The sequence below is a fragment of the Cnephaeus nilssonii genome (assembly GCF_951640355.1).
Source record: "Cnephaeus nilssonii genome assembly, chromosome: 17".
Taxonomy (NCBI): Eukaryota; Metazoa; Chordata; class Mammalia; order Chiroptera; family Vespertilionidae; genus Cnephaeus; species Cnephaeus nilssonii.
Genome location: NC_137088.1, coordinates 37,217,509 through 37,361,687, shown reverse-complemented (window position 1 = coordinate 37,361,687; position 144,179 = coordinate 37,217,509). Strand labels below are relative to the sequence as shown.

Sequence of the window (144,179 nt, the reverse complement as noted above, 5' to 3'; positions counted from 1 at the left end):
TCAGAGTTAACAGAGTATGATTAATATTTCTTATAACTATAGCTAGTCTCTACTGTTCTATTTCTGCCACTAACAGTTTGACGGAAAACCTAGTAAATATCAGCTGAGTATCACCAGTTGGAAAGAAATTATCAGTACTACTGAACTTCTGTTTCCCCATTTTTAATATGGGTATAATGATATCCTATATAATAAAAGCCCAGCAACCGAACAGCAGAACAACCAGAACGACCAGTCGACCAGTCACTATGACACGCACTGACCACCAGGGGGCAGACACCCAACGCAGGAGCTGCCCCCTGGTGGTCAGTGCGCTACCACAGTGGGAGCGCCACTCGGCTGACTGGGATGAGTGGCTGCTCCTGCTGCGAACCCCAGGCTAACGGGCAGGAACCCAGGCTGTGATCGTTGCCTCCTTGCCCCAGGCTCCTCCTCCTCACTCCCTGCCACCTCCTCCGGATGCCTGCAGGCCAAGCAACACCACTGCTGGGCTCACAGAGCTGACCCCGGAGGCTGGGAGGCAGGTTTGTGGCTGCTGTGGGACTGAAGCCTACTCCGTAGCCTCTCAGTGCTATTGTCCCTGGGCCCGGCCCCAACTGGGTCCTGTGGAGAGGCGAGTGCTCTGGCTCCACAGAAGATGCCAAACCAGGGAGCAGCTGCTCAGAGGGTGGGTCCACAGCTGCTTGGCAGACTGGGATGAGTGGCACTCCCATAGCAGGCCAATCCCCACAGGCCATGCCCCCCACCAGTGCACGAATCCCATGCACCAGGCCTCTAGTTAATAATAATACTTGATTCATAGGATGATTATGCATCAAATTAGAATATGATTTAATGTATCCTGCAACTGTGCAATTGAATTTCAGTTACATTCAGTGAGCATTATTCAGCACCTACCTTCGGCCAGGTCCTGTGCTAGAGAGACTGAAAATAAAAAGGAATCTATAATCCCTTGAAACTAAATAACCCAAGGTCTAAAGGAGTAGAGAGACAAGTAAAAATATATATACAGATATAATACAGTGTGATTATGTGCTGTAATAGAGATAAAGATAATGTACCCAGATTTAGAGAAAGAGATAAGATTATCCAGCCAGGAGTATGGAGAGTAGGGGGAAAATGGAAAAGGGCATCAAAGGATGCTATAGAAACAGAATAGATAATAATAACTATCTCTCATTAAGCCTGTTCTATGTACTAGTCACTGTTAGGTACTTTATAGACAATATTCTTCTTCTTTTTTTTTTTTTAATCCTCACCCAAGGATATTTTTTCCATTTATTTTTAGAGAGAGTGGAAGGAAAAGGGAGAGACAGAGAGAAACACCGATCGATTGGTTGTCTCCCACATGCCCCCCTGGCCAGGGCCGGGAGCCTGCAACCAAGTACATGCCCTTGACCAGAATCTAACCCAGGACCCTTCAGTCCACAGGCCGACACTCTATCCACTGAGCCAAACTGGCTAGGGCAACAATATTCTTAATAAGTAAAGACTAGATAGAGAATTCCCCTTCTTGAAAACATTGTATCCCGTTAACATTGGCCATATAGTGGCTATCAAGTCTATTAGCCTGGAGAGACTAACAGCTGATTGCCCAGATGGAAGGTGGGGGGGTGGGGGGGGAAAGCACTGAAATAAAAGTGAAAAGTGATGGGTCCTCATCCCACTCTGTTGCTATGTAGCCCTAGGGATAGCCCTTAGCTTTCTAGTCTTCCGTTTTCTCATCTACAAAATGAAAATTTAATACCAACTGACCTTGTAAGGTTTGGGGGATAATGAATATGCAAAAGGCTTTCAAGTTGTTGAGTGTTCTTCAAGGTAAGGCCCAGGGTGGCAATTCACTTGCCAACAGGGGTCAGAGAGGTAACAATTTAGCAAAGCAGGTGAATAATGAGGAAGATAAACTTAGCTGTCTGACCTTGTAGGCCAGTGACTAGATATGCCCATAATTTCAATGCCATGCCAGGTGCATTTTTTAATTGGATAGAACTGTGTTGTTTTCAAGGCCAGCAGCGAGATAACCACTAAGTGCACATAGGGCTGGCTCTTTAATAAAAAGGGAAGTTCTGCTTGTAGCCTTGCTTAGAATTTGAATTCATTTTCTCTAAGCCCACCGGTGAATAAACTATGACTCCAAACTCAAAAAAAAACAAAAACAATTTAGCAAAGCAGGGCTGTGGGAACTCTGCCAACTATTGTATCAGTAAGCTATTGCTGCATAACAAATCACCCTACAACTTAGTGGCTTAAACCAAAAATAGTATATTACTTTTCTCTGTTTTATAAGTTTTCTGGGTAATTTTTCTGCTGGTCTTGACTGGGCTCACTCATATGGCTATGTTCATTTGAAAGGCTGGCTGGAGGCTGGGCTCATTTGGGATCGTAAGGCAGCTACTTTTTGTTAATGTTCAATGTTGCCATGTAGGAAAGTGGGCCCCTTGCTGCCAACCTATTGTTCTTGAAAAACTGAAATATTTGTGTGTGTGTGTGCGCGCACATGTGTGCGTGTAAATGTGTGTGTATACAAGTGCGTTAAGTCCCTGACTTTTAAATATTATTTTCCATTTTTAATGGAAAATGTTAGACCCTTCCAGAGCAAGGACAGTGGGCCAGGTACAGAAACTCACCATCAGGATTTTTAAATGCTTTGCAAGTGACTCTAATTTGCAGCTATGGGATTTCACTCGGGCCTGAAAACAAGGGAGGAAAGAAACTGGTAACTCTAGCTGTCTCTAGAGGGAAAAGCACTGGGGAACGAGAAGACTGGGAAAGAATCTCACTTTCTTAAATTCTCTTTTACGGTGGGCACTTCCTGCAGGTCTTCCTTAACTTCCAGCAGATTAGCATTCCAACCACTTACCACAGAGCACAGTGCTCAGGGATGAACGCAATTCAATGCTCTTCAGGACTTTTTTGGGGGGAAGGTTATTTTTTAAAGAATTAAAAAAGTAGAGAAGGGGGGAGGGAGAGATGAGAAAAAGAAAGAGAGCTGGGTAGAATGTGAATGTATAGGGAAAAGGACAGCTATGTTCTAAGCAAAAGAAACAGTGTGGACAAAGGCTGGAGGTGAATTCTGTAAGGGTGTTTACAAATAATGAAAAGCCAGTTTACCTGGAACATGGTCCCTACAGCTTTGGAGCTCAAATCTTACTGGGTTGTTTGGAAAATCAAATGAAATCATATGTACAAATTATAAGGCATAGTGGTTCCTGCATAGAAGGAATGCATAGAATAAATACTAGTTTCCATCTAAAGGGTAGCAGATAAGTCACCCCCAAATATGCCTCTTTTGCATATGGATCATTTTGAGCTAAAGGCAACTGAGAACCAGCAAAGGCAAGAAAAGCTCTTTACCTACCCCTAACTGCCTAAATATAGAGTGTAAATTTCCCCATTTGCAAAGGAAGTTTACATTTATAAAGGAAATTTTCATTTATAAAGGTGCCTCTGAATCAGGAAGAGAGATAACTTTTATCACCTGAGAGGCTCTTACCTGCATAACCAGACAACCCATATTTACCATTTATTTCCTCCCCTTATACCTTCCCATAACTTGCTTCCCTTACCCAGAAACCCCAAACCCTTTTTCCTTTGTCTAGCACAGGATGATATGTAAACCTCAAGCATCTGGCTACCTCAAGTCTTATTTTTTTGTGAAACTCCCATGTGTACCTATGCAATTTAAACTGTCTCTTTTCTTTTGTTAATCTATCATCAGTTTGATTCGAGGGCCCAGCCAGTGAATCTAAGAGGATAGAGGAAAAACGGGTGTTTCCTCACCTGCACCTCCTTCCTATAGACCAGTGGTCAGCAAACTGCGGCTCTGTTGATTAATGAGTTTGCCGACCACTGCTATAGACCATGAGACAAACTCAAGTGATCCACTCAGCACCAGCCAATAGTTTCCAGGAGGGGATGCAGGTCCAATGTTCCAAATCTTCCAGTTTTAAAGAGAAACAATATTAGCAACTGAATTCCTAAACCTGGGTAGAGCAAATAAATATAACCCACCCAGGGCCTGCCCATTTGCAACTTCTGTTACAGACTAACTCCAAGAAGGCAGGGCATTCAGATAACCCCCAGTTTTAAGCACCCTCTGAGGCATTATGCAGGAAGACTAAGGAACCTCCAGTAAAATCCTTATTTCACTCCAGCTCAGACTCAATCAATCAGCCTAACTCTCTTCACGCTCCAATGAAACAGCAACCTGGTGTGACAGGATCATTATCACCAGAGGAAAGGACAATCTCACCACGGGTCATCAGTTTGCATTATATAAATGAATCTAAGGGCTCCATATGAGGAAACAATGAAAAAGCACTCAACAGGGTAGTGAGGTGCAAGCAGTTCAGGAACCAAATTGTGCTGATGGGACTTAAAGGGCCAATCATAAATACACAGGGAACATTCAGTCAGCACTTTCAGGTGATATTTTCCCAGTGGCTATGGCTTTCATATTTCCTTTATCTCTGACTCATTCTTTCTGGTTCAACCTATTTTGTTTATAGATTAAATATCTGGCACTATTCCTCCAAAGAGCTCATAATTTTCCTCTGTCTTCTCTTCCCCCTCCTGCTTCAGAGCAGGGCAGATGGAAAACCAATAATAAACAATGACACATGTACAAAAAGACATGGATATGTATGTTGCTTCAATTTGGGGCCCCAATGAAGTTGGCCTAACAGACACAAGGTTGGAAGTGCCTCATCCCTACCAGAAGAGGCTAAGTATTATTGATGGACATGCACCTTGTTTATAAAATGCAGTATTTATAATTCTGTGTTACACACCCACACTTCCCCCTTTACTTCGTTTCTTAAGGGTAACTGAGCATTTGTGAGGCAGAAATGACCCTAACAGACCTGAGTCATCTAGAAGTCTAACTCTGGAAAGACCAACATCCAATAGACTTCTTACCTATTGGAAAGGTTTGGTGACAGTGAAATTGTTACCGAGACACATTCCTTGATGTGTATGGGACACAAGAGCCTTATGGAAGAGATGTTGAATACAGCCCACAATTTGGATATACTATACCACCCTATATGACAGACAGGCGAGCTCCTTAAAAAAGGCTGGACTATTAGGAGAGACAATAGGGACAAGAAAAAATCACCATAAATGAAGGAGTTTGGTAGGATGGATGACTTAGTCACCTCAGGCTGCCATTAACAAAATACCATAGCTAAAATAAAATATTTTTATTATATTTCATGAGAATAAAATTTGTTTCTTGGGGGGGAAATTACTTTCTTGGAATCTGAGCTTGGTGGTAGCCCATATGTGTGGTTGCAATAGCCTCTAAATTGCCAAATATAGTGGGAACTTTCCAGCATATATAGTATCTGGCATCTGATACGGTTGACAATTCCTTCCTTGAAATTCTGTCCCCCCTTAACATCCTTTCCCTCCAAATCCTTCCGGCCACTGTTGGTATGTCATGGCTGAGCCTGGTGCAGTGGGGAGGCAACAAGGAGAGAATATACAGAGATGTACCTATGGAACAGCAAGGAATTGCCTTAAGTGGTAGCAACTAGACCCTTGAGGGTTACCACGCCCTTCCCCAACCTGAAGAGCAGTGAGTGGCAGATCAGACTTGAGAGGGACTGTGCTGAGCCCTGAATTTTGGTCACATGCCCTTAAGGAGCAGAAGAAATTCCAGAGTCTATCACTCACTTTCATTCTCATTTCCTGCTGCAGTGCTTGCTTGCAGAGTTGGAAGTAAGCTAAAATGAAAACAACCTTGAACTTGTCCAACCAGTCATTCTTGCCAGGCTTTGAACCTGGATTAGTATATTACAGGCTGGCCTAGCTCATTACTCCTCAATCTTCTCAGTAACCTTCTCTTCCTTGTCCTGCCCTGAACTGTTGTGGTTCAACAGGGGTCCCTGCTCAGTCTTTTTCTCACTGTTCACTCTCTACGCAATCTTAAAAACCACCCAATTTTAACAATTGCTCATATACTGATGATCTCTAATTCTATATCTGGTGACAACATCTGAACTTCAGACTCATGTACCATAGCTTAGTACATACCCCTCAAATGCCACATGTCCAAACTGCATTGATTCTCTCCCGACACAATCCAGTCCTCTTACTTTCTCTTTCTCGATCAACTGGACCTCCATTCATTTCACTAAACAAGCCAGAAAACGAAAATTCTGTCATCAGAGTTGGCTCTGAGTTTCTTTAAATGTATATTTAAAGGAACTGTAGAGATATAAATGAATCATGTTGGATCTTTTAAAAAATCAATTTTATTATTGACTTGATGGTATGGTATGTGTTTATAGTTCTCATAGGACTACTGAATATGTCTTGAATCATTTTTCCCTTCTCTATCCAAATTGCCAATCCTTGGTTCCTACTTGCATTGTGTTTTTGCCTGAACCACTTCAAAAACCTCTCATCCAATCTCCCTCATTCATATTCTTCTAACCACTGCTGCGAAAATGATCTTTTTGTTTCAAGTATATTTAAGTACCTTTTTTTTAGTCCATAAGTAATACATGTCTATTGTAGACATTTGAGAAAAGCCCATCTATATATATAAAAGGCTAAGCGACCATCCAACTGTCCGACCGTCCAACTGGCTGGTAGGTATGATGCACACTGACCACCAGGGGGCAGACGCTCAATTCAGAAGCTGCCAAGCTGCAGTAACTTGGCAGCAGTGGTTCTTGGGTGACGCACCCTGGAACCAGAGAGGAGGGAGCCCGATACCTCCTGGGGCCGCACAATTCCACCTTCAGTCATGGGTTATATTGTTGCTGGGGTACTGTCAGCCCCGAATCTGGTTTACTGCCAGATGCCAGGCTCACTTGCCAGCCCAAGACTCTCCCACCTCCGCAGCAGCACTACCCAAGCGACTGTGGCAGCGGGCACAGTGGGGCCAGGATGAGCGGGAGCAGCACAGCGCCTGACCCAGGCTCAGGCTCCTCCCCAGCTGCCTGCCGCTTCGCATACTACTACATCCCTTGGGGGATGTCAGATTGCCTGTCTCAGCCTAATCCCTGCAGACCACACCTCAGGGGATGTCAGACTGCCAGGGTTCGGGCTGAAACCAGCAGTCTGACATGCCCTGAGAGGTCCTGGATTGCAAGAGGGCACAGGCCAGGCTGAGGGACCCTGCACTGAGCCTCTAGTTGAATCATAGAAAGGCAGCCCTAACTGGTTTGGTTCAGTGGATAGAGCGTCGGCCTATAGAATGAAGGGTCCCAGATTCAATTCCAGTCAAGAGCACGTGCCTGGCTTGTGGGCTTGGTCCCCAGTAGGGGACATGCAGGAGGCAGATATGGGTCAGGAATAAAACCTTGAAGGGACTGCCTGCTCAATGTGTGTGGTTAACAGACCCTGTGTTGGCTGCACAACCTTCTACAAAAGTAAAGATATTTGCCTTGCAAAAATTTTTTTTAAAAAAATTTTTTTTACTGCTGTGTTGCCTGGCCAGTGTGGCTCTGTGGTTGAGCATCAAGCCATGAACCAGGAAGTCACCAGTTTGATTCCCAGTCAAGGCACATGCCCCAGTTGTGGGCTTGGTCCCCAGTAGGGGTGGTGTGCAGGAGGCAGCCAATCAATGATATCAATGATTCTCTCTCATCATTAGATGTTTCCATTTCTCTGTCCCTCTCCATATCTCCCTAAAAATCAATAAAAACATTAAAAAAAAAAAGGCTGTGTTAAGAACAGCATCAAACTGCCTGCAGATTCATGAAAGGCTAGCCAAAAAAAGAAGACAGATCTTCCTACATGAGTGAACATCCAAGGAAACTGAGAGATCTGGATAATTGTTTCTGGTGATAGGGCCAAAGCTCCTTATTTTCCCATCTAGCCCTGGGAAGTCAAGATTTTAAACTGAGGGGATTTACCTTGAAAAACAGCTTATGAGAGAATATGGGAATTTGATTTCTACCAGTCCAGCTTGCATTTCAACAGGAATTTCAAATGTTACCAGCCTGAGAAAGAACTGGTCCACTGTGTCATAGTACATTTCCATCCCCTTACAGAGAAAAAGGGGGAGAAAACATTGGCTAAATCAGTTCGACTTGCTCTGCTCACATTTCTACTGCCAAGAACAGCATGGCTACTCACCAACAGGCACTAGAAACACCCACATGCTCCAAAACATGAACAGTCAGGCATTTGGTTATAACTCAATAAGCCTGCTATTTTCCATAACCTAGGCCCTAAAATATTCAGGAGCGCCAGAATTGGATTCACCTCAATGACAGAATTTTATGTGAACACCTAAGTCAGCTACAAATCACAGTTAAATTTCATCCAGTTCCAAAATCTTTTCCTGCACATCCGCTGAGGTAAGACAAAACAACATCTAAGAGGGTCCCTGGAAGGCCACAAGTAAGGGTAGGAGAGAAAATGCAATGACAAAAAGAAAAGAAGAATAAGGAGAAGGAGGAAGAGTAGGAGAGGGAGAGGAAGAAGAAAGGCACAATGACTGGAAAGGAAAGAGAGAAAGACTAAATGTAATAAAATACTTTAAAGATAAATATGAATGCCCTAGCTCAGTGGTCGGCAAACTGTGGCTCTGTTGACTAGTGAGTTTGCCGGCCACTGCCCTAGCTGGTTTGATTCAGTGGATAGAGCGTTGGCCTGCAGACTGAAGGGTTCGATTCAAGTCAAGGGCACATGTGCAGGTTGGGGGCTAGATCCCCAGCGGGGGGCTTGTAGGAGGCAGCCGATCAATGATTCTCATCATTGATGTTTCTATCTCTCTCTTCCTCTCCCTTCCTCTCTGAAATCAATAAAAATATTTTTTAAAAGATAAATATGAATGATCTAATTTACTACAGTGTTGCACTGTCATAGATTATATTTATTGAGCACCGTCTACTTTATGCCAGACATGTTCTAAGTGCTTTTGCATGCATTATTTAATTCATTCAACACACATTCATTGCATATCTTCTGTGTACCAGGCACTGTTCTAAGCAAAGAATGTTCCTTAGAGAACAGATGAAACATCTCTTCCTTCCAGGCGTTTACATTTCAGTAGGAAAGATCTTATTTAATCATCACAATAAGGAGAAGAGACAGAAAAGGCATGGTGAGAAGGGAAAGGATATATATATATATATATATATATATATATATATATATATATACACAGAAAAAAAGAGGACATAAAGGAAGTGAAAATTAAAGTGTCTTTCTCAGGGCTTTGGCATGCAGGGGTAAAAGGATAAGTCTCTGTTGAGGCCTCAAATCCTCCAATATAAAGGCTTTGGAAGGTCCCACCACAACCAAGTTACTGAAAAGTCTGAATTGTAAATGTTTGAAGAAATATGCTTCTATATTATTTCAAATGTACACTGAGTGGCCAGATTATTATGATCTCTGAATGCATAATAATCTGGCCACTCAGTGTGTGTGTGTGTGTGTGTGTGTGTGTGTGTGTGTGTGTTTTAGAGGCCTGGTACATGAATTCGTGCATGGGTGGGGTCCGGCCAACCTGGCCAGGGTGAGGGGATATGGGTGGTTGATGGGCCTGCCTGCTGGTCGAACTCCTGACCTAAAGGACAATTTGCATATTAGCCTTTTATTATATAGGATATACACTCAGTGGCCAGATTATTATGCGTTCAGAGATCATAATAATCTGGTCACTCAGTGTATATGGCAATTTGAAATGTTAACAAAATCTTTTTGAGTTGATATCCAGCAATATTCTCTTTTAATAAAAAGACAAGACACATTTGTAACATCTGCTCATATAAGCCTCATTTCTCCCAGCCTATTCCAGTGAAAAGGGGGAAGCTATCAGTGACCTAAGAAAAGATCACCCATGTATTTAGCTGAATCCCTCACCAGCACCAATTATAATACCATTTATTGAGGGCTTTCTATTTGCTGCATAACAAGCTATGTCAAAACTTGGTATTTTAACAGTAATTATTGATTTTTTGTTATTCTGTGGGTTCTGGTCTTGCTAGGCTCCCTCCTGCAGCTGCATTCAGATGATGAGCTCAGCTAGATCACTGGCTCCCTGCTGCCTCTTTCTCCATGTGGTCTCTTACCATGTAAGAGTCTAGGCTGGGCTTCTTTATACTGGCACTAGTGGTTCAAGAGAGAAAAAATGGAAGTTGCCAAGCCACTTAAGACCTAGGCTTGGAACTGGCCAACGACACATTTGCCACATTACTGAATTGCCAAAGGAAGCCATAAGCCCAGCCCAGATTCTAGGGGAAAGAGATTCCACCTCTTATACTTAAAAAGGATGAGAAAAACCGTTGGCAAGCAACTATACATTATCTATACATTAATGACACTATACATTATCTCAATGAATCTTCAACAGTCTCCATTAGCAACTTAATAGTCTCCATTTTATCCTTGTTTTACAACTAAGGAAAGGTCATTCCTAAAATGTTAAATAACCTCCTGCAAGTAGGACCAGATCTTAATCACCTTCAAGTTCCAATTCAAAACAATCCTCAATATGAGGGTCCGTAGAGTTAGAGTGGTTGAACCTCCTATTCCCTCTTCCTGAAGGAAACAGGAAAGTACTATAGTTAAGAGCTCAGAGCCTGGGGTCAAACCACCTTGTTTCAATCTTGGCTCAAATCTTATTAGTTCTGTGACTTTGGGCTAGTTAGCTTCAAGTTCACCATCTGTAGAATAGGGCTCATAATATTTACCCCACAGGACTATTAAGAAATAATGCAGGTAAAGCACTGCCTGGATAGAGTATGTGCTCCATAAATGTTAATTATGTATCCTGATTCATTTACCTTCAATCAAGCAGTACTGCAGTCCCAAGACCATGGTTTTCAGGGCTGTTGCTGACCAATGATCCTGAGTCTATGTGACTTAATCATCATTGTCCCTGCTTCTGGTTCTGCTTTGCTTCTGGACCCATAATACTGCTGCACTGACCACTACTGAGGGTCCTGCCTCACAGTGGTCTCTCTCTGCTCATTTGTTGCCCTTCCTGCTTCCTTCTGGAGTTGCTACTTGTTGCTAGAGATCTGGTGGCTGTCCATGTTCACCTACAACATTCTCCCTTTGTCAGTGCTCTGTTAATTCTTCTGATTACACAAAGGGAGAGCAGCTCTCAGAGACTAATCCCATGAACACCTTGTTTGGTCTATTTACAAAAGGTTCACTAACATCCCTTTCTAACATGGGAGGAGGGAATGGGAGTTTCCCGGTTCCAGGATATTGTCTAGATGTTTCCTGTACTAACTCAATTCATTTTTGCTTGTCTGTGCTTTGGAAGAACTACAGTGTTTCAGAATGAGTAACCACTAGGTGGCAGGGATGTTTCACTCCTCAGCTCACTTCCTTCTCCCCTCCTGGTAATCTCAGTTACATTCAAGGTAACAGTTCCTTTCAAAATGAGTTAAGTTGCTTTTAAATCAACTATCCACATGAAGTTCAAGGTGGACAATAAATTTCATGTACATCCCCTTGAAAATTCGTTGTGATGTCACTAATTCCATGGGAGAGCTCTCACAGGAGTTACATTACTAAAGCAGTTTTATAACCTTTGGCTTGAAAGGGCATGGGAAAAGTAAATAAACCTCAGCTTGTTTAGGGCATGGCCAAAGCTGATTGTTCTCCCTTCTAGTTGTTAACTGCCAATAGGCCAAAGGTTGATTGAGTTAAGAGTTCATGGACTCTTAGGCTATCATTTCTTTAATAGGACTGTAGACACATCTCTCATTTCCCAATGAGGTCCCAAAAGGTTTTCTTGGAACAGATGGAATTTGAGTAGCTTTTTGAGGGAGAAGCAGATGTAGGGGCATCCTTTGTTTCAATTACATCCCCACAGAAATCCAACCTGCCAAGTGGAATGCTCTTTTAACAAAATAGATTGGGAGGTATGAAGAAGGGAGGAAAGATAAAAGAATGGCCAGGAGTGCTGATAAAACCCTCATCTTAAAAGTGTGGGAGGGTCAAGAGATGCTGTCCAGAGTTGATAAAACTAGAAAATGTTTAATATATTTTATTTTTTTGAGAGGAATAAATTATACTGGGTTATAACTTCAATGGGAGAAGGGAAAGAGAAATAGGACAATGGGGATGTCATAGGGCCTAGGCTAAATCTCAAGAACCATAGAGAGACTATAAATAATCCTTAAAATTAAAAGAGCAAGAAATAGCACTACAAGCATGTTATTTAGAGACGGGGAGGAAATCCCCACGTGAACGAAAGGCAGAAATGGTTAATAATCCTTACCTCTATAGAAGAGCACAGGAAGAGGGAGGGCTAAGGAATGGCTGTACTGTTGGACTTTCTAACCATGACTTTGTTTTACCCTTAAGAATAGGCAAGGAGCCCTGGCTGGTTTGGCTCAGTGGATAGAGTGTCGGCCTGTGGACTGAAGGGTCTCAGGTTCGATTCTGGTCAAGGGCACATGCCCAGGTTGTGGGTTCGGTCCCCAGTGGGGGGCATGCAGGAGGCAGCCGATCGATGATTCTTTCTCATCATTGATGTTTCGATCTCTCTCTCCTTCTTCCTTCCTCTCTGAAATCTATAAAAATATTAAAAAAAAAAAAAGAAGAAGAATAGGCAAGGATCAAAAAGGATGAGGGTAAAATAGATTACCTGGGTTCATGGGAACAACTACCACTGACTAGTTCCTCATTTGTGTCACTATAGCTGACAGGAATTATCAAATTCAATTCTTTGCTTGTTTATATAACACTACTGCCAATTAAAAACAAATTAGGGCCCGGCCGGCGTGGCTCAGTGATTGAGCATCGACTTGTGGACCAGGAGGTTGAGGTTCAATTACCAGTCAGGGCATATGCCTGGGTTGTGGGCTCGATCCCCAGTGTGGGGCGTGCAGGGGGCAGCTGATCAATGATTCTCTCTCCTCATTGATGTTTCTATCTCTCTCTCCCTCTCTGAAATCAATTTAAAAAATATTTTTAAAAATTATTGTTGACACTATTACAGATGTCCTTCATTTCCCCACCTCTTCCTTGACCAACCTCCACCCAGCCCCAGCCCCACTCCCTCTGGCCATCACCACACTGTTGTCTGTATTCCTGGGCTATCCAAATATGCTCTTTGGCTAATCTTTTCACCTTTCACTCAGGTCCCTCCTACTACTCTCCTCCCCCTGACCACTGTCAGTCTGTTCCACGTATCCACACCTCTGGTTCTATTTTGTTCGTCAGTTTATTTTGTTCATTAGATTCCATACATAAGTGAGATCATATGGTATTCATCTTTCTCTGTCTGGCTTATTTTGCTTAGCATAATAATCCCCAGATCCATCCATGCTTCCCTTTTACAGCTGCATAGTATTCCACTATGTCAATATACCACTACTTTTTTATCCACTCATCTACTGATGAGCACTTGGGCTGTTTCCAGAGTTAATCAATAAATTCTGCTAAATAACAGATCTAATGTGATACAACTGGTAGATAATGTGTCTTTAGAACAATGTTTCCCCAAGTGTGAAACTTGTTTATGAAGATGATTTTAAGTAGTACAAAGGTGTGCATTAAATAACACTGAATCAGCCCGGCCAGTGTGGCTCAGTGCTTGGACATTGGCCTATGAACCAGGAGATCGCAGTTTGATTCTCAGTCACATGCTGGGTTTCAGTCTCAATCCCCAGTAGGGAGGGTGCAGGAGGCAGCCAATCCATGTCTCTCACTCATTGATGTTTCTATCTCTCTATCCTTTTCCCTTCCTCTCTCTCTAAAAATCAATAAAAAAAAACATATTGAAATAACACTAAATCAGGTGAAGAGAATCTTGAAGATTCTCGTTTTAATCCCTCTTATTTTGTGAAGAAGGTCTCATTTAGTGCACCAGGCTTCCAACATCCCCCGATGGGCCCTGTATTGCAAAAGGGTGCAGGCCAGGCAGAGGGATTCCTGCATCGGGCCTCTAGTATGCATATAAGATCTTTGGTTAATCTCTTCCTGCCTCTCCCCTCCCCTCTTCCCTCTGAGATTCATCAATTTCCATGTTTCCATGCCTGTGTGTCTACCCCCTTGTGGTCAGTGCATGTCATAGCTACTGGCCAGTTGGCCGGTCGCTTAGGCTTTTACATATATAGGTAACATTCCATTGCATGGACAGATCACATTTGCTTATGGATATTTAAGTTGTTTCCACTTTGGGGCTATAAAAATACTGTTAGACACATTCCTGTACAAGTATTTGCTTGAACATCTATTTTCAATTATCTTGAGTATACACACCTGAGTAGAAATTCTGGTTCATATGGCAATCCACGCTTAACTTTTTGAGAAAGGCCAATCTGTTTCCCAAAGTGGCTTTACAATTTTTAAAAGCATTCCCACCAGCAATGCATAAATGTTCCATCACTCCACATCCTCACTGGAACTAACTCGGAAATGCATGTTTTTCAAGAAATTTAGCTACTCAAACAGGTATTTCATTGTGGTTTTCATTTGCATTTTCCTAATGGCTAGTGATGCTGACTATCTTTTCATGTGATTATTGGCCATCTGTGTACTAGTATATTCTTTGGAGAAATATTTAAGCCTTCATTCATTTTTAAATTGGGTTATCTTTTTGTTGTTGAGTTTTAAGGGTTCCTTCTAAAATAGCTTGTTAAAAATATATTTTTAAAAGTATATTAAATAATAGCACAATTGGGCAAAGATAGTAAAGGCGATATAGTAGTACCCCCTTTTCTGCAGAGGATATGTCCCAAGATCCCAGTATTTGCCTGAAACCACAGACAGCACCAAATCCTACATATACTATGTATTTTCCTATGCATATATACCTTGATAAAGTTTAATTTTTTAATTAGGCATAGTAAGAGATTAGCAATAAGCAATAATAAAATATAACAATATACCCTGGCTGGTATGCATTGGTGCATCCTCCCATGCACCAAGAGGTCATCGGTTCCATTCCAGGTCAGGGCACATACCCAGTCAGCGCACATACCAGGGTTTCAGGCTCGCTCCCCAGTAGGGGAGGGTGCAAGAGGCAAAAGATCAATGTATCTTTCTCATAAATGTTCCTCTCTCTCCCTTTCTCTCTCTAAAATCAATAAAAACATATTTTAATATATATATATATATATATATAACAATATACTGTAACAAAAATTATGTGAATGTGGTCTCTCTCAAAATGTCTCATGATTGTATGTAGTGTGTGGATATCTTGGACAAAGGAATGCTTCATATCCTGGGCAAGTCGGGGCAGGATAGCACAAGCTGCTACTCAGAAAAGGGTGCAACTTAAAACTTATTATTTCCGGAATTTTCAATATAATGTTGTCAGACCAGCGTCGGCCAAGGATAACTAAAACAGTGGAAAACAAAACCACGAGTAAGTGTGCGGGTGTAGGAGGAGGGGCGGGCGGAGGAAGACTACTGTATATAACTCAAGGACTTATTTGAGCAACACAAATTCAGATATTAACAGCAAGAATTCTGGTCACATCATCCAAATTCAAATCCCAGCTCTGCCTGGAAAGTGCTGTGCCTGACATTTAGTTTAACCTCTCTGAGACGAAGTTTCTCCTGCTTTAAAACGGGAACGGCCACATCGGGTAGTTGTCGGAACAAATGACGCCTGTGAGCACTTACTCAATGCTTGGAACGGATAAGCACTCTATAAATGCTAGCCATTACATGACGCGACGCGGCCCGCAGTTCCACAGGTTCAGCGTGCGGACCATGCTGTCCCCAATTGCAAGAATGGAACACTCCATATTAGCCGCCACCGGGCACAGACCTTTATGCGCATGTCCCTCTTTCCACAACCTGGCGCCGGCGCCCGCCCTAGCTCGGAGCCGCTTTGACAGCGCCGCCTGACTTCCGTTTCCGGGGTTGTCGAGCGTCGGCTTCCGGCTTCGTGACCTGAGCACGTTGAGTCGGCGGCGTGCGGGAGCCGGAAGGGTCTGCGCTGCGGGCCGGTAAACGGGCGGCGGGTGGGAGTGGCTGGGTGGGGAATCGCTAACCCTTGGGAGGGCGGGGCGACCTTGGTCTTGATACTTGGGGTAATGCCGGGCCGGACTTCAGCCTGGTGTCATTGTGGAGCCCTTCTCGCTGTCTCTTTTTTTGTCCTTTACCGCCTCTCGCGATTCCTGTAACGAGGGCCCTGCGGGTGGGCGTCCGGAGACGCGGTTTTCATTCCAGCCTGAGCCACTGATTGGCCCTCTGACCTTGGACAGGATATGTCCTTTTACGGACTTGGGTCTCATTTATTTATTTAATCAATCAGCTTTTTAATTTTTTAAAAATAGATTTCAGAGAGAAAGGGAGAGGGAGGGAGAGATAGAAACATCCATGACAGAGAATCATTGATCAGCTGCCTCCTGCACGATGGATCGTGGATCGAGCGGCAACCCGAACAAATGTGACCTCCTGGTTCATAGGTTGGCGCTCAACCAGAGCCACCACTGGCCGTGCTAGCCTCCTTCTGTAGAAGCTGGAGCTCTTATTCACAGTGATTGTGAGCTCATTAAGGGCAGGAATTGACTTTTATTAGTGTTAGACACTGTCGCTTGACCGTGTACGGAACAAGGACAGTTTAGGTACTCGGTGCCTTCTTCTAGGTTGCAAAACCTTAAAAAATCTGGTGAGAGCTATTGACCTCCACTTCCCACCTCTCTAACCCAACCCCACCCATGCTCAGGTACCGGGAATTTGGTTTACTATTTCAGATATTTCACAGATCTCTCTTGATGCCTAGTCATGGATTCCGGAGCCTGGTCAGTAATAGGCATTAAAATATTTGTAATCAATAAAGTTAAGTTTATCATTTTTAAACGCATGAATCACTATCTTCTTCACAGGAGGAAGATAGATATCCTATTAGCAAGTTTTAATTATGGGCCTGGAAGTATGCTATTCTCACTTAAGTCTCCCAACAACTCTAGAGGGAAGGTATTCTTTAATTCCCATTTTGCAGATGAGGAAATTGAGGCATAGGAAAATAAACGTGTTTTATGTCATTCAACCTATGAATGGTGAGGGCAAGAAGTCAAATCTATGTCTGAAATTTCCAGTTCCCATGTTCTTAATTGCTGTCTAAAAAAGGACAAGATGCAGAAATGTATTTGAATGTGCTCTAGTGCCTCTGTTTTTGGAGTGTTAACTATTGTAGTTATGAGGTGGCTATTATCAACATAGATGATCCCAAACCAAACATTGTGTGCTGTGAAAATTCTTTTATTTGTCTTTCTTCTTTTTTTTCCATAGTATCTATATTGCTTATTTAATAACGTATTTTACATCTATGCCCATGTTATTCGTTCCTTTTATCTTCAGTGAGTACTGATTCAGGTGAATATGGCTATATCAGTTGTGTTGCCTTGTTCTTCTAGCCCTCCAAAGCAGATGTTTTTACTTATAGTTGATATATGAGGTGGTAATGTTTGGAGGTTATTTTTTTCTTTTCTGTACTGCTTTTGAAGAATCTTGGAAGCACTGCCAACATGTCTGATGTTCAAGAAGCCACTAACCAACTTTTGCATGTGAACCTTCATGAGAAGCAGAGGGGTATACACATGACAGAAAGTGTCCCCAAAAATGAGTCCGAGCATCTTCGAGTCACTATTGGAGCCACTGTACCTACTGGTTTTGAGCAAGCAGCTGCAGATGAAGTGAGAGAGAAATTGAGGTCATCATGCAAAATCAGCAAAGATCGGGGCAAGATATATTTTGACATTTCAGTGGAAAGTTTGGCTCAGGTTTGAATGAAGCAATATTTAAAATAGTTTTCTAAATAGATAATTTTATGGGTATTGCCTATTGTATTTTGTATTGGGTACTGATTTATAAGTTTGACTGGTAGGTTTGTTATATTTTTAGAAGTGATCCTAATATTTCCTGAGGATGAATTCACCAGAAGAATTTCACGTACCTAAAGGAATTCTGGATATCTGCTACACATCTTTGAATTTATTTACTTTAACATCTAGCTGAAGTTTAGATTTTGGGGGTGAAGCATAAAAGGAGATTTTTTTTTAATCTATTAAAAAAATACTTGCTCAAAAGTAATTAGGAATCACTGCAGGTGAGAAGTGAAGGTCAGCAAACTGCCATCGCATTAGAATAAAACAGCTAAGCTATATCTCATCACCACTTAAGCAACATGAGGACAGGGATTGTCTTTTTTTCTTTTTTTAAGTCTCCCAAGCTCTTAGTGTCTAGCATATAGTAGAAACCCCACACCCCCAAATGTGTGGGATGAATTGGTAAGCAGGTATTTTCCATCCAGTATTTTAGCTAATAACCTCAATAGCTTTGTGAAGATAGGCATTATTATCCTCATTAGTCATTAGGCCTAATAATAAGTAATCTGCCCAGGGTTGCTCAGCTAGTAATCATAGAACTGGAGCTCAAGCCCTATGCTCTTAACCCCAATATACAGTGTACCCCAGAGATCTATGAGAAATATGATAAAGTTCCTCTTGACTGTCTTTGTATTTCCCTTATTCCCCAAACCTGTGTTGCTCGCATAACACACTAAGCTTCTATTCTTTCTTCTGTCCTCCTTCCTTTTCTTTAGAGAAATAGAAAATGTTAGATAACCAAAAAGATGGGAGACTGGGGAAATGGAAAAAAATTTAAATACAAATTATAGGCATAGTAGACCCCCACTCCAAATCCATGGAGAGACATTCCAAAAACCCCAGAATCCTATATATACTATGTTTTTTCCTACATATACATACTTATGACAAAGTTTAATTTATGAATTAGGTGATTTCATGGATATAAGACTGATTTTTGCCATATATTTTAGCAACCTCAGCATACAGTTTTTCCTTATTCAGTCAAGAACTTTCACGTTTTCACTTAAAGGAAACACTTTACTACTTATGACAAAGTTTAATTTATGAATTAGGTGATTTCATGGATATAAGACTAATTTTTGCCATATATTTTAGCAACCTCAGCATACAGTTTTTCCTTATTCAGTCAAGAACTTTCATGTTTTCACTTAAAGGAAACACTTTACTGCTTCTCTTGGGCATATTCAAATTGCTAGCATCACCACTCTTGTACTTCTGGGCCATTCTTAAGTAAAATAATGGATACTTGAACACAAGCACTATACCATGACATGGCTACTAAGTGACTAATGGTGGTTAGCATATACACTCTGGATACACTGGACAAAGGGATGATTCATGTCTTAGATGGGACAGCATGAGATTTCATCAAGCTACTCAGAACAGTGTACAATTTAAAACTTAAGAATTCTTTATTTCTAGAATTTTCCATGTAATATTTTCAGACAGTGGTTGACCACAGATAACTGAAACCACAGATGAGAAGGGATTGCTGTATTAGGTGCTTTAAAGTCTTTGTACATCATTTTTATATTTAAATGTCGATAGTTTGTGTGATTCAAAAGCTTTCTCAGAAATTTGTTTCTAACATTTTTTTCCTCACCAGGTTCATCGTCTGAGATCAGTTGATAATTTATTTGTGGTTGTTCAGGAGCTTAAAGATTTCCAGTTCAAAGAAACAAAGGTGAGCTATCCCAACCAAACATGGTAGCTGATATTCAGCCATCATCCCCCAAAAGATTATTTCTAATTTTCATATTCTATCCTTTAGCATTACTGCTGCTTTTATCATATAGAATACTGGGAAAGTTTTTACAAGAAAATCCAGAGATTTGTTGACAGTCCATCCCAAAAGTTGTTTCTAAAACTTTTATTGATTTGAGAAAGAATCATTGGCTGATTCTTGTAATTGCCCTGACTGGGGATCAAACCCTCAACCTTGGCGTATTGGGATGGCATTCTAACCAACTGACTGTTTGGCCAGGGCCCAAAAATTGTTTCTAAAAATCAGTATTGGAGGAGGTGGAGAATGGGCAAAATGAGTGGAGGGGGTCAAAAAGGTACAAACTGCTAGGAATAAAATAAGTAATTGGGATGCAATTTAAAACATGGCAACTATAGTTAATACTACTATATAGCATATTTGCAAGTTGCTAAGAGTAGATCTTAAAAGTTCTCATCACAGGAAAAAATATTTTGTAACTGTGTATGGTAGCAGATGTTAACTAGACTCACTATGATGATCATTTCTCAATATATACAGATATTGTACACCCAAAACTAAAATGTATGTGTCAATTATACCTTATTTTTTTAAAAGATGAAAGAATAAGAAAATATAAAAATCAATATTGAAGACATCAAAATTTATAAGAAATAAATTGTTTGACTTTCTTTTCTTTTGTTTGATTTTGTTACAAAAGATATATACCTTAGATTAGCTTTGCTGATATATATGGTTTCAAATAGAATTGCTTCCCACCTGTGAACCAAGGAGCAAGTGACAGTTTGTATCATCTACAAATAACACGTTCCCTCACCATTGGGCTTTTGCCTGGCTTTTTTCTCTAAGTTTAGTTTTTGAAATAAAGCCAAAGTACTATCCAAATAATCCTTCAGTTGTTAGGACAACAGCTTTGTCTCCAACTTGTATTTAGCATCTGATTCGTAAATATTGAGAGGCTGCCTAAGCTGAAGGTTGAAAATAGACCTCAGTAAGGCTTTAGTATTTTTCCACATTGCTTTTTGGTCAGGTTTCCAGAATCAAAGGCTTGAAAACTTTTTTTCCATTAGTTTTATTGCCTATATGAGAAATAACCTGTTTTTAAAAACTATGATATGGTGCTTAATTCTCTAATTTTTATTTATTGGCAACAGGTTGATTTCTAAAATATCATTCAAAAACCAATCAGCCCTGGCTGGGTGGCTCAGTTAATTTGAGTGTCATCCCATACACCAAAGATTGCAGGTTTGATTCCCGGTCAGGGCGGGAGGCAATTGATACAATGTTTCTCTCACATTGATGTTTCTCTTTCTTTCTCTCTCTCTTTCCCTTCCTCTCTCTCTAAAAATCAATAAAAAAAATATCCTGGGGTGAGAATTGAAAAAAAAAAAAATACACAAAAAAACCCCAAAGTGGTATGAACCCACAGCCTAGAAAAAATTAAAACCAAACCTAAAAGAATTCAGATTGAAAATAGATAAAAGTTGTAATAATCAAAAATGTAACTTTCAACACTAGTATTATATCAATATCACTTTAGACTTCTGATAGTCATTGCCAACTGAATCGTTATCTGTGAAACAAGTAAACGATAGGCAGGCTACTAAACATTTTTGCCGCTAAGTATTTCAAAATGTTAATAGCCACAAATAAATGTTAGCAGGAATTTAAAAAACTAGAAGTTTAAAAAAAATTTTTAAATTCTTGCTTCTAACTTGGTGGGCCCTATTAAGACAGTGGAACCTCGTTTCTCAAACTTAATTAATTCCAGAAGGCTGTTCAAGAAAAAATTTGTTTGAAAATGGAATCATTTTTTCCTATTAGAAATAATGTAAATTGAATTAATCCATTCCAGACCCCAAAATGATTCTCTGCTTCAACCTTTCTTATATTCAGTACAAGCCTAATGTACTGTTTAATCTATAAACAAACACTTCTTAAATTTATCGAACCACCTCCTTCCTACTAGCCTTAAAGGAATTTTTCACATATTGCTGCCTCCAAAATGCTATCACTGGCTAACTGCTTTTCCTTTATCTAATCAACAACAGTTTTTCTACCTATTCAATTGCCTGAGATTGCTGTTTTGTGAGCACTTTCACACCCTTAGCAACATTAGCACTCTTGATGGCCTTTTTACGTTTTAAAATTTTGCTAATCGCCGGAAACAAAAGGATTGCCTGCAAGACTTTTTTGTCATGCTGAGGTATCCACATGAAAGGGTTGTTAGGTCGAAAACTGAAGTTTTGGTCAACAGTAAAATCATTTTTTTCTGAGAACAACTTAGTCGAGAACCAAATTGTTAGAGATGAGAAATGCTCGAGAAACGAGGTTTGACTGTATTCTCTCAATTCCTGCGTTTTTTTCCATCTTAGAGTTTGTATTATTTTGGTGTTTTTGATCTCTAATTGGTGGTAAATCTGATATTATGTAATGGTTCTATGTGAGCCAGCTTTTCTGGGTTGCTTTGTAAGTTAAGTACCAAAGAGGTTGCTGGTGAAGATCAGCAAGTATTAAAGTAGATTTTCAGATCTGTGCATGGGTAACTTCTGTTGTTTGTGACCATGAAAAATTGTTAAACCCTTCACTTTGTGGACTTTAGTTGCAACATGCGCCAGTAAAACATTGCTTTTAAACATTTGCTTCTAGCTTTTATTCTGTTGACCATCAATTTTATTCTTTGTAGCATTATACTTTACCTTGTCTTATGAAAAGCCTGTTAGTTTAAGCATTTTAATGGGTATTTTTAAGTATTCAGATGATGTCATGAATTTATAGACTTTTTTTTAAAGGCTAGCATCTGTGAGTTATTTTTCTTTGAACTCTACAAGCTCCTGTTTCTTCTTCTGGTGGCTCATCCCCTCTTTCTGCTTGTCTATCTCTGCCTTGAGCTCTTCTTTTTTTCAAAGGTACTCATATAGCCTCATTACATTTTTTGATGCTATGTCAATATGTTTGATTATAGCTTTCAGCTGCTCTTTGGCATTGTCTTTCTGGTAGTTGTTTTTTGTTTTAATCTATTTGTTTTTCTGTTCCTTTCCTCCTTTTTTCTTTTTATGTTCCTGTAAACCTTATGCTGATAGCATTGATAATTGCTCATCTTTGAATGAGGGAGTTCCTCTTGGACCTGCTATTTAGAGGAGGTTCTCCTGGGAGAAGCCAGAAACTGTTAACACCAGGTCAGCAAGAAATCCCTCTGGTTTACTATGAAGTTCCTTCTGACAAAGGGCTGTGGGTGAATGAGTTCTCTTCTTTTTTTACAAAAATAGCTTTACTGAGATATGATTTTTTTTAAATATATTTATATTTCAGAGAGGAAGGGAGAGGGAGTGAGAGATAGGAACATCAATGATGAGAGAGAATAATTGATTGGCTGTCTCCTGCACACTGCCTGCTGGAGACTGAGCCCACAACCCGGGCATATGCCCTGACCTGGAATTGAACTGTGACCTCCTGGTTCATAGGTCGATGCCCAACCACTGAGCCACATTGGCCTGGCGAGATAAAATTTCCACACCATTAAATTACTTCTTTTAACTATTACTTCTTCCTAGCCTAAAGAGATCAGCAGCTTCAGGTTTATTTACTACATAGAGTACTGTTCCCAATTCTGCCTTAACAATGGACTGCTTTCAGCGAATAGAACTTGTCTTTGAGGTTCCTTGTTCAGTCTCCATTTCTTTCCCCTGCTTCTTCTTGGTACAGAGTCCAGTGCACATACTTCTTCCCTGCTGTTCCCAAGAAGGGTTTATTTGCTACTACTATGCAAACTGGTCTACCCTTTATCTGAGATCTATAGCCATTCTTCCTCTATGTCTTACTGTACCTGTTTGACCTTCACTGCACTTGGGAATTCTTATGTTAGAATTTCCATGTTATGGTTCAAGGTTATGGATATCATGCAGATTCTATTAAGATAGAGTTGGTATTACTGTTGTTTTTTCTTTTACAATGGTTTCTGAAGAAAGAAAGGGACTGTACCAGTATTATTCCACCATGTTAAACCTAGATGCCCTTTATAGGAAAATTATTTGTAAATGGAATTAGATCTGCCAAACCTGAAATTTACCATTATTTTATCAGGTTTCAAGTAGTATCAAAGCTTTCACTCACTTCCATTTCAAGTTTTAGTTCCATCAGCCAGCATTGATTTCGTTCTGCTTTGATCTTCTATGACAAGTACTGTCTACCAGCACTCTGCAGTAGAGCTTTGTAATGGAAATGTTCTCTGTCTATGCTGTCCAACATGATAGCCACTGGCCACCAGTGTGTGAAATGTGGCTAATGTGACTGAATTTTAAATTTTAAATCATTTAAGTATTGGCTACATATGACTAATGGCTGCTGAATTAGACAGCTCTGTACCACCCATTTTAACATTTAATCACATGTTATCCAACAGCTATTTATTGAATACCTTTTGTATATCAAGCACTTTTCTATGTGTGTGGCTTATAGCAATGGTCAAGACAGGTAAAGTCCTTCCCACCCTGCACTTATTTATGGGAGGAACTTTGGTAGTGAATGTTAGAAATGCTCTCAACGATGTGGCAGGAATGAGACAAATACTGAAACTGGATTGGCAAGGCAAATTTACTCCTGCAGAAGGGTCCTGCTGCCAGTTGGAAATCTTGGGCAAAGCACACCAAATGGGAAATCCCTTCAGGGTTTTATTTCCTGATGCGGGTTTGCCCTGCCTTTCACTCTGAGTTCTGACTTGATTGGTCAGGGCTCAGAGCTCGGGTTTCCATTATTGTGGGATTGGCTAATTCAGAGGAAGGGGAGGGGTAAGATGGAGCCTAAGATGGTGGCCCCCTGAGAATCTGAAGGTCATATCAAAATGGCGGGACCTAAGATGGCAGCGACCTCCTTTCTTTGACACAAAAGATCACTGGTTCACTCTCACAGTGAACAATATATAAACCTAGTAACTTTAGATAATGCTAAGCTCTGTAAAGAAAATAAAATGAAAGAGAAGACTTGAGAGGACTAATGTTAGTAGAGCAGGTCTCTCAGAGGAAATGCTATTAAATAATGAGAAGAAAGCCAGCAGTTCAGAGACCATGTGAACCAAATCACTTCCAAGCAGAGGAAGTAAGGGAGAGAATGATCCTGAAGTGATGTATGAGAAGTAGGCAGGAGTGAGATTATGTTGGGCTTCTTGAAGAATTTCGATTTTTTTATGTACATTGGGAAGCTATCGACAGACTCTAAGCAAGGGAGAGGCACAATCAGATTTACTCTTTCAAAAGATGAGTTTAGATACTATTTAGAAATTGCATAGATAAATTTTTTTCTTTTAAAAAATAGTTAATAATGGTCCTGGCTGGTATGTCTTGGTGGTTGGAGCATCAGTCCTCACATGGAAGGGTCTCAAGTTCAATTCCCGGTCAAGTGCATGTACTTGGGTTATAGGTTTGATCCCCCGCCCTGGTCGGGGGCAAGTGTGGGAGGCATCCAATGAATGTGTCTCTCTCACATCAATGTTTCTCTAGCCTTCCCTCCCTCCCTCCTTCCTTCCCTCCCACTCTAAAAAATCAATGGATTTGATTTGGTGAGGATTAACAAAAAAAATTTAGTAGGTATACACAGCACAAAATTCAAAAGGTAATTAGTGAGAGAGAGGTAGGTTGCCCTCCTTTTCTTTCATCCACCCACTTCCCCTCTCTGGAGGTAACCACTGTTAATAGTTTCTTATTGCTTACATTTTAATCTTGAAGCTCAACTTACGATCTATTAGTCTGTCTTGTATTCTTCTTTAGTGATTTAATTTGTATATGTCTTAATTTTCAATGAGATTTTTATTTCCTCAATTACAATCATTATTTTATTGACTCTTGTTTTGCACCCCTACCACCCTTAACATAATGATTAATGTCATCTGCAGGCAGAGTAGGAGTTTATTTGTCTAATTAAAGTGGTGAAAAATTAATGGATTTTATCCTCTGTCCCTTCTAGGAAAAAGTCCTAAAGGATTTTGAAGAATTGGCTGGGAAGCTTCCATGGTCAGACCCTTTAAAAGTATGGAAAATTAACACCAGTTTCAAGAAGAAAAAAACAAAGCGCAAAAAGTTAAATCAGAATTTAAGTAAAGAGAAGATTGATAATGGACGAGACAAAAGAGAGGAGAGAGATGTCAAAAAAGAGTTGTCTAATAATTCCTTAGATTCACATATTTTAGACTACTATGAAAAGCCAGCCATCAAAGAAGAGATATCAACATTAGTAGGTGATGTTTTGGCATCTTGCAAAAATGAGACTGATGAGAGCTTAAAAGAAGACACTGATCCCGAAGTGCTCAAGTTTAGAGTCACATGCAACAGGGCAGGAGAGAAACATTGCTTTTCCTCAAATGAGGCTGCAAGAGATTTTGGGGGTGCTGTTCAAGATTATTTTAAGTGGAAGGCTGACATGACCAACTTTGATGTGGAGGTAGGTACAGGCTCTGATTGTGATGATTCAAGAATGCCATTATAGATTTGTAGAATTTTCAGACTAACTTAATCTATGCACGATTAAACAGGCCACAGAGCTAATAGTGTGTAGCTAATAAGAGAATGGGCTATGGAGACTGATCTAGATCCAAATTTAGATTTTGTACTGTGTAACTGGACAAAATATTCTCTCAGCCTGTTTTCAAATAGAGCCAGTAGTAGTATATACCTCTAAGTGTGTCCTCAAGGTTAAATTAGATAATACATTTTAAGTGTTTGGTGTAATACCTGGTATATACTATGAGGTCAATAGATGAGAACTATTAAGACTTGAGTGTTCTAATTTCTAATCTAGTACTTTGTACAACATTACATGGACTTTCAGATTATAAAATTCAACTAGAGTATCTTCGTTTTAGAGAAAAAAATTTTTTAATATATTTTTTCTTTATTGATTCTAGAGAGAGGAAGGGAGAGAAAGGGAAAGAAGGACAAAGGAACATCAAGCAATTGCTGCTGCACAAACCCCCACCAGGGGTTGAGCCCACAACTTGGGTATGTGCCCTTTCCAGGAATCAAACCTGCCACCTTTTGGTGTACAGGACGATGCTCCAACCAACTGAGCCACACTGGCCAGGGCTAGAGAATTTTTATTTTTATTTATTTATTTTTTAAATATATTTTATTGATTTTTACAGAGAGGAAGGGAGAGGGAGAGAGAGTCAGAAACATCGATGAGAGAGAAACATTGATCACCTGCCTCCTGCACACCTCCCACGGGATGTGCCCACAACCAAGGTACATGCCCTTGACCGGAATCGAACCCGGGACCTTTCAGTCTGCAGGCTGACGCTCTATCCACTGAGCCAAACTGGTTAGGGCTAGAGAATTTTTATAAGTTTATTTCAGCCAAACTGACAACATATTCTGGGGATCAATTGATTATTTTTTTAGAGATAGTAGGGGAGAGGGAGAGATAGAAACATTGATGATAGAGAAACATCAATTGGCTGCCTCTTGCACGCCCCCTACTGGGGATTGTGCCCACTATCCGAACAGCGACCTCTAGGTGCACGGGACAATGACCGGGCTGGAGTACATTTTTAAAACAAACCTCGGATCTCCTAAAATCAGGACATCATTGTTAATACTCATCCTAGAGCCAGCTCTCCTATTGCTTAAATTCTGCTAGATTCTCAAACCCAGATATCTCATTTTAACATGCTTACTCTCCTTAGTCTCAATCTTCTATTACATGGGTGATTCACATGTGAACCATACTAAATTGTTTTTAAATCTCTAACAGCTTAAAAGGTCCCTAGCAGCTGATGTTTTTACCAAAAAGTCATTTTCTGTTGCTTTTGGGACACTTGAATCTGGGGCAAGCTACTTATTCTCTCTGTAACTTTTTATTTTATTGCATATCAAATCAGAACAATAATTCCCCATTCCTTTTTTTCCTCATAAGAAGAAAGAGGCTAACTAGAACACTAATGTCCAAAAGTTAGCAAGGAGGCTCAGAGGACAGATACTAGAGCCATACTACCTGGGTTCAGATCCTAATTTACCAGCAGTATGACTTTGGGCAAATAAGCTGACATCTTTGTGCCTCAATTTCCTCATCTAAAACAAGGAGGATAATATAGTAGCTAGCTCAGATGGTGTAAATTTGAAATGAGATCATAAATGTAAAGTGTGTAGAACACTGGCTTGCCTATGGCTAGATAAGTGTCAGCTGCTGCTGCTAAGATCATGATGAGACATTTTATTTTTGTTTTAATAGTTTATATTTAGTGACCCGGTGCACAAAATTCATGCACATTAAAAGGGAATTAATTAAAGGAAATATTTTAATATTGCTATTTGCCCTTTCTCTATAATAGAAGTTGCAGAGATCAAAGAAAATTAGTAAAATGTATATGAAAATCTTCCTCCTGTCAGAGTCTGGCATGTGCTGTGGGACCCAGAGTCAAGTCCCCGCCCACCCGCGGCACCTCAAAATCTCATGAAACCCAGACCCAGCTGGCCCCACCCCCATTGGGCGAGATCCAGACCTGGCCGGCCCAAACCCCATCAAGCCCCACTGGGTGGGGGGCGTGGCCTCAGGTCGCCTGGCCCAGTGCCGGGGCAGGGAACACAGCCTCAGGTCCCCTGTCAAGCCCCGCTGGGCGGGGGGTACGGCCTCAGGTCCCCTGCCCCTGCCCAGTGCCACGCAGCCTCAGGTCCCTGCTGATTGCTCCTTAAGGCTTGTTACGGGAACTCATCCCTGTGGGTGCATCCATTTTGTGAAGGTGTGATGGTCAATTTGCATATTCCCTCTTTATTAGATAGGATTATGTTAGAAAAACTATAGGACAGAAAACATTTCACAGACATGGAGTCAAATTTTAAAAAACATTAAGTTAGAAAATAATAGGTGATAAAGCAGTTGTATTAACAATTACTTAAAAGTTAAAATTTTTTAAATGTATATTAAGGCTCTCTACCTGTGTGGCTCAGTGGTTGAGCATCACCCTATGAACCATGAGGTCACAGTTTGATTCCCAGTCAGGGCACATGCCCGGGTTGTGGGCTCGATCCCCTGTAGGGGGCGTGCAGGAGGCAGCCGATCAATGATTCTTATCATTCATGTTTCTATCTCTCTCCCTCTTCTTTCCTCTCTGAAATCAATAAAAAAATATTTTTAAAAAATGTATATTAAGAAACCCATAGACATTCAAAATATGTTTATATTATAAAAATGAAGGGGACATGGTTATAACCAACTTACAAATACAGGAAATGAATAAAATAGATGTTAAAATTTAAAAGTTATATATATATATATTATATTATTTCATTTATATGAAGTTCAAAACAAGATAAAACTAATATATAGTAGTAGTAGTTAGATTAATAATTACTGGGAAGGGCAAAGGGGAGCATTCTGGTGTGCTGGAAATACTGTATATCTTTATCTGAGTGGCAGTTACAGTGTACACATAGGTAAAAATTCACTGCGCTACATACTTAAGATTTGTGTACTTTATGTAAAGTATACCTCAACAATAAAGTAAAAAATTTAATAAAGCCTAAAATTTAAAAATCCTAGTAATAAGTGCAGTTTGAACAATTCTAAAACTATTTTATTTTATCTTGCTTTATTTTAGGTGCTTTTGAATATCCATGATAATGAAGTCATTGTGGGAATCGCATTGACAGAAGAGAGCCTCCACCGAAGAAATATCACACATTTTGGACCTACAACTCTAAGATCTACTCTTGCTTATGGGATGCTCAGGTAAGAGAATGGGTTTACCATCTAGCTTAAAGTGGCAATTTGGTTTCAGGTTTCCCTTCAAAACACTTGAATTTCTTGTGAGGTACTGTGTGGGGATTTCGTGGATAAAGAATAGGATAAAAAGCTGATGATCTGTTTCTTTCTCTTGTGTCCAGTGTTGATTCTTTAGGATCCTGAAAATATCACTTAATTACTACATCAGTTTTATTGATTTTAAAATGGGAAGATAGTTTTCATCTACCTCTTGACTAGCATTGCCACATTGTTTAGAAAAAATATACTGTATGTTGGGAAATAGAGAAAATTTTACTTTTTTTCATTTCTGTCAGTGAAGCAGATGAAAGCAGAGATTTTTAAAAAATGTGTAATGTGTAAATGAACACAGAGAGCTTTTACTTATATTTTTAAATTTTATAACCACTGCAACCTAGGAATTATCCTGGAATTTTCCACTTTCCCAAATGTAAGACCCAGCCTGTTCCCTTTTTTATTGGGTGCTTCTTTCCACCACTCAGACAGGTTGTCTTCTCTACGTTTCTATTTTTTAGAGTGAAAAACGGGTTTGCTGTGAGTCTTCAGTTATTATTAGTGAGGAATAGATGCAGAAACATATGCAAAATACCTGTTATATGCAGTGTCTGGCATATCCTGGCAGTCCTCTTTTACCTGCTCATCCATGGAGTCACAGTTCAAACACAGTTAGAGCCTATCAATTCGATGACAATAATAGAAAACTGGAGACATTTGATCAAGTCTTCATTTATTTAACAGACATTTATTATCTACTGCCAGGCATTGTGGTGTAGGAGCCAGGGATATGAATAGTTATTTTGGGTGCAATGATTAGAAACCTAAGTAAGCTAGTTTAAGATTTAAAAGTGTTGATGGTGTGGGAAGGGGATTTAATGGAAAAATACTGAGAAGTCTTGGGGAATCCACAGGAAAACTGAAAGCCATGTTTCAAGAAGAATAGGAACCAGATCTTGGAGCACTACCTAGACAGTAACTTTTGTCTCTCCCAGGGATTTGTGTGCTCTTTTCTCTGTTCATGTGTGTAAATGGCTGCCCGTCATCCACAGTTATGTATTCGCATTTTCAAACGACCAACTCCCTATTGCCTGGGGCTTCTAGTTCTTTATTCCAAATTCTTGGAAGAGAGAATCTGATTGACATAGTCTTGGTCAAGTGTTCACCCAGACCCTGGCAGCAATGGCTGGGAATAGAGGGTTGCTAACAATTCTGTTGCCATGTGTGGAGGGGCAGGAACAGGGAGGTAGAGCTGGACAGGTGTTAAAACAAGAATCCAGTGTTTTCTCCAATAATTACCTTACATGTAAAAATACCATAATAGAATGTGGAAAGATTAGCAGGACAAAAGGAGAAACCTAAAGACCTGTCTGAGGAGGGGGTGCTTCAGAGAGGGGGTAACATTTAACCACTAACAGTAATGTTTCTAATCCTGACTCTGTCACCTGTAAGTTTTGTGTCTATGGACAGGTTTTGCATCAGTTTATCTGCAAAATTAGAATAGTATAGCGACCTAGCTCATAGGGTTATTAAAAGGATTAAATGAGATGATGCCTGCAAAGAGTTAAATCCAAGCCTAGCAAATACAGCAGGTGCTCAAATAACATTGTTCCTTATAGCATTGATGAGATGCCAGAGATGGTGTAGGAACTTAACTCTTGTTTATATCCATTAGCCTATGATAAAATTGGTTCCTTTACATGTCATTTCACTTAAAGTTGCAGAACCTATCAATGACATCAAGTGAGGAATTACTGTACTAAGTACTCATAGTAAAGCAAATATTTTTATAGCAAAATTATTATCTTTAAAATTTATAAAGAAAGGAATACTGAATGTCTAATTGCCACTTCTATTTGAAACATTTTTGGGCTTGTTTTATAATGTACCAATATAGGTTTATATGCAAAATAATGTTTTCTCTAAAGGCATACATGTATATTAAAAGATCTAGAGACTAAGTTTCATCTATAATGAAATGGGATTTTGGGTAATAGTAAAAGGATACTTTTAGTTATATGTAATGCTTTCTTTTTTAACCGCTAAGATATAGAGTCAACATGTAATTATAGATTGATTTTTTAAATGAATATTGATTGGTGTTTCTTCATGCTAATATAATAGGTCCTTGATGTTATAGCTTCAGAAATAGTCACCGTGGTAGCTTCAGCTGTTGGCTGAAGTCTCTTCACATAGGTTGTTTTCTTTTCTCTAGGCTCTGTTCTCCTCAACCTTCTGATATAATAGTTGATCCAATGTGTGGAACAGGGGCAATACCAATAGAGGTAATAACTTTTCTTTAGCTTTTAATAAGCAAAAGTTACATTCAGAATGTTCTAGAACCAATGAGCATATAAGACATAATGAAATCAAAGGCTTCTTTCCCTCCAAAAAAAAAAAATATAAAAAGTTTGAAGCACTTTCATGTAAGGATAGACATGAGAATGTAAATTTAGAAAAACCTAAGCTGACATATGATCAAAATGAATGAAATTATCAAATGATTTGACAAGTTATGTATCTAGATTTGTTCGCCAAAGTATAAAATACTTGATTAAGAATACTCCCCTTAAAACTGGAAGTATTACAAAACCTAAATCTTTTAGAGACTAGAAATCTAAATAGGTATTGAAGAAAAAAATGAATTTTGGGGAATCAGAGTCACCTGAGAGGCTTTCATCAAACTTTAGGTCTCTTTTATATCCCCTGTATATCACCCCTCTACATCACTCTCAAGTGTCTGGGCAAAAGAAAAAGCTGTGAAGCACTGTGTTCATGGATGAGGGGATATTACCATTTACAAAGAAAGAGGTGTTTGTTACTCATCCCTAAACAGAGGGCAGAACTTCCCCTGCCTTCATGTCAGAAACCTATTACTCTGCACAGAACATTGTTCAGGCCTAGGGGAGTATGCCACCTTATTCCATAAATATGTAGCGGCTAGGTATTTACATTGTGCTGACATGTTTTTTACCTAAAATTGCAAAATCCTTTCAGGGATATGGTGGTTATCATTCAAAAGCCTATATATAATGGAGATTACATTGTATTTTGAAATTCTCAAATATTCTAATATATCAGATTATGCAAAATCTTATAATCACAAAAGGATATAGGTTAGTCAGTTTGATTTGGTTGTTTTTTCAAACTACATTTGTAATTAAGCTCTGTAATGCCTACTATAGTGTGCCAGATACTGCTGTGTGAAGGACTGAATAAAATACTGGACCTGAGTTCTCAGATTTGTTGAGAGTCAGACAGGCATAGAAATAATTTAAAACAGCACAGTGCAGTGACAGACATGTACAAAGTACTCTGGGGAGGGGCAAATGAGGCAGCTTGGAGAGTTAGGGTTTATGCACACAGCTAGGTCTTGAAAGATGAGTAGGAGTTCAGCAAGCAGAGAAAGAATAGGAGGACATTTCAAACAGGGGGTATAGCAAAGTTGACAACATGCAGGGTTTTGCCACTTTAGAAAAGCACTTGACTATTGGATTGGATGTCTTATTTGTTGACAATTGAAATGATTTTTTTCTTTGATCATTTTTTGCAGTTGTGACTTCTGTTTCAATATATACTCTTGTCTTTTAGGGGGCTACTGAATGGTCTAACTGCTTTCATATTGCTGGTGATAATAATCCATTGGCTGTGAATAGAACAGCAAATAACATTTCATCTTTACTGACCAAGAGCCAAATTAAAGAAGGGTAAATTTTTTTTCAATCCTCACCCAAGAATACACTTACTGATTTTTAGAGGGGAAGGGGAGAGAGGGGGGAAAAAACATTGATGTGTGAGAGAACATAGAGTGGTTGCTTTCTTTATGTGCCCCAAAGGGGGATCAAACTCACAATCTAGGTATGTGCCTTGATGACTGGGAATCAAACCCACAACCTATACATGCCAGTGCTCCAAACAACTGAGCCACACTGGCCAGGGCAAAGAAGGGTAAACTTTTTAAAGTTTCTATAGCATCTCTAATACTTAGATATTGACTTTATATGATTAATACCCCCAGTGTATTGTGACATGATTTAACCAAAACAAGCATATCGAGACTCCATTTAAATTTTAAACAATTGTTTTTTTATTGATTTTAAAGAGGGAAAGAAATGTCAATTTGTTGTTCCACTTATTTACGCATTCATTGGTTGATTCTTATTTTTCTATTTTCTGAACATTTTCTTGTTTTTTTAGACCCTCTATACCTTCACTTTTTGTCTGTTTCACCTGTACTATTTCTTACCTAGATTTTTTAAAAGATGTTTTTATTGATTATTAGAGGAAGGAAGAGGGTTAGAGATCAAAACATTGATAATGTGAGGAACATCATCGATTGGCTGCCTTCTGCACACCCCCTACTAGGGATTGAGCCATCAACCCAGGCATGTACTCTGACCAGGAATCAAACCAGCAACCTCTTGTTTCCTGGGTTGATGCTCAACCACTGAACCACACCAGCTAGACTTCTTACCTAGATTTTTAATATTTTTTTTTATTTTGTTGCAGTTATTGGTGCTTGTGATTGTAAAACCTTTTTTTTTTCAATGTTTCTCACTCCCCCCCATTATATCATGATTGTTCTTAAATTCTTCTTTATTATATATCAATAGTATAACCCTTCATTTATGCTCATATTTTGTTTTCCTGTTGTATTTTATTTCTTAAACCAGTAGCTTTGCCTTAATGGGATTTAAATCATGCTATTATTATTATCTTTTGTCATCTATATTAATATATGACAAAGAGGGAGGGGGATAGAGAGAAACATCGATTTTTTGTCCCACTTATTTATGCATTCATTGGCTGATTCTTGTATGTGCCCTGAATGGGGATCAAAAAACCCGAAACCTTGGCATATTGGGATGATGCTCTCACCCAGGGGTGGGGAACATCCAGCCGGTGGCCTGCAACATCATTTGGTCTGGCCCTGCCAAGGCAACCAACCGAAGGTGGGACTCAAAATTCAATGAATCTGGGAACTTTTTTCATAGCAACACAAATTTATATTAAGTGAATTATATTAAGCTAATGATGTTATATTCAAATGGCCCTCGGCAAAAAGTTTCCCCACCCCTGCACCAATTAAACCACCCGGCCAGGCCCTATCCTCTATTTTTTTTATCTTACCTTTCTTTGCTTCTTATTTAATAGTATGATACAAATACTTGTTTTTTAATCTTAAAGTACCTCTATATTCACTAATTTTACATATCTGCTTTTAGGTCTCCTGTTATTACTATGTAGATTTATCAAACTTTATCTTTCAGATATGTCACCTCACTTTTTTTCCCTCTTTAGCGTTGATCCAGTGTCTATTTTATCTGTGTTTTACATCATCAGTTACATAATTTACTGTTGCAAGTTTTCATAGTTGTCTGTTACAGTTGTGTTGCAATCTTGTTTTTCCCCTTAATCCTTTTTCTTAAATCGTAAATGAAGCAGATGTAATCTTTTGCATGCTAACCTAACCATGAAAAATCACTTGGTCATTCTTATAAATTTGGTTTTATTTTATAAACTTATACTTCTACATTCTACTTTTAAATTTTTGATTATTGATATTGTCAATATCAATTGATATTTTAGTAGTATTTTATACTTCATAGCAGTCTCTTCAGAAAAAAATTTTAAATTTCATTCTTCAGAATATGTTGAAGCACCTTTCCTTTGTACCCACAGCAAATTGTCCTGGGGCTTGCCCATAGATGCTATTCAGTGGGACATCTGCAATCTGCCATTGAGAACTGGCTCTGTGGACATTATTGTAACAGACATGCCTTTTGGAAAAAGGTGGGACCGTTTTTTAAAATCTGAGTTTTACTTTCACTTGTTATACTAATACCCATGTGTCTTCTAAACCTGTTGTATTTTCTGAATTTATGTAAAAATCTTTTGTTCCTTTTAGCAGACTGTCAGCAGAGCAATTTTCACTTAAGCATTATAACAAGACTATTCGTGCACAGATGGGGTACCGATGGCCCACCCCAATTGGGCTGGGCTGTGCGGGGGGGGGGGGCGCAGAGGCGGTTGGCCAGCTGCCCCGCCTGATTGGGGTGGGGTGGGGGCAATTGGGGGTGGGGCCAATCAGGGGGAGGAGCCGAAGGCAGTTGGCCAGCACAATTTGCATATTATCCTTTCATTATATAGGTTATTAGATTCACCCTTTTTTTCTCTTCTGAAAACTGAGGAATGTATTACATTTTAATCCTGACCATCACAGGAAGTTCATCCTCTTTCTAGACCATTGTTGAATTACATAATTCAAAAAGGTTGAGGAAAACTCAGTTCTATTTCTCAGTATAAATTATTTTTAATCACTGATTTAGTTCCTACAATTGACTGCTCATGCTCATTAAGAGGACGGTTTATATGCTTACAGTTCTCAGAGTTCTTTTCTGTAAACTGATTCAAAATTCTATGCAATTTTAGGTCTGATTGCTCATTTCATTAACATATAATGCTCTAGCTTCTAAATGGCAACTGTTTTTCATACCTCAGGATCTTACTGCAATGAGTTTTTCTGTTAATTCTTACCCAAGGATATTTTTCCATTCATTTTTTTAGAGAGTGGGAAGGAGGGGGAGACAAACATTGATGAGACACATTGATTGGTTCCTCCCACATGCGCCCTGACCAGGGCCAGGGATCAAGCCACAACCAATACTTGCCTTTGACTGGAATCAGTACTCTTCAGTCTGCAGGCTGATGCTCTACCCATTGAGCCAAACAAGCTAGGGCTGCCATGAGTTAATAACTTCTCAAGTCTTAGATATTTTTTGCATGTTTGACTCACTGGGCCTTCTTTTATAGGATGGGCTCTAAGAAAAGAAACTGGAACCTTTACCCAGCTTGCCTATGGGAGATGAGCCGTATCTGTAAACCAGGGACAGGCAGAGCTGCACTACTTACTCAGGACAAGAAATGCTTTACCAAGGTACAGTGCAATATCTCAAAAACTCAGCCGGAAGACCCGGGGATATTAGTTTGAGCAGGATTTCTGTTCCCTTTCCCCAATGTTTCTTATTGGCACCTAAGACTCCTGGTTGGTCTACAACAGGCCCACAAAATCATTTGGTGGCGAGTTAAATGTTTGACCAAATATAGCAGGCTAATTTTAAAGTTGGTAATTTTGTATGGACTGCAAATGATAGAAATACCCAAATGCCCTTGGCAAAAAAAAAAGTTCCCCACCCCTGGTTTAGAAGCAGGCAAGTCATTGAAGCTAATTACTTTTATGCCTTTTGTGTGTACACAGGCATTATCTGGAATGGAACATGTATGGCGCAAAGTGCACACTGTTTGGGTGAACATAGGTGGCCTTCATGCTGCAGTTTACCTTCTGAACCGTACACCTCAACCTTTTGTTCATCCTTCAGGACAAGATAAAGAGGAACTTCTAAGTGCAAAGAATGATTAATAGTATTTGTGCTTCCTGACACTGGAAATGCCAGAATCATCTTGCTTTAAGAGAAAAATAGTATTTAGTATTAACAAAAGTACAGTTTGCTGTTTAAGTTGGTCTAAAGCTCTTCACCCGGGTTAGCAGATGTGAATATAATGTCATGGAATTGAAAGTCCTATGAGAGAACATTTCTTCCTTTGCAGCTGTTGTGAAGAGGTAGCTGGGCAATTGGTACTTTTCCTAAAATGCTCTTGAGATTTGGGTTTATATTTTATTTTCAGGCTTTGTACCAGTTCCTGTTGTCCATTGTAGCCACCCTGGCCAAATGGAAAAACAGAGAACATAATCATAGCATCTTAGGCAACATAGATACTGCCTATGTACTTTTGCTATTTAGTTGCTCAAGTTCTCTTTATGTCAACCTTAAAAAATGTATTACATTTTGTGAAATAGTGTTTGCCCCATGATGAGATGAAATCTCACAAGACCTACAGAAAAGTTTACCATCTGCCTTAAAAATTAAAATATGCATGTTGTTATTCAGGTTAATACATAGAGGACTAGAATTTAGCAAAGGAATTACAAAGACACATTTTTATTTGTAAATAGTAGCAAATACACTAGATGAAGAATGGGACCAACAAGTCAAATTTAAAGATTTTATTTTTCAGTACACAAGTGGTATTGCTTTTCAAAGTCAAACATAAACCTGTCAAAATATTTTTGGTTTCTTAAAAGGACTGATTTATCTTTGAATTAAAAACTTCACCTGAGTTCTTTGTTGTTTTCTCTTGGGTCACTATTCATATTTAGATGCTTTTTCAGCTGCAAAGAGAGTAGGAAATGAAATTACCTCGACACTATTAAGTCCTTGTGAAAACAGTGCTTCCCTGGGACAGAGTACTTGGGGCTTTATGTGGAATTCTTTATAGTATTCAGAGTTTATTTTGTAGTTAGATTTTCAATGCCTTATTAGTAATATAATAGTACTAATATTACTTTTGATGTCTTACATTTCAAATAAAAGGACTACTTTGAAAGAACAGAGTTCAAATTAGTAGCACAGCCAACATTCCTAGTCTGGTTTTCTCGCTGATATACTACCTCACACTTGAGAATGAGTGCCATCATAATGTAGTTGTATTATGGGATCAACATAAAACAACTTTTCACCTCAGATAAAAGAAACCATTTAAACCTCTCTGGGTCAGTATAGCCCACAGAAATGGAAAGTATAAGGATCACATCCATGTACACCACTGTTTACCAAATATTGGGTACAGGAACTTCCAGAGTGGACATTTAATATTTGATGAACAAATGAATATTTTTGCATATTGGCTTAGTTTTTATGTCAAATTTGAGCCTGTTCCTTCTTAGCTGTAGTCTTAAGTACCACCATAAAACATGACCAGATTGATTAAAGATTATGCAAATATGTAGAGCATTGCTGTAATAGTTTGAAGTCTTTCCACCCTAGTACTGTTTTAAAATCTGATGGCAGGAATAGGAAATGGGCTAACAGGACTCAGAAGAGCTGGGATTGAGTTATATATGACACTGTCACCTAAATCATTCTGTGACTTTGGTTTTTACCTTGAAGTGGGCCTCCTACACCATGGTAATGTGGAAAGATGGGACGGTAATCCTAATCTGAACACAAAATGAGCAAGTTATAATCTAGACATTTTGTTACTGGGAGAGTCAATATATTTTAGAAGGAACAATAGCAACATAAACACTGAGACAGATTTTTTTTTAATTAAATGAAAGGAAGATGGCCGAAACCGGTTTGGCTCAGTGGATAGAGCGTCGGTCTGCGGACTGAAAGGTCCCAGGTTCGATTCCGGTCAAGGGCATGTACATTGGTTGCGGGCACGTCCCCAGTGGGGGATGTGCAGGAGGCAGCTGGTCGATGTTTCTCTCTCATCGATGTTTCTAGCTTTCTATCCCTCTCCCTTCCTCTCTGTAAAAAATCAATAAAATATATTTAAAAAAAAAAAGAAAGGAAGATGGTTATCTCCCAGAAACTGACTGGTGAGAAAAGGAAACATTTGTTAAACACTTCTTTTAAAACTAGAGGCCCGGTGCACAACATTCGTGCACTGGGAGGCAGGGTGGTACCTCAGCCCGGCCTGCAGCCTCTCGCAGTCCTGGACCCCTCGGGGGATGTCCACCTGCCAATGGGCCTAAGCCGGCAGGTGGACATCCCGAGGGGTCCTTAGTGCTGCCTCGGAAGCGGGAGAGGCTCCCACCATCGCCTTTGCACTAGCCAGCCATGAGCCCGACTTCTGGCTAAGCAGCGCTCCCCGTAGGAGCACACTGATCACTAGGGGGCAGCTCTTCATTGAGCGTCTGCCGCTTGGTGGTCAGTGCGCGTCATAGCAACCAGTTGTTCCGCCATTCAGTCGATTTGCATATTAGCCTTTTATTATATAGGATGGTAGTAAGACTTTCCGGAAACTGCCAAAACTGTAGATTCTGGTATGTTCAGTGTCAAATATAGCTCAGGTCTCCACAGCAAGAACCAAACAGTAAGTTGAAGACTGGAAAAAAAAAAGGAGGTATTTTAAAAGGCCTGTAGAGTACCTAAAGTAAAATAGAACAGTAAATAGGCGTAGAAAAAGTAATACATTCTTACTTCTCAGCATAGCCTTTTCTAAAAATTTCAGGTGAGATGTGGGAATTTCAGTGGAGATATGGTAAAAGTTTGAAAATTCCATGAGGAGAAAAAATATCACATTTAATTATTGTACCTTGGTACATTTTTAAAAAAAGAATCAGCCCCAGCCAGTGTGACTCAGTGGTTGAATATTCTTGAGCCATGAACCAGGAGGTCGAAGTTCAATTCCCAGTCAGGGCACATAGCTGGGTTGTGGGCTAGGTCCCCAGTAGGGGGCATGCAGGAGGCAGCTGATAGATGATTTTTTCTCATTGAAGTTTCTATCTCTCCCTGAAATCAAAAACATTTAAAAGAAAAAGAAGAAACATACAGGTCTCCTATACCAAATCTTAAAAGTGCAATATGATTTTTGTGAAGAAAAAAAAAAGTATCACTGTTTAAAGAGACCTACACTGTCACCTTTATATTTTGCACCAAAGCTAACGTATTTGCTAATCAGTTGTGAAGTTGTAGCCATTTGATTATATATATTCATGATAAAAGCAATTTTCACTGGAAAGGGAAATGATATTTTAGTTTTTCTCAAGATCAAATTCTAAATTTCCAACTGCCCGCTATAATTATCCTTATGTGTTCCATCTAAAACTCAACATGAACATACCTTTTTCCATTAAAATTTTCTCTGGGTCCTAGCATATTTGTTCTCCCAGTCATCCAGCCTTAACACTGGGAGTCTTTTTTGTGTGTGTGTTTTTTAACACCATCTCGTTAATTCAACAGGCATTTGAGGGTTTACTAGTACATGTGCTAGAGCAGCTGTTTTTCAAACTTTCTGGCCTCAGGACCCCTTTTTAAAAACTGAGGGGTGCCCGAGCCGGTTTGGCTCAGTGGATAGAGCGTCGGCCTGTGGACTCAAGGGTCCCAGGTTCGATTCCAGTCAAGGGCATGTATCTGGGTTGCGGGCACATCCCCAGTAGGGGGTGTGCAGGAGGCAGCTGATGGATGTTTCTCTCTCATCGATGTTTCTAACTCTCTATCCCTCTCCCTTCCTCTCTGTAAAAAAATCAATAAAATATATATTAAAAAAAAAACATGAGGGGCCCAAATAGCTTTGATTACCATTATTTTTCCATATTATAAATTTAAAAAGTTTTAAGTTAGTAACAAATATATTATTACATTAACATTTTTATGGAAGTAACTATTTTCAGAGTGGATTTATATTACATTTTTTGCAAATCAGTTCTCTCAAAATGTCTGCCTTAATAGAAGGCAGCTGGATTTTTTTCTTTCCACATTCAATTGATTGAGATATGTTACTTATTTGCATTTTTTTTGGTAATTTCATGTATTGGTCATTTGGAAAATATTAGTTCACTAAGTAATATAAAGTAAAATAAACCTCTCAAATGTTGACCCAGTTCATTATTTAATATCTAAAAATCACATTACTATCACTATATCTCACAAAAAAACAACAACTATGTACTAGAAAGATGTCAAGCTCCCTGGTAGTGGATACAAGTTTTCCCAAAATTCTAATTTTCACTTTAAATTTTATCACTGAAAACAGCAGTCAAATGTTTTCCTTGAAAGGCTCACTTCATTTATATTCCAAAATATGTCTGCCAAATAGCCAACTCTGACAACCAAAATTTGATAGTCATTCTTTCCAAACTGCACGAGTGCTTTTTTCTTGAAACCACTGTCCTTTAGCATGTAGAAGTACTATATGCAATTTTCCTATTTCATCGCTCATTAAAGTTATGTACTCAGGGTCCAGATATAATAAAATTTACTGTTCTCATATGGACATGAAGTCAAACTGCTAGATTCTTACCCCTGGGTGTATTCTGCAAATGCATGGCAGGAAAGAACGACAAGTACAGTCTGGTGTCACTGCCTTGATTTATGCCAAGATGCTGTCAGTTTTACCCAGCTTTGCCTTTTCACCATGTGAAAATATCCTGATAAACCATGAGATTTTATTCAACATTTTAACTATTTCAGGATATATTTTGTTGCCAAGCTTTCACTTAAAAGTCTCTTGATTAGTTGATGCTGATGCTGGACAAATAAAGGGTGGGGCAAAAATAGGTTTACAGTTGTGAGTACACAAAGTACACAGAGCTTCTTCTTGTTTTATTTATTATTGTATTATTTTCCATATGTACCAACCTACTTTTGCCCCACCCTGTACAAGCAAAATAACAAGCCCAGTCACGTTTGTAGATTCATCCATTTGTAAGGCTTAAGCACACTTCTACAAAGATATTAACACAGAGTTCATGTCTGCGCACAAATCTTTCCTATACAAGTTATTCTATTGTTAGAAAGTAGAGCTACCATTTTTTACTTTCCATCTACTAGTGGCAAATGTATATGGCTTTTTGTTTCTCAGTTATTGTGTGTTTTTTCAGGCAATGTCGTACAGTAACTTATTTCAGTAGCTTTTCCTTATAGTTTCTTTGAACTTGATTCTTCCTGTAAGCTCTGCAATATCTTAAATTCACCTTTTTTTTTTTTTTTAGCATTTTTAGACATAAGCTGTGGGTTGAACAAGTAATCTTACAATCTTTTTTTAAAGTCAATGATCCATTCTTAAATAAGAACAATATAAATTGGTTTATTTTGTGTTACTAAATTCTAAAATAAATTTTAGTTAAATTTAAAATTTTAGAAGTTTTGAGCAAATATTTAAAGCACTATTGCATAACAACAGGATGTACTTATATTTATACTTAAGCACAAAGAAAATGACAGGATTTTATACTAATAATTATAATAATACTGAGGGTTGCTGGGATTATGGAAGGTATAACCTAAAAAGTAAGTTAATTCCTAAAAACAAATATTCATACCCTAACCCTACCACCTAAGGAAATTCTATAAAATTTAAGAATATCCTCTGTTCAATTAACATCAGTAATGATCTATTTCATCACACATCATGTAGCCTTTACACACTTGTAAGAGGTAAATAACAGCTCAGTATTATGAATATTGTTTGACCTAAAAGACCTCCCCATGTTTAGGCAACTAGGAAGACAGCCTAAAAAAGTAAAACAAAAACCCACCACTCACTCAATTACTAATTTAATTACAATTTTGAGAGCTGCTATGACAACATTCAAGTTGGGGACCCAAAATAGCAGAATTGAAGACATCAAGGTTCCCTGAAGAAGTGATGTACTGAGACTGTCCTCCCTCTCAGTGATTGGCATTTGGTCAGTTATTGAGTCAACTTATTTCCCATTTTGATTGCCATCACTATACCAGACCTCATCACTTGGTGTCTGTACTACTGTGAAAGAAACTCCTAAGTAGTCTCTCTCTCTGCCTTCAAATTTCTCCCCTCTTATAATCCATCCTGTATCCAGCAACCAGATTAAATTTCTTAAGACTGCTATCATCAGAGAAAGAATACTGACTTATGCAATTCAAACCAGAATTCCTGGTCCTTAATTTGTTGGTGTGTCTACAGCAAAGTTGTTTAACCTTTAGTTTCCTACTCTGTAACTCCGGTTTATATATCAGCACCACACCATAACAACAAAGAGGCTCACTATCTGGTACACAATTGGTACTCAATAAATATTAATTTCTTCACCTAAACTATGTTTTCATTACCTTTTGCCTATAGTGTGCACTAGAATATGTTGCCATTATATATCATGATAAAAAGTGTGGGATGAGATTTTAACCAAAGGTCAGTAAAAAAGAAGAAAGGCTGTAAGGAGTGTTAACTGAGTTGACAAGAATTCATATACTAGGGTGGTTTAGTTAGCTGGTAAAATAACCCATTCTATAAAACATGATCTGAAAATGTGTTACTTTTGTTGGTAGGAAGATTCGATCTTAAACATATTAGAAAACAATTAGCAAAGGTGACTAAGTACCAGGACAAACTAAAGGTCAGTGATGATTGTAAATTCTAGGATAAATGCTGTAAAGTTGGATTATTTCATGTAACCATGACTTTGAGATATAATCTAAGAGGCAGAAATAGTCTATCTAGTCACTATGAAGGTATACATCAAACCAGGAATAATTCATCAGGTTTAACCCTGGCCTACATAAAATAAATGTAAATATTTGATTCAATGCTAACATAGTTCTGTAACAATCCAGTTTCTCGCCCCATCAAGAATGGGGAGTCTTAAATAAGAAAAAAAAAAAAGGTTCTGTAGAAGTATGTCCTCCAATATAAAACAGGATGTAACAAAATCCTACATAATATAACAAAACCAAGAATTTCCAACCTGCAAAGTAAAGTACCAGACTCCTGGATGTGACCTAACAAAGTGCTCTACAATTAAGACTGGCATAAAACAGTCAAACCAGTCTTAACCTTGTGATGCTGATCCCTATCATATTCTGGATTAACAGTTGCAAACCATAATTGTACCAAACCTCCTCCATGCATAAAAAATATATGGGAGCAACATTATGTAGTTCAAATTTTGCAAATCTAAAAAAATTAAAAGCCTGTACAAAACCTTCAATTCTCTCATGCAAGTTTAAGTGCTACAGTATACTTAGTTTTTGTCCTAGAAAAAATAGTATGGCTCTACTTCAAAAGGAGATAGTTTGCTGGTTTATTAAAAAATTATAAAGCCTAAGGAAATAAAGCACAGGAAGAGGTTAAGTACAGTGGTTCATACAGGAAACCTAAGGAAGAGTTGAACGGTGGACAGATGAATAGATTGTATTCAGAGACCATGAAGCATCAGTTTCCTTTATGAATAGAATATTAACAGACTTGGGTTAAGTATGACCTAGTTTCTCCAAAAAAGGAGCCTTGTTTCTGTGTTCCGTGGACTTAAAATCTATTATCTGGAAAATAATTTCACAAATAAATCAATAAAACCAACAGGTACTGAGAATCAAAAAATAAATCTATATCCTTGAGGAATGCTTTTAGTGGTTAAACCAACAAAATGTAACTTTCATGTGCAAAAACACAGTATTTGAAATATTTTAACATCCCGTTTAAAAGAAAAAAATCTGACCTGAAAGTTCCCAAAACTATTAACTATCACTACCTTTATGCCTTTCAAAATGTTTTCCCATTCAGTTTTTTGGAAGGGAAAAATTCTCCAAAAAACAGTTGAGGAAAAAATTAGGGACATATTGGATCAGAGAAGTGTTTCTCAAGTTGTAGTCATTTTTGTCAGATAAATAGGAATACCATAGCCCCAGGCTGTTTTTACAGTGTGGTTTAGGAGCTGCCAATATCAGAAGCAAATAAGAAACTTAAAAAAAAAAAAATGCAATTCTGGTGCCTACCTCCCCTATGTCTCAAATGAATTTGAAAACTTTGAGCTTGGGACTGGGGATCTGCATTACAAATCAAGTCAATTCTGTGTACTGAAAGTTTGAAAGACCCTTATCCTAAGGGTCTCATATTCTATGGAAAAAGTTTTAAATAAACAACTTTTTAAAAATATAATTGAAATCTGTAAGGTGCTATATTAGTACATAACTCAAAAAGCATTTTAGTGTTAAAATATATCTATTAATTTATACTTCATCAAGATGAAACTTAACTTTGATGTTTCCTGTAACTTAAGATATGATACTTATGGCCTCATCTGATAGAAGTTTTTCCAAAAATGAAAACTTGGGGGGCTGAACTTTAAGGCTGGTTTTCATTAACATCACATATAGTCTTATTACCATTATGGTTTCATGAAATCCCACTTTCCTAAAATTCATTATACATTCTCTTTTGAAATAAAACTAGTCACTACTTGTTTTCTCAACACTGTTGTCCAAGGAAGATTTATTTTTAGTAAGGACTTGTTGGATTTAGCTCACAGCTAGGTTCAGCTGAAGTATAGAAACAGGTAAAATAAAACAATAAAACAAGCCGGGGGGGGGGAGGGGGACTCCTAAATGGACCACAGAGGTCCAACTTTATTTCTTTACTGCTCAGCATGAAGAGAAAGTTATCAACATCCATATTAAGTATCTTGCAATCCACAAGTTTGTGGCTATAACTACACTGTCCATACAATTTAAGTTATATAAAATTAAAAATTCAGTTCTTTAGTCACATTAGCCACATTTCCAGTGCTCAGTATTAATATATGGTTAGTGGTTACCATATTGGTCAGCACAGATAGATAACATGTCCATAATTGCAGAAGGTTCTATTGGATAGTGCTAATCTAGAGCACTAGCAAGCACACAAAGAACTGTTTAAGAGACCACAATAATCTATCAAACTTTACAAAGACATCTACATGCCATTCTATGTTATTTAGGATTGGCTAAACATCAAGGAATATACTAGGAGCTTAGTGTTACTACAAGACTCAACAAGAGCCTGTGCTCAGAATAGTTAAGAGAATTCAAACAAGCAATGACAACAACCTGAGAAGTGCTATGACTCAACATGCTTGTTATGGGATCAGGAGAAAGCACTATTTTTTTTTTTTTTTTATATAGGGAGTCGCTATTAGAACCATAGATCAGAGAAGGCAAGATCATAGGGGAGATGATACCTGAGTCTTAAGTCTTGAAGGGTCAAGACCATCAAAGTTAGAATTCCAGCAGACAGAACCCTACAAAATGGTATGGCTATGTAACTATGATTTGGGTAAACAGTAATCAATTCAGTGTGACTTGAACAGAGTGTTGGTGTGTATGTGAAAAATTGCAGCAAGTGAAAAAGCTGTTAAGAACAGAGATTAGCCCATTGAGGGACCTCGTATATCAGGGATGATGGAATTCATCCTGTAAGTAGTTAGGAGCCAGTGAAGGAGTTGCATCAGTCATTTGGATGCTCTAGCTATGTTAGAACAATTGTCCTGGCAACATTTAAGATGGATCAGAGGAGGTAACAGGAGGCAGAGATAACTGGTTTGGAGGCTCTTAGCATTATGGCAAATGAACTCAGTAACTGATGAGAACAGAAATCATGGGATGGACTGAAAAGTTATTCAAAGGAGATAAAAAGGATATGTTGCTGAATCTCATGTCTAATTCTCAGTAAAGAAGTAGTCTGGGTTACCTGTACTGAGAGGTTAGGGGTAGAACCGCAGCTGAGGAAAAAGATAATACTGGTTTAAGAGTGAGGCCTCTGCTCAGGTTGGGTGGCCTTAATTGGTGTTGGAACCAATCTGTCTGGTTTCATGACTCACCGGGCTATCAAAACAGGAGAGGAGAAAGCCAATGGTATGTCTGGAGACTGGATGAGCAAGTACAACAAACCGAAAATGGGCTCAAAATATGAGTGAGAGTTGCTAAGGTGCCTGATCCTGGGGATATAAGGAAGGGGGCCTAAAATTTTAAGATAAAATTTTATGATTTAGTAAGGGTTTCTAATGGGGTGAATATAAAACTCAGTCTGCCTCTCACTTTATCCCCAGGAAAAAGCTACAAAAAGGATTTTAAGTAGTAATAACACGCAGTCTTGCTGTAAAATCAGTCCCAGGTGAATGCCTGAACTCCATTTTCCTCCTCCACTCCTTCCATAATTACTTTGTGACACAAATTCAAGTCTGTGGGAAGACATATAGGGCTCACCCTCAAAATCTTACATCTGCTCAAACCCCTGCAGGACAACGCCCCGGACCAGGTTAAACCTGGGCAAAAGAATCCCGCCCATCATCTAGAAGGAGACTCGACATGGAGGCGATGACGAGATCGCGGGAGAGGGAGGGGTTCTTCCAGGCCCAGGGCGGTCCTTAAGCCGGAGACAACAGAGAACTCCCATAAAGGTATTGCGGCACTCCCCTCCCCCAGTCTGGAAGGGCGCGGCCTTCTCTCCGCCGCCTCCACTGCCGCTCCTTCAGGGTAGCACCTCCCGCCGGTTTTTGGAGAACAGGCCCCTCCCATCCACAAACCAGCAGGACCGACCCCCGCTCCTTTCCTCACTCCCACGATCCGGGAGCAGTTCGGGCTCGCAGCTTTTTAGGCGTCGGGTGCCTGGGGCGGAGCCGCAGCAGCCGCCACCCAGAAGCCTCCGCCGGGCAACCCGCCCCCACCTCCAGCGCGCGCTTCCTGCCACGTTGCGCAGGGGCGCGGAGCCAGACACTGCGGCGCTGGGCCTCGCGAGGAACGTACCAACGACCGCCACCCCCGCCGACCCGCGCAGTGGTTTCGCTCAGTTGGGACCTGCGCCAATAGTAAGGGGCCATTCCCCGGACTCAGCAACCAATCAGATGTGGAGATCAGACAGGCGGCGGGTAAACCGACTCGCCCGAAGGGGAGGGTGGCGGGACGCCCGCGCAGAAGCCACTTTCACTGACCCTCCTCCCGCCCCCCGCGCACACCCCACGTTAGGCCGACCGCGCCCGTAAGTCCAACTCTCCCCACCTACCTACCCACCCACCCAACCCAGAGAGCAATGCGAGACTCCCTAGGCGGCTGCGCAATCCCGAGCCTGTAACTGACAGACCCTTTACTCCAACCAGAACACGCCATTTGTGTTTTCACACACGGCGGGAGACGCGGCGGCCAATCAGTGACAAGAGCTGAGCCGACAGCGCTCCTCCCTTTGCAGTAGCAATGGCTCCGTCCGGATTCGAGCCTTTTCCACTCCTCCCTCCCTCCCCCTCCGGTGGCCGCCGGGCGGGCCGCATTCCTGCCTGCCTCTCACCTCCTCTTTTCCTCCCAGCGTAACAAACATTATACGCCCGAGTTCCCGCGGGAGAAGGCAACCCCCAAGTACCAGTCAGACCCCCTTAGCCACCCGTTTCCCCCACCGTGTCCACCGGTCTCCCTCCCACCAGAGTCCCGCTCCCCTACCTAGCCGAGGCTCTCTGAGGAGCCGGAGCTCAGAGCACAGCCTCTTCTCTAGGCGGCCCCGGCGGCTTCCGCTGATTGGCAACAAGTTGGCCAATGGGTGTGGGGCGGTGGGCGGAGAGGCCAATGGCGCGGCGGGAGGGGGCGTGTCCCAGGTGCCCCTGGCGCCGGCGCTGGTAATCCCCGTGCGGTCAGTGGCGTTTCCGCTCGGGCAGCGGCTGAGTGAGCTGCTGCCGCCGCCGCCGCCGCCGCCGCAGCCGCCGGGGGAGGGGCGGCCGCCGCCCGCTTGCGCTCAGAGACTCACGCAGCCCCAGTCCCGCCAGTCCGCCAACATTGTAGTGCCGCCCCCCCCTTCCTTTGGCCCTTCCCCCACCCGCCTTTGCTCGCTCCGCCTTTCTGCCCCCACCCCCACCTCACGGGCAAGGGCCATTCCCGGCCAGGAAACGCCGTGGCGCCGCGTTGGGCCTAACTCGAGTCCTCCTGCCTCCCGGGAGTGCCGTGCGCCGCAGCCCGGGCCCAGGCCCCGGCAGCGCCTGGGACAAGGTAAGGGTCCGACAGAAAAGAGGGACCTACCCTCAGACCGGGCCCCGGGGGAGGGAAGGGTCACCTCCTCCGTCTCCCCGCGCTCGCTTTCGGGACTCGGGCCTGGCCCTCCCCAGGCTCTTAGCAGGAGGATGCTGCCCCTTCTCATCCCCCTCGTCACCCCCCTATACACCATTGCATTCCTCTTTCCCAGGGAGAGAGATCCCCTTCGTAATCTAGTCGACCCCACTACCCTTTTCATGTCTTTCCTGGGTCAGGACGCTTCCCCTCCCCCAACGTCTCTTCACCCCTTTTCCTGGGAACTGCCTAGTCCACGTTTACCTTTGATTTGAGGCTAGGCCCTTGGCTGTCCTCTTAAAATACACAGGTATACTTTTTCCCCCCTCCCCAAATCCCCACCCCAGCAACCCCGGTTCGCGCGGCCTGGTGACAACTCTGATCGTTCTGGGGGCCTCTGTCTCTTCACAATGTTCCTGGACGCCTTTCCTCTCGTTCTCGGGTCCCATCCCAGATGATTGCTTCCTTTCCCACTCTACAGACATTACCTTCGCCAGCCCCACTTCACATTTTGGGGTTCTCAGTGGCTTCTGCCCCAGTATCTCCGAAATAGTCCTATAATTGAATTTGTAGGGTTTGAGCTTGGAGTTGAGCCAGACTGTGTCGTTCTCCCAGCCTTTGGGCGTGGAGAGCGATCATTTGAGAAGGTCTTTAAAGGCAGAAAAATTTACCCTTTATGAATTCCCATTCCCCCTGCGTGGAAGCTAAGGGATGCGAAGTGAATGACGGTGAGAAAAAGCCCTGGTTTTTAAGTAGGTGAATCGCGTGAGAGGGAAAGTTGAACTGTTGGGAAAGCCCCCCTCTATGCTAATTTATTCTATAGAGCTCTTTTGCTTCTCACTTCTTAGGAATAACTGATCTTTCCCTTGGATACTGACGCTTGCAGCCAGCTCTGCTGGTCTGGGTCAGGGGTGCATGTATGACCTGCATTTTCTGCTTTCTCATGTTACTTGTGCAATGTGTTCACCAGTAACTCGTTTCGTGCCCAGATCTCGGGGGTTCCACTGAGCTTTGTCTATATTTTAGTTCATTTCTCCCTTGCTCATAGTACTGAAAGAATCCCCAGGTTCTCTGCTAATGTCTTGCATCATTTGACTAAAGGAGTTGCTTATAAATGACTTGTAACCAAGACCATACTTAGATTTTTTTTGTTGGGCAGATCCAACAAAAAAACTTTTGATTGGGTGGGATCCAGCTGAGTTGAGCATTTATGAGCTTTTCAGGAGAATGTTTGTGTACCCCCTATTTGGGAAAATGTCTTGGTGGTTAATTTTATATCACTAATGCTTTTAGATCACTCATGAAAAAAGTTGTAATTTTAGATGTGTGGAATCTGAGCTAGGACTAAAGCAAAGAATATTCACATATTCTGGGCCTCTTGAAGAACACAGGAAAATTTTTTTATTGGATTTCTTCCAGTTTTCTCAGGAGGATCATTTGTTTTCTTCTATATCCAAAAATTCTGGTCAGTTATGGGATTAGAGTTTTTAAGGTTTACTCAGACTGTCATGAAGATTCATAAATGAATTAAGTCCTTTGGTAGGGCTTGACACAAGTCTGTCTCTAGCTGCAAATTTAAATTGACTGTAAAGAGAGTCCTTGGAAAATTGGCCTTTTAAAGACTAAAGCTTAATCTTCACTCCTAAATTGGTGGCTTAATTAAAATGGATATCTGGAATTTGGTAAATATTTGTTTTTCTAATAAAAGGCCCTTAGTTTAAAACTAAAAGGTCCTTAGGATTGTTTCTTTTTAAAAGCATAATTCCAGCATGGAGCATTGGTCCAAAAAAAAAAAGTGTGTGAGGAGTGGGGGTGGGGTAAGGAAAAGGTTCTTTGGGTTGGATCACAGGACTGAGTATACAAGGCAGCAGCAGCTGCTGGCTCTGGAACTCTGGTTGCTACGTGAGAAGCTTGAGTAGTGCTGGCTGCCGTCTCCAGGGAAGGACAGCAGTGCAGCGTCCATTAATGCTGTTGGCTGCAGGGAGCTAGGCAATAGCTGCTTCAGGACGAAGAAGAAACCTTGCTTTCCTGGGAATTTTCATTGCTGAGCTGGTTTGCATTTTATTGGTGGGGAGATGAGAATTCAGAACCTTCTACCCATTTATGGATATTAGCAGCATCTGGAAACTGGATCATAGAGTTTTTCTTTTTTGTTTGGTTTTTGGGGTTTTTTGGCAGATTTTTTCTTTTTGTCTGTAGATTTGTGCTTGAATAGGACTGAAAGTTTCATTAGAGTTTTAATATTTCAGTCCATTTCATATTTCATTGTCTGTCTTCTTTCATTTGTTAGGCCATATTTACCTTATTGAATAGATGTTTTGTAAACATTTTACTAAATTTGGAATCTTAGCCCTAACCGGTTTGGCTCAATGGATAGAGCGTCGGCCTGTGGACTGAAGGGTCCCAGGTTCGATTCCGGTCAAGGGCATGTACCTTGGTTGCAGGCACATCCCCAGTTGGGGGTGTGCAGGAGGCAGCTGATCGATGCCTCTCTCTCATCAGTGTTTCTAACTCTCTATCCCTCTCCCTTCCTCTCTGTAAAAAATCAATAAAATATTTTTTAAAAATTGGAATCTTAAACTCTAAAAAGAAGCGCCCTTTTCAGAATGACTTGTAAATATAAATTTCAGAAGTATTCTCTTAATTTCTGTATCAGTAATAGACTTCTGCAAATTGAATTATTTCTTTGAAGTTTGACCTATAAAATGAATTCATTATATGTGTGTTGGATGTAGTCTTCTAAGACGACAAGGGTGTATGTTTGGCCGTGATCCATCTGAAACATAGGACAAACCAGAAAGAATATTCAGAAATCGAATAAATAGTGTACCAGGATACTTGAGAAGATGGCCTCTTATGTGGTTTCCCCTCCCCCACAGCTCCTGCACATTAGGAAAATCTTTGATTAAACAGAACAGTTTATTGAGTATGGAAGTACTTGAAGGAGAGGCACCATCCAAATATACCACCAATTTTATACAGTACTTAACAGATGGATTGTCTCTTCCCCACCCCACAAGGCGCTTGCATGCTATATTTTTTCCCCTCAGAATTTTATATGTTTAGCTTTGTGTAAATGTACTTAAATCTATAATGTATAGCATGACTGTGGCATTTGTGGCAGGGAACCAAAAGAACGGAAATGAGTTGTGTCATTCACAAATGTGGCTTGTGTTGTCTCAGTGATACACACTGACTAATGAAACGGAACCTTTCATGGATAATATTTTTAGGTGGTTTTAATCTTATCACTATCATATATATATATATGATGCCATATCAGGTAAATATGGTTTCACTCATATTTAACATTTTAGATATGTTTTTTAGCTTAAGTTATATGTTAAAGTTACCTTATAAAATAATCACTTTTTTCACTTGTGTTTTCTGTTGTTTAGAATCCATTGTGATTTTGATGTGATTATTTTCTGAAAGATCATAGAGGCCTTTTTCATAGGATTTATTTAATCAATATGCTTGAAAATTTTTATATCTTCTGATACTGTTTTATGTCCAGGAACTTACATGCTTTCTGAAGTTATTCTGGCCTTTCTGGGGGAGAATGGTTATTTAATTTTGCCTTTGGATAGGAAAATAATATAGGGCAAAATGCAGATGTGCAGACAACCACTTTTATTTTGTCCTCTTCGTATTGAAATTACTTATGAAACATTAGGCCATAGTTAAGGATAGTCCGTGGTTATTAGGTACATATTATCAATGAGAAATTGGATCATAAATAGAATATAATTTTCTTATAACTTCTAGTTCCACTCTGGTGATTTGTCAGTTTAATTTGAAATTTTGTTTATAAAATTTGTTTCAGGTATTGGAAACTAAAGCTTGATAGCAATATTTTAAGACAAAACTTACTCTGACTGCAAAATATGTGAGATAATGTATATTTTAATACAAATGATTGCTATTTGTAATTTGATTTAAAACATTCGTTTAGGGGTTTAAAAAGTATGATAGACAGTAATTGGTACCTTTTCTTTACAGCTAAAAATTCAAAAATACGTGGTAAAATGGCATTTTTAACCTTTCATTTGATGCAGTGATTGATTTCCCTTGTAAAGATTTAGGGAAATTCATGAAAGATGAGAGAATATAATTTTTTTCACTTATCAATACATATTTTGTTAAACCAGAGTCTTATGAAAAGTATGCTGTTGTATATTTGTCTAAATCGAGTAAAAGATACCCAGTAACTTGGGGGAGGGAGAAGCTGTTAGAAAACATCACTGTAGAGAATTCTTTTATTCTGACTAAATATATTCAGACTCTTTAACACTTTATGAAGCAAATTTGAAATATAACAAAGGAACAATGAAGCTAAATCTCAGTCTACTTTATACTAGCCCTCACTGAGCAAGGAATTTGTAATCCCATCCTGCCTCTCAGTTTTTTGCACCATATTGATTTTGTTTGCTGAATACCTCAGGGAGAAATGTAAGGATCACATTAACTATCTTTGATATAAAGACAGGGGAAAGGAATTTTCTGCTTATTGGAATAAGATCTTACTATTTTTTAAAAACTAAGGTTATTTGGCCAGTTTTGCCTCATGCATTCGACTGTTGGTTTGGTCTCACTGCTTTCTCTTCTGTGCTCTTCCTTCGTAGCATGAGAATTCTCAGAGTTTTGATGGCAAACTAAAGTAATAAGAATTGTTTACTTAGTCATGTTAGTTATGGATATACACCCAGAGCTGGAAATACTCCTTGACCTATGTTATGAATCACACAAAAAGCAAAGGACATAAGAATTTATACAGAATTTGTTTCTATCTGGGAAATCAAGTTTTTGTTGTGCTACCTAATTGAGGGAAAATGCCAAATTCCTAGCTGCTCTGTTTTTAAAAAAGATGAAAACATGGGAGGAGCCCGAGACCTCTGCATCAGGATTTGGTCTGAGTAGAAAGGAAGATTTTTGTTTCAAATTGCCAGCTGCTTATGTCATACTGACTCCCTTATTATGCCTTTAGTTGGCCTGTCAATATGGCCAAACAGCTAGATAAGTGTGGGGCAGGACAAAGGGCTCTTTGCACAGCAGGGAGGCAATGTTGGTGGGGGAGGGGTGGGAGGTAGGAAAGACAGGAGGAGGAGGTTCTTTTCCCTGGGAGATTATTCACTTTGGCATACAATTAAAGAAATCATTTGTATTTCCTACTGAAGCATTGAATTTGTGCCAACCTTTTACTGTTAACCTGAAATTTAGTATATCCCTGAATATATGGTAGGGACCCATCCTCTCCTCCAAGGAAAAATAAAAAATTAAAGCTTTGTGTAGATGAAAATAAAATAAATTCCATGCACTCCACTCCTAAATACAAGTCACTTCCTGAGTAGAGCAGTTCTGGAGCCTCTAGAGCAGAATTCTCATTTAAGAAATGGAAAAGGATATTATAGCTGAATAAAACTTAAATTTCAACATATACATTTTCTTTATTTGAGTTGGAATTAGACCAAAATAGGTAAAATAATTTGTTTCCCTTTGTAAAATAGTTGCATATCGTTAACTCCAGTCTTATAACAGTAATATAGAGAACACCCTCCAGCATTTACATTTTGGCTTGCCATCATGTACAATGCTAACTGAAGAAAGGCTACTTACTGTTTCAGTCTTGCCCTGCTTCCTGAAGAACCTGATATTCCCCAGAGATTTTTCCTTCCCCCGCTTTTATGGTGTTGGCACTACCTTGTTTGATACATCTGTGCTTAATTCCCAACTAAAAGTGTGGTGGTTGCATCCATGTTATTAGAATTAATATGAATCTTAGAGTTGGAAGAGATCTGTGGGTTATCTGGCACTTTAAGCAAAATTATAATGAAATATTCAAAGTTTGGGCCCAATTGAAGTTTTCATTAATATGTTAAAAGGCTCAGTGTCCTGAACAGTATTTTTAGTTACTTTTAAAATAAATGTCGATACTTGTACATGTGTATTAGTTGTGGGGTGTGTTTTTTTTTTACAAAAATATTAAAGAATTGCATTCATAGAAAAATTAGATAGCAATTATTTGGATTGCAAAAGGATTCCTCCTTAATAAAGGAGTATATGCTGAATTTCTTTTAAATGCTTAATATATTGTAAGAGAATTTGATATTTAGAAATAATTGGTCAGAACTTAGTTTTCCAATAGTACATCTGTTGCTTAAATTAAGATGCCACCTGTATTGCAGTGTTATTAAACTAGCCTTAAAGTTTTCCCTTCTATCCAGACCGTAGGAGACTAACTGTAAGGACACTGCAATGCTAATTTTTACTTATGGATCCAGAGACTGTGACTGTTAGCAAAGAAGAGGTGTTTGTTTTAACTTAATAGAGTAACTAAAAACTGCCGTTAATGCACATTGTAATATTAAGCAAGCCTGACCAAACTTTGTGTCTTTTCTCTCTGTAAAAGAAAGATACATGTGTTACCTACTTAACTTTAAATTTCTGTATGTATTGGTCTTGGCAGCAATGACATAATATTTTGTCTGAAAAGGGATATTTGAGTGACTTAATTATGATTGTCATTTAGAACTTTTTTATCAGTAAAATAGCAACAACGTTAACATGAGATTTAGTAGGCTATATTTTCTATCACTATAGAAATTTAAGGTAGTTGTTCCTTCTGTTAATAAAGATTCATTCACATGGATTATTTCCATAGATTTGTGGGACTAAAATAGAAGCCATCTAGTTCAAACCCTGGCCTCTATTCCAGACAGTTTTCTCTACATGTACTAAGACTTACATTGCTTGCTCTGAGGAAAACATTGTCTCTGCACACATACACATACCCAACTTCCCAGATAATTAGAAATGTCTTCATTGTGGCTTCTACTGCTCCTGTTACTGAATCTTGCCAGAGGACCTAAAAAGTTCCTGGCAAAAGTATGGTGGGGAGGGGGGCACATTTTGATCCCAAAGGTGTTGATAACTGCTTTGGCTCCCCAAACAGCTAATCTCATTTTCAATAAAACCCAGCCAGCAGTAGGCTATAATGGAAGTAAAATGTAGCACTGTACCTCATCTTGCCATTGCAGCTGCTCCACCTGATTTCCTGCTATTATTACCCCACAACGCTTCTCCCCAGCAAAAAAGAAACTAGGAAAAAAAAAAAAGAAAGAAAGAAACTAGGACAAAAGGGGAAAATTGGAGGGTTTAATACGATTTTTACTGTGATTATGGATTTTTTATATGTACTTAAATATGAAGTTCATTTGTCCTATTCTTAAAAGTCAGTAGTGAAAGAGACTTTGTAACTTCAGTGTCTTCTACTTTCTTGATAAACCATTTCAGATTCTTAGCTTTATAGAAAAAAAATGGTTAATTTTCATTGGCTGTTCACACAGTTGTTATTACTGCCAAACGCCACTGCATTATTATTATTGGCTTGAAGGGAGAGACTCTCTTCTGTAGTTTGTATTGAGAATTACTAATTTGTGTAATTCAGATTTATGACTAAAATAATGTTAAAAATTAAACCATTTATGCTTATCTCTATTGTAGTGGAAGTTGTTAGAATATAAATTTTTCATTCTTCAGAGTTCTTTCTTCAGCTGCATAATTAATGTTCTTCAGATCTTCTTTTTCCCATACCACCACTCCCCCCCCAAAAAAATAAAACACCAAGAAATTTCATTTTTATCATTTTTACTGTTGCCTTTGGCCGCTGAGATTCTCTCCTTCCCACTCCTGAAATATGAAGACTCATAAAATCCAGGAATGTAATAATGTGTGCATTGCTGAGTATAGTAAGAGGATTATTTCATAATTCTTAGAAATTATTATCTGAATAGGCTGTTTCAGTATCATGTTAGCATATTTAATAATGTTGGCATGTTAATATATGTCCAAGATGTATCTCATTGTTTTAGATTTGCACCCATTGTTTGTCGTTTTTATATGAGGTTGTTTCTTTTCTGCGCCCCTCCTCCCCCCTCCACACACACACACCCTCGTGTTCATGGTTTTGTATTTTTGTCCTGTTGTGATCTTTGGCCTGTGTTGAAAAATTCTATCTCCTCCCATCAACTTCTGCATGCCACAACACATATAGTTTTTGCTCTTGCGGCTTTGTGAAGGAGGATGATCTGTAGTTAATAATCAACTGTTTGGTATCCAAGGACGGTTTTATTTATGAAGAAGAACCTGGAAGGACCTGTTGGCAGTTACACTGCCTCTGCATTTATGATACCTTTTTCTTTATTAATGTAGGCCATTGCGAGTTAACTTGTTTTAATAAGAGAAACCAGACAGAAAGGGAAGAGCCACAGTTAGAACTGATTATTTAAAAAATAAATGGTTATTATGATTACATTTGGGATAGAAACTTAGGCACATTTTTTTAAAACTTTATTTTAGTTCTAAAGACAAAAGAGTTTAAACTCTTAAAATAGAACAAAGAAGGATTGTTGCTGCAGTATGATTGATTGCATGCTCAATGTAGCATTAGATTATTGCATGAATGCATAAATTTTTATTTTCTCAGTTTCTGTGGCACAAACTACTATAGCCATGCAAGTTAAATAAATGTTTTTTGCCCACAACTGAAAAATATTAGGTGGAATGATTTTTAAAAATAACAGATCTGAGGAAAATGTAGAAGCTAGTCCAATTTTTTTTTTTTTTTTTTTAATCCTCACCTGAGAATATGTTCAGAGGCAGGGAGAGAGAGGGCAGGGGCCTTGATGTGAGAGAAGCCTCTAGTACACACCCTGACTGGGGATAGAACCTGCAACCTTTTGGTGTACAGGGTGACACTCCAACTGAGCCACCTGGCCAGGATATTAGTCCAAATTTTTGAAGTCCCCTTTTATTTTTGTTATTGCTAGATAATTTTAGTTTTATTTATGGCAATTAGAACTTTAATGTTATAGATTAGTAATAGAACAAAATAAGGGTAGATTGACATGATGCCAATGTATATTGTAGGATGAGGCTAACATTGTACCAAATTGTTGCATATTTAGGCTACTTTTATTTTAGAAGTTTAACTTTGTTAATCCTTGCCCAATATTAACAAAATATTTTCCATTGATATTTAGAGAGTGGTTGGGTGCCTTCCACCCCCACCCCCACCTCCATCGTGGTGCCAGGGATTGAACCCACAACCTAGGTACATGCCCTTGACTGGGTAATGATGACCAGGGCAGAAGTTTTTAAACTTATAAAGTGGCATAAAGTACTCACAGATTGAACAGGTAGTTACCTTATTGATGGCACATAATATAAACAGTAATTTAAAATATTTACTAAAAATCCAAAAAATGAAAATTGTGCTGACATATCATATATGGAGTTCTGAAGTTACTGTAGCCATACCACTTAGACCAAATAGGTAATAATGCCAGCTCTTCTTTCTTTGGAGCCTAGGCTGGTTGGCCTGACCCAGATGTTTTTACCTCACTCTTCCTTACTTAATCCCTAGGCTATTAAGATTTGAAGTATTGCTAGGAATAAAGTATTTGTTCATAAATTGAATAGGAATCTGACTGGGCCTGTGGGAAGACATGTATTTTTAGAGAAGCAAGGTTCTGGGTTAGTGTAACTTTCCACTTATAGTTTATCATGAAAGGGAATTGCTGGAAGTTTGCAGAGTACACTGAGCAATAAGAAGAGAGTGGACATCTTTACAAAATAGCTATGTACCAGTCAAGAGACAAAAAGTTTTTTTATGTAGAATACCTTAGTTTTTCTGAAAACTTAATATTAGGAATTTGTTCCTGTGGAAAGTAGTTACCCAAAGGATTGTGTTGAATATCTTTTGTGAAAATGATTTTAAAATTGAATATTTTACAGATAGAGTGACCATATGTCTTGGTTTCCCTGGGACAACCCTGGTTTATGCCTACTGAATAATTAGTAATGGCATTTCTTTCTCAAAAATGTCCCAATTTGGACCATAAATTATATGCTCGGCCTAATTACAGAAGATCATGAATCTTATTGTCAATACATAGCAATCCATTTATTTGTCTTTTATATAGTTCTTCTGATTCTCTCTGCAAGGATTTATCTTTTGTCCTCTCTGAACCCCCCTTTTTTACATGAGTGATTTTTTAGGATGCCTTTTTCTTTTCCTTATAGTTGGTAAGGGAGGGGATAGATATATATTTGATTTTTTTTATTATTATTATGAAAAAGTCCAAATACAACAAAATAGAGAGACTAGAAAAGGGGACTCCTTTTGGATTTTATTTAAACCAAGGTAAGGTCCAGACATTGCACTTGGTTGATAAATTTGAGTCTTTCTAATTTATAGGTTCTCTCACTCTCATTTTCATATAATATACTTATTAAAAGAATTTATTGTAAAGTTCCTACTCTTCGGATGTTGGAGGTTGCATGTACATGGTGTCACTTAACATCTATCTATATAAAACCCTAATATGCAAATAGACCGAATGGCAGAACAACTGGTTGCTATGACGTGCGCTGACCACCAGGGGGCGTGCATGGAACATGGCGGGCATCATCAGCAGGCAGCAGAGCACGCAACATAGAGGGTGTTGGCCATGGCGGGATGGTGGAGCAGGGGCACCAGACCAAGGCAGGGCGCCAGTCACTGTCATTGGGGCAAGCCTCTGGTGCAGTGATGGGCAACCTTTTGAGCTTGGTGTGTCAAACTTCGCCAAAAATATTGAGCATAACTCGGGTAGTATGTCACTTTGAGGAAAAAACTAACTCCAAGACTCTAGTCGCAAATGTTTCATCCTCAGGAGCAGCAAATGTTTCATTCTCGGCATGCGGCCGCGTGTCATCAGAAATGGCTACGCGTGTCATAGGTTCGCCATCACTGCTCTGGTGGTTACTGAAAATTCTTTGCTCCCGTGCGCTGTGGTCCCACCCGGTGCTCCACCTACTGCCGGTCCCACTTACACCCACTGCCAGCACGGAAGCCGTCACTTGCACCCGCTGCTGCCCCTGATCGCCCCTCAGGGCTTCTCCACCTCCCCCTGGTCCTAAAGGGCAGTTGGACCCAGCAGCCACCTCTTTCACCCCCTGCTGGCGCTGCCGCTAGCCCCGCTCACAACTGCTGACAGCGCTGGCTGCGCTCGCACCCACTGCTGGCACTGGCCCCAATCGCTCCCTGCCGTCAACGGGTGTGAGCAGGGTCAGCACGTGGGAGGGGCGGCGGCGGGAGTGGGGCTGCCAGCAAATGGGGGACCAGGGCTGTGGCAGGAGGGGCTGGGCAGGGGCGTGGAGGATGGGCTGAGAACTACCCCTGTGCCCACCACAACCTTGCAGCCCACAGTTCCTTTCAAGGTGCACGAATTCGTGCACTGGCCCCTAGTATTCTATAAGATGACAACCCACACACATCATATTTCATGTAAATAGTGATTAGATCAATTGCAAGTATACTTTTATAAGAATACTATGTACTTCCTTGAGAGTTACCTAATACCTACTTGTCTATGTGATGTTAAGCAGCTGTTGATATTTATTGTCTAGATCAGCTATTCTTAAGCGGTACAATCTAAAAAATTGGAGGCCCTAAAGACCTTTTGTTTGTGTGGGTTATTTCAAGATTTACCAGATTTAAAACTGAGGGGGGAAAAAATCTTAATTATCAGTTGATTTAAAAATAACAGTAACAAATCCTGCTAACCTAAGTAACATGATTTTTGTGGGGAATACCTAATTTTTTTAAGTGTCATTGCTTTCCATTTTTGCAAATCTCCTAGTATCTTTCTGGCTTAATAGAAAACAACAGTTTTCTCACAGATCCTTCTGCATTTAATTTGTGTTTGTTTTGGTTGAAGAATATGAAGATAATTTGTTCTCACACAGATAAGTAGTTGAAAGGGGAAAGACCTCCCATATTCCCTGAAAGAATCTGGGGAACTTCAGGAGTTCTAAAAACACAGTTTGAGAACAACAGGCCCAGATTATTTCCATTACTAGAGGCGCGGTGCACAAAATTCATGCATGGGTAGGGTCCCTGGGCCTGGCTGGCAATCAGGGCCGATCTGTGGGGCAACCAGAAGGGTGATAGGGGGGCCCCTGCTGGCACCTTGGCCAGCCTGGTACTGCCCGCTCGCTGGCACCACCCCCTGCCACCACCGCCAGTTGCCTCCCTCTGCTGGGCGATTGGGGGGGGGGGGCTAGCAGTCATTCTGCCATTTGGTCAACTTGCATATTAGGCTTTTATTATATAGGATGATTGTGAAGTAGTGATATTTTATCACCACTTCATTGTTTTCTGTAATTATTTGCTTACCCTAAGATGCAGTTTGAATACAAAAGGCAAGATTGATGCCTGTTTTCCCCCTTATTAGTTTTCTAAATGTTTGGTGACCTAGCAACCTCCAAAGGTGATCAATGAAGTGTTATTATTGTATACTTTTTTTTAATCCTTACCCAAGGATATATTTTCATAGATTTTAAAGAGGGAGGGAGGATAAAGGAGAGAGAGAGAAACAGAGAAACTGGTTGCTTCCCATGTGCACCTGATCAGTAATCAAATCTGCAACTTTGTGGTGTATGGAATGATACTCCAACCAAGCCATACCAGCCAGGCCATTATTGTGTATTTGTGGTTTTAAATATATTTATGTGTTTCAGTCCCTTGTAATTATTATTTTTGACATTCAAATTGTCCCACAATTGGCTCTTGACTCTTAACACATTGGGTGCGGACTAGTACTTTTTTTGTTTTTGGTTTTTTTTCCAGACCAGTTTTATTGCTAGCTTTATTCAGTGGCCAGGTAAGTTTCTATTGAACGAGTACAAAAAACGTTTTATATAAATGTTAAAGGCACACTTTAAAATTAAATATCCATTGCATTTTGAAGTTATTTATTACATGTTCTTACAAACTAATATCCTTTTAAAGTATGATACTTTGTAAAACACTGTGTAATATGAATCGAGAATTCGCGTGATCATCCGCAATGTGTTAAGTCCTTTTTCCTCATTCTCAATCAGTTCCTGGCTTTTTTTTTTTTTTTTTAAGTTGGTTCTTTGCTTTCTCATATGACAAGATGTTCCATTGCTCTTGGTTTGGTCCTTGTTTCTAGACATTTTCAGTGGACAGAACTAAAAAGTGGCTTCTTTTCTGCCCTCTTTGTTTCTTTTTTAAATCTCAGTTGTTGGTGTTTGATAGCTTTTATTTTTAATTCAATACTATATGATATTTAAATAATCCTAATCTTTCTCCACACCCAAAATTCCAATTTTTGCTAACATCAATGTAATTACTCTTTGATTTATCCCACAATACATACAAAACAATTTTAGAATCTCAGAACAATATGAAACTGGAAAGTGGAGTTGTTTGTTTTTGACCTTAGGATATGTCCCTCTAAAAAATACGGTCAGATTACAGTGTTTTAAAATCACTTGGAATAGTTCTCTATATGGTTATGCCACCAACTTGATACACAGTGAGGTTAAATTTTTTTAGTCATATCAGATTTTTCAGGGACTGCTTTTGTTTTATAATTACATAAAATGTTGTTACTAAGTGAAATTTATATCTGTATACAGAGAAATCTGACTTCTAGTCTTTTCCACCCTATCCCTATATGTAAGACTTAACAGATTATTCATGATTAAAGTGTTTCTTTTTTTATCCTGGTACTTTTATTGTAACAGAAGAATCATTTAAGTTAGTTCATTTACTAAAAGTATCTGCTTCTAGATTTTTCAGTAACTAATAAGTATTTTTAGGCCATGGAAGAGGAGCACTGACTTTTCTGTGTTTTTTCTGGTGACCACAATTTCTTGCCTTAACATAAACAGTCAAGATACGAAACTTCCTTATCTCTTGAAATGCTAGATAATTTTCCATTTATCTCTGATGATTTCAGACACTTAAATCTAACACTTGGGACACTGGTTCTACTTGTAATAGAAAGTTGTCATCATTTAACATTTCTTGAATGAATAAAATTCAAGAAATTTAAATCTGAAATTTAGATATTATCTTAGAAAGAATGTAATGTACTTTTTAACTTAGTCATTTAAAGTTCAGAGTGCTTGATTTTATAAGTTTTAAATTAAATCTGAAACTTGTTTAATATTAAATCTATTTTATTCTAATAGCTGAAAGAAGTTGCAGTATCATAGTTCAGCAATATATGTCACATTCCAATATGATATATATTACAGGCTAAAAACTATTAAATCGGGCTATTCATATGGTGAATCAGTTGGATTCAGATTTTAGTTTGCAGTTTTCTTATTCTGGCCTTGGCAAGTTTCTTAGCTTTGATGAGTTTAATTCTTTGGCTAAGTAGGAATATTACCTTCCTCATAAAGATGATGTGGGCATCACATGAACTAATGGCTGTAAAGTGATTGAGGGAACAGTGGTTGCTACAAAATAAGCATCCAATAAGTGTGAGCTTTTATTTGAAAATTGTTATGGTTACAAAATTTTGATCAATTCTTTAAACTCTATATGCACCTTACTTAGGATAAGTAGTGCTTATTACATGCTGTAAATATAGCACCTCATTTTCATGACTCCATTAGTTATATGAAAAGAACCAACTGTTAACAAAAGAATAATCAGGGTCTAACTAAAATTTGAGGCTTCTGGCTTTACAATGTGCCAATGCTTACCATATAAATATAATCACATTAAAAAGACTTAATAGATAAGGGAGCTTTAAGGAAACATTTTCTTACCATCGGGTTGCTCATTAGTTCAGGTGTTTTGGTTTGTTTGCTTGTCTTAGCTTTATTGAGGTACTAGTGGCCCAGTGCACGAAATTCATGCACAGGGGGAGGGTTGTCCCTCAGCCTAGCCTGCACCCCCTCCAATCCGGGATTGGGCCTAAACCGGCAAGTCGGACATCCCTCTTGCAATCCGGGACCACTGGCTCCTAACCGCTCACCTGCCTGCCTTCCTGATCGCCCCTAACCACTCTGCCTGCCAGCTTGCTCGCCCCCAACTGCCCCCTCCTTGCCAGCCTGCTTGCCCCCAACTGCCCTCCCCTCCTGGCCTGATCGCCCCTAACTGCCTCTGCCCTGCCACCATGGCTTTGTCCTGAAGGACGTCCTGAAGGTCTCCCAGTCTAATTAGCATGTTATCCTTTTATTAGTACAGATAATTGAAAAATAAAATTGTAATATATTTACAGTGTTCAACATGATGATTTGATATACATATACATTGTGAAAATATTCCAGCAAGTAAGTTAATTAGCACATTAATCCTTTACATTTATACCCTTTCTTGGGTATAGGGGTGAGAATCTTTTAAGTTCTAATCTCTTGGCAAATTTCAGTCATATAGTACTAGTACATGCAGTATTATCAACCAGAGCAGGGGTGGGGAACCTTTTTTCTGCCAAGGGCCATTTTGATATTTATAACATCACTTGTGGGCCATACAGAATTATCAGCTTAAAAATTAGCCTGCCATATTTTGTCAAACTCACCCCTAATGCCTTGACAGCTCCAGGCCCAATGATACTGCAGGCCTTATACAACCCGAGGGCCGGACGTTCCCCAACCCCTCAACTAGAGTCACCATGTTATACATTAGATCTCAGACCTTATTGGTTTTTATAACTGAAAGTTTGTACCCTTTTACTAACCTTTCCTCATTTCTCCTTCAGCCCCTGGCAAACATGATTCTACTCTCTGTTTCTATAATAGTAAATTTGATTTTTTTTAAAACGATTTCACATATAAGTGATATCATGCAGTATTTGTCTTTCTCTGTCTGGCTTACTTTATTTAGCATAATGCCCTCAGAGTTCATCCATGTTGTCGCATGGCGGAATTTCCTTGTTTTTATGGCTGAATAATATTTTGTTGTAGGTAAATAGCTAGATATAACATTTTCTTTTGACAGATACTTAAGTTGTTTCCATACCCCAGCTATTGTGAATAGTGCTGCAGTGAGCATGGGAGTACAGGTGTTTCCCTTCCAGATGGTGATTTTCCCACTTTTGGATATATTCCCCAAAGTGGAATTGCTGGATCATATGGTAGTTCTATTTTTAATTTTTTGAGGAACCTCCATACTGTTTTTCAGTGACTGTACCAGTTCCATTCCCACCAACAGTATACAAGGGTTCTCTTGTATCCACATCGTCACTAGCATTTATTATCTCTTTTTGGTGATAACACAGAATATTTTTCCATTCATTTGTGTCTTCAATTCCTTTCATCAATGTTTTTATTGTTTCACTGTACAGATCTTTCATTTCCTTGGTTAAATATATTCCTAAAGTATTTTCTTCTTTTTGGTGCTATTGTAAATGAGATTGTTTTCTTTATTATTCGTTCCTGTAGTTCTCTGTTAGTGTATAAAATGCAACTGACTTTTGTTTATTGATATTCTATCCGGCAATTTTACTGAATTTGTTTAGTCTGTTTTTTTGGAGGAGTCTTCAGAGTTTTCTAGATGTAGTGCCATGTCATCTGCAAACAGAGAATTTTATTCTTTCTGATTTGGAGGTCTTTTGTTTTTCTTGCTAATTGCTCTGGGATTTTCAGTACTGTTTGAATAAAAATGGCAAGAGTGTGCATCATATTCTTGTTCCTGGTCTTAAAACAAAAGCTTTCAGCTATCCACCATTGAGTATGATGTTAGCTGTGTGTTTGTTTTATTATGTTGAGGTGCATTCCATCTATATGCAATTTGTTGAGTGTTTTTAAAAAAATTTGAATTTCATCAAATACATTTTCTGCATCTGTTTGGTTTTTATTCTTCATTTTGTTAATGTGGTACATCACATTTATTGATTTGGATTGTTGAACCTTTTTTGTTGTTAATCCTCACCTGAGAATATTTTTTCATTGAATTTTAGAAAGAGTGGAAGGGAGGGGGAGAGACAAAGAAACATCAATGACACTTTGATTGGTTGCCTCCCATGTGCACCCCTACCAGGGCTGGGGTTCAAGCCTATAATCTCGGTAAGTGCCCTTGACTGGAATCAAACCCAGGACCCTTTAGACCAAGAGCCAATGCTCTATCCATTGAGTCACACCAGCTAAGGCTAGTTGAACCATTTTTGCATCCCCAGAATAAATCTCACTTGATCATGTGTGATTTTTTTACTGTATGTACTGTTGAATTCATTTTGCTAATATCTTATTGAAGACTTTTGTATCTATATTCATCAGGGATATTGATATTGGCCTGTAGTTTTCCTTTTTTTGTAGTATTTTGGTCTGGCTTTAGTATCAGAGTAATGCTAGCCTCATAAAATGAGTTTGGAAGTGTTCCCTCTATAATGTTTTAGAAGGTTTGTTTTTTTATTTGTTTGTTTTAATCCTCAACCAAGGATATGTTTATTGATTTGAGGGATGTGGGGAGGGGAGGAAGGGAGGGAGGGAGGGAGGGAGGGAGGGAGGGAGGGAGGGAGAGAGAGAGAGAGAGAGAGAGAGAGAGAGGGAAATATCTATGTGTGAGAGAAACATTAACTGTCCAACCTGTCCTGATGAGATCGAACCTGAGACCTAGGTATGTGCTCTGACCTGGAATCAAACCCAGAGCCTTTTGATGTATGGAAGGATTTTCCAACCACCTGAACCACACTGGCCAGGGCAGTTTTATTTGTTCTTAATATGTTAGGATTAGAGTGAGATTGAGGAATGCCAAAATGAATTCAGACTGGATGACAAGTCCTTAGGATTCCAGCCAGAATCTTTTAATTATACCTTATCTTACCTATCTATTTTAAATTTAATTTATTGATTTGAGAGAGGAAGACAGTAAGAGAAACATCTATTTGTTGTTTTTCTTATTCATGCATTCGTTGGTTGCCTCTTATATGTGCCCTGACCGGGGCTCAAACCCACAACCTTGGCGTATTAGGATGACGCTCTAACCAACTGAGCTACCTGATCAGGGTCCTAACTTATTATTTTAGATATGGGGAGTTCCAGAAAAGGACAAATGGTGGGCTAATGTTATCTCTTCCCTTCTCCACAAAACAAAACAGGAACTAAAATGTACACTTTTTTAGAGATATGTGCTAAATGTTGAAATATGTTGTTTGGTGTTTGCTTTAGAATGGAGGAGAGTTAACAGATAAACAAGATTGAATATGAGTTGATAATTATTGAAATAGTAAATGAAGTTCTTTATAAAATTTTACTTTGTACTTGTTTAAAATTTTTCACAATAAAATGTTTTAAAGTTTAAAACTTTAACCTTGTTACAACAGGCAAATAAACATAATCAGATTTTTCAGTCTCTCCCCATCAGTGCTACTTGCCTTCTGAACCCAATTTCTCTTATGACTGTCACATATTTTGAATCAAAAGGAAACAAGTGGCTACGTAGTTATGTAATGACTATACTAAAAGGAAATGTTAATATTTTAAAGAGGTCTACACAGATTATAGAAGGTATTCCTGACGGAAAGATTGAAGAAGCCAATGGGTAAATCAACAGTATGTTTAGTATACAATAGGTATCATTTTATAAAATAGTTGAATATCTGAAAAGGTATCTTATAAATACCAAATCAGTGCCAGTCAAGATTTCTCTAAGAAAATTAATAGGCTATTTAGGGTGCAGTTTATTCTGTAACTGTTGGCAAATCTTAGTATTAGTGGATTTGGTGAATTACTAACAGGACTCAAACTGTAAATTCCTCTCCTCTACTTCATACTATTGGCTTGGAAGTAGAAAAGTGGTTCCTATTTACATTTCTTACTTCCTCTACTTCTTTAATGTAACCCAGCATATCAAAAGTTGGGTGCTTGCAATGTGTCAAATATCTTGCTAGGTTCTCTTATGAATGTTATGTCACTTAATTCTCAAAATAGTGCAGTGGGATGGTTTACAAATGAACAAACTGAACTAGAGTGGTCACATAGCTAGTAATAGGGTGAGTCAACTCCTTATGATTCCAGAATCTTTTCATTATACCATATTCCCTATTTTATTTAAAAAGCCTTCCACCTTCACCATTATAATCTTGCCCTTTTCTCTCCTCCTGACTTTGGGTACTGCTACCCATCTGAAGTTTTGGCAGTTTTTTCTTTAGGATTCTTTGCCTGAAATTGGATGGGGCTCCTGGATCTGGATAAAGAAAGGAAAAATAGATATTTTTTAATTGGGCATCATCCCCTACTAGAGTGATTATTCATTATCTTTGATATTAAAAAAAAAAGTTTATTCGCCCCTTCCAATCACCCATACCTTTCTTATAAGTCAGTTAGTTGCAGGCTTCGTATATCGAGTCTGGCTGTAGTTCAGGAAGGGTTATAGAACAAGGGGCTAGAATCCCTAGAAGTTTTACAAGGTTTGTCGGTGTTTTTCTGAGGAAAATATTCATGGTCTTTATCAGAGTCTAATAGATATCTGTAATCACTCTTCAAAAAGGTTAAGAAATATAAGTGCCCTAGGATTTGGTTGCTAAGCAACCAAGAAGATACCAGACTCAGTTGTTTCTTCTTGGGCCTAAAAAGTTGTGTCCCTTTGATCTATTGGGCCAAATTGAATACCACCACAATGCCCACTGTGAGCATACTTGTTTGCTTATAAAGAAACTAGAAGCCTGGTGCATGAAATTCGAGTATGGGGCTCGGCCCTCGCAGCCCCTGCTTCATCCAGAAGGCCATTTGGCTGTCCTGTCTAAATAGCATATTATGCTTTTATTATTATAGATGATCTATGATTTCAGTTTTTATTTATTTTTTATTTTTTTGTTAATTCTCACCAGAGGATATTTTTTCCTTGACTTATTTAGAAAGAGTGGAAGGGAGGAGGAGAGACAAACAGAGAAACATATCTATGTAAAAGAGACACATTGATTGGTTGCCTCCCACTCATTTTTAGTTTTGAAAATTCAAATAATTTTGCTACTAAAGATTGTAGCCTACCTAGTTTTATTTGTATTAACTTGACATAGATGCACTCTAAGCTGTGCTTGGTAAACTCAATTTTTTTCCAAAAGAAAATGCTTTTTTTTTAAGGAGGGTATTAATTAATAACAGATCTAGAAGTCAGATAAGAATTCCTAAAGGAATTTGTTTTGATAGCATAAGGGATGGTAACAAGCATCTCCCAAACATTGCCTTGTAAATTAGTATATCTATGTTGTTATAAACTGATAGCCAAATAAACATTTATTATAGATCTCCTCAAAGAAGAGATTAGGCAAATACTGTCTCCTTTGAGCAGTTCACCAAAGAAGGGTTGGTAGGAATTCCTGTAAGTATGCGTGTTCAAAGTTTGAAATCGGCTAGAAAAACAGTAACAAGCTAGTTATACCAAGAATCAATTTTTGAATATTGATACTAGAGCAAATGGAAGCCTAGTGGGTTTCCTTCTTGCTTTAATAAACAGATGGGGAAAGAATTGGAATTTCAGTGTGAAACAATATTGACTCTTAGTGGATTCTTAAGAAATCCTAAATTCATTGAAGAGCCATGGACCATGCAATTTTTTTTTTTTTTTTTTTAGAATTCAGAGATGAGCATGAAGACCTCATTGCTTTAACAGGGGCTTTCTGGTCCTTTGGCCCATTAGGTCAAAGGGGATATCTTCTTAAGTAGAAATCTTCTTTGTTCCCTTTTTTTTTGTTACCCAAGTGCCATCTGAAGTATTTATCTGGGTATAAATTATCATGTAGTCCTATAATGGCTAAATCAAAAATGGTTCTTAAGGATATAAAATGAAAGGATATGGTACAGAATTATTGTCAATTGTCTAATTATTATTCATGGACACTAGTACTTTGTGGGCCAGGAACCCCAGTTGCAAAGGATCTAATATATGTGTGTATATTGTTTTACTGTATTATCTTAATCAACAAATAAAAAATTTTGCACTTTCGAAGTCCAAGATTAAGATATTGGCAGGATTGGTTTCTCCTGAGGCCTCTCTCCTTGGTTTGCAGGTGACCTGCCCTCTTGCTGCCCCTTCACATTATCCTTTCTCTGTGTGCATGCTTCTTAGTGTCTCTTCATGTCTCCAAATTCCCTTTTCATATAAGGATACTGATCATACTGGATTAGGGCCCACTCAGTGGCCTCGTTTTAAAAAATCTTTTCGCCGAAACTGGTTTGGCTCAGTGGATAGAGCATTGGCCTGCGGACTCAAGGGTCCCAGGTTCGATTCCAGTCAAGGGCATGTACCTTGGTTGCGGGCACATCCCCAGTAGGGGGTGTGCAAGAGGCAGCTGATCGATGTTTCTAACTCTCTATCCCTCTCTCTTCCTCTCTGTAAAAAATCAATAAAATATATATATTTTTAAATCTTTTCAATTGAAGTAGGTTAATTGACGTACTGGTTTCAGGTGTACAACATAATGATTCAGTCCATATGCATTGCAAAATGATCACAACAGTCTAGTTAACCTCCTTTACATGGTTACCAAAAGTATTATTTTTCTTGTGATGTAAACTTTTAAGATCTACTCAGCAACTTGCAGGTATGCAGTATAGTATTAACTGTAGTCACCATGCTGTATGGTGTATCCCCATGACTTATTTACTTTATAACTGGAAGTTTCTACCTTTTGATCCCCTCCAGTGGTTTCTCCTACCCCACCCCAAAATTTCTGCACTTTTAAAAAACTCATTTTTTTTTTCCAAAAGATTGGAAACCACTACTCTAAAGTTATTATTGGTGGTCTACAAGAGATTTGTCATAATCTGGGGTATAGGATTTTTTTTTTAATGTCTTAGTTTGGCCAAGCCAGTGTGGTTCAGTGGTTGAGCATCGACCTCTGAACCAGGAGGACACGGTTCAATTCCCGGTCAGGGCACATACCCCTGCTGCGGGCTTTATCGCCAGGGTGGGGCGTTCAAGAGGCAGCTGATCAATTATTTTCTCTCATCATTGATGTGTCTATCTCTCTCTTCCTCTCCCGTCCTCTCTGAAATCAATAAAAATATTAAAGAAAAAAAAGATGTCTTAGTTTTTATATTGCTCACCAAGTACTTGGTTACCAAGTACCGGAAAATGAAATACAGTATTCAGAAACAGTAAAATTCAGCATTTAGAAATATTTACTCAGTAAAAAATAAGTTTGTAAATAGAAGACTTCTCAACAAAGAGGGGAAATAACAGGTAAATGCTAAAATACTTAGTGTTTTACTTTATTCAGTGCTAGAATTCTGGGCTTTATTTAGGGTCAAACTGATATGACAGGAAAACCCACAGAGATGATTAAAGGAGAATAAAATAACAGAAAATTTAGCATAGTATATAATTATGATTATTTTTATGCATAAGGATTTGGAGCAGCTTACTATGCCAGTTATATTCATTAACTAAAAAGTACTATTTTGTCAGTGTCCTGGGGCTAATTTATTATAAGAATTAATGAATGAGAATTTGGCCTAAATACAGCTGAAATGTTTACTGAAACTGGACCAAAGATGAGCATCCGTGTAGAGGCTTAATCATTTTTTTATATTAAGATCTCAGAGAAAAGTTTTACAGTATTTTGATGTTTTTTATATGATGGGAATTCTTGAAGTTCTTGGGTCTCATAACAAACCACCATAGATGCTCGTCCTCTAGGGAAATAATGTACTACTCACCATTCCAAAGGTTTCATTTTGCTCAAGAATCTACTGTATGAGTAAAAATAGACTTGTTTTATGCATAGGCTAAACACTGTACAGGAGTGGGCAAAAATAAGTTTATTGATGACAAAGAACTCTGTATCCAAGTGTGTTTGAGTATAGCAAGTAGACTACAAGAATATGTAAATAATGAAGGCCAGCAATTCCAGCCACTTACGAGATTGTACATAAATGCACTGTGACATTGTGACATTCCTTTGAGTTAATAAAGCTACTGTAATAATCATAACCTGTTAAGTCTTTTTCCATACGAACAACTATAAACCTACTTTTGCCCACACAGGTATATCAATGTTTTGTTCTTAATTTATGTCTTTCATCACCATTACTTTTTAAATTACAAATTATTCTGAGTTTTAATTCTATTGTTATCAATATAGCTTCTGGTGAGTAGTTTGGTAATAGAATGTTGAGTATTTACAGTTTTTAATTTTCATTTTAGGGTTTTCTTTGAACCTTTTGCACTTGGATGTCGAGTGTGACTCGACACGGTTAGCATTAGAATAAAGGAATCAAGAAAAAAGCAAGCGAGTGCAAAGGGTTAAAATGTAGAATCTTCTAAGAAAAACTCTGAGGAAAGAATTAAAATTATTTAAAAACTTATGAAAAAATGTAGACTTCTCACTATGTTTGTGGGAGGATAATATGGTTTTTACTTTCTGGGAGGTGGTTCCGCATCGCTAATAAATATGTTCATGCCATTCTAGCAGTTCCACTTTTAGGAATGTGTCTTAAGGAAATGTTTGTGCACATGTATAAACAAAGGCGCGCGCGCGCGCACACACACACACACACACACACACACACACACACACACACACGGCCCAGTGCACAAAATTCATGCACAGATATGGTCCCTAGTGGCTGCCGGCCAGGGCCTCCCTTCCTCAGGCCCACCTGCCTGCCCCGCCAATCTGATTGCCCCACCGGCTCCCAGGCGCTGAGGGAGCCTGGTGGCAGCCCCACCACTGCTGCTGGTTGCCGCCTGCAGGGCCTGATTGCCCCCTGCCGCCCCAGGCGCCCCAGCTGGTCACCAGCTGAGGGGGTGCCTGATTGCCCTGCCACTGCCTGGCTCCCAGGTGCTGAGGGAGCAGAGCGGCAGCCCCACCCCCACCACCCCGGCTGGTTGCCCAGCTATCAGATCAGCAGGGCATTGGGCCCCTGCCCAGCTCCCTCAGCACCTGGGAGCACAGCGGTGGCGTGGTGATCAGATTGGCGGGGTGATCGGGGGCCCGCCTGGTGACCAGTAACTCGCACCTACCGTGGCCTGGCGCTGCCCACTCACCTGCTCCACCATCCCGCCCAGGTCCCACTCTCATCTGGGCCCATCAGGGCCTGCAGCGCCTCCCCTGCCAGTGCCAAGGTGCAAACGCCCGCCATGTTCCGCACCACCCCCTGGTGGTCAGCGCACGTCATAGCAAGCGGTCAAACTCCCACCAGAACTCCAGTCGAGAGGACAATTTACATATTAGGCTTTAATTATACGCACACACACACACACCATTCAGCATTGTATATGTCATGGAAAATTAGCAACAATCTAAACATCCACCTGCAGAAGACTGACTTAAATTATGGTTGATCCGTGGGATAAAATACTGTGCCATCATTTAAGAGGAAGAAGTAAATTTGTATATCTTCTTTGAATATAGAAAGATGTCTAAAACTTATTACTAAATGAACAAAGCAGATTACAGAACAGTAGGGTTATTACTTTTATTTTTGGAATATCTTTGGGAAATGGAATTGTAAGGATTTTACTTTATTTTATGCTTTTGTGATGTTTGAATAATTTTTACAAGCAGTTTTTAAATAATAAGGTTAATGATTCAGCTATTAGGAGGTGAGGGGAATTCGATTGTACATATCAGAATTATTAAGCTTTAAGTGCCCTTACTGCTATATACTTACCTTCCTGGTCTGCCAAATAATCACAGAACATGTATGGTCAGGTTCTGTTCATCTGTGTTTTGCAGGTTCTTGCAGCCCTTTGCCCTTCATTCTTAATAGAGTTTTCCATGAGACCAATCAGTAAGTTTTGTCTAAATAGTTTAAGAGATTTATAAAATAATCTCTTTCCCTAAGAGACTCCTCTGTGTCACTGATAAACGATGGATGCTTTTGGGATTTTCTTTCTTTGTGGGGAGGGTGATGTTTTCTCTTCAGAATGACTCATTAAATGTAAAGGCATACTTTAGGATTCTTTTTCCCCTTCCTGGTTGTGAAAATGCAATACTTGGCACATAGGCAAACCTAAAGAGTTTGCAAATTGCTTCCCCTCTCTGGATAAGAGAAACATCTTAAAATAGCACATAACATAGCTTTTATAAATAGTAGTTACTTTATGATCGTTGAATGAATGAATGAATGAATGAATGCAGAAAAACTGGCAAGTCTAGATAATATAAATTCCAAAAGAGTCAAGAATTTTAATATGGACTTGTTTGTCTAACACAGCACCAATAATTGGTGCTGAATTTTACAGTATTTTAATTCAGATGTAGCTCTCTAAAATAAATATTAATTACTTTAATAAACAGAAGCTATATATTAAATTCTAATTTTTTCCTGAACTCTCCACCACTATGTGTGTGACTTCTTACAGTTAAAATATATGTAGTCTTTTCTTCATCTATAAAATTAGACTTTAATAAATTAGACTTTAATCCTAAAACTCTAAATTTTTTATCAACTGGAGAAATTTTACCTGAACTACAGAAAGTATAACAGATATTAATGCCTCATAAATGTTCATAACCCACTTCTAGAGTAAGTAAATCTAGTTCCCATTTCAGTGTTTGAAAATGAAAGCAGTTTGGAGAGAGGAGGCAAATGTAGAGGTATGAGAGGTTCTTTTCCTATCTAGACTGATACATGTTTCTAAAGCATATGCTGTGGCTCCAAACATAGTAGGACAGAACCTTCAAAAAGTCTTGAGAAGGTCACCCTTTAAAGAGGTAAATCAAAGTCCATGTCATTCTAATTGATTCTTATTAAGAATAGTCTGTGCATCCTTGGTTAGTTTAGCAGTATATATGTATTTATCATTTTTGAACGAGTTACAAGTAAAATATTTTTCTACGATGTCAACCTAAAACAATTTAAAAGTGTAGTATGTATTTAGCTTCATTATTTATGGCATGTACTCTTGTCCTACCACCCCTCCCCTCCAAGTACAACTAAGTATGTCTTTCCTCCATAATATTGCCATTAATGAAATTTTTCATGACGAAAGAAATTCTTACTATAAACTATAAAATAGGGTGTTTTTTTTTTAACTGGGTTTTAATTGCCTCCTATTCTAGTCATTGATTTGTTGTACCAAGCCCAGTAGCCTCTAGAGGGAATATAAATTTAGGCAAAGTGGCCAAGGGATAAACAAGTGTTGCAGAAGAGATAGGGAAAAAGGGAAAACTTTATCTTGGCTCTAAATTACTAAATCATGGTATTTATTTAGTCTCTTAATTGTTTGCCCCAATGTTTCTCTTTTTTTTTCTTTTCAGCCCTGAACTTCTCTTAGATACTCTGCCTGTATTAACTTGCTACAGATTGTAAGCCTAACTTAGAATTTGTATTATCCCAATTATATGAACTTTTCAACACATTTATTTCTTCTAATGCTTATTACTTATCTCACCTATACTGTTGGAGTGTTTTGTTTTTTTCATGTTTTCTACATATAGTCTTCTCATTATTTTCTGTTGCAAGATTGAAATACACACTGTTGAAGAAGAGTGAAAAATATTTTTACACATATTCATGTTGTTAGTAGCAGTTTATCTTTCTTCACATGTATTTAACAAAGAGCAATTTAAACTCGTATTTACTACAAACGATAGTCCATACACACCTGAGTCAGCAGGACAGGTATTATCCTTTCTATTATACAGATGAGAAAACTGAGACTTTGAGACATTGCGTAAGGCAGTGTCAGGATTCATAGAAATTTGGAGCAAGAAAAGATAAGCATATAATACAGCTGCCACATTAGTTCTCAAGCATGTTGGTCATGTAGATAAAATGCATTCATATATTTATTGTATTTTTTTCTGTGATTTAAAAATTAAATTGAGGGTAATAATCATACCAAAAGCCTTCTTTTCCTATCTCCTTTTTATCATTTTGTAAAGTTATTCAAAAGAAGGAAATTATAGAAGTATTTAAGAATAAATTCAACTTACATATATAACAAAATAAGAAATTGAATCTTAAAATTAGTGACTATTTTCTTTTAATCCTAATTGAAAGTTTTTCTGGCATGTTTTTTCTCTTCTCCTTAACCGAGTTAAATTAAAGATCTTTTATGGCTTCTATCTATCTGTTATTCTATATATCTGTTAATTTCATTATTTAATAGTTTAAATGTATAGGTAGGTTGGTCTGGATATGTTGATTTCAGGATATATTTTAGGTGCTTGTTTCTCGTGAATCTCAGTTTGAGAGTTATTGCTTAACCCTTTGCACTCACTTGCTTTTTTCTCGATTCCTTTATTCTACTCGGGATTTAATTTTTTAAATACCCCAGATTTTACAAAGCGCGGCAGTAGAATAAAAAACTGGAGTTTCTTTTCATACAAACTTATTTATTTGGATTTTTTTATATTTCAAATTATTGATACATTCAAAGAGTAATTTTAATCTCTATAATTTTTCATGGTGTGATATTTTTTGAAACATTCACCCACATGAAGACCTGGTTTACATTCACATGTTTCACAAATATAAATCATCTCTCTTTCTCCTTTGATTTTTCTGTTAGAACAAACAACACAATCTTTGTGTTATTTGTTAGGGTGAAGTGTGATTATATGGAGCTTTCCATCTAAACGTTGCTCTAAGTTAGTGGATAATAATCTACCCCTGGAAGTTAGTGTACCATCTCTGAATTCTCCAACAAGATCATGTACTAGTTTCCTAATAAATTTCACATGCGTTACCGGTTTTTCATTTTTTCTTTTTTGGCATCAGTTGAGATTTACATTTTACTTGTCCTTTCATGCTAATGAAAACAAGAAAAGATACTGGAAAAATAGACACCCCCCCCCCCCCCCATGAAACTACATGTCGAGTGTGGCTCGACATACGAGCTGCTACCGATGCTAACTGTCGAGTCACACTCGACATCTGAGTGCAAAAGGTTAAGGGAAGAAATTTGGTTAATTGTAGCTAGTTGGAGTTTAGAGAACTGAAGTTTGCTGGATGCAGTCCTTTATTTAGTGAGAAAAAATCCTAATGATTTTATAACTATACTGTATAAACAACCTGGTAAATCTCTGAAAAAGAAATGAGGCCTAGGAGATGAAGAATCTATGGAGGATTTTAAATTGAGGATTTTTCTAAGCTAGATTCTAAAATAAAGTAGTAAATTGTGGCTAGTAGGATGAAAATAGTTATTAACCCTCCTGTAAGATCTGAAATAATGTTGTTGCCCTTGAGAAAAGTAGGCATTACAGTGTAGTGATATTACTCAATCTACTTCTTTTGTCAGCCTAAATAAGAAGAAATTTTCTGGTTTTCTTTAAGACATGCCTGTTTTTAACATAGAGTTTCATGTAATTTCAAAGATGTCTATAAAATATACCTTTGTGGGTGTGCGTATTTGTCCTTACTTTGAAAACTCATAATTGGGCTGTAGATTCCAGAGTGATTTTTATATTTAGGAAAGCCATTACCTCCCAAAGGTTTTCTTAGGAGAGTGAGAAAAATAAGTGTAAAATTTCAATGTAAATACCTTGTTAATATGCTTGGAAAATTATATTCATAGTAGAAATGGTCTCAGTGTTCTAATTAAAATTTAATGATGGATGATAGATATTGTAAAGCCAAAGGAATTAAAAGACGGGAGACATTTTGAGAAAATAGCTGGTTCATATATATCTATTTACTTACATGTTTTGTCAGAAACCAAAATTGAGGGAAGCAATTTGGCTTTTTATTGGTTTGTGAAATTGATCAGAGATTGCTCTTTGGCTTAGTTGCTGTCTGCATAGGCTGTTAACAATTGTTTCTCTGGCAGCAGATCTTGTTCATCAGGATTGCATCATTTCTGGGAGAATGGCCAAGGTCCACAGCCTCAGTACAAAGACTGTCTGAAGCATATGAGGCCTGTTCTCTTTCTGAAGCAGCACTCCTCTTCCTGCCAGTCCTCTTCACAGGATTACTGAAGCAGACTTGTTCTGAATTTTCTTTCATTGAATTGGCTGTTTATTGGACTCTTGTCTCCCAGCTGCTTCCGGCTCACCTGGCTGATGCAATTTCTTCTCTAAATCTCTGTTGGAATTATTCTTAAAACACTGTCTTCTGAGAGTAACCAGACAGATCACACAGGTCTTGTGCTTTCAGCAAGTCAAGTCATATAGAGAAGAGACTGTCATAATGACAAATACAAAGACTTTTTTCCTCTTTTTTTACAAGTACAAAGACTATTGACCATTTCTGAACACAATTAAAAAGATAGGAGTAATTATAAACTATTTCTGGCATGTTCTATTTAATAGCCTTTTCCCAAGAACCTGTATGTAAATGGTGACTTCTCAAAGGAGTAGTCAGTATTGGGAGGCAGGCTGATTCTGCTTCTGAATTCGAGAACATACTGGTGTTTTGGTGGACTCTGACGGATTGTTCTGGAAATACTTAAATTGAAATGAAATTGAAATTGTGATGCATTCATTTTCCTCCTGCTGTGCACTCAGACTTATTGCTTTTTTTCCTTCTGTCATTTCTTACCTTTCTTATTTTTTGCTGCTAGAGGAGTCTACATCTGTTTTGGGTTCTTTGTGTGTTTTTGTTGTTGTTGTTCCTTTTACTGTTACCTTCATCCTTTTATTATTATAATTCCTAATGTTCTTTGTGAATTGTTTCTACAGAATGGTTTATTTCCCAATTTTTAATAAGTTGGAAATTCATAAAATAACATAGAGTACATTTCCTCTCCTTGGTAACTGAAATACCATTAATAGCTCTTTCACTTCTGGCTAATGTTAAATTTCACTTTTTCCCCCCAAAAGTCCTAGGTCATCACCTATTTATTTCCTTTCCCTTTTTTGGAGGGTAGAAAGTTGATTACGGCTTTATTTGTCCATGTGTTTGTATTACGGAGTTGACCACAAATAGAAATTACTTCCATTTGTCAATCTTTTTCTATAGTAGGACAAGAAGATATAAGTGGGATGGAATGTGGAGGGGGAAAGGAATAATATGAACTTATTGGATCATGGTAGATCCTTGTATGACTGGAGAGTAACTTTGACATTTGGTTAAAGAAAAGCCTCTGAATTTGGGAAGGGGTCAGTGGAGAAAAGAAACACTTCGTGGGAGGGAGAAAAAGAAGGAATCCCTTGAGAAATGTGAGATAATTCTAATTTGAAGGAAAGAGAAAGGAATATCCAGTGACATAATAAAATATTTACCACTTAAAAGATGATTTCCCTTTCCCTTCCCACCTTTATTTACATCTGGCTTTATGGGGAAATAGGATGTAAAGAATAAAGGATAAAAATATAGCACTAGAACCCCAGCCAGATGGGTTAGTTGGTTGGAGCATCATCCCATATACCGAAAAGGTTATGGGTTTGATTCCTGGTGAGGACATAAACTAGTTTGCTGGTTTGATCCCCAGGTGCGGCCGGCCAGGGAGGGCCTTCGGGAGGTTGGCTCCGAGACATGTCCGGCCCTTCTCACCCAGTCCCACCCTACTGGCCACCTTCTAATTAATTTCCTTTCAATGTGCACGAATCCATGCATCAGGTCACTAGAAAGACAAAGTTTCTTTCTCCCTCTCCCTCTTTCTTCCTTCCTCTGTCTCTAAAATCAGTAAACATATCCTCAGGAGAGGATTGAAATAAATATATATAGAATGAGAGAGATCATAGGATGTAAACAAGACAATATACAGAGGTGAAACAAACACAATTACCATTAAAATATTATTTCTGTAGAATTCTATTCTGTGAGTCTATCAATGTTATTTCTTTCTATACTAATTTGTGTCTCAACTTTTTCTAGGTCTTCAGAGCTACTGACATAATTTTTTGGGACTTCATATTCAGAGGTCTATAAAAAGGTGATTGAGCCAAATAAATTATTTTAATTTGTTTGTATTTTGATGAATGATAAAATCATATATTGAGATAAGAATAGTCAAAATTCATTTAACAAATATTTCTTGGAAACCCATTATGTGTTAGGCACTGTTCTGGACATTGGAACTACAGCAGAGGATAAAAACATAAAAATCCCTATCCTCATAGAGTTTATACTCTAGTAGGAAGAGAGAGACAAATTAACAAGTAAGTAAAAAGTATCTTAAAATTGTTTCACCTGGAGACAGTGTTAATTCTTCTCAGTCTCTAGGACACATCTCCAAACTATGTGATAGATTAATAAATGCTATAACTACTAGGCTTAGTAAACTATACTAGGAATCTGTTTTGACTTATAAAACTAGTGTCATTATAAGAAAATATTGCATATAGATCTGTTAAAAGTTCTTTATAATTAAAATTTTAATAGCTACATTTTGAAAAGTGTTATCTAAGGAAGGAATTGTCTTCAGAGTTACATAAGAAATTTGAATTTGCTACCATTTTTTTTAATTAAGAAGCCCGGGTATTGAGAAGGCATTATAACTTATGATTGCTTTCATTAGAAGATTGGAAGAGTCATGTAAAACTAGACAAAAGGAAAATCATATATTGATATAAGAATAGTCAATTTATGAAAAGATAAATTCATAGTTAACAATGTTTCTTAAAGTTATTTCTCAACTATCAAAATTAGCTGGGGTGGGATTTCGTTAAGGAATGTATTAATCATTCATTTATTAGGGAGATACCTGAAGTAATTTTTCCATCTTTTCCTTTTAGTATATATTTTAAAAATTATTCTCAGAAAAATAACAACTGTAAATGTAGATTTTATAAGTTGTTTTTTTGTTATTTTTTGTTGTTGTTGTTAATCCTCATCCAAGGATATTTTTCTGCTGATTTTTAGACAGAGTGGAAGGGAGGGGGAGAGACAGAGACAGAGACACATACACACACATCGGTTGGTTGCCTCCCCCTTGGGCCCTGACCAGGGCTGGGGATCAAGCCTGCAGCCAAGGTATGTGCCCTTGACCGGAATCAAATCCAAGACCCATCAGTCCACAGGCCAATGCTCCAACCACTGAGCGAAACAGGCTAGGGCTAAGTTGTTTTTATCTAAAAGCCTACTTTGTTTATGGGCATATAATAGTGGCTGTGACAGAGGATTTTTGATGGTGCTGAGTAACTTTTTGTTGTTGTTCTTTACTGAAAATATAATACATGATTCAGATTTCTGTATTGGTCAGGGAAGGTGTGGTTATTATCAGGCTCTATTTTTTTATTATTGAGCCAGGCAGTTTGGGGACTTTTTTATTTTTATTTTTAATTCGAATTATACAGTGATACCAAAATTAGCGAAAGTTGAACCAACAATCCTCAGTATTTAATGTTACGCCCTTTGGGCTTATTTGATGTGTTCTCCTGTCATTGTAGATTTTTATTTCAATTTTCCAGAGACTTTTAAGGCCGTACTGCTTAAATCTCTGTCTGTATATATTGTTAGGGAAAGGAAACATTTATGTGTAAGACGGGCTCAAAGGCAAAAGGTTATATTAGTCACTTTTATGAGCTGTGAAGAAGCAATAGATAGGAAGATTTTGCCCTTTCATTTTAGTCCCAAGTCTTAGCAATATGTCACCTTCTGTTGAGTAGAACCAGATCTATTACCACATCCATATTTGGAGAGTCCTAGATCCATTAGAAAGATCAAGCTCTTGCAAAGTGTAGGTGCCAGAGAGGACTGCTCAATTGTGCAGTTCTAGCATTCTTAAATGACATAAAAGAGTAATACAGTTTATGCGTTCTTAAAAAATCTTGGCTTGATTCACTGTTCGCAACTGGTTTTTTTACCCATATTAATTTGCTTCATATATCAAAATAAGATTGAAGCATCTCAGATTGTCTACCATTTAAAATATTAAATATTTTTCATGCCATATTTTTAAGTATAAATAATCGTTTGAATTTTCTACCATCTTCATTTACCATTCATCAGTATATCAATCTTGACTCTTTATAGTCTTCTTTTTGCAGAAATCTTTATCAATCTGGGTCTTTTAACATGACTTTCTTCACACATAAAATGCTTGTATTTCATCCTTTTAATGTTTTTGTTGTATTTAATGTTTTGGGAGGGTTTTTTTGTGTTTGTGTGTGTGTGTGTGTTTTTCCAGTATAAAACCATTAATGTAAAATCATACAAAGGAACCTTTTTTCCCTTTGCGCCATACCTCCAAATACCTTAGTCTACTTTTGCATTTTTACACTTCAGTAGTTTGTGAGTTTTCTGTTCTCAAATTCCACTGGCTATGGTCACCAACTCTTAAGGTATCATCACTGCTTTTCCATACAAAATTTTCTGATTTTTATCATGAAGCTGTATTTTTTGTGGTTTATGTTTTTATTCATACCTTGCAATGGATATTACCTCACAAATAATAGTTAAGATATGCTGCATCTTCTCCCAAAATTAAGTTAAAATAAAAATGGTTTTAAAAAGGAAAAGGCTGGCATGACTGAGGTTGAGGTTTGACCTGTGAACCAGGAGGTCATGGTTCAGTTCCTGGTTGGGGCACGTGCCTGTGTTGTAGTGTAGGCTCAATCCCCAGTGTGGGGTGTGCAAAGTGGCAGCCGATTGATGATTCTCTCTCATCATTGATGTTTCTCTCTCTCTCTCCCTCCCTCTCCCTTCTTCTATGAAATCAGTAAAAATATTTTTTTAAAAAAAGAAGTGTGTTCTATGACAAAAGAAGGCAGTAAGAAACAGCTGTGCCTAGTCAGATAGAAACAAATTGATCTCTTTTATCATTTAATTTGAAAGAAATAACATTGGCTGCTGGAAAAACTACACTTATTTGTGGTGGGGCAGAGGGAGCAGGGTTTAAATGAAGATTTTGAATTGTCAAAAAATTAAACTGACATTTCCATTAACCAGCCTATATCTTTAAAATTGTTAGGTTCAGGCTATTGGAAAATTTCATTTGATGAGAAGTTGTACAGTGGGGGAAATGTGCTGCTTATTAGTGAACTGGACAAACTATTACTTTCTCTTTATCTGAAAGGTGGAAAAATAAAATAGAAATGAAAAGAAAGCATAACTTTTGCTACTTCATTCAGGAAGTGCATAGTAAACATGGGACAATGTGTAGATCCCTTGCTGTACTTACTTTATCCCTTTAAAAGCCTTATTCAAAAAATGGAAAAATATTTAGTAGCATTTAGGGTAAATATAAAGAACTATCTGGTTACTAGATATTTTCCTTTGCTATGGCAGGATTCCTCATGTCCATAACATGTTGGTTGAGGCTGTACAGCTCACCCCCACTCTCAGAGTGGCCAGTCTCCATTAATTGGACCCCGTGATTTCCACTTTCTGCTGTGTTGGACGTCATGAGCATTGCAATCCCTCTGGGAGTCACCACACCAGATACATCCTACTCAGATATGGCTGCTGGATCAGAGTAAGTGCTACTTCCTAACTAGTAGATGAATTACCAGTTTGTGTGGAGACAACTTATGGGCATCTAATAATAAATATGTAGTATTTTCTAAACCCAAGCCTAGCCCACTGTAAATGACATTAGACCCTTTCTCCCGTAGAAGCTGAATGTGGGAGGGAAAAAATTGGGGAGGGGGGGTTTCTAAGTAAATTATTAAATGGGATGAAATTTGCAAAGTAATAACTACATTTTTATTTGTTTTGATGGGTGGGGAAGATTGAAATAAAGTAGGTGTCACTGCCTGCTTCTATAGAATTGATGGATGGAGATAAAGATGAGTTCTCTCCAACTGATTTTCCTTGAAGGCCTCTTCCTATGTACTTCTCATTATTCTAGAGTAAAGGGGCTGAAACTTTATATGGGCAGGTTACTTAAACCTTATATGGGGCAGAAAACATGGAAAGTTAGTGTCATCTGTTTTTTATAATATTCATTGCCTAGAAAGAGGACCTTCAAAATCAGTGGTACCAAACTTTTTTTTCAGCTAAGAGCAGCTTTAGGAATTCAGAGTTTGTCGAAAAGTCCAATCCCTAAAATAGACTCTCAATTCTTGAAGAATTTAAATGCCAAATGGCAATGAAGGTAGGCCTTCGTTATAAAACTTTATATATTATTCACAGTTTAAAAGATTTTAGCCTTTTGTATCCCTTCTCTTTTAAGTGTCCGAGATTCCCCCTGCTCACAGATTCCCCCTCTTGTCCTTTTACCTCCCTTGTACCCAATCTTCCTTGCTTACAGAAAGGAAGTGGAAGCCCCCTACCTTTCAAGACGAAGTGGCACTACACAAGGATGTGAAAGTCCAGCGAAAGAGACCCAAGGGGCCTAGGGGGCAGCACACCCCCAGAAGCCAAGTCTATTCCAGGCAGTACCAGGGATTAGGGTCTGGGCTGGAAAAATCCTGGTGTTTTGAATATGTTCAGGTCCAGTTCAGACTCTTGATCCCACAGCCACTTCTAGAGTGAGGTGGGTGTTGCTCTAATTCCCCTGTTTTTCTTGCCATTTTCACAGTCCCCGGGGATTCTCCCCCTTCAGCAAAGAAAAGCAACTGTACTAGAACTCTGGGTTCAACTGCATCCCTGATTAATAGTGGTTTTCTTCCTTAAAACTGAGAATATTAGTAAAGAGCATGTATATTTCTTCATAAAGCCACTTAGGATAACTTAACTGCTTACTGACTTCCTTAAAGAGGAAGGCTTAAAATGAAGCTACTCTAAGCAGCAATGTATTACTATATTCTGGGGTAGTCTAGAATTTAACACAGTTTTGGCCTTATTCCCATATAAAATGAAAGATGGAGGGTGGGAGATAGAGAAGGGTGGATAGTGTTTCTTCCAGGGCTTCCCTCCTCCCCGCCCCCCCCCCATTTATTTTATTTTATTTTATTTTTTGCATGCCAAAGAGATTTTGTTATGCCAGTAGCCAAGGTTTCTAATTTTTATAACTATTTCCCAAGTAAGATACTTAAAAATATTCCTGTATTAGTAATTGGTTGCATAGTATTAATAGATTTTTATAAAGTTAGCCACTAGCCTCCTATATGGATTGACTAGCAAACTATATAGGTAGACAGCATTAACATCTGTGAGAAATTTTAATAAAAAAGATCAAATCAGTGAGTTTGGCATAAGGGAATAAGAAAAATACCAAAAACAGTTATTCTTAAAACTGGTGTTTTTCCCAGAGTGCACAGATGACTGACCATAAATGTTCCTAGGGAGTCCAGAAGTAATTGCAGAAAGAAAAAATACTTCTGGCATAAAAAATTTGCCTACAATGTTTCTATTTTCTGAGACATTTCATTCACAATCTCCAGGCAGATTTTTGATAGTGCGATCATAACTAATTACACAATTATTTGTTTGATATTTCTACAAAGCAAGAGAATGTCAACAATTAGCTTATATGCCATTCTATTAAGTTATTGATGCCTATTTTAATGCTTCATCATGCATATTTTACTGTCATGCATATTCCACTAGTCTAGGCACTGGTATGAAGATTAAATCTGGTATGGAGGGCAAAATACTCAACTAAGAAAAAGACCTAGGTTTTACCTCATGCTTTTTTTACGCTGATAGTAACTATGCATTATCCATTTTTCATATATTTGTAGGGCAGGGGTCCTCAAACTTTTTAAACAGGGGGCCAGTTCACTGTCCCTCAGACCGTTGGAGGGTCGGACTATAGTTTTAAAAAAACTATGAACAAATTCCTATGCACACTGCACATATCTTATTTTGAAGTAAAAAAATAAAACGGCAAAAACACCCGCATGTGGCCTGCGGGCCGTAGTTTGAGGACGCCTGTTGTAGGCGGAAAAGTCTAGATATAACAAATGAAAAGATTTTTCTGAATGTACAGTCTTGCCATAAATGAACTTCAGACATTTCCCAAGAGGTAGCATTATAGCAGCAGGTTGCATATTGTACTTAGAACACAATTGATGGAGTGTATCTATTGTAAGCATGGGTTCTGTGTATGTGCCCAACTGTCAGTTCAAACATAAGGGGGGAAAGGCTATAGTTACATTTGCATTAAATGGTTGGCTAATAAAGAGATGCACTCCTAACACTATAAGTTTTAATCCATTTAAATTATAGATAAGAGCTGATATATACGTCAAGGAATATCCTAAGAAATACCCTATATTTACCTGTCAACATGTAATTGTATTGAATCAGTAACCAGTATGGAAATTACAAAGTTTCCTCATCAAAAGATATGGGCTTAAATTTTAGTATTTGGCATGCATAGCAATATATTAAATGCTGTGCTTGACGAGAAAGTATTGTGCAATGTGGTGGCCTTTTAACTTCCAAAACATACATTTTATTTTTATTCCCTAGACTTGCACATGAATTGCATATGTTCATATTTACCCAGTTTGGAGATGGGTAAGGTACAACCAACATAGTTACATCTCCATGGCCATCTTTTATTTCATGTCACTTTCCTTCTCCCCACCCCCAACCCCCCAAAAAAAACAAAAACTACACAGGTCATTCCTAATAAACAGCTGTCATGTTTCACCCCATGTGTTCAGTGGTACAAAATCTCTTATGTAAATATGTACAGCTCTTTGGAATACTTGTTTATCAAGTAAATTAACAATGTTGTATAAAATTTCTTTCTCTTGACTTTCCATCATAGAAACTAAATTCTACCTTCATTTTATTAATGCTTGTCTACCTTTGGTTTCATTTAGGAAACCCCACCCGTTTCCTAATACTCAGAGCTGATTGCCTCCCAAAGAGCCATGTTCAGATCATCTTTTTCTCGAGTATACTGACGTGCATTCTTTATTTATTCCCTCCCAGTTCTCATCTTGCAGACACTCTTTTAAAGTAATAAAATGCATGCACTTCACTAACAGAGAATACTTTCCTATGTCTAAAGTTCTTCTTTACCTAGAAATTACCTTTGCTGTTATTAATAAGATCCCTTCTCACAGTTTTGGAGCATATGATTGGGTGAGTTGGATACATATGTCAGAATTTTCTTTTATCCCTCACTTCTCAGCTGACATTGTGCCACATTGAACCTCACATTTTATTCCTGCCAAGTACTATCTATTGTGTATTTTTAATATATTGAAATAAACATATTACTTGAGGCAAACCGTATGCACTATTTGATTCCCTAAAAAACGCTTTGATCTCTAAGGCTGAGTTATGCATGGTGTCCTTGGAGTTTCTAATTTGTGTGAGTCTCTGTTCTGGTTAATTTAAATGACAGATAATCTATTATTCAATTCTGCAAAGTCATACAATTGCATTAATTATCTTTCAAAATTCTGCCAAACCTAACAACTAAAGTTCTTTTTTCCCCTAAAATTCACATTTTATCCTTTGCCACCTATGCCTTTTTATTACCAAGTAAAGGATTACATTGAATTTCTAAACTTGAACACATTTATAATTCTTTTATATTAAGAAATTGAACTGTTTATTTTCCACTCAAGGAGGGTACTAAAAGATACTGAACCAAGCTTCTCACTAAGCCTGGTTACTTAAGATTTCATATAATTTTCTTTAAAGATAGAATGTTATCCTGGTTTACAAACCAGTTAGGCAGAGTAAAAAGACCACAGGCTTTGGAGTCAGACATTGTTTCAAATCCTGGCTCTGTGTAAACTCATACCTGTTTACCCTTCTGTAAATATGGGGTTCTATTTACCATGTTCAGTAGTTGTAGAGTAAATGAATTAATATATATATATATATACAGTACCTAGAAAATAATGGGAAAGTCAAATTGGTAGTCACTATTGCTGTTGTCATTAGACTAACAAAACATCTCGGTAGAGTTTTGATTATTTTGAAGTTCTATTATATTTATCATGCAGCTATAAGATAATTGTGTCCTTGATATGCTTGCATGTCATTGGTGGATGAGAAGTTATTACTCTAATATTTGAAAGGTGTTTGGGGGTTCATCGAGATGAGAGGTATAAATATAAGATGCCATTGTTTTTACCTGTACTTTCTTCAGGGTATCCAGTCTTGGTAGTGAATGGAAGAGGGCCTGGTCCCTGGGGCAGTGCAGAAGGCACTTTCATCATCTCACTCACTGCAAATGTCATGTGAGGTTTCATGGAAGTATTAAGAGATCCAATTAAGAAGAATAGTTCTGAGTCTAAAGCAGCCCAGAGTGGCTTCTCTAGGGGAAACTCCCTGCTCAGCTGGTACGTTTGTGTTTGTCATTAGGGACACCTTGTATCCCAGGTGCCTGCCTTGAGACATCTGCCTGTACTGGCTTCATGTTGCACACAAATCCACATTTAATAACACTCGTAGTGTTATTTATAGGCTTAGTTGTGTTAATCAGATTATTTCACTGAATTCTTTATTCTAGTAGCTGGTGGTTGTGGAAAGAGGAGGGGTTAGAATGGGAAGTTAAGTTTTAGTTTAAGGGAAGATTAGGTGTTATGCTATCATGCATTGCTTTTCGCCTTTGTGCAGCCCTGAATCTGTGGAGGCTAGTCCAGCAGTTAATGAGAAGAGCGTGTATTCCACTCATAATTATGGGACCACTCAGAGGCATGGGTGTCGAGGACTGCCTTATGCTGTGAGTATGCATTTGTTTCTCTCCAAAGCAGTGATCTTCCTGGAGTGTAATCCATTCTTATACATTGTGACTTTCTTGCAATGTTTATATGCAGCATGACGAAGTTGCCCCTTTTGCACTTCCCTGCCTCCAGCGGACGTCTAGCCCTGCATCATTGTTCTTGTTTTTATGTCCCAGTTGACCTTGGCATTTTGTTTTATCACTTTCCTGGTTGAAGCCAAAAAACGAAGGGTACTACTTTCTTCTTTCTTTCCATATGTACCATACTTTAGGGGAGAGAGGGGCCAGTGTTTGGACACTGTTGATTTAAAAAATCTTATTTTCAGGATCATAATTACGGAGCCCCTCCTCCTCCGACACCTCCTGCTTCTCCCCCTGTCCAGACGATCATCCCTCGTTCTGACCTGAATGGCCTGCCGTCGCCCGTAGAGGAACGCTGTGGAGACAGCCCGAACTCTGAAGGAGAGACTGTTCCTACCTGGTGTCCTTGTGGTCTTTCTCAGGATGGCTTCCTTCTCAACTGTGACAAGTGCAGGTAAGATCATGTTCCATCTAAATTCAAGCCTGGGTTGCTGGGATTAGGGTTTCTTATTAGTAGGGAAAAGCTCAAAGTATTCTTTCTTGTGTTTGTTAATGTAGATGATTCCTTAGTGCTCCTTGGCTCGAATTCTCTGCACTAGGTGAGAATTGCTGACAACAAGGAATGAGAGATTGATGTTAAAGCTATTGAATTTGATATGAAATTTAATGTCCTGGAAACTTTTGGTAGGTGGGAGGAAGGGGGTAGTGTATACAGAGACACATCTCCCATGTGTGCAATGACGTGCTGCATGCTGTTGGAAGGACTACTTTAAGTTTATTTTCCATCTTTAGGGGAATGAGCAGGGGGAAGGTTATTAGACTTCATCGGCGGAAGCAGGACAACATATCAGGTGAGCAGAAGATGGGTTATGCCCATATTTTGACATAAAATATTTTATATTTTAAGTATTTGTCCAAACCCCTTCTGTAAGTTCCCATGGTCCCTAGCTCATTTCACGGAAAGAGATAGAAGTCCTCTGAAGACCACTATGTAATTCTCTTAATGTCCATAAATGACATTTTAGCCCTGTAGCAATCAAAATATTTCTTGTGAGCACAGAAAATCAGATCCTTTTTCTATGTTACATACTGAAACAATGGAGCTTTGGGACTGATTATAAGGGGAGAAATATATACAATATAGAACAGTTTATTTGCTTTCTGTTTTCAAATGGAAGGTGGGTATTTATGTTGTTCTACAGATAGATTTAGTAGTAGAAGTAATGACTTACTGGATTATGGAATAAATCTAACAGAATAAGCTGCTTTAATATGCTTTTGAATGTTTATATAATGTGAACTATGAAATAACCTTTTTTTTTTTCAGGTGGGGACAGCAGTGCAACAGAAAGCTGGGATGAGGAGCTTTCTCCTTCCACTGTGTTGTATACAGCAACACAGCACACACCTACAAGCATCACCTTAACTGTTAGAAGAACCAAACCCAAGAAGCGGAAAAAGAGTCCAGAAAAGGGTCGTGCAGCACCAAAGACAAAGAAAATCAAGGTATGGAGGGTAAAGTATCTTAAATAGAAGTAAATCTGAAATAGCTCCAATTTTGGACCAAGAATGCACCAAAATTCTTTTAAGAATTTGATCCAGATGTTTGAAGGGCCACTTTTGCTCTACTTGCAAAAATCGGCTAATCTGTTGTCAACATGTAGACCAACCTCTCTTCTGCCACTCCATACCATCACAACTGGCACAAAGTTTCTTCTCCAAGCCCCATCCCAGGTATGAAATCCTAGCCCCAACTGGTAACAAGCCCATATGTGCTACAGCCTCCAGTCTAGGCTTCCACTATCCTTACAGTATCTCCCTGCCTCCTCAGCCCGAAGTAGTCTGAAATTCTTGTCCTGGTACATGCCTACTTCATGTCATTGGATTGATTTATTTCCTTGTTTCAAAAAATTAGGAAATGTCTCTTGAATGGTCTAGGCTTCCTCAGTGTTGTGGTCACTTTCCTGTATTCTAGGAGAAACCTCTTCTGTTTTGTGTTCTTTCTTCCCCATCATGGCAACTTCGTTGCTCCTAGGTGACTTGCCCATCCCTTGCTAAGGGGATTGGTCTTTGTTTCCTTCTTAATTTCAAAACTGGTAAATCTGCCACCTTACTTAATGTTTTAATTTACTTTTTCTTTTAGTGTCAGGTGTGTGTATAGGATTTAAGTGATGCATGCTCTTCCCTGTTAATTACCTAGTTTCACAAAGGGAAGTACTGGAGTTAGCCACAGGGTTCACTCTCCTTGACCTACCCCTATTCTTGATAATAGTGTGGGGAATTCAATTATATTTGTTACCTAGGAAAAAGGGGACAGGCTAGAACACTAGTTCTTGCCTTAGTTTTAGTCTCAGATAGGTATAACTGTCATTCTTGGTACCAAGTTTTGTTTTGTTCTACTTGTTTTCCTCTTTGGGATAGGCATTTCGAGAGGGATCCCGGAAGTCCTTGCGGATGAAGGTAAGGGGTATTCTTCCCTGATGCTGTGTTTTACTTCACTGTGATCTTGCATTTTGGTTAGCTTCTTTCCTGACATTGATGGTCTGGGAATCTTGGATTCTACTTTTCGTTGGTTTGTAATTGTTGCCATTGGTTTTCATAGAGTGTTTCTCCAAAGTAGATTTTCTTGGCCATTTCCTGAAGTATTTTCTCTTTCTGTAATTAGCTTTCATTTGTTGGTTTTTCATTAGCTGCTTTTCTAGGGGTAAGTGACATTTTGCCAAATTAAATGAGGCAGATATGTTCTGTTATTGTGTTTGGCCTCAACCTCAGGACTGAGGTTTTTCTGGTAAAATAAGATCTCTTATGTACCGACCCTAGGACCATATGGGCTTTAGTCACCAGTTGGAAGGATAATTTTCATCAGTAGGAAAGTGGTATTTATTGATAGGATCTACTCTTACTGGAATTACTTATATTTGAACTGTTTTCTTCTGGCATATTTATTTGATATAGAAGATTCCGATGGCTGATGTGTTTCTTTTCTTTGGTTATCAAATAAAAGAGCTTATGAGGCATGATTTTGGATAACAGAGAATAAAGAAATTATGTGCAATGGACTTTAGGTACTGGGTGACAAAAACAGAATTTGCCCAAAGGAAATTTGATTGTACTATCTGGTATTTCCCTATAAGTATTCATATCCCTAAATATATAAATGATAAAAAAGCAGAATCTTTCCTGTTTACAGTTATATGGGGAAAACATTAAAATATTTTAGTGAAGATAAGCTTTATTAGGATATATATGTGTATATACATATGGAGTACAACATGACTGATGTTATCAAAGATTATAGGTGGCACTTTATCTAAAATTTGAAGACCTTGCCTTGTATACACCTATAAATAGACTGGTACATATCTGTAGAAGAGATGGGAAGAAGACTTAAAGCCCAAGAGCATCAGAGTCTTGAGATACCTTAGAACACAACTTAATTATCTCCTTCAAGGGGCCAAGTTTGCTTTAACTGCCCCTTTATTTTTGCCTCCTTTGCTTACAGGGAGCCTTTAAATAGAGTTATAGAACAGACAAAGGCTTATCCTAGCTGTTAAGCCCTTTTCTATTTTATCAGCTATTATAATTTGTCTTTAGAGATTTGAAATGTTTTGAAAGCTGTTGACCAACTCTCCAGAAAAGTACACATAAACCCCAAATATTGCTTGTTATTTCGACATGTTGACACATAGTCCCATAAACTTGCTAAAATGTAGACAATAAAAAAATACTAGTCAGTTTATTTTAATTCTCATACCAGAATTTTAAGTTGAGTTGCAAATTATGTACTCAGAATTCATTATTAGTTAGAACTTCACCAAAGATCTGGGTGATAGCTGTAAGAATAGGAAGAATCTATCATTTGGATTTTTAATCCCAAAGTCAGGCACTTCCCTACTTGGAGACTACTCAAAATTTCTCAACTTTGACACTACTGACATTTTGAACCAAGAAATTCTTGGGCTGTTGAAGGGAGCTGTTTTTCGCATTGTAGGCTGTTTAACAACATCTTTGGCATCTACCCACTAGTGCCAATAACACACAGGTGTGATAATAAAAAATGACTTCAGATATTACCAAATGTCTCCTTATGGGCAAATTACCTCTGGTTGAGAACCACTGTTCTAAACCTACTGAGATAGGGTGTTCAGTACCCAGAAGAATGGGACAGCAGATTAGACAGAGTTGTATTAATGAATAACATATGATACTGTGGCAAAAGCTTCCCGTATACATTGAGTTTAATAAGTCAAAAGTTTAGTGATCCCTACTGGTTGCTTAAACTTGAGAATACTGTTTGGGCATCCATAATCCTCAGTCTTATAAGCAAGCACCCTTAAGTCTTAGGTTTTGCACTTTTTTTTTTTTTTTCCTCAGCTGTTACTGACATCTCAAGCAGATGATATTCTGTTCTCAGTGTGATGGTCTTAGGTGTTTCTTAGATTCTTTGTTTGTTGTTCAGTCTTTTGGACTCTAGCATGAAATGTAAAAAACAGTCGTATTGATGTTTTCCTTTTCATGGGGAAAGGATGGTAGACAATAGTCACAGTGACACAAATATGAAAGAAAGCAATTGTTTCAGTAGGTATAAATGTTTTCTATATTATTCATGGAAAGTATGTTTAATTTTCTTATGCCTGTTTTTGCAAGTTTAGTGTGGACATTATTTATGAGTAGCTTTGTTACTATACTGTCTTTTCCTTCTAATCATCACTAATATGACATCATCACAATTGTTTGTTTTGTTTTCTGATGGCACCTTAAGTCTTGAGCTCCAGAGAGGAGAGCATGTGTCAGACTTAAACTCTGTCTCTGTAGCTCAAACAAACAAAAAACTGTTTAGGATAATGCTTATATGATATAATAATATTTTCTTAGTTCTGTCACCATAGAGGGCAATGGTTTTCCCTAGAGAAGTATAGTAAAGTACCTCTCAGTATTTTCCAAACTCTACCTACCCACCCCCTTTCCTCACCTCAGCTCTTCAGAGTATGGCTATTGAAACTGTCGAAAATAGAGTCTGAGAAAGATACACTCCAGAATGATAGCTTTTTCTATGGGAAATGAGATGATGGGTTATTTATTTATTTGGGTCACATGTATATTTCAAGTGAACATGTAATAATTGTATAATGAACGTAAGTCACACAAAAACAAAAATATTCTCCTGGAGAGAAGTAAAATACTATCAGTTTGGGCTGGCACACTAATGGAGATGTCCAAGAAATACTGAAATTTAAGTGATATATTTGAGAGGTCTCTTGTTCATTTTCATGAAAATTTTCTTCTTGATTTTTATTACTTTAAAACGGTCATAAAACCACAGTGATGGGATAGAACTATGATCCAGATTAATTTCTCACTTTAGAAATGAGGAAACTAAGCTTTTTTAAGTTGTTTAAGGCTTCCCTGCTCATTGGTAATGAAACCATTATAGAAGCCAAATCCCCTGACTCCCAGGCATTACTCTTTTATGCCACACCAACTGCCAGTTAAAAATTTTCTGAGACTCAGCCTCTTTCCCCCCCCTCCAATTTTTATTCATGGACTCTGCTAACCTATCTACTTTGTTCTCTACAGAATTCTCCTTCTGAAGCACAGAATTTAGATGAGAATACAACTGAGGGATGGGAAAATCGGATAAGACTATGGACTGATCAGTATGAAGAAGCTTTCACTAATCAGTACAGTGCAGATGTACAGAATGCCCTTGAACAACATCTACATTCTAGCAAGGAATTTGTGGGCAAACCTGCTATTTTAGACACTATCAATAAGACTGAATTGGCCTGCAATAATACAGTTATTGGTTCCCAAATGCAGGTAAGGACAAAAGGATTAATGGCTCAAAGTAGTTGATTTTTAAGAACTCAGGAAGAGGGTTTATATTGGAATTACCAAATCTTTCAAATTTACAAGGACTTAGAATAACAAATTAGCTAGCTACTGAGCATCTTTAACCAAAAGCAGGTTATAGTTGCCCTAGCTGATTAGCTCAGTGGTTAAGAGTGTCGATCTGCCAACTGAATGGTCGCATGTTCGATTCTGGGCAAGGGCACACACCTCAGCTGCAGGCTGGATCCCTGGCACCAGTCGGGGCACATGCGGGAGGCACCCAATCAGTGTGTCTCTCTCACATCGATATTTCTCTCTTTTGTCTCCCCTCTCCCTTCCACTCTCTCTAAAAATGAGCCCGGCGGGCATGGCTCAGTGGTTGCGCGTCTACCTGTGAGCCAGGGGATCATTCTTCAATTCCTGGTCAGGGCACATGCCCAAGTTGTGGGCTCTGTTCCCAGTGTGAGGCATGCAGGAGGTAGCCAATCACTGATTCTCTCTCATCATTGATGTTTCGATCTCTCTCTCCCTCTCCCTTCCTCTCTGAAATCAATAAAAAATATGGTTTAAAAAAATCAGTAGTGGTGAGGGGAGTTATAGTAACTGGACACTATTCAGTTATTTATTTTTAGACTATCTTTATTAATGAAAAATTATATAAGTTAAGATAGGAAATTTTATACAGCCTCAGTAGGAAGTATTAAGCTTAATAGAAAGCTAAGCTCTCTTCCTCCCCCCCCCCCCCATTCTTATATTAGTCGTAGACCACTAAAATCTTAATTATGCATTTTTCTTGGATTTTTTAAAATATTTTCACTGATTTCAGAGAGGAAGGGAGAGACAGACAGACAGAGAAAGAAAGATCAATGGTGCGATAGAATCATTCATTGGCTACTTCCCCACAAGCCCCCTACCAGAGAAGAACCCAGAACCTGGGCATGTGCCCTGACTGGGAATCAAACCGTGACCTCCTGGTTCATAGATCGATGCTCAACCACTTAGCCCCTCTGGACGGACTTGTATCTTTTCTTGGTGTCATTGGACCCAAATTAAGCTGTGAAGGTGTGAGGTAATGTGGCAAGTTCACTACATGGAATTTGTTTCCTAGAAATACTGACCTTTCATCAACTCAAAAATTTCTAGCTGGTTTGGCTCAGTGGATAGAACATCAGCCTGCAGACTGAAGGGTCCTGGGTTCAATTCCAGTCAAGGGCACATGCCCAGGTTGTAGGCTCAATCCCCAGTTGCGGTGGAGTGCAGGAGGCAGCCAATCATTGAGTCTCTCTCATTATTGATGTTTCTCTTTCCCTCTCCCTTCTCTAAAAATCAATAAAAATATATGGAAAAAAAATTCTGATCATTGAGCTAAATAATATATACAAATACATCCTAAAAACATTGGTGTTTTTTCCTCAGTTAGGAAATATTATTGTCCACACTAGAGACCCAGTGCACGAAATTTGAGCTCTGGGGTGGGGGGAGGGGTGGGATTCCTCAGCCTGGTCTGCGCCCTCTTGCAGTCCGGGACCCCTCCTTACCACCACCCTGCTCGCCGCTCCTTAGTGCAGCCATGCAGGCGGGAAAGGCTCCCCCACCACTGCACTCACCAGCTGTGAGCCTGGCTTCGGGCTGAGCAGCGGTCCCCCTGTGGGAACGCACTGACCACCAAGGGTCAGCTCCTCCGTTGAGTGTCTTCCCCCTGGTGGTCAGTGCGCATCATAGCAACTGGTCATTCTGCCGTAACTGTCGCTTAGGCTTTTATTATATAGACTAGAGGCCCAGTGCATGATTGAATCATGCACGTGTAGGGTCCCCTACACGCTTTCGCTTTTCGCGGTGGAGCTGGGTGCCTGTCCGCTGGTGCACCAGGCCTTTCAGAAGCCTCCGGCTCGGCGGAGGTTTCTGAAAGGCCTGGTGCCGGAGCAGATAGGCACCCAGCTCCGCCACTTTTGATGGTTCGCGGCCGCTGAGGGGAGCTACCCTGCGCCTCTCAACAGCTGCTGAGGGGGGCTGCCACGGACACCTGGCTACCCTGCCGTTGAGAGGCGCAGCTGGGTGTCCGCGGCAGGCCCCCTCAGCGGCCTTGGATCTGGCCGTTGAGAGGCACAGGGGGCGGGAGTCCCGCCCCCTGCGCCTCTCAGTGGCAGCGGATCCGTACCTCTCAATGGCCGGATAGGCCACCCCGAGTCCCGCCCCCCAGCCTCCCGCCGCCCAATCGTGGGCGTAGCAGAGTGATGGTAATTTACATGTTACTCTATTATTAGATAGGATGTTGCTGCAGTCTAATGTTAATACTCTGGTTTTATTCAGCTACAGTTGGGAAGAGTCACTCGTGTTCAAAAGCACCGGAAGATCCTGAGGGCTGCACGAGATTTGGCTTTGGACACTCTTATAATAGAGTATCGAGGGAAAGTCATGTTACGACAGCAATTTGAGGTCAATGGGCATTTCTTCAAAAAGTAAGAATATCATCTTGTGAGCAGTGAGGGCAAAAGTGGGCCTGGCTGAGCCATATCACTATAAAAACCATTCTGGTTGATAGGATACTCTCTTGGGGAAAAGATAACAGCTTAAATAATCTCATTCGTGTCTGCCATTGCTAGAGAAGTGTGAATAAGTCTGCAAATTGTTTAATGTATAAAGTGGTAATGATTCCAGGCCAAGCATTCCTTGCTTTGTGCTTATTCTTTAATCAAAAGCAGACAAGCATGTGATATTTTCCAAGTTTAGGCATTGCAAAAGACTACTGCTTCTTCTGTCAGCATTTGCTTTATATTTGAAGTCACGGGGTGGCCTTTTTATTTGTGTTGAGAATTACAGGAATTTTTAAATTATATCCCTAGACCATACCCCTTTGTGCTCTTCTACTCAAAATTCAATGGTGTAGAGATGTGTGTGGATGCACGTACTTTCGGTAATGATGCTCGGTTCATCAGAAGATCATGTACACCAAATGCAGAGGTAAGATTTCTGTAGCAACTTCTCTTTGAATGGAATCACCAAAGAATAGAGTAAGTCTACTGAAGAAACAATCTGAAAACTTCACCCAGTTTAAGGTCTGTAGATAATGGTTATGATCTTTAATTGTAAAAGAGAGGCGAAAAACAGAAGTAATGATGCTTTTATTCTGACAGGATGGGGGCAAGGAATGAATTCTTTTTAGAGAAGAAGAAGTGGGGAAAAGCATTTGTTAAAGAGAAAGAGCTAGACTGGATAAGAAGTCAAAGAGTTTATAGTAAAGAAGTTGCCATATAGTAGAAGATGTCATTGGTTCCAAACTAAGCTGTATGGTTAATAGTGCTATAAAAGAGATTCTAGACATTTTTAGAATTGATTAATCAGTGCAACCGTATCAAATAAAGCAAGAAACTCCACAGTTTTCTTAACAGGCTAAGGAATTTTAATTCTCTGAAAACAGCTTTAATATATAAAATAGTGGTCTTACCTTGATTTCTAACATCTCGAGGTTTATTGAAGTATACATTTTCAAACAGTTACTATATAATAGTTCCAAATGAAATGATAGAGTTAAGACTATTATAACTCTAAGTGGGGATAAATTATTTGTATAAAACGTTTTTTTCTTTTGGAGAATTTTTGGTCTTTGTGATAAATCATCAATCATAAGTGCTATTCACACAGGTGCGACACATGATTGCAGATGGGATGATTCACCTGTGTATCTATGCGGTGTCTGCTATCACCAAGGATGCTGAAGTCACCATAGCATTTGATTATGAGTACAGTAACTGGTAAGACCTCTAAAACCTTTCCTAACATGAATGGCCTTATCTTACATATTAAGCTATTAGGTCTGCTTTTGTTCCTAAACATTTTTCTCTTTTTAAACTAATCTTTTCATGAGTATTGCATTTTCTGCTTAGAAATTGTGGAAGGAAAGAGATTTGGGGCATTTTTTGTTTTGTTTGTTTTATGAGACATAGATACATAGTATTATACTGCTCAATAGTCTGCTAACCAAATGTGTTTTAGTTTACACCTTCATAACAAGAATAGCAAAAAATAGGTATGTATGAAATTCCTAGAAATTGTGACAGCATCAGTTTTATGCACACAGTAGTTGTGCCAGGGGTCATATAGAATGAGAATTTAAAGGTTCACCCATCCACTCAAATCATGTAATCTAGTTATATATAACAATACAGAAAAAACAGAAATGGCAAATCACAGATGAATATGTGATGGGTTTTATAAAATGGATGATTTTTTCTTCCATGGTCCTTTTAGGCAATAAAGATTATAGATAAATTGATGTTTGGCACATGTATGAGAAGAAAAGGTATTAATAATAAGTAGGGCCCTAGCCAGTTTGGCTCAGTGGATAGAACGTCGGCCTGTGGACTGAGAGGTCCTGGGTTCGATTCCAGTCAAGGGCACATGCCGGGGTTGTGGGCTTGATCCTCAGTGTGGGGTATGCTTGAGGCAGCCGATCAATGATTCTCTCTCATCATTGATGTTTCTCTCTCTCTCTCTCTCTCTCTCTCTCTCTCTCTCTCTCTCTCTCTCTCTCCCCCTTCCTCTCTATTAAATCAATAAAAATATTTAAGAAAAATTAATAATAATAAGTAAGGAATTAGTGGGTAAAAAAGTTAGTGGTGAATGTAGACAAAAGATAATTATAGCCACTTTAGAATTTTTCACTGATTCATTGCTCACTCAGTAGCATAAAGACAGTTGGGAGAATTGATTTTAGTGGGGGCTTTCTTTTCTTTCCATTGACCATATGCCAGTGGGAAAAGTTGGGGTTCTGTAGACACACACAATATTGAAAGTATTCAAAGGACTCTCTAATTTCTCTGTTTAACTTAATCACACATAATATCAGAAGAAATTACTTTAGTAATATTTCAAGAGAATGAATGGGTAATATAACTGATTTTCAAGGTTACTGAGACAGGCACTTTTATTTGTTTCCTTGGAGCAGTAATTATAAAGTGGACTGTGCATGTCACAAGGGGAACCGGAATTGCCCTATACAGAAAAGGAATCCCAATGCTGCAGAACTGCCACTCCCACCTCCTCCAAGCCTACCCATCATTGGAGCAGAGACAAGACGGAGAAAAGCACGGCGGAAAGAGCTAGAGATGGAGCAGCAGAATGAGGCTGTAGAGGAGGATACCAACCCACAAGCAGAACAAGTTCCTGCTGAGAAAGTGACTGTATCCAGTGACCATGAGGTAATGTTACTTGGCCAGAGGGTGTTGCTATTGTATTGATCATCTCCAAACGAAGAGGATCCCAGGTTGACACATGTTTTATGTAGGGATCTATAGTAACACTTAATGCCCTTCATATCAAGGTGGGTGCATGTTCATTCGTTCCATTCATTCTCTCTTTTTTTAAAAAATATTTTTATTAATTTTGAGGGAAACATCGATGTGAGGGAAACATTTATTGGCTGCCTCCTGCACACCCCCTACCAGGGATCAAGCCCAAAACCTAGGTGTGTTCCCTGACTAGGAATTGAACTGGCAACCTTTTGGTGCACAGGACAACGCCCAATGAACTAAGCCACACTGACTAGGGCCTCTCTCTTTTTTTAAACAATGTCAAGAATATCCTTTTAGCTACTTCCCAGGTTTTAGTCCAGAGAATGGGGCTTGTCTGTGTTTACCATATGGCCCCACATGAGTAACACTGTCAAGCACTAGAAATTGTTTCTAGAGAGTTTTAAGCTACTGGGAGGGGGGTTGATTTTTGTCCAAAGCTTAAGAGTACAGCTGAATATTGCCTCTATCTTAAAGGAAATAGACAATCCAGAAGAAAAGGCAGAAGAAGAGAAAGAAGAGGTTACAGATGACCAGGAGAACCCAGCTCATAGCAGGAGGGTGGGTACCTTAAAACATCCTTTTGTTAGAGCTGACTCCTACTACCGATAGTATGTGAAGCCCTTCTGTTCTGAGTTTGTATCAGCTCATTTCTTTGACAACATACTATACCATCATCTGTACATTATAATTTGGATTTTTTTTTCATAAAGTCAATTTCATTAATGTAGTAGTTGTCTAGTACCTATTGTCGATGATGGTCTTTAGAAGCTTTTTACTAACAATCTCATTTCCAAAAAACTGTCTGGTCGAAACAGAATGTGTCTGTTGGGGCTACTTGCTCTGACTAAGAGGAATTTTCCTAAGTTTGTAAATTTTGATATTTAAAAATCCCTATCAGTCATATGGATTCAAAACTCTTATTTTTTGCTGAAACCATCTTGTTTATTTCTGTCCCTCAGAAGAATTTCAAGAAAATCTGCTTGGTTATTTTGAACTCTGAAAATGCAGAGAAGTAATTGGTTTTGATGGCTATTTTTTTTTTTTTTTTTTTTAAGTTTCGGGATATATGGCCTTGTTTGAAAAGTTAAGGTTTGACCTCCCTTTAAAATTCTAACACTTAAATGAAATATTTCATTTTTAGTTCTTATGTTTTATTTTACAAGATATATGTACTGGTAGTTTTGTAAATGTCTATAAATTTTCATAAATAATATTTCTGAAAAGCTGTTTTCCCCTCATGGTTGAAACTTCCTTCTATGCTAATGCTTTTTTTTTTTTTTTTTCCTAGACCCGGGAAGATAGGAAGGTTGAAGCCATCATGCATGCTTTTGAAAACTTGGAAAAAAGAAAGAAGCGACGGGATCAGTCCTTAGAACAAAGCAACTCTGACATAGAGGTTACTACCAATGCCTCAGAGACACCTGTAGGGGAGGAAACAAAAACTGAAACTCCTGAATCTGAAGTTAGCAACTCTGCTTCAAATGTGGCCATCCCAAGCACCCCACAGAGTATTGGGGTGAACACCCGGAGGTCTTCCCAAGCTGGGGTAAGAGAAGAAAAGATTCCAGCCTTCAATATCCTTGCTTTTGCTAATGTCAGTTACCTGGGTTTTGGAAATGGTTAAAATTTGAATTTTCAGCTTTATTTCATAGTGCATTAAATAAGGCCATTTTCATCAGCTGTGGGATACAGGGAGGCAGAATTGGAATGATCAGACACTTTAGACTAGAATGAAATGTCATATTGTTTCTGCCAGATAAACTCTTGGTGATGAGTTCATAAAAATCATTTGGTTTCTCTTTTGGCCCTTCTGTATAACACAGTCATGCAGCTGCCCTTTCATAGTATTCTCAGGGTAAACTCATGCTTCCCTTTCCTACCCTAGCCCTGAATTCTAAGCCTTAAACTAAAATCTCAGTGTCTGGGAAAGAAACAAAGGAGAGAATTATCTTCCTTGCTAAGATCCCTAAAATTAGGTGGCTTCAGCTGACTTTTGACCTATTTTATAAATACTTACAAGAAGCAAAAATAAATAAATAATCAATACAGCCTATTTAGCTAATTTCACTATTTAAATTTTATAAGAATTACTTTTGAAATTAGTGTTTCTAAATGCTCGCTTTTTTCACCAGTAAACATTCAGAATGCTTAAAGGGAATAGGGGGCTAGATGGAATGTTTGCTGATAAGAAATTTCTGGTAAGCATTTACTCTGCTGTTGTTACAGGATGTTGCTATAGAAAAGCCAGTCCCCAAACCACCTCCAGCAAAGCCTTCTAGGCCTCGACCGAAGAGTCGAATTTCTCGGTACCGGACCAGTTCAGCCCAAAGACTAAAGCGTCAGAAGCAAGCCATTGCACAGCAGGCAGAGTTGTCACAAGCTGCCTTGGAAGAAGGAGGAAATAGCAGTTCAGTAACTCCTACTGAAGCTGGAAGTATAGACAGTTCAGGAGAAAACAGGCAATTAACAGGATCTGACCCAACTATGGCATCAGTAACTGGATCCCATGTCAACCGTGCAGCGTCTAAATACCCCAAAACCAAAAAGGTCAGTCATGAAAACATCTTCATAAGTCTAGTCTGGCAAAGGCTGTGTCTTAGTAAAGTGAGAGGACCTGTAATTTCCCCCCCCCCCCCAAAAAAAAAACTCTAAATATTATTAAATTGACAGTTTTAAATAAAATATTTTGACACAGAGGGCTGAAGTCATCCTACTACAATTCTTTTGTCCCATAATTTTTAGGCAGAGGTAAATGCTGATATCTGGAATTATTCCTCCCTTTGTGGTCACAGAGAGGGTGAAGGAGACATCCTTGCATTTTGAATGCCCAATTCATTCTCTGCAGCTGCTGTATCTACCTGTGTCTAGTTTCTAGATGAGATTTGTCTATCATCTAACACTGCTGCCTCTGGCTTTTACATCTGCAGCATCAACTAATGATCTCTTTTTGCTTTAGTATCTAGTTACAGAATGGTTGAATGACAAAGCTGAGAAGCAAGAATGCCCTGTTGAGTGCCCTTTACGTATCACCACGGACCCAACTGTACTGGCAACGACCCTGAACATGTTACCTGGTCTTATCCATTCCCCGTTAATTTGCACCACCCCCAAACACTACATTCGCTTTGGCTCACCCTTTATCCCTGAGAGGCGTCGAAGGCCCCTTCTGCCTGATGGCACGTTCAGCTCCTGTAAAAAGGTATGTCAATGTTTATTTTTAACCTAGGTTGCTTGCAGTCCTAACATATCTAACACATTCTCCAGATAGCCACTCTCTTCCCATGTGAGTTTATTATGAGTTATTTGTTCAACCTTGAATACTGATGCATCAAAAGTCAGTGGGACTAAGGTCGGATGTATACTGTGTTTTTGGTGCTCAGTTTGTGAGTATTCACTGTTGTCTTTTCAGAGAGCCCTTGAGGTTACTGAGTTGAGAGCGCACAGCATTTGATGCCTGGGAAGGGAGGGACGTTCTGTGTGTGCTCTTGTGGTATTGGTTAAAATGTCCATTTGTGATTTTGAGTGAGATTGGGCCCCAGGTACTCTAAAGTACTTTTGCATAAGTAAAAAAACGATCGAATTGTGTTTTAAATTAATTCAATCACTATTATCATTTGAATTAGAGTAGAGGAAATGTCCTACTACAATTGGCATAATTGCTGTTCCTTGATCAAATGACAAGTTGGATTGTTATTCCCTAGTGAATATGGAACCTACTATAAATTCATTCTATCTCTTTCTCTTCCTGTCTCTCCTCTCTCTAGTTACATACTATTTTTGGATCTAGTGGCAGTAGCGTTTGAGTTGTTTGTTTTTGGAATGCTCTTTCTTAATTCCCAGAAGCCCTGAATATTTTCCAAAGGTGTCTCTCAGGAATAGATCATTGCCTCAGACTATAATGTCGTTTTTGTGTTTCTAGACGTATAGGACACCCTTTCATTTGGCCTTCCTTTGAGGTAGTCTGTTCCCTGGAACACCCTTTTCTCTTATCCTCAGATCTGGATTCAGGCTGCCTTCCTCAGTGTCTGCCATTGCCCTCCTCCACTGGCATCACGTACATGAGGATGCTGCATGTAGATTATTTGATGTGATGAAGTCTCCAACTCCAGGCAGGTCTTCCCTGACTCCTCCAAACTTAAAGCTTTTCTCTTTCCCCAAAGAGCAGAAATTATTTCTTGGGGGGAGGGGGGTTACGAAAGAAGAGCCAGAGTGGTGTGGGATATGGAGGGGAGGAGGGCAACAGGGATCTGTGCACAAAGGAAGGGCCCTACCACTGAATGAGCAGTATACACTGAAGAAATTCTTTTCCTAATCATACATCTTACCTAATAAGTATTTGAGTCACTTACTGGTTTATTTGGGGGAAATTCCCAAGTAGAACTAAAGTGCAATTTGACCATGAGATCTTTGCAAAAAGGGTTTGTAGATAATGCAATAACAGAGTACTAGACTTCTCAGGATGTTAACTGTTGAAGCATCTTACCAAGCCAGATTGTAGAATCTCCTATTTTGGTCCTTTATGAAGGTTAGACAGTTATTTAGTACAGATTAATAGTAAAGTCTGAATTGTAAATAGTATAGACTAGCTTCTTGAAATGATGCCTTGATTATTCTAATGCTGGGTTATGGTCTTCCTATTCCCATCTTGCTTTTCCAACTAGCAGAGTCCTGTGAAAACCAAAAACGTATAGAAATAAAACTTAAAATGTGTTAGAAAATCTTACTTCTTAGAGCTTTTTCTCCCAGGTTATGGTTTAGGGCTTGTATCTGGCTCCATCTTTATATCTCTACTGGCAACAGATAGAAATCCCATTTAACTCATGTTCATGTTATATTCTCCAAATGAGTCTGTCTATCCTTAGTCTTGTTTTATACAGGCTCTGCTCAGGCACTTGTCATCTATATCTGTCATACCAGTCAGACTTCAGGAATTCAGGCTATATACTCTGAATTATCATAGTAAAATTACCTTACTTAAATTGGGTCTTGTTTAAGTTTAGATCTGAACTAAGTTCAAATCACAGCTTTAAGATTTGCTGTTGACATACCAAAATTATATATTACAAACTAGAATACAGCTTTTTATGGGGCAAAACTAATAAAATTGGAGCTTTTATCTAGCAGTCGAACTCAGCTTTATCCTGGGTGGGGATGAAGATGAGTCATTTGTAGATTGGTTAAAAAGTATTCATCTAGTGCAGAACCTAAGATTTCTGTGATTAAACAAGATTGTAATAAATTTCTGAAGATCCCTTAGAGAAGAATGTAGGTTAAACAGGTAGATGAGAAAAACCATCCTCCATGGGATTAGTTGGAACTGTGTATATTATTAATAGGCCTACTGTTTCATATCTAATTAAAGGAGGTACAGGCCTCTTAAGTAAAAAGCAGCGTAAAGTTGTATGTGTATATTTGCACCCAGATTTTTAGAGTATTTGACAGAATATTTTATGATCTCCCGGGATGTTCTAAAGTAAATTGAATCATAGTTCTTTAAAAGCATGTTATGGTATGTATGTCTTTTGTTGGATCTTGCTTCACTTCTTATTTTAGAATAGAAGCATTTATAAGTGGCAAAGAAGTCTTTCAAGTAGTGTCCTTCCTTGTTATCTAAATCTTCTCTAAACTTATCTTGAAGGCATAATATATGTATGGCATTTGGTCTCCCGGATTTCTTAGAAAACCATCCTGACTGAAAAATGAAGTACTGTGCTTTGCATTGGTAATACACTGGAAGGTTATTAATCTCTGTCTCTATATATAGCATTGAAATTCAGCTGAACAAGTCCTCACTGAACACTTGTACTCAGTACTCTGCTACAAACTTTCTTCACATACAATATCTCACTTAGCCTACATGACAGCCCTGTGAAGTTGGGATTATTGGCCTTTTACAGATCAGAGGTTTTGTCTTAGAAGGGTTCAGTAACTTGCCCAGAATTAGGCAGCTAGTAAAAGGCATGGCCAAGTTTCAACACAGATCTTTGAACTGAAACCGAAGTTACTTTGTTGCTCTTTATTCTTTAAAATATTTCTCCCTCTCATCTCTGAGTTTCCTAAAAAGTTCTGTAATACAGAGTTTTCAGAGAAGGAAGAAATGTTCTTTTGACCTTAACCATAGCTGGGACTCAGGGATGGGGCTATCTAATATTAATTTATTATCTATAGGGGTGATTTGAACTTGTTAGATACAGATGTTCATGTTCCTTTTTTATGAGCCATAAAATAACTGTGTAGACATAAAATAGGGCCAGGAGAAATAGGTTAGATCATATTTGCTGTGTTTGATCTTATATCCAACCATAGCAGCATCTTATTCCTTAGAATGCTCCTATCCTTCTTTTATTTTTCCTTTTTTTGGATATCAAATCCAGAATGTAACTTCTTTTATGGGTGCATCTACTTTTCTCTTGGAGGAAAGCACAATAACCCCAATTAAGTCCTGTCATCTGCTCTGAAAAAAAAAACTTGTACTAAAGGTATCTGTAATGAAGGATTTTACAATCATTTCCTCCTGATCCTAATTTTCTTCATCTGTACCCTACGTGCTTTGGACAAGGGACTTCTAAGGTCTTCTCTAAGTCATAAGGAGCTGTGGTTCTGATAGTTCATCTTTATATCAATATTTTGTGTATAAGAGAGTTCATTCTTGGTCTTATTTGGGCTTTTCAGAGACCTGGTCATATTCTACAGTGCTGATGTGATTGTTGAGATCTTTTTATATTCTTATTCACTCTTTTCTCATGTCTACAACTTTATTTTTGCTTTCATTTGGCAGTCCACAATGCCATTTACAAGATACAAAATTTTTCTTGGTGAAGTTTTCCTCACATTACTCCCTAGAAAATAATTGTTTCTTGTGTTTCTAATCAGGTAAATCTATTAAAATTGCTCTCTTTAGTGAAGAGAATATTTACTTACCTGTAATACTTGTTCTCTATAGGTGTGAAATTATAAACACCTTTGACCTTCCTATTTGGGGGAGGGTCCTACTCAGAAATTGATGTTTATCAAAATTCGATCTGTCTTATGTCAGGGCAGGAGAGCCACAGAGTGGTGAGCAACCTACAACTGTGTATCTTAAGAGAACACAATTACAGGTAAGAAATTTTCTCTCTTCCTCAGGATGCGTAGTCTTACTATCCTAATCTTTGTAGGCTTACTTCCTGACCTTAAGTTTATTTTTCATCATTTAGATTCTAGTATTCACTAAAAAAAAATGTGGCTTTTCCCCTTTTTTATTTCTGCAGATCATTTATTCTGGTTATTTGCATTATGTATGCATAATTTAACCAACTACTTGATAGGGAGAGAAAAATTAACAGGATATTCCATCTGAGAGTAGACCTTTTAGAAGTATTTTGGTACCTGTAGTGAAGAGCTGTTTGTTCTTTTATCTTCCGTCTTGGCACTTACTTTATGTGCTACTTTCATCTTATATGATCACTCTCTTAAATAAATGCTAAGGTTTCTTCCTATCTCTTTCCATTTTCCCCATTCTAAGCAGTATGAAAAGTTGAGTAATCATTTTTTATTGGTTTCGGTTTTTTAATGAGATCTCATTATGTGTAATCTAGGTTTTCTCCATTTTGCCCAGTAAAAGGAATTGATGGTTAATATTCCAATATGCTGAAACACAAGAGAAAAAAAATACTTGACTGTGGAACTGAATGAGTGTGTTGGATTGCATCTCTCACCAGTTGATATGTAATGACCTGGTTAATGCATTTGAAGTAGATATACTAATAGTTTTAAATTGTTATTGATAATTTCCTGGTTCTTTTCCCATTATAGCGCTGGATAAAGCAAGCCTTGGAAGAAGGAATGACTCAAACATCATCTGTACCCCAAGAGAGTAGAACTCAGCACCTATACCAAAGTAATGAGAATAGTAACTCTTCTAGTATCTGCAAAGACAATGCAGGTATGTATCTCAAACCTTTCTGAATATATGAGCAATGATTATTTCAGTATAAATACTGAAAAAGTCTGATACAAAAATAAATAGCATTGTTCTTTAAATAGTTACTTTACATCTGTCTTTTTGAGAAAGAGAGAGATCTCAAGTCAGGGATCATTTTTTTCTAGGATGACAAAGTAGGAACTAGACAGTGTACAGATAACAGCAGAAATAGTTATTAAGAAGTTAGATATATTTATCAATAAAGGAAAAAAATAGATATATTTAAAGCAGTTAAGTTTAGGAAATATTTATTCATATTTATAAAAGGGGAAGTAAGAAAGATGTGGGGCACTATTCAGGAGTGAATCACAATTGTAGGTAATTGAGGTAGGTGTGGCTTGGTGAAGGGTAAGTGGATGAATGAAGTAAACAAATTATTAGGAATTGTTTCTTTTAAAAAGGGCTTGCCCTGTTAACATCAACATTTTTAGAAGACAGCCTTGAATCTGATTTAAAGTCCTTGTTTTTAAACTACAGCGCCATGAAAAATCATCCAGCCCATTAGTTTTCACAGTCTCTTTGCAGGGGGTGTAGTTGAATTGCAATTGAAAGCACTGGTGCATGAACTTATGACACCAGCTTATTTTGGGACAGTCTTTTTACTAAAGTTTCTCCTGCCAATATCGGCTTAATTGAAAAGTTTTCTGTGATTTCCATAAGTTTATCTCTATATCTCAGTTTTGGTGGATAGTATTCAATTAAAATAAAATATCAATATAAATTACATGCTAAAAGTCATCTAAGCCTGCAGCTAACATGATATTTCAGATTTTCATAAAAATTGCTTCATTGTTTCTTTTCATTGACCTGCTGAGTAAATACAAAGTTGTATTAAGTAAATACACTTGTCTGCTAATACCTGCTTTATGTTAAAATGTTGTATAATGTATTTGGGGGAAAAATATGCTGCTAAAAATATATTTTCAAATTATTGACTTATTTTATTCTTCTATCTGTAAATTGTATTATACCTTATAAATTATTACAAGCATAACCCCAGGGTAATAAAATCCTAATGTGGAACGTGTAGAAGATAAATAATACCATGTATTTAAAATATTTTACTTATCATGTACTATGGAGATTTACTCAAATCAGATTAATGTAAAAAAATGCTGGTACCAGATTTTTATTGATATTACCAATTTATGGTAGCTTTTATAGTACAGTGAGTATATAACTTAACTGAAATCTTCTGTCTGGTATACATATGAAATCTGCCTAATGCACATTTTTATTTGTGTGATGTGTGTGTTAAGTGTGTACATATTTGAGGTTGGGAAAGTGAGGTTGTGTAGCATCGTGTCCTGATTGACAAAGACAGGGAAAGTGCCTTGGTTACTATATGCCTTATTTGGAATGGAATTAGGACAACAAGTCACCAACCTTTATTGAACCTCTGCTCCTGTCTCTAGCAGTGAGGAACATACAAGTGATACACTTTGCCTTAATAATAAGGAGCAATATAAACAAAAGGAAAATATTCAATTAAAACCAAGCTAGTCAAATGGGTGACTTGGTATATTGCTACAAGTTAATATAAATCCCAAGGAATTATTTTTGTTAGTTTCAGGGTTGTTTGTTTCCCAAAAATACCAAGGAGATATTCATGAAGAAAGGGAGACAGTTTGGTATAGGAGAAAGACTCCCCAAAAGACCTGAATTTGAAACCAGCCCTACCCTTTACTAGCTATATGATAATTAGCAAGTTACTAAACATCTCTTAACCTCATCTGTAAAATGGGAATGGTAATGTCTACTTCAAAGAACTAATAGATTAAATTCAATGATATGTATAAATTTCTTAGTACACTATCAGACCCATAATTACCATTATTCTGTACAAAATACTCATTCTTATGAAACATTTACAGAAATTAGTCAGATACTATAATAAATTAACAATTCTAAGTTCCTAAAAACTAAAGTCCTATAGAAATGAAAGTTATTACTACTCAGCTTTGGGGCAAGTGTAATGTTCATTATTTATAAGTGATAGGGATATATACCCAGGAGAGCCTAAATAATCTACTGGAAAACTTAGAATTAAACTCTTGTTTAATAAAACTGCTGGATAGACAATATGTAAAAATTAATAGCATTTATGCACTAAGAAAATTAATGAAAAGTTTTTATTCTCAAACTTAACAAAACTAAGAAACTTCTTAGGAATAACATTAGTGGAGCATGTGGAGCAAACCATTCCTGAAATTTTTGTTGCTGTTGTTGTTATAGTTAATTCTCACCTAATTTCTGTAAATGTTTCATAAGAATGAGTATTTTGTACAGAATAATGGTAATTATGGGTCTGATAGTGTACTAAGAAATTTATACATATATGGGTTTATTTTGTTGATTTCTTATAGCGTTACAACTTTATAGAGTTACCATCAAACTAGCGTGTGTTGGAATTTGATTAAGTTATATTGAGATTTATCTAAAAAAATAAGCATGAAAACAGCCAAGAAAAAAATAATTGAAAAAGAATAATGAGATATACTTTCCTAGAAGTGTGAAACTAGCTTCTAATAGGAAGCTGGATATTAGTAATTAAATTAGTACAGTACTGGTCCAAGAATGGATTCATATATAAATACTAGAGGCCTGATGCACAAAAATTCATGGAAGAGTAGGCAGGCCTGCCCTCCCCCGGCTGCCGGCACCAGCTTCCCTCCGACACCCACGACTGGGCTGCTTCCCTCTGGCCGCTGCCAACAGGCGCCCAGGACCCTTGCTGCTTCGCTCTGGTTTCAGCTTTGTCCAGAAGGACATTCGGTCTGACTAGCATATTACCCTTTTACTATTTTAGATGGAACAGAATAGTCGGAAACAGGCCTTATATAAATGAAAGATGTTGTAAGTTATTGTGGAATTTGGAGGAATTTAAAAGAATTAGATTCTTGCCAGTGCAAATTCGGGCACATTCAAATTTTTCTTAAATCAAAAATAAACAATGTTTCTGTTTCTATATTGTCTCTGAATTAACAAGGGACAAATATATTGGGAGAAAGGATTTGCAATAAAAATGACAATATTAGCCCTACTAGCAATTTGGTAAGATTTATCATAGGCATTAAAAATATTCATACTCCTAAGGAAAAAAAAAAATATTCATACTCCTACCCAGCAGGTATGGGTCAGTGGTTAAGCGTCAACTGACCCAGGAACCAAGAAGTCATGATTGGTTCAGGGCATATGCCCAAGTTTTGGAGTTGATCCCCCAGTAGGGGCTGTGCAGTGAACAGCCAATCAATGTTCCTCTCTCATTGATGTTTCAATGTCTCTATCCCTCTCTTTTCCTCTCTAAGAATCAATAAAGCCATATTTAAATATATATATATATATATTTAGCCCTAGCCAGTTTGGCTCAGTGAATAGAGCATAGGCCTGTGGACTGAAAGGTCCTGGGTTTAATTCCAGTCAAGGTTGCAGGCTCTATCCCCAGTAGGGAGCATGCAGGAGGCAGTTGATCAATGATTCTCTCTCATCATTGATGTTTTTATCTCTCTCTCTCTCTCTCTCTCTCTCTCTCTCTCTCTCTCTCTCTTTCTCCCTTTCTCTCTGAAATAAATATATATACATATATTCTTTTTTTTTTTTTTAATTTATACTCCTTAAACTAGTAGTAGTTCTTCTAGGTATGTGTTCTACATAAATAGGTGTGGACCAAATTTTTTGTAGAAAGCATCAGTCATAGGATTTTTAATAATTGCAAAAATGGCCCTACCTGATTTGGCACAGTGGATAGATCGTCGGCCTGCAGACCGAAGGGTCCTGGGTTTGTTTGATTCCAGTCAAGGGTGTGTACCTTGGTTGTAGGCTCCTCCCCAGCCCCGGGCCTGGTTGGGGCTCGTGGAGGAGACAACCAATCAATGTGTTTCTCTCACATCAATAAGTCTCTCTGTCTTTCCCTCTCTCTAAAAATCACTGAAAAAAATAACCTCAAGTGAGGATAAAAAAATAATAATTTTAAAATGCATAGTATAAAAACCACCTGGATTTCAATCAATAAAGGAATAGTAGAATTTGGTTTATCTGCTGTGTGCACATACTTTTTTGATGGAATACTATGTAGTGTCATCAAAATTTTTATTCTTTATTCATTTTACCAAATTAACTTAACCTTCCCCTCCCCCAAAATAAAAAGACATAGAACTACTTTTTTTTTTTCCCAGAGAGATTTGTTGTTCACTTATTTATGCACTCATTGGTTATTTCTTGTACATGCCCTAACTGGGGATGAAACTCACAAGCAACATTGGCATATCAGGACGATGATCTAACCAACTGAGCTAACTGGCCAGGGGCCATAGTACTGCTTTTGAATTTGGTTTTTTTTTTCTTTTTTATTCTGAACCGAGTTCACCTGAGGACATGCTTAGTGAGAGAGAAATATTGATCTGTTGCCTTCCATATATGCCACAACTGGGGATTGAACCTGCAACCCAGGCATGTGCCCTGACCAGGAAATCAAACCAGCAACCCTTTGGTGCACAGGACAGTGCTCACACAACTGAACCACTCCAGCTGGGCTGAATTAGATTTTAGTGGTTTGAATCTTGAATCTATAAGAATATTAAACGAATAGTACATTATGACTAAATAAAATTTCTCCTAGGAATATATGGTTCAGTATTTGAAAATTTATTCATATAATTTATTAGCAGACCAATTGGAGGAGGGGGGAGTAACAATTGACAGTTATGCTTTATCGTGAAAAACATAACAAAAACTGGTTGAGATCAATAGGGTAGCTACATACAAAAATATGTATAGCAGTTTCTTATATGTTAACAATAACATTTAGATAACATAGAAAAGTACATATACTTCATAATAGTAACAAAATATAGAGAACCCTAAAGAGTAACCCTAATTAAAAATAAAACAAATCTAGCCCAGCCAGCATGGCTCAGTGGTTAAGCATCAACCTATGAATGAGGAGGTCACTGGTTTGATTCCTGGTCAGGACACATGCCCAGGTTGTAGGCTTGATCACCAGTGTGGGGCATGTGGGAGGCAACAGATCAATGATTCTCTCTCATCATTGATGTTTCTATTTTTCTCTTCCTCTCCCTTTCTCTCTGAAATCAGTAAAAATATATTTTTTAAAAATGTGACGAATCTATTTGGAGAGACATATAGATGAAGGCATGAGTAGGTGAAAGATCATGCCATGGTGCTGAGAATTCTCCTCAAATTACTCATGAATTTAATGCAAACTCAATCAAAATTCTAACTATATTTTTTTAAATCAACATAGTTAATGAATGACTTCTACAGCTCATTAACATGAACAAGTATGCTAAAATAGTCAAAAGATTTTGGAAAGTTGGAGTGGAATTGCTGATATTGCCCAATTTTGCTTAAAATGTTATGTCAATATTGATAGCATTTGGACATCAAGTATATAGAATAACACTCAGAAGTAAAACTAGTATATGTAACATTCTAATAATTTAAGTGTCATATTTCAAATCAGTGGAGACATTATAATTATTCTATAATTAAAGATATTGAAAGAATGTGCTAGCCATTTGGCATGTTAAAAGATAATCACTACATTATATTCTATTTGAGTTAATGGTCCAATCAAAAGACAAAGGATAGCTGAATGGATACAAAAACATGACCCAATTATATGCTGTCTACAAAAGACCCACCTCAGAACAAAACACACACACAGGATGAGAGTAAAGGGCTGGAAGAAAATTTTCCATGCCAATGGAAACGAGAAAAAAAAAAAAAAAGCTGGGGTAGCAATGTTCCTATCTGACAAAATAGACTTCAAAATGAAGGCCATCACAAGAGATAATAAAGGTCACTACATAATAATAAAGGGGTCTATCCAACATGAGGATATAACCCTGGTAATCAAATATGCACCCAATATAGGAGCACCTAAATATATATATTTTTTTTAAATCTAGAGGACTCGCCCTAACTGGTTTGGCTCAGTGGATAGAGCATTGGCCTGTGGACTGAAAGGTCACAATTTCGATTCCGGTCAAGGGCATGTACCTTGGTTGCGGGCACATCCCCAGTAGGAGCTGTGCATGAGGCAGCTGATTGATGTTTCTCTCTCATCGATGTTTCTAATTCTCTATCCCTCTCCCTTCCTCTCTGTAAAAAATCAATAAAATATATATATTTTTTAAAATCTAGAGTACTTTAAGGGAGAAATCAACAGCAATACAGTCATACTAGGGGACTTGAACACTTCACTGACTACTGGATAATCTTCCAGACAAAAAAACAAGAAAACAGAGATTCTAAATGACACACTGGATCAGATGGATTTAATTGACATTTATAGAACATTTCACCCCAAAGCTGTAGAATATACATTCTTCTCAACTGCACATGGTTCATTGTCAAAGATAGACCACATGTTAGTACAGAAAACAAGTCTATAAGTTCAAGAAGATTGAAATCATATCAAGCATTTTCTCAGATCACAACACAATGAAATTAGAAATCAACTACAGTAAAAATACTCAAAAACATTCAAACACAAGGAGGCTGAGTAGCATGTTACTAAACAATGAATGGGTTACCAGTGAGATTAAGAAAGCCATAAAAAACTTGCTGTAGCCCTAGCTGCTTTGACTGAGTGGATAAGTGTCAGCCTGCAGACTGAAAGGTCCCAGGTTCAATTCAAGTCAAGGGCACCTGCCCAGGTTGCAGGCTCAATACCCAGTAAGGGTTGTGCAGGAGGCAACCGATCAATCATTCGCTCTCTGAAATCAATAAAAATATATTTTTTTTAAAAATTGCTGGAAATAAATGAAAATGAAAACAGAACAACCCAAAATCTATGGGATACAGCAAACGCGGTCCTGAGAGGGAAGTTCATAGCACCACAGACCTACCTCAAAAAACAAGAAAATTTAATAATAAACTATTTAACCCTACAACAGTGATGGGCAACCTTTTGAGCTTGGTGTGTCAAACTTCGCCAAAAAACTGAGCATAACTCGGGTAGTGTGTCACTTTTGAGGAAAAAACATTATTTCGCAAATGTTTCATCCTCAGGAACAGCAAATGTTTCATCCTCGGCATGCGGCCACCTCAGCGGCCGCGTGTCATCAGAAATGGCTACGCGTGTCAGTGCTGACACACGTGTCGTAGGTTCGCCATCACTGCCCTACAACATAAAGAATTAAAGAACAACAAGAAAAGCCCAGAGAAAGAGGGAAGGAAATAATAAAGATTAGAGCAGAAATAAATGACATAGAGGAAAAAGAAATTAAAAAGTCAGTGAAACCAAGAACTGATACTTTGAAAAGATAAACAAAATTGATGAACTGCTAGCCAGAATCATCAAGAAAAAAAGAGAGCCCTAACCGGTTTGGCTCAGTGGATGGAGTGTTGGCCTGCAGACTGAAGGGTCCCAGGTTTGATACCAGTCAAGGGCATGTACCTTGGTTGCGGGCACATCCCCAGTAGGGGTGTGCAGGAGGCAGCCATCAATGTTTCTCTTTCATCGATGTTTCTAACTCTCTATCCTCTCTGTAAAAAATCAATAAGAATATATTTTTTTAAAAAAAAAGAAAGAAACAGAGAACACTGCCAGCATGACTCAGTGGTTGAAAGAAAATACTATGAACAATATGCCAACAAGCTGGGCAATGTGGATGAAATGGACAAATTCCTAAAAAAAAAAAAAAATACAAAATTCCAAAACGAATTAGAAAACCTGAATAGGCCAATAAAAACTGAATAGAGGCAGTAATAAAAAAAAAAGCTCCCGGCAAACAAAAGCCCTGGTACGGGTGGCTTCACAGGGGAGTTTTACCAAACCTTCAGAGAACAACTACAAAGAAAGAGAATTACAGGCCAGTATCTCTGATGAACATAGATGCTAAAATCCTCAACAAAATATTAGCAAATCAGAACCAGCAGTATATTAAAAAGATACACTATGACCAAGTGGGATTTATTTCCAAGGATGCAAGGCTGGTACAATATTTGCAAATCAATAAACATGATATATCAGCCTGACTGGTTTGGCTAAGTGGATAGAATGTCAGCCTGCAGACTGAGGGGTCCCGGGTTCGATTCCGGTCAAGGGCATGTACCTTGGTTGCGGGCACATCCCCAGTGGGGGATGTGCAGGAGGCAGCTAATTGATGTTTCTCTCTCATCGATGTTTCTAACTCTCTATCCCTCTCCCTTCCTCTCTGTAAAAAAATCAATAAAATATATTTAAAAAACAAACAAACAAAAAAAAACATGATATATCACATAAACAAATTGAAAGACAAAAATCACATGATCATATCAATGGATGCAGGAAAAGCATTCAACAAAATCCAACACCTACTTTTTATAAAAACTCAGAAAATTCCATATATGGCAAACCTACAGCCTACATCATACTTAATGGGCAAAAATTGAAACCATTTCCCCTAAGAACAGGAACAGAACAGGAATGTCTGCTTTCACCATACTTATTCAGCAAAGTACTGAAAGTCCTAGCCATAGCTGTCAGACAAGAAGAAAGCATAAAAGGTATCCAAATTGGAAAGGAGGAAATAAAACTCATTATTTACAGATGATATGTCATGATATCGTACCTAGAAAATCCTAAAGCTCAACTGGTGTGGTTCAGTGGTTGCGCATTGATTTTTGAACCAGAACATCACGATTCTATTCCCCATCAGGGCACATGCCCAGGTTGTGGGCTCAATCACCAATAGGGGTGTGCAGGAGGCAGCCAATCAATGATTCTCTGTCATCATTGATACTTCCACCTCTCCCTCTCTCTTCCTCTCTGAAATCAATAAAAATATATTTTAAAAAAGAAAATCCTAAAGATTACCAAAAATCTGCTAGATTTAATAAATGAATTTAGCAATGTAGCAGGATACAAAACCAACACCTACAAATCAATGGTATTTTTATACACCAAGAATGAATTCTCATAAAGATAAACTAAACAAACAATCCCATTTACCATTGCAACAAAAATAAGATACTTAGGAATAAACTTAACTAAGGAGGTAAAAGACTTGTACTCAGAAAACTACAGGGCTTTGAGAAAAGAGAGGAAGACATAAACAAGTAGAAGAATATACCATGTTCATGGATTGGTAGAATCAACATCATGAAAATGTCCATACTACCCAAAACAATCTATAGATTCAATGCAATTCCTATTAAAATACCAATGGCATATTTAACAGATCTAGAACAAATACTCCAAAAATTTATATGGAACCAAGAAAAGACCCTGAATAGCTGCAGTAATCTTGAGAGAGAAGAACAAAATTGGAGGGATCACAATACCTGATATCAAGTTATACTAGAAAGCCACTATATTCAAAACAGCCTGGTACTGGCACAAGAACAACCATATATATTAATGGAACAGAACAGAAACCCACCCAAGCCATTCCTCCCAATTAATATTTGACAAAGGAGGCAAGAACATACAAGGGAGTCAAGGCAGTCTCTTCAGTAAATGGTGTTGGGAAAATTAGATACATGCAAAAAAATGAAACTGGACCACCAAGTTACACCATACACAAGAATAAACAAATTGGATAAAAGACTTAAGTCTAGAAACCATAAAAATCCTAGAAGAAACCTTAGGCAGCAAAATCTTAGACATCTCTTGTCGCAATATGTTTACAGATACATCTCCTAGGGCAGTGGTCGAAAAACCGCTGCTCACGAGCCGCGGTTTGCCACTCTGTTGACTAATGAGTTTGTCGACCACTGTTCCTAGGGCAAAGGAAACTAAGGAGAAAATAAATGGGACTACATCAAAATAAAAAGCTTCTGCACAGCAAAACAAACCAACAAAATGAAAAGGAAGCCCACTATATGGGAGAACATATTTGGCAATAATACATCAGATAAAGAGTTAATATCCAAAATATATAAGGAACTCATACAACATAACAAAAAAAGACAAACAGTCCAATTAAAAAATGGGCAAAGGACCTAAATAGACACTTCTCCATAAGTGGACTTACAGATGGCCAAGAGACATAATGAAAAAATGCTCAAAGTCACTGGTCATCAGAGAGATGCAAATTAAAACAACAATGAGGTATCATACCTGTGAGAATGGCTACTATCAAAAATGACAAGTGCTGGTGAGGATGTGGAGAAAAAATAACACTAGTACACTTCTGGTGGTAACGCAGACTGGTGCAGCCATTATGGAAAACAGTATGGAGTTTCCTCAAAAAATTAAATATGGAACTGCCATTTGACCCAGTGATCCTACTTCTAAGAATATATCCTAAGAGACCCAAAACACCAATCAGAAATAATCTATGCCCCCCTATGTTCATAGCAGCGCAATTTACACTAGCTAAGATCTAGAAACAGCCCAAGTGTCCATCAGTAGATAAGTGGGTAAAGTTGTGGTACATTTGCACCATGGAATACAATGCAGCAGTAAAAAAAGAAGGAGCTCTTACCCTTTGAGATAGCATGGAGGGATCTGGAGAGTATTCTGCTAAGCAAAGTAAGCCAGTCAGAAAGACAAGTATCCCATGATCTCACTCATGTATGGAATCTAATGACCAGTAAACTGATGATCAAATAGATCCAGAGACATAAGAAGCATGGAACAGATTGTGAAATCTCAGAGGGAAGGTGGAGGTGGGTAGGTGGGAAGAGATCAACCGAAGAACATGTATCCATATATGCATAACCCTTGGCACAGACAATAGGGTTGTGAAGGCTGGGGGTGGGGGGATGGAGGTGGGCTAGAAGAGGTCAAAGGGGGGCGGGGGAAAGGGAGCGCATATGTAATACTTTCAACAATAAAGGTGTTTTTAAATATATTTTTATTGGTTTCAGATAGGAAGGGAAAGGGAGAGAGAGATAGAAACATCCCAATGATGAGAGAGAATCGTTGATCAACTGCCTCCTGCACACCCCCCCACTGGGAATTGAGCCTGCAACCCAAGCATGTGCCCTGAAATCAAACTGTGACCTCCTGGTTCAAGGGTCTATGCTCAACCACTGAGCCTCACCGTCCAAGGCAACAATAAAGATTTATTTTAAAATTAAATATAGCAATAAAACATTGAAAAGGCAAAAAAGCCTATTGATAAAATTAAAAGGCAGATAGAAAACTGGGAAAATATAACTAGTTGATTTCTTTATTTGAGAGAGACATAGAAATTGGCTTCCTCCTTCCTACCCACTACTGGGGATTGAGCCTGCAACCCGGGAATCCAACCAGCGACCTCTGACCTCTCTGTACACAGGACAATGCTCAACCAAGCCATAGTGGCCACCAGATCATTGTAACATTTTTGACAAAGGGTAACATTCTTATTAAAGAGCACTTACAAATGAAGAGCAATATCAACACCTTGTAGAATGCAGGCTAAAGGGTATCAACTGGTAGTTCACTATAGAATAAAATTAAAGCTAGTGAGCCTATAGAAATACTCTTTTGAGTTAATAATTCTACATCTAGATGTTTGTCCTAAAAAGTAAACAAGTGCACACCCAGCTGGCATGGTTCAGTGGTTGAGCTTCCACCTGTGAACCTGGGGGTCATGATTCAATTCCCCGTCAGACCACATGCCCAGGTTGCAGACTCAATCGCCAGTGGGGGCATGCAAGAGGCAGCTTATCAATGATTCTCATCAGTGATGCTTCTGCCTCTCCCACTCCCTTCTACTCTGAAATCAATAAAATTATTTTTTTAAAGTGAATAAGTGCATAAATATGTAAGAGCAAGATTATTGCTCATTGAGACATAGTTGTAATAGCAAAAAATTTTTGAAAAATACTTCGGTGGTTAAATTTTGACAATATGGATGTCATACAGCCATTAAAATTTTAATTGTTATAGAAATATTTTTTTTTACCATGTATTTCCGAGTAAAAGTAGTAAGTTATTTACTTATAAGAACCAAAAATGAGACAAGCAATAATGGTTATGCTGAGAGGCAAATGAATCAGTCTATAGTGAGTTTCTTTCTAGGCCAACAGTTCTTTTGAGTCCCAATTTCTATGTCCAACAGTTCCTTATGTGTACATAACAGCAATGATATTTCAGTTCCGGATGGTGGACAAATGGTGGTAATGCAGGTCCGACCCTCTCTGGTTTGGTCCTGGGCAACCTGCAGTGATGCACAGCTACTGACTGCTAGTATGGCAAGGCATCGTCAGTGTCTTCCATCTCTGGACTGTTTTTCTTCTGTCTTCATGACTGGAGCACTCCTGTCAATTCCTCTCTGTTGCAGGAATCCACATGGTCTCAGAGTTGTTTTCTGAAAATATACAAACATATTCTCGACCAAAAGTTAATAAAGGAAGCTTTTCTATAAATTTGACTTGTGATCCTTTTTCATTTTTTGCCCAAACGATTTTCCTTTGGCTTGTTTTGACCCCATGTATGTTTTACATGGGTGTTAGCATTACAAATGAAAGTTAATTTTCTAAAGTAAAAATTTTCTAGATGTAATCTACTTACAGGATATTTATCCTTACATGACATTCTTCTACTGTCCCCCCTTTTTTGGTTCAAATATTTGCTTGTCTCATTTTCGGTTCTTATAAGTGAATTTCTAGTATCACATGAGCTCACTTATCCAGGGGAAATGATGAACAACATAGACTGATGAACAAGAACAGCATCGATCAGACTGTCAGACCTCAGAGGGAAAGTAGGGGAGGGTGGGGATAAGGGAGATAGATCAACCAAAGGACTTGTGTGCTTGCATATGAGCCTAACCAGTGATCACGGACAACAGGGGGGTGGGGGCATGCGTGGGGAGGGGTTTGGGATGGGAATGGGGGGGATGAGGACAAATATGTGATACCTTAATCAATAAAGTAATTTTAAAAAATAAAAATAAAACTACATTTACAGAAAGGGGAAAAAAAGTACTAAGTTATTAAGCAGTGTGATTTAGATAAGAAGTCAAGAAGGCAGTATAAATACACCAGAATATTAGCAGTACATTACCTTGGGGTTGTGATTTTAAGTTGTGTTTAAATATGTGGATGTTTGTTTATATAATCCTGAAAAGTAGTTGAGTAAAGGTAAAAAAAAAATGGATAGATTTTACCACATAAAATTTGAAAGTTATGTATGACAATAGAAATATACAACTGGAAAAACTTCATAAATATAGTGCTATTAATAGAAAAAATGCAATTGACCACTAGCTTATAAACTTTATAAGGGCACACATCAGGTCTGTTTTGTTGACTGTGATATCATAATAAGTACTCAGGGAATACTAGTATATTTTAAATGAATGACCTGTAAGTTGATTTGAGGGATGGGTTCATCTGTACTTTCCAGCTTTTCTACAATGAACTTTGTCACTTATATAATTAATTGTAACTATTTAGCCGTCTTTTAAAGATTGACTGTTAAGACTTTTGAAATATATAAAAGGTATCCTATCTAATAAAGAGGGAATATGCTAATAGACCCTCATGCCATCGCAAAGATGGCAGCACCCACCGCCAATAAGGAGGGGATATGCTAATTGACTATCACGCCCTCAAAGATGGTGGTGCCCACAGCCAATAAGGGGGGAATATACTAATTGACTGCCACACCCTCAAAGATGGTGGCACACCTGCCTCCAGAGTCCCCCAGTCCCCTCAGCCTCCCAGCCCCCCAGCCGCCCAGGGCCAGCCCAAGGCACAGACAAGCCTCCAATGGCAGTTGCCGAGCCACCCAGGGCCAGCCGAGGCTTGTGCTGCCGGCAGTGGCAGCAGCAGAGGTGTTATGGAGGCGTCACTTTCCCCTCATCACCGGGTCTCCTCCTGCCCCTGAGGGCTCCTGGACTGTGAGAGGAGGCAGGCCGGGCTGAGGGATCCCTCTCCAGTGCATGGATTTTCATGCACCAGGCCTCTAGTTCTAAATATAAGTCACGAAACACATTTGTTTTTGTATACCTAGGCACTTTTCAAAAGGAGAAAGGAAAAATAAGAATACTTAGTATCTGAAACAAAAGAAAAATACAAATATACTTCCAATCTAGGAAAATAAATTCTCAGATATCAAAAAGGGAAATATATATCTCAAGTATTTTTTGCACTTAATCTTCCACTGTATTTAAAATCTTCCCATGCTCAGTGACTCAAAACTCTTTCAGTTAATTCTTACATTAATTCATATAGTTTCCCAGTTCTAATCGCATCCTAACCATTACTACCGGAATAATATTCCTGATGCATAACTCTGATCATGACCTGCTGTTTCAAAGCTTTTCCTTGAGAGCCTGGGATAAATGTTACTCCATTCACCAAGCCTTGCGGATATAATTTAATCTAGTGATTAATAGTGTAAATGGGAACCAGATTACCTTGTCTTTATCTCTCTACACATCAAATTCGTATTTAAAATAGGGATGATAATAGAGGTGCTGAATTTATAGTTGTTCAAATGAAATCTGATTAATTCACATAAGCACATAGTATGTGCCTACTATCTCATAAGCACTTAAAAGTAATTATTTTTTACTAACAGAGCAGTATGATCACCTTTGTTGAGATTCTTAAATTTATACTAAATATATTTTACATGTTTTCTGTTTATTACAAGTTTGTAAATACCTTTGAATAGATTATATGATGACCATTTTGCACACACACATACAAACACATAACCTAGTTCAGTGGTTTTCATATAGTAGCTATTAATTAAATAAATATCTTTTAACTATTGTAAATGAATAAAAGTAAATTTTTCCTCAGAGAAAGCGAGATAGGTTCTTTGGTCTGAGTAGTCATTAAATATATATATATATATATATATATACAATAGCCCTAGCCGGTATAAAAATATACCTCACTGGATAGAGTGTTGGCCTGGGGACTGAAGGGTCCCAGGTTCGATTCCGGTCAAGGGCATGTACCTTGGTTGCAGGCACATCCCCAGTAGGGGGTGTACAGGAGGCAGCTGATCGATGCTTCTCTCTCATCGATGTTTTTAATTCTCTATCCCTCTCCCTTCCTCTCTGTAAAAAATCAATAAAATAAAAAAATAAAAAATCAATAAAATATATTTTTAAAATATATATATATATATACACAATAGAACTTCCTTTTTAAGTGGACCTAGAAAGTATAATATTCTAATGAGAAAAAGTTCCAGCCTAGTTTTTTTTAAGTGGTTGGGAGTTTTCATAGAAGTCATTTCAAAAATTAGTGATTAGATATGGAATAGGTAATCATGTGTACCTTTTTCCTACTAAAGCAGAATGTCATAGAAAGCTTCTGAAAAATGGCCAAAAAAAATGTTTAAGAGAAGAGAAAAGAGCTATGTAGTTAGCATTCAGGAAACTTGAGCTGGTGACAAGTTAATTAAGTAGAGGGTGGTTTTAACAAAGTGACACAAATTTGCGTTTTTTGGAAACTCAGTGTAAAAGTTAATTTATATTTTCCAATGGAAGAAATTAATTAGCTCCAGGGATCAGTCAGAAGTGTCAGTTTTATCTGGCAATTCTCTGGGAGATACTTTCAAAACAGAGTGGCAATTAAAGAGTATCTTTGGGCTTTTGATTTGATTGCAGGAGATAACAATGGGTTGAGGCAAAAGAAAAATTAAGAGCCATTGTGGGCTAGAAATTAATGACTTTATTACAGAGCCTCTTTTTGAGCTGTGGTTTCCAACTCTCATCTGAGCTTTGTATTTCACAGATTTGTTGAGCCCTTTAAAGAAATGGAAGTCTCGCTATCTGATGGAGCAGAATGTCACCAAGTTACTTCGGCCTCTTTCTCCAGTCACACCACCCCCTCCCAATCCAGGCTCAAAGAGCCCCCCACTGACCACACCTGGCCCATCTCACCCAGAAGAAGAATGTCGAAACGGATACAGCCTCATGTTCTCACCCATCACGTCTCTTACTACTGCTAGTCGCTGCAATACTCCTCTGCAGTTTGAGGTGATTTGGGTTTCGTTGTTGGGAGTGCTGAATATGAAGTCATCATTTGCACCTCCTCATTTCAAATTCAATATTATTCCAAATGCTTCTTTACCATGTTCCTTGCCTGTCTCAGCAAGAGAATGGGAACCCTCAGGGTCAGTGTGACCTATTACCTGGTAGCCTCTCATCTTGGCAGTCCACATATTTCCCAAAATAGGAATAATTATACCACAGATGACATTCATTTGCCTTTTGCATGCAGTCCATTGGCCTCCTGAACTTGAGGTAGTAAGCATGCTAGATCTCCATCTTAGGCTTTACTCTCTACTTGTTAAACAGGCCTCTAGCAGCCTAGTAATAATTAATGACACAGCCTGAGAGCTCTGATTATAATATTTGTGTCTTTGTTTCTAGGCCTTTAAATTAGTAAAGTGTCTCTTTCCCTGTTGTTTTGTATTCTCATTATGGGCTCAGTGAATAGGGATTGAGAAAGCATATGGTTTATGACAAATGAGGGTTTTTTTTCCTTATTCTAGGTTACTTTCCCTTTTTGTTATAATGTGTTAGGAATAAGACAGAAACTAACAACACGTTTATAAAGACAAATTAATTACATTCACTCTCTGGATTAAGTTAGAAATGTATTTCTCAGTTATTTCAAAACAATTCCGAATCACTTTAGTATTCAAGTTTGGGTGACACCAGATTTGCAGAGTAGATTCCAGGTATATAAAAATGTACCTCATTTATTGCATGTTGCTTTGATTTATAAGCAGACACTGTTTTTTTTCTTCTCAGAAAAATTTGTTCTGATCACTAAACACTCAGCTCTGTCCCTAACTTGCACTTCTCCAGATGATTGTCCTAACCAATGCCATCCTCATCCCTGTTCAGTATTTATGAGAGCATGGGGATGAAAAATATCTGGACTTGTAAATGGCTAACTCAGAGAGAGGTAGCAACCTTAAAAACAAGAGGCAGCTATACCTAAGCTAGACCATATGAACTTGACTTTTGGAGCAAGCCTCTTTCTGGTGGGCAAAAAATATTCCTGATTACATTGGATTTCTAATAATTCCCTGTGGCGTTCTTTTTAGCCAAATAGTAAAGCAGCTGATTCAGGCCTTACTAATTTTACTTGGTCTAATTGCAGTTGACTTTTCAATTAGCAGCTAGAGTTTGATAAGTAAAATTTCATGAGAGAACATTCTCCCTGGTGGGCAGCATATTATATTAATAGGGATTCATACCTTGTCATTGTAGGTTTTATTATAATTAAACATAAAATTAGAAGGTAAGTTGCCTTCCCAAACAGCCAAGTTTAGTACTCAGTGTATTTCCTATCTCTTATAGTATTTTTGATAACTATGAAAAACTATGAAAGTGTAAAGTGTTGCATATATTTTTTTAAATCAAACATCTTTTTATTGATGCATAGTCTAAGCATAATGTTAGAATATCAGGAGTGGGGGAAATGTTATAATGTATTAAATAGTCTATCCCTTCATAAAGTTCAGTGTATGTCTCTACTATTTTAATCTTATTATTTAACTGAGAAAATTTAGCCTTTCTAATCAATTAAAAAACAAACTTCACTATCCTGACCATCTTTATCATTCTAATTGCCATACTCTTTCCTACTTTCTAGTATAAGAAATTGTGGGGAACCTTATTTCCATCCAAGACTGTGACACAGAGAAATACCTAAAGGTGTCAAGAGTAAAAATCAGCTTGGTTGGGGAAAGAATGTTTTTGAAAGGAAAAATAAAAAACATTCCAGGGGGGAAAGTGAGAAATTTCTCCAACTCCAAGACAAGGAGTTAAGGAAACATGTAGTGGAAAAGAACAAGATTGTAAGGAGTGGGGGAAGCATCAAGAAAAGAGACTAAAAGCAGCATTGAGAAGACACACTTTATTTGCCCCTCCTTCCCACCAGAATAATCCTTCTTCTTTCTGCCTTGTGATCCATACTCCACTATCCATCTCACACTCTATCCACCCCACCAAATAAAATTAATAGTCAATAAATACCCTGCTCTGCTGAAGCAGCCTCATTTCGCCTACCATAGACACAGTTGTCAGTAGTATACAACATTAAGAACCCCCCCACCCTTACCTTACCCCTGGCACCCCGAACTCTTGTCACAACTACCACCATCATTCTTTCCACTTTTCACCATTCAGATCTTCCCATCAGAGTTCACTGCCCACTTTGTTTGAACTGGGTTCACTGCCCACTTTGTTTCACCTGATCAGATACCTCAGGTGAAAGCCCTAAGGGTAAACCTGTTTTGGAAGCAGGGACTCTCAGAGTATACACAACTGCTTATTTCCCTCTCTGTTTCTAAAAGTACAATTGATTTTAACATCAGAGAATGTCGGTAGGTATGGTCAGATCCGATTAGATTATGTCAAGACCATCTAGTCTGAGCTACAAAGTCCATCAGTCATATCTTCTATAACTCATTTAAGAGGAACAGGCCATCTCCCTAGCCCTGTCATCTGCCAACATGCTAAGTGGTTTCCCTGGATAACAGTGGTGGGCCTGAATCACATAGGAAAATGGGGAAATGTAATGTTCAAGAAGGGAGTGTGGAGTGAAGGGAAAAGATTCCCCTAAGGAGGAATAAGTGGTCAGGTACCCAATAACAAATACTGTAGGTTGCTAAACTCTCATCTAATGTAGAAAGAAATATAGTTGACCCTTGAACAACACGGGGGTTAGAGGCACTGACTCCCTGCACATTTGAAAATTTACATGTAACTTTTCAATCCCCAAAAACTTAACTACTAATAGCCTACAGTTGACTGGAAGTCTTACTGATAACATAGTCGATTAATACATATTTTGTATATTTATTATATATTGTATTCTTACAATAAAATAAGCTAGAGAAAAAAAATTAAGAAAAATCATAAGGAAGAAAAAATACATTTACAGTACTATACATATTTTTTTTAAATCCATGTATAAGTGGAACTGCTTGTTCAAGGGTCAACTGTAATAGTGTGAAATTTCACCTCTTTCCTGATAACTGCTTGAGATGTTTACTTATAGCATGAAACATAACCAGTTTATTCTTAAATGCTTTCAAAGGCACCAGGAAGCATTTTAACAAGTCATTCTGTTCATTGAGATGAATTCTGCAGTTAAACATTTCCCCTGTGCATTCTTGTCCCTCCCACCCCACCCCACCCCAAAAAAAAAGTTGTGGCTAACTATCTATGCTTGCTTTTACTTTATTTTTTGTTTTGTTTTGCTTCTTGACTTCAAGTAGATGAATAACAAGATGCTTTTCCCTCCTCTAGAACATATCCTCCCCTGAGAGTTACCCTGCGAATAGGCCCGAGTCCCTGTCACCCGAGGTAGTTATCACACCATCTCAATCACACTTGGAGGCTGATAGTGAGTGTGCATGAGTGTGTGGGAAGGGCTGGGGAATCCAAGTGAATGGGGTGATGGGCTGGAGGGTGGCCGATTGGTCACTGTAAGTTGAATGAATCTTCCCATGTATGACTGTTGTTACTCAGAACTCTCAATGTAGGTGGAGGAAAATAAAGTAGCTATGTGTGTGTGGTGGGGTTTGTTTTTGTTGTTGTTGTTTGGGGGAGGGAGTGGCTAAAGAGTTTAAAGGAATAGTATTTAGAAGTAAAGTTTAATGAAGGCTGAAAGTATGGTAGGAGCCTTGTTAAAGTCTGACAAATAATGTGTGTTTGTTAAATAGGAAAAGTTGGATCAAATGTTGGTAGGAGCTATTTTTTGATATTTATTATTTTAGGTTGATAAAGGAGCAGCTTGTTGGGAAAGTTAGGCAGTAATTTATGCCTTGTTCCTGGGTTAATCTGAGAGCTCTGTTTAACTGCATATTTTGGGTTTTGGTTGGTAGATTGAGGGACTTCTTTAAAATGGGAGAGGCAAGCCTCTTGGCTCTCTACATTCTTGTAGCTCCTTACTGGGTACACAGGAAAACTACGGCAGCCCATGGCTTCTGTGATCCGGGCCTCCATTCTGCAGTGGTTGGAATATGATTGCCATACAAGTGGTATCCCTTAGGACAGGTAGTTATCAGCAAACTCATTAGTCAACAGAGCGGCAAACCGCGGCTCGCGACCGCTGCTGTGGAAATGTAAAATTCAGACTTTAGTGGTATTATTTCTTAACTATTAGAAGATTTGGACAGAGGTAGTAATGATTAATTCCATGAATCCACATAGAGTAAAGACTCTCTCACATAACCTTTTAGAAATTAACTGTTAACACACACCCCTTCTTCTAATAAAAAATTAGTATTAAACACAGTGACAGTTGACCAAATTCCGAATCAGTAGGATTTTATAGAGGATTGTGAAACTGAGAAAGGTTGTATTATAGTGTACTAGAGGTTTTCTGCGTGGTTTTTGCTGTCTTACAAGGAAAGTACGGTGTTCTCTCCTCAGGTGCTAAAGGTTCTAAGATAGCATATTTTGGAGGCTGACATGGTGTGATATCTGGGTTTCTGGAACCATTCTTTCTAGAGTGAGTTAGTTGACCTAGTGATGGAAAATCTTGGTGTTAGGAGGTAATGATAATCAAATAGTAGATGGGGCTTATTTTTGGTACATTTCAGCATTTCAGATACTCTGCAGTGATGGGCATTAATAGTATTGTGGTGTGTTGACATAGATTAGAGGTTAAATAAGAATTGAGTGACCAGAAGGTTTTATGAGGAACATACCTATTTAATAGTGAAAGTGAATGAATAACTGGTTGGTTGATGTCTTGATGCCATTCTCCTTTACTGAACCAGTACCTTAAATACTTGACTTTCCATCTACTTTCTACTTTCTTTCAACTTTTCCCCTCCTTCCACCTTCCATCAATATTAACTTAGAAACGAATAACACCAGAAGCCAGTTATATAAGCCAGCTGGTCTCATCTCTAGCATACATGGGGCTCAGGTAAATCCCAAATTAATACTGCCAATCCCTTAATGTAGTGCAAGGTGATTCAGCAAACTTGATGAAAGGCTAAGCAGGCAAAGTAGTCACATTTGGCCAATTATCTAATTCTGATTTTTCATTATTCTCCTAAAGAAAGATTTGAAAGTAATTTGGGAATGGTGGGGGTTGTTAGTGATCTGGCCTGTATGCATATTGCTACATGGGACTCTTACAGATGTTAATGGCATTCTCTCTTCTGCTTTCATCCCTTTTGTCTCTGCTGTTCACCTGTGCCCCTCTTCCCTCCTTTCTTTTCTGCCCTTTGACTGTTTTCCTTCTCCCCTACCCCATGTCTCCATTGATTTTTATTCTTTCAGCTTTGTCACCGAAAAGACCTGGACCTGACAAAAGTAGGCTACCTTGACTCCAACACTAACAGCTGTGCTGACAGACCTTCCCTCATCAACTCAGCTCATTCTGACCTGGCTCCTCATCCCTCCATTGGGCCCACCTCTGAGACTGGCTTTCCCAGCAGGAGTGGGGATGGACATCAGACCCTTGTGAGAAACTCGGACCAGGCATTTCGGACAGAGTTTAACTTAATGTATGCCTATTCCCCATTGAACGCTATGCCTCGAGCAGATGGATTATATCGAGGGTCTCCCCTAGTAGGAGATAGGAAGCCTTTACATTTGGACGGGGGATATTGTTCCCCTGCAGAAGGATTTCCCAGCAGATATGAACATGGTTTTATGAAAGATGTCTCTCGTGGATCCATGTCACCTGGTGGTGAAAGAGCTTGTGAAGGAGTCCCATCTGCCCCCCAGAACCCACCACAGAGGAAAAAGGTAAGTTTCACACGATACAGAGCACTAACAATAGATACTTATGAAGTTACCACCATGTGTTCAGCACTGCTCTCAGTGTGAGGAAAACAAAGATAAGTAAGACACAGTCTCTGCCATGCCCAATAAAATGCAAGCTGTTTTAATACAATTTGATAAATTTTGTAAATAATCAGCAAATTTAAGTGCCTATCATGTATGTGCCATACACATAGTAGGCAGTTCAAAGAATAGAGCAGTGGAAAAGAATATTAGCAATCAGTTGTATTATTTAGCACTTCCCATGTTCTAGTTACTGTTAAGCTTTATTAAGCATTTAATCCTCAAAATAATCCTGTAAGATAGGTAATTTCCCACTCTTTAGATGAGGAAACTAAGGCAAGTTGAGTGACTTGCACATGGTCACACAGCTAGTAAATGGAAGAGCCAGGATACTACCCAGGTCTGTTGGAGTCTCAATTGCATGCTCTTATTGCCACCATGCTATATTGCCTCCTAGGTTATGCCCTAATGGGGCTCATAGCAAGTGATAATTATATTAATAAGTAATTAATTACAGTGGTAATGGATGCTTCAAAATAGTTGTTCAGATGTGGTGAAAACATCTTAACAGGGGAACCTGCCCAGTCAGATCTGTGGAGGGTACTTTAAGAATAAGCAAGAAGCTCTTGGCCAGTTTGAAGGGTGGTGGAGTAAGAGATAACAGGTCACTGATTTAGTTGATCTTAGACAATAAGTAAGTAGGAATCAATCATCCAACAAATGAGGGTGAGGATGTAACAAAAGAGGGAGCAGAACAATTAATTATGTGACAAGTAATTATGGATGGGATGTAATTGTAAACAGTTGAGTGTTGCCATGGTGTCAGAAGAAGGGTGGGCAGAGTAAGGAGGTGAATCAAGAGAGTTGGGCAGAGCCAGGCTATAGAGAGCTAGCTAATGGTTTGGGACTTGGCTTTTAAGCAATGCCTGTTCTAAAAATTACAAAGCCAAAAGTTTGCTTTTTATATCAGTGATTTTTCAACTAGAGGCATTTGGATATGCATGGGAGTATTTGGGGGTTGGCACAGCAACTTTTATTTATTGGGAAGGGCTAGAGAAGCTAGATGCTCTGTGTGTGTGACAGTCTCACATAATTGCAAAATATCTGTAGTACTATTGGTAAAATGTAGCCTAGTGGCTTTTTACATTTATGTTAAAATAAAATACATTACCAAAAATTATTAACTCCTTTCCAAGATTGTGTCTGAAAAATGCATATGTAAAATTTATCTTATTTTGAGTTTTGTTATATTTTACATTTGGACAAAAAATGAGAGCCCTAAGAAGATAGAAGGAGAAAACACTGGCAGATAATTTGGAATAAAACAGCAATGGATTTTGAAGACTGTTGCATGAACAGCATTGTCTATCAGGAACAAAAATGGAAATAGACTTTGGATTTCTGGTTTCATTATGTGCAAAAGTGATTGAAATCATGATTTATTTCAGAATTATTGCTGAGCACCTGCTATTGGCCAGTTCTGTGCTGGATGTTAAAGATAAAAAAAAAAAAAAAACACAAATAAACTTGGTCTTTGCCCTGATAAGACCATACAGTTTAGTGGGGAAACAAGCAAGACATTGTAACAGACTACCAGCAGTGTAAGCCCAGTACACTGTAGCAGCACAGAGAAGGTATGCCAGGCGGGGCAGGGAGAGGATTGTGTTGTGGCAGTCAGAAAGAATGAGGCAGATGAACAATGAGATGGGGAGAAATTTCCAAGTCTGTATAGGTTAGAGCTGACTTGCTGCAATAAGAAGTGAAATCATTGCCTTTCTCCTTTTATACTAGTTTCTCTATGTGTATGACAAACACTAATAAATCTCTTGAGTGTATCTTGGAAAATTAAGCACATTTAATAATCCTGAAGAATTGGCTTTTTCTTTTGTTTGGGGGTATTTTTTATATTTTTATTGATTTCACAGAGGAACAGAGAGAGAGAGATAGAAACATCAATAATGAGAATCATTGATTGGCCGCCTCCTGCGCTCCCCACACTGGGGATTGAGGCCCCAACCCAGGCATGTGCCCTGCCCAGGAATCAAACTATGACCTCCTGGTTCATAGGTCATTGCTTAACCACTGAGCCACGCTGGCCGGGCTTCTCTCTTGTTTTTTTAAACAGCTATCTCTAAGGATTTCTGAGGCATTAGAAAAAGCTATCAGAATCACCTGGAAGGCTTTTTCAAACTACATAAGCTCCCAACTCTCCACCCTCCCTTTTCTAGGAGCTACCGTTGTTGCAGATAACTATGATAGCACTGTAATCTCACAAGTTTTTCTGAAGGCAGAAAAAAATGTTGAGTTCTACTAGTGAACACCAGTCCTCAAAAATATTATTACCTGGTGTCTTCTCTTCTTACCAATATCTAACTGATGTAAATATGTAGCTGTGCTCAGATCTGCATCATACCTGACAGAAGTTGCCAATGTTGGTACCTGCGTTGTTTGCATGGCTTGCTAATGGTTTATAGGGGTCCATATCTCCCAATTGCTACTGATCCACTAACAATGTCTAGAGTCCTATTTGTTATTTCCTTCCTAGGTATCCCTGCTGGAGTACCGCAAACGGAAACAGGAAGCCAAGGAGAATTCTGGTGGGGGCAGTGACTCTGCACAGAGCAAAAGCAAGTCTGCAGGAGCTGGGCAAGGCAGCAGTAACTCACTTTCTGACACTGGTGCCCATGGTGTGCAGGGATCCTCAGCCCGAACCCCATCTTCCCCTCACAAAAAGTTCTCCCCATCTCATTCCTCTCTGTCCCACTTGGAGGCGGTAAGCCCATCTGATTCCAGAGGCACTTCATCTCACTGCAGACCACAAGAGAATATCAGCAGTAGGTGGTAAGTTGATATTTGATGCTTTAATAATTAAATGAATCATTCCCAGTTTTATCTAAAATGTATGGGAACACTTATCTGAGAAAGCCAGACAACAGTGCCCTCGATCCTGTTCAGCTGATTAAATAATATCAGCCAGAACCACCCCCCGCCCCCAGCTTTACAAAAGCCAACAATGGCCACCGATCCTGTTGTACACCACTTTGAACTGCATACAGTATAGTATTTGCTGGGCCCTAACACTGCCTCTTATGTTATCTCATTTCATATGAAAGGTAAATCAGGAAGGAGTTCAGCTCAGTTTCGCTTTAAATTGACAACAGAAGTCTCAATTCCACACAGCTAGCAGAGAGATAAAGACATATTCTGAAAGGACTTGTCTGGCTTAGGGGAGACCACAAATAACTAATACTGATGGCAAGTACTTGAGTATCCCAGATGAGTGAAATAGAGGATGAGGCAGTTCAGTGATCTTGAACTGAAGAAATGAAGTCTGGGAAAGAAGAGGTGGGGCTCAAATACTGTTTATTAATCTATGAAACATGTATTAAATACTATGTGCCAGACACATGACTTCACAGGAGAGAAAACTTAGCATTTCAAAATGGGGGTTGAGCACACTCTCCCTCTTGGGAGCATGCCCATGACTTTCCCTTCCCCCAGGTGTGTCACCTCTGCTTTTCTCTCCTAAGCTCCAAGGGCCCTTCTTTTGCCTCTGTAACTTGTGCCCTGAGCCCATTTCTTCTATGGCTCGCTTTTACTACCTCTGTAACTTTCTAAACTTTCTCTTATAATTTGGCGGGGGGGGGGGGGGGGGGGGTTTAAAAGAAGTAGATATCTTTAAATTTACTTTTTCCTTGATTGCTTTTTTTTTTTTTTACATCAAGATGCAATGTAATTGTTTTTTAATTCTTTATTGTGCTTTTTCTTTAAAAGTTTTTTCTTTTGTGCCTGACATAGTTTGAGGCAGAGAAAATACCTTGTTTTAAATTGATGTCTAAGAAGATGTTTTTTAAGTGAATATGTTGTACAACCTTTGTCAGAGATTCAGTTGTTCCAGACTCTTGACTCTGAAATCCTGCAGCATAAACTTGCACCCTGTTGCCTTCACAGGATGGTTCCCACATCAGTAGAACGACTCCGAGAAGGAGGGAGCATCCCCAAAGTCCTCCGAAGCAGTGTGAGGGTGGCCCAAAAAGGAGAGCCTTCTCCCACATGGGAGAGTAACATCACAGAGAAAGACTCAGGTAAGCCTAAGGCTTTGTGCTGCCAACCAGTTCAGGGACATGTGACCAGGCTCCATACATTTCATAACAAATGCTAGGCTAAGGTGAGTCAGCTTCTTATGTGGTTGGGCTTCATTGTATTCACGGTTCCAGCTTGGTTTGCTTCTACTCTTTTGGGCTACAGCATTCTTAAGATCTACCATTGCTTTCTCTCTGTCTGCTTTTTTTTTCCCCCCAAGGGATACCTTTTGGTAACTCATCTGTCCAAAGGCCTGGAAATCTTCCCTGTTGGAGGATGAAGAGAAAGGAGACAGGAGTCAGATCAGGCATTTAAGACATAGCCCATAATTAACCACTCCTTTTGCCCTTGTCGCATGCTACACTCACCTTATTTGTCAGAAAGAGAGCAGCATGGGTTAGTGATGGCATTGGTGATTGCAATAAACAATGGCTATTTCTCAGTTTCTAAGAAGCCAAGTTGATTTTGTATTACATTCCAGACCCTGCAGATGGAGAAGGCCCAGAGACACTGAGCTCAGCACTCTCAAAAGGAGCGGCCGTTTACAGCCCTTCCAGATACAGCTACCAGGTGAGGCAAGAAATTGCTCATTTCTGGGCATAGGAGTATGTTCTGGATGCCAATGTTTTGAGATGCCATCTTTGTGTATAGTTTTAGCAGCCTTAGAAATAAGCCATCATCTGCTCACCTTCGGGTAATCAAATCATTCCAGAAAAATAAGTGATCAGAGATAGCTATTTTGCGGTCTTTGGTATTCTAAAAAGAACAGTAGTTAAGATGAAGAAGAAAAAGGAGGGTGTTTTAAATATTCACAAACCTAAATGGCTTAAATAGGGACTTTTTCACCTCTTTATCTTTTTCTTCCCAACTCTTTCTAGCTCCTGCAGTGTGATAGTCCACGGACAGAATCACAAAGCCTCCTTCAACAAAGTTCCTCCCCCTTTCGAGGACATCCCACCCAATCTCCAGGATACAGTTATCGAACTACTGCACTGAGACCTGGAAACCCCCCCTCTCACAGTTCTTCAGAATCCTCCCTCTCCTCTACGTCCTATTCCAGCCCCGCCCACCCTGTGTCCACAGACTCATTGGCCTCATTTACGGGGACACCAGGGTATTATAGCAGCCAGCCACATTCTGGAAACAGCACGGGCAGCAGTCTTCCAAGGAGGAGCTGCCCTTCTAGTGCTGCTAGCCCTACCCCGCAGGGGCCCTCAGACTCACCGACCTCAGACTCGGTTTCCCAGTCCAGCACAGGAACTCTGAGTTCCACCTCCTTTCCTCAGAACTCTAGGTCGTCATTGCCATCAGACTTACGGACTATCAGTCTGCCCAGTGCTGGGCAGTCCACTGCCTATCAGGCCTCCAGGGTATCTGCAGTTTCCAATTCACAGCACTACCCGCACCGCGGGAGTGGGGGTGTGCACCAGTACCGACTCCAGCCATTGCAAGGGTCGGGAGTCAAGACTCAGACAGGACTTTCCTAGGGCTTCTGGATTTGGGCAAATAGAACTGAATGAGCCCATAGCTGCTTCCTTCCAGCTGCCTCTGGAATCTAGGCCAAGCAGATTGCTGGGGAAGGGGGTACAAGGTGCCAGAGGATTGGGTCTGGTCGACAAGAAACAAGACTTGTGGTCACAACAGGCTCAGGCCTTGGAGAAAGATGTAAATCTTGTCTGAAGCAGAGACTATAAAGAAGTTTCTCCCTGCTGTTAAGGGTACATTGTTGACAAGCAAATGGTGTTTCGGTTAGTAACGGTTCTAAGTGCAATGAGTTGTGTTGAAGCCTCCGTCTCCCATCCTTGCCTGTAGCCTGTAGTCACTTGTGCAGTGAGGACATCTTTTTAAATCCAAAAAAAGTTTTCTTTTCAAAGGAAAAAAAAATGTGAAAAGAGCCAATCTCCAAACCCCAAGCCATCTGATAGTGTTAGGGTTTTATGCACTTAAGAAAAAAGGTAGGTATGTAAATGTTCACCGGAAGACAACCATTCCAAAAGCAGATATCCAGCCAAGATGTGTCCACCAAGAATGTTCCTACCTTTGTCTTTAAATCACCGAGAAATAGGCAGGGATAGTGAAGCTTGGAATGTGCTCTGACTAAGGGGTGCCTGGCTCTCTGAAGAAAAGCTTGTGGTCAACTCTTGATTATTCAGGAGCAGATTAACCTAGTAGATTGTCTGAGCCCCCAGCTGTTACCATCCCACTCCCCTTCCCCAAGCTATTTCACAGCTCAGTAACCCATGAAGGTAATAGGTAAAGAAAAGAGGAATGATAAGTGAGGTGGGCCAATTGCTACTTATCAGCTGTTGGCAATAAATTTACTTAGGAAGGATCCCAGATGGTTTGGGAATTCTTTGAATTTTATTTTTTCTGCTCCCAATTAATCAGGAGTTGACGATCCCATGAGTAGGACCGCCTCCATGATTGGGGAGCATGCACTCGTGACTGCAGGGTAAGAGTGGAAAGATGTGTGGAGTGGTGCCGACAGGACTGTGATTGTGTGTGGGCATGTTCCACATTTCTTTGGGGGATGCTCATTTGAGAGTGGCCTGGGTGAGACAGTTAGGAAGCCACCCACGCACCTAACACTGTTCTGGATGAGAGACAAGAGCAGACTGGCTTCTCCCCATCAGTGCATTGTGCCTGTTGTACGCCCCTGGAGGAGCCCTGGAGCCAGCCCAGGTGGGGTACACAATCTTTTTAAAATTCCATACGGTTGCCAGCTTCTTTCTTTCACTTGTTTACTGTAATATCCGGCGTGTTTTTATTTATCTAATTTTGTATTCAGTTATAACCATGGTAGGGGTAGCAGATCTATGACAGGTGTAATCCCTGGTGCTGCAGTGGACCTTACTTCTTTTCTTTTGGACAAGATAATACTGTGAGTCTCCCTCCTTCCTTCCCTCCAGATTGTTTTTTTTTGTGTTTTTTTTTTGTTGTTTTGTTTTGTTTTTGCCCAGCCTCTTCCATCCCCTTCCTTCTACCCTTCCTACAACTATCATATGCACAGTCTTCTCTCTTTGTGTGTGACTGTTACAAAATTTCATTTTTTCAAAATTGAAATCAGGTGTTTGCTCAAATGAGGGGAGATTTTTCTTTTTAATGCTGACAACTCAGCAGAATACTTTTCTTTTTGTTTCCCCCACAAACCCATCAGTCTGGGAGAGCCTTGGGAGTGGAAATCATGTGGCCTGGGATGCTGGTTTCTTTGTATATTATATAAAACGTATGTAAATGTCTCTCCATTTGGGCTGGGGTTTGCATTCTCTCCTTGGCTGTTAACCAAGGGGAGAGGCCAGCAGGCAGGCAGCCCTCACCCTGCCTGGCACGTGCAGAGACCCCAGCCACTCTGTGTGGGCAGGGTGCTGTCAAGACCAGACCTCTGGGGGGGATGGGGGCGGGGGGGTGGGGGGAACTCTTGGAAGGGAAGAAGTATCACTTCTTTCTCAAGTGGAGTGTTTACACCTTGATGTAACATTTGAACTTTCACAAGAGATGTAATAATTTTGATAATAAAATTCTTAACCATAATAATCATAAAGTTGAGAACTTCTTTGTCCAGTTCTGTGACCTTGCCTTGCCGAATTTTCCTGTTTCCTTACCTGAAGAGGGCAAGGTGTACCAATGTTCAGGAGGATGTGCTCTTGGTGTTGTGCCTATAATGAGGCCAGGAATATGGATTGGTCTTCATTCTGCCTTTTATTATGATTATGGGCAGGCCAGTCTGCAGCAGAGGAACTGAACATTGCAAACTGACTTGAACCAGACTAGAGTTCCTGACCTTGGCCTTAACCTTATTCACTCAGCTACGATTTATTGGCCTCGTTCTTTTCTATCAAATAATTTCAGGCATTGTTTTTGGTGGTGGGTTTATGTGATTAAAATGGGGCATGAGGAAGGCAGATAAAAATATCTGCTTTCAAGGTGCTTACACTCTAGAGCAGGGTGAGAACTAAACCAGTCCATAATTTCAAGTAGTCATTACCATGTTATTGTTTCACAACTGTTACATAACTAGGGAGGTTGAGGGGTCACTCTAAATTAGTGGATCAGGGAAGTTTCCAGGAAGGTGACATTTAAGCTGAGACCTCAGTAGTAAGGAGGTAGTCATGGGATGATAAGAATAAAGATCATTCCTGGGGAGTTAAACAGCAGGTACAAAGCTTTTGAGCAAGAATGCTGTGGTTAGGATATAGTGAATGACCAGGGCAGGGAAGAGGAGTGGTAGATATCCAGGAAGATAGGCATTGGGTCATATGGCACAGTGGTCAGCAAACTGGCCTTTCTCTGAAGGGCCACATAATACAGTTAGGCTTTACAAGCCATGTGGTCTCTGTCACAACTATTCAGCTCTGCCATTGCAGCACAAAAACAGCCATAGGCAGTATATGGCTGAGCTCCAGTATATTTACAGAAATATGTGGCCAGTCAGATTTGCTGGTACCTGAGAGACAGCCTGTGGGTTTAAAGAATCTGATTCTAAGTACATTGGGAAAGTCATTGCAAAATATTAAGCAGAGAGGTAACATAGTCTAATTTATGTTTAATTACTCTGATTGTTTTGATCCAATTGGGAGAGAGATGAATAGATGCCAGGAAACCAGTTTGGAAGCTATAGCAATTATTTAGGCAAGCAACAATACAGTGATGGCTTCTATTAAGACAGTAATAACAGGGATAAGGAGAAATACTTGGAATCAGGGCATGTTTTGCAAGTAAACAGCAGTGCTTACTGATGGATTGCTGTAACAGTATTATACTGTTTGACAAATATTTGCTGAGACCTATGATACACTACCACTTTGCTAAGCATATAAGGGATTCAAAAATAGAGAAAATGCTATCCATTTCTTAAAGGAGCTTAGGAAGTAACCAGTTGGGGACATAATAAAAATTATCTTTGTTTGAAGGCCTTTCCAAAATGCCTGTAGGAGTACTTAGTAATCTTACAACAGCCACAATTGAATTCTGCCCGGGGTGAAAAAATAGGTTCACAGTCTTCTTTAAGAAGTATTTCCATATATAGTGCCTTTTTAAAAAATCTATATTCTTTTAATTGATTTCACAGAGGATGGAAGAGGGAGAGAGAGAGAGAAACATCAATTATGAGAGAGAATCACTGATTGGCTGCCTCCTGCACATCCCCTACCGGACATGTGCCCTTGACCAGAATCGAACCCAGGACCCTTTAGTTCTCAGGCCGACACTTGATCCACTGAGCCAAACTGGCTAGGGCTATAGTGTTTTTTTAAGAATATATTTTTATTGATTTCAGAGAGGAAGGGAGAGGGAGAGATAGATACATCAATGATGAGAGAGAGTCATTGATCTGCCTCCCGCATGCCCCCTACTGGGGATGGAGGCTGCAACCCAGGCATGTACCCTGACCTGGAATCAAACCATGACCTCCTGATTCATAGGTCAATGCTCAACTACTGAGCCACTCTAGCTGGGCCATATATAGTGTCTTATTTGGTCTCATAATTCTGAGAAGGAAGCAAGTCAGATGCTAGAATTTAAAGATGGGAAATTGAGGCCTGGTTCAATGTTACAGGGCTTAAGCTCATCTGATTATTGCCAGAATTGGAAGGTTCTGTTCTATAATTATTTACTAAAGCCCTACTGCGTGCCAGGCTATATGTAAAGTGCTAGGAATGTGAAGGTAAGGCACCCATGCTATTAGAAGTTAGTATATTTGCTATTGTTATCAGGTACCTACTCTATTACTAGGTACTGTACTTTTGATATGGTACAAATGTAAGAAGCTGAACAGTATTAAACTAGTGCAGTGGTGCATCTTATTTATGGCTTTCCAGATTGTCAGGCTCTTCCATTTAGGCCATCGTCTAGCTCATTCAGACTTAATGTATAAGGTAGGTATTATCTCTTTTATAAGTTTTTAATGAATTTTAGAAAATACAACTTGTCCAAGATGTGTCTCTTCTAAACAGCAGATCCAAACTGACAGTTTTGGAAATTTTTCAGTTTATCAGTAGAGAAAGCTAGAAATGCTGTGAATCTGTGCCTAGAAATCACTTAACTAACTGAAAAAGTATGTCATACCCTTTTCTACCTTGTAAACAGCAGTCAGGCCTTTTTGGCCCTGGGGCATCAGTGTGAGGGTACAGGGTTCTCACTTTAGCAGAGGTCACCCTGAAGAAAAAAGTGCTTCATTGGCCAAATGAAGTGGTCCATTTGCTTTGAAACTACATAGATTACTAGTATAAGCTTGTCAACCAGAGCTGGGACAGCCTCTATAATCTTCTGTGAAGCTCAGGGAGATAAGAGGGGTTTTGCCAAAGTTCTTAATATATATACCCTGTGCTCAAGGTTGATAAAGGCAACAACTTAGAGAAAAGCATAGTCATTGAAGAAGATGGTGTTCCCTTATAACTTTTACCTGTTTCTATTTTCAAAACTTAACCTGGCAGTGATTCTAAGATAATACTGTTTTGAATATTTCTCAAATCCTTCATAAAAGTGCACAGAGTGGCCATGGTAGCAAAACAAAACCTTGGGTAACATTACAAGAAAACTAAGTATCCTCCATGAACCCCAAAATAAGGTATGTAGAAATAAACCACCAATAGCCACAAGACTTTCATGGTATCACCTGTTCCAGAAGAAGCAATGGAGCATCTGATGCATCTCAACTCCAGAACAACAAGTTCTCACTTGGAAGTTCAGTGAGCCAATTTGAGAACTACAGCCAAAATTGGGAGAGGTTTGCAGTGGGTACCAAGGATGCTTGGTTAAGCCAAGGGGCTGGAGCAGTCTGAGCCCAGAAAACAACTAACCAGCAAAGCCCCCACGGACAGAGCTCCACATTGAAAAGATACTCTTAATAGAATCTAAATTTATCAGGACAGTCAAAATAGAGATAGGGTTGGGGGATCACATTCACTGAATAAGAGTGAAGCTAGGATTTTTCCATTAAATCCAGGATGTATTTTCCTTCTGGGAATAAGTTATTTAACACATTTATTAACTCCTGAAAGAAACAGTTATAAAGTCCTACTCTGTGCTGAGTTCAGCTGTTTTTTTGTACATTTCATGTATTAATACTTTACACACAAAAAGTACTGTAGAAACTTGAAACTAAAAAAACTCATAAATCATGTCTCCTTAAAAATGAAGAAAAACTAACATAAATGTGCTTAACAGAAAGGGCCAAAGTCAACTGCCAAAGAAAGCAGAATAATATCCCCACGGATAATAAAGACATGCAGATAAACAAAAGGGCACATCTCCAAAACTAGGAAGGAGTCCCAACCTGATAAAGAGTTGCTACAAAAAAACCTATAGCTAACATCCTACTTAATCAAGAGACTAGAAGCTTTGACACTAAGACCAGGTATGAGGCAAGGATGTTCACTCTGTTACAACATTTGTACTGGAAGTCCTTGCTAATGCAACCGAACAAGAAAGGGAAATACCTACACAGATTGGGAAGGAAGAAATGAAACTCTTTGTTCACAAGTGACCTAATTGTCTTGTAGGCAATCCAAAAGAATTAACAAAAACAAACTTGTACAACTAGCGTGCTAATAGCAGGTTGCAGAATACAAGGTTAATATACAAATGTCAATCACTTTTCTATATACCAACAAATAATTGGAATTTGAGAATTACAACATCTACATTAGCACCCAAAATAAAGAAACAAATCTAGCAAAATATGTACAAGAACTCTATGGGGGAAAACTACAAAACTGATGAAAGAAGAACTAAAAAATGGATATTCCATGGTCATGGATAGAAAGACTCATTGTTAGGATATCAGTCCAATACAATATTGAAAGAGAAGAGCAAAGTCAGGACTAACACTGTCTGACTTCAATAATTAATATAAAGCTACAGTAGTCAAGACAATGTAGTATTGAAATAAGAACAGAAGGAGATCAATGGAACAGGATACAATGCCCAGAAATACTGGTAGACCCATACTAACATAGCTGATATTTCACAAGCAGAGGAAATACAGACATCCTTCACAAAATTTAACTCAAAATGGATCATAGACCTAAATGTAAAAACCCAAAACTATCAAACACCCAGAAAACAGGAGAAAAAAAAAAAAGCACCTGGAGTTTGACAATGACTTTTTAGTTGCAACTGTAAAGCCATCATCCATGAAAGATCATTGGTAAGCTGGACTTGGTAAAAATTAACTTCTGGAAAAGACACTATCAAGAAAATGAGAAGATAAACCATAGGCTAGAAGAAAATATTTGCAAAAGATATATCTGATAAAGAACTCTTAAAACCCAACAATAAAACAGTCTAAAGCAATCTACAGATTCAATTCAATCCTATCAAAATTTGTCATTTTCTTTACAGAAATAGAACAAAAGCAAGCTATATTATAAAGCTATAGTAATCAAAACAGTATGGCATTGGCTTAAAAACAGGCACATAGATTAATAGAACAGAATTGAGAGCCCAAATAAACCCATGCATGTGTGGTCAATTAATTGGGGGGTGGGGGGGGGGAACTGCTTCACGAATTTTCGTGTCATCCTTGCACAGGGACCATGCTAATCTCTGTATCCTTCCAATCCTATATAATAAAAGGCTAATAATGAACGGTGGAATGACCAGTTGCTATGACATGCACTGACCACCAGGGGGCAGCTCCTGTATTAAGCGTCTGCCCCCTGGTGGTCAGTGCGCTCCCACAGGGGGAGCACCACTCAGCCAGAAGCCCTGAGCCCTGCTCATGGCTGGCGAGCGCAGCAGCGGTGGTGGGAGCGTCTCCCACCTCCATGTCAGCATTAAGGATGTCTGACATGGCTTAGGCCCACTCCCCAGTTAGAATGGACCTAAGCCGTCAGACATCCCCCGAGGGCTCCCGGGCTGCCAGAGGGTGCAGGCCAGTCTGAGGTCCCCCACCACAGTTCACAAGTTTCGTGCCCAGGCCTCTAGTTTTAGTATATGTGCTGCCAAAGCAAGCACTATGGTCAATTAATTTTTGACAAAAGTGCTAAAAGTATACAATGGTGCTGGAAAAAACTGGGCTGCCACATGCAGAATAAAGCTGGGCCACTAACACCATATACAAAAATTAACTCAAAATGGATTAAAGACAAATGTAAGACTGAAACCATAAAAATCCTAGAAGAAAACCTAGGTGGTAAGCTCTGTGACACCAGTTTTGGTGCTGATTTTGTGAATTTTACATCAAAGGCAAAGGAAACAAAAGCAAAAAATAAAATAAACAAGTGAGACTACATCAAACTAAAAAGCTTCTGCACAGCAAATGAAACTCAACAAAATGAAAAGGCAACCTATGGAATGGGAGAAAATACTTGCAAATCATATATCTGATGATAAGGAGTTAATATCCAAAATATATCAAAACTCATACTACTCAGCAAAAAAATTTTCAATTTAAAATTGATAGAGGATATGAACAGACATTTTTCTGAAGAAGACAGAGACGGTCAACAGATACATAAAAAAGTGCTCAACTTGCCCTAGCTGGTTTGGCTCAGTGGATAGAGCATGGGCCTGCAGACTGGAGGGTCCCGGATTCAATTCCAGTCAAGGGTACAGGCCTGGGTTGCTGCTCAATCCCCAGTAGGAGGTGTGCAGGAGGCAGCTGATCAATGATTCTCTCTTATCACTGATGTTTCTATCTCTCTCTCCCTTCCTCTCTGAAATCAATAAAAATAAAAATATTTTAAATGACATTTTAGTTAATAATGGCCCACACATACAGTGGTGGTTCCATAAGATTCTAATGGAGCTGAAAATTTTGTATTGCCTAGTGGCATGGTGGCTGTCCTAACACTGTAAAGTAATGCATTACTCGTGCATTTGTGCTGGTGCAGGTGTTAACAAACCCACTGCACTGCCAATAGTGTAAAAGTATAACACACACTATTCTGTGTACAGTACATGATGCTTGTTAATAATAATAAATGACTGTGGTACTGGCTTATGTATTTACTGTATGTTTATTGTTATTTTAGAGTACTCTTTCTACTTATAAAAATGAAGTTTGCTTTAAAACATCATGCTGTGTTATACCAACAGCAGCCTCATACATCTTGTGTTCATTGCATCTTTTTATTGTATTTTCTCTTGTGCTCGATTTAATCTTGTGTCGTTTTGTGCAGTGACATGCTATATAGGCTTGTAGCCTAGGAGCAATAGGCTACACCATATAGCCAGGGTGTGCAGTAGGCTATACCATCTAGGTTTGTGTAAGTGCACTCTATGATGTTCGCACAATGACAAAACTGCTTAACTGCTGTCATGAAGTGGTGCATGACTGTAGATGACATTCTAGAAAATGCAAAACTATTGGGGCACTAAAGGATTGGTTGCCAGGAGATGGAGAAAGGAAATGAATGGGCAGAGCACAGATTTTTCAGATGGTGAAACTGTTTTGAATGATGCTGTAATGATACATGTCATTATACATTTGTCCAAACTGTGGATTTGGGGTGAAAATAATGTGTCAATGTAGGTTCATCAACTGTAACAAATGTACCACTTCCATGAGGAGTTTTGGGGTTTTTTTAATCCTCACCCAAGGACATTGTTCCATTGATTTTTAGATTAAAGAGTGGAAGGGAGATGGAGAGACAGAGAGAAACACATCAATTGGTTGCCTCATGCATGCACCCAGCCAGGGCCCACGCCGGAGAGGAGCCTGCAACCGAGGTACGTGCCCTTGACCGGAATTGAACCCGGGATCCTTTGGTCTGCAGGCCAACGCTCTATCTATTGAGCCAAACCGGCTAGGGGAATATTTGTGGGGGAATATTATTAATATGGAAGACTGCACCTTTGAGGCAGGGAGAATATGGGAAATCTCTGTACTTTCTGCTCAATTTTGCTGTGAACCTAAAACTGCTCTATAAAAAAAGTGACAAATATAGAAGACAGGCAAAAATAAAATGACACAGCATGTGGATAAAAAAGCAAGGGGACAAATACCAAAAGTTACAATTCAAGGAAATGCGAACTTAGGCTGTTACACAACTGCTGGGGTCCGCTCCCGCTTACTGCACCTCGGGGGGCCTCTAAGCCCCGCACATGTCCCTCCTACCTTCTGTGTCTCCTCTCCTCGGCGCCCCTTCCCCTGCCCCTTGCTGCTCTGGCCCAAATGAGTGAGGACCGTCTGCACAGCAATTACCAGATCGCAGCAGATTCCCGATTGAATGACTCAAAACACCAAGATCAGAAACTGGCACCAAGAGCACAAGAAGGATGAGGAGGAGAACCAAGAAGTCCAAGCATAGCAACAGTGAACATAAAGATTCTGAAGAGAAACACAAAGAGAAGGGAAAAAAGCAAGCACAAAGATGGAAGTTCTGAAAAGCATAAAGACAGACAAAAATGAAAGGAGGAAAAGGTTAGAGCCTCCAGGGATACAAAAGTAAAAGAAGGAAATGGCTGCCCAGCCGGTGTGGTTCAGTGGTTGAGCGTCAACCTATGAACCAGGAGGTCCCGGTTCAA

General features: G+C 38.8%; 2 protein-coding genes across 18 annotated transcripts; both read left to right on the top strand.

The window, feature by feature from the left end:
* The first annotated feature begins 15,836 nt into the window (after window positions 1-15,836).
* Window positions 15,837-37,416, top strand: THUMPD3 (THUMP domain 3 tRNA guanosine methyltransferase). 3 transcript variants are annotated; one of them, XM_079795109.1, is made up of 10 exons: window positions 15,837-15,887; window positions 17,391-17,666; window positions 19,381-19,458; window positions 25,456-25,929; window positions 29,081-29,211; window positions 31,454-31,523; window positions 32,830-32,945; window positions 34,921-35,031; window positions 36,052-36,175; window positions 36,497-37,416. In XM_079795109.1, exons 2-10 carry the CDS (start codon window positions 17,412-17,414, stop codon window positions 36,656-36,658), a joined length of 1,521 nt encoding a protein of 506 aa, XP_079651235.1. In that variant the 5' UTR covers window positions 15,837-15,887; window positions 17,391-17,411; the 3' UTR covers window positions 36,659-37,416. The 3 variants fall into 3 exon arrangements, with proteins under 3 accessions (XP_079651235.1, XP_079651234.1, XP_079651236.1); XM_079795108.1 differs by lacking the exon at window positions 15,837-15,887 and adding an exon at window positions 15,933-16,685; XM_079795110.1 differs by lacking the exons at window positions 15,837-15,887; window positions 17,391-17,666 and adding an exon at window positions 15,933-16,685.
* A 10,806-nt stretch (window positions 37,417-48,222) lies between these two features.
* Window positions 48,223-136,112, top strand: SETD5 (SET domain containing 5). Of its 15 annotated transcripts, none has more exons than XM_079795687.1 (27): window positions 48,223-48,563; window positions 79,137-79,194; window positions 82,491-82,677; window positions 83,455-83,679; window positions 87,208-87,400; window positions 87,678-87,783; window positions 88,167-88,318; window positions 88,657-88,715; window positions 89,192-89,370; window positions 90,286-90,324; window positions 93,442-93,684; window positions 96,007-96,155; window positions 96,540-96,657; window positions 97,339-97,448; window positions 98,642-98,894; window positions 99,462-99,545; window positions 100,276-100,533; window positions 101,214-101,534; window positions 101,944-102,186; window positions 106,782-106,911; window positions 122,593-122,837; window positions 126,129-126,185; window positions 128,118-128,588; window positions 131,173-131,468; window positions 132,579-132,712; window positions 133,192-133,280; window positions 133,589-136,112. In XM_079795687.1, exons 5-27 carry the CDS (start codon window positions 87,309-87,311, stop codon window positions 134,195-134,197), a joined length of 4,437 nt encoding a protein of 1,478 aa, XP_079651813.1. In that variant the 5' UTR covers window positions 48,223-48,563; window positions 79,137-79,194; window positions 82,491-82,677; window positions 83,455-83,679; window positions 87,208-87,308; the 3' UTR covers window positions 134,198-136,112. The 15 variants fall into 15 exon arrangements, with proteins under 15 accessions (XP_079651813.1, XP_079651800.1, XP_079651807.1 ...); XM_079795674.1 differs by having other exon boundaries at window positions 88,110-88,318; XM_079795681.1 differs by lacking the exon at window positions 83,455-83,679 and having other exon boundaries at window positions 88,110-88,318.
* The last annotated feature ends 8,067 nt before the right edge of the window (window positions 136,113-144,179 follow it).

Excerpts from the sequence above, each read along its gene's own strand:
- THUMPD3 (XM_079795108.1), top strand. The coding sequence starts at position 16,602 with ATGCTCAGGTACCGGGAATTTGGTTTACTATTTCAGATATTTCACAGA. Across the intron at positions 25,930-29,080 it reads TGACCAACTTTGATGTGGAG|GTGCTTTTGAATATCCATGA; the intron begins GTAGGTACAGGC and ends GCTTTATTTTAG. Across the intron at positions 36,176-36,496 it reads ACAAGAAATGCTTTACCAAG|GCATTATCTGGAATGGAACA; the intron begins GTACAGTGCAAT and ends GTGTGTACACAG.
- SETD5 (XM_079795681.1), top strand. The coding sequence starts at position 87,309 with ATGGAAGTATTAAGAGATCCAATTAAGAAGAATAGTTCTGAGTCTAAA. Across the intron at positions 93,685-96,006 it reads TTATTGGTTCCCAAATGCAG|CTACAGTTGGGAAGAGTCAC; the intron begins GTAAGGACAAAA and ends GGTTTTATTCAG. Across the intron at positions 102,187-106,781 it reads CGTTCAGCTCCTGTAAAAAG|CGCTGGATAAAGCAAGCCTT; the intron begins GTATGTCAATGT and ends TTCCCATTATAG.